The sequence below is a fragment of the Simochromis diagramma genome, unplaced genomic scaffold (genome assembly GCF_900408965.1).
Source record: "Simochromis diagramma unplaced genomic scaffold, fSimDia1.1 OVJJ01000125.1, whole genome shotgun sequence".
NCBI classification, from domain to species: Eukaryota; Metazoa; Chordata; class Actinopteri; order Cichliformes; family Cichlidae; genus Simochromis; species Simochromis diagramma.
In genome coordinates this window covers 69669-191564 of record NW_024387162.1, presented here as the reverse complement: position 1 = coordinate 191564, position 121896 = coordinate 69669, and the positions used below count along the sequence as shown (strand labels likewise).

The 121896-nt window shown below is 43.7% G+C and overlaps 2 protein-coding genes across 3 annotated transcripts in view; one reads left to right on the top strand and one right to left on the bottom strand.

Annotated features, from left to right (window-relative positions):
* Positions 1-768: 768 nt before the first annotated feature.
* reck (reversion-inducing-cysteine-rich protein with kazal motifs) lies at positions 769-92465 on the bottom strand. Its single transcript, XM_040048815.1, has 21 exons — positions 92185-92465; positions 74593-74651; positions 71505-71579; positions 68022-68058; positions 66255-66340; positions 66132-66179; positions 65552-65585; positions 60304-60501; positions 56714-56972; positions 56435-56608; positions 45735-45947; positions 44662-44798; positions 40308-40451; positions 40040-40228; positions 32001-32123; positions 27470-27641; positions 23432-23621; positions 12528-12738; positions 12094-12167; positions 7824-7979; positions 769-3215 (listed from the first exon to the last, which is right to left on the bottom strand). The coding sequence occupies exons 1-21, from the start codon at positions 92255-92257 to the stop codon at positions 3003-3005; spliced, it is 2865 nt and encodes a 954-aa protein (XP_039904749.1). The 5' UTR covers positions 92258-92465; the 3' UTR covers positions 769-3002.
* Positions 92466-118947: 26482 nt separating this feature from the next.
* The window catches only part of LOC120744427 (holocytochrome c-type synthase-like), a 5528-nt gene continuing 2579 nt past the window's right edge, over positions 118948-121896 (top strand). Inside the window, exons 1-2 of one of the 2 annotated variants that reach the window (XM_040048828.1) lie at positions 118948-119086; positions 119575-119689. In XM_040048828.1, coding sequence (XP_039904762.1) covers positions 119581-119689 — 109 coding nt within the window. In that variant the 5' untranslated portion in view covers positions 118948-119086; positions 119575-119580. Of the gene's footprint in view, positions 119087-119570; positions 119690-121896 lie in introns of both variants that reach the window. The other variant, XM_040048829.1, reaches the window with a different exon arrangement.

Here is a 121896-nt window from a genome sequence, read left to right as displayed (position 1 = left end):
TCCAAATAGGCCTTAACATTAAAAGCTTAAAATTCCTTTTCCTGAAGGAAAGTTAACTTGAACATGGCGCATAAACATTCATCTCACAATGCAGCAGCTATTTATCCCAGCAAACCTAGCTAACTAGCTGCCCAAAGTAAGAAGCTAGCCTCTCAGAGCATGTTACACTATACAAATTACAATCTCTTTTCCTTTTTGAATACAATGTAGTAACAATGAAGATGATTGTCTTTATCCTACAATGAATGAAAAATATTGTCTGCCCATTTGAAGAAAGCTTGAAGAAAAACCTTTTAGCATTCTCCTAGCATTAGCCTTTTTTAATCTTTACATGCTATGCTCATATATCATGTATGCAGTCATCAAATATACATTTTGCAGATTCTAGTGAACTAGAACAACAAAAAAGGTCATTTAACTGAGTTTTAAACTCAAGACTTGACAAATTAGCTAACAAAGATATTAGCCAGTTTATCTCGCTAAAGTTAACATTAACTAGCTAACTGATGACTCTTACGGGTAATTAAGCTAAAGCCTTATGAGTTACCTTACCCTAAAAAGACAAACTATGTTTTTTTTAAAATATTTATTATTAGGTACAAGTTGCTAAAAGTAAAGTATGTTTCTATGTGCATTTTTTATTTCTATACAGACTCCATTTAAATCAATCATGCCAGCTTTGACTTAAAGAGGAACTATTATGCCCTCTCTTCATCTACAATATACAGATTTTTTTAAACAAAACTGTTACAGTAAAAAGCCAAAGGCTTCGATTTGTCCATACAATTTTATTTTTTTATTTCCTCGTGTGCTTTCTTTAAATTCTGTGTTCCGGACACTGAATGATTACAAAGTACAGACACTTCTCCTCGGCCAATGAGAACACAGAATCTTTGAGGGCGTGGTCCTTAAAAAGACTGCATGTTTCAAACATTTAGCAAAGAGGGGACAGTACAACATAAACAATTAAACTGAAACTCATGTAGAAAACAGATGAATATAAAGCAAATTTACAAAAATAAAAATATAGCGCTAAACATCAGGACAACAGGCCTCATATTAAAGAAGAGAAGCATCATGTGAGTCAACAAAGTGAATGAGAGTACTTCCAAAAGGTTGAACTGTTGCAGCTTAGTTAGAACTTTTTTTTTTACTGTAAACTGAAATTAAACACTTTTACCATAAAAAAAGCAGCCCAGGCTCAGTAAGAGAAAAAAACACTTAGTTAGTAATAATAATAATGCTAATAATAACAGACGGATGGGTTCCCTGCTACAGAGCTGCCTAGCACAGTAATACTGTTAGATATAGAGACACATTGTGCTATACAGGCAGATACACACATAGAGATGGGAAAAACATATTATATTATGTTCTGGAGTAAACACATTTTATAATTGTCATCATGCAACAAAGAATAGCAACTATTTATTTCAGAAACATGGCACACAATCAGACAGATACATATAAAATATAGAGATATTTCTTATATTGCATTTTTATTAATACTTCATATAAGACATAAGGCATACTGTGGAAAATCTGCCCACAGTGGATTGTGGGTAGCAACTGATTGTCCTTTCTGTTAGTGAATGGCTTATTGCTTCTCATATATATATAAACAGAAAACTTCCCTTTTGCTATGCAGAGCTACTGGATCACACAGGGAGTGATGGTCAGGCCTTTCTGCTGCTGTAAGGTTCATTGTTGATTCTCATTGAGTTTGAGGAATGTCAGGGCAGCACTTTGTTAGAAGTGACGCTCATAAAATACGTCAGTTTAACTGACGGCATTAAACTCGTTATTACATGTTCTAATACCAGAAAAAGGCATTAAAAATTCAAACAATATTTCTTTTTAATATTTATGCTGAGGTGTCAGTTTAGCTCAGTGGGTGAGCAGGTAACCATGTGCCACGGGGCCAGGCAGGAGTGGCCCGGGCTCGTTTAGCCCCCGTGGGAAAGGCAGCCAATGGTGTGCAACAAAGACATGATTCTTATCCTCATGTTGTTATGTGGGGACCAAAGCTGGTGCTCAAAAATCCAAGGTGGTCAAGTTATTCTGACTTTTTTTATTATTTATATTTATTATTTATTTAACCCTCCCTGCTTCTTCCTGTTAAGAGGGGGGGGTTTCCTTTCCACTGTCAGCAGGTGCTTTTTTTGTGTTACTGTAGGTTCTCTACCTTATAATACAATCTATTAATGATATTTTATGAGCACCACTTCAAGTATAGTGTTACCAGGTTTGTTTGGACGAAAGCTTTATGTGATCAGGCGAAATTGACCAAGGTTTTAGATCACTGCTACGTGAAATAGACCAGTACCTGGGTGTCTGTCTAACCAGTCCAAACTGGGAGCTTTTTTCACAGAAGACGGGCCGATGGCACGGACTAAATATCCTGGAAAAGTTGACTTTGGAGACTTTGTTTAGCCAGTCCTTCAAACTGTGTTTGGATTAGTTGGGCTCAGTTTGAGCAATAATACTGCTGAGGTTAGAGGTTCAATCACCAGGTCCACATGCGGCATACTGTCATGCACCACAGGCTTTAAACGTGTGCCCTTCAATATATATGTTCCAATGTATGTTTGCAATGTACACAGATACCTGGATGTAGTGACACCAAAAATGATGTGTGTGTGTGATGTCCTGCTTAACAAGGATACTTTGTGCAGTCTTGAATCAAACATACACATCAGCGCCCCCTCCTGGTGCTCCTGGGACGGATGGATAAACAGTGTCTATCACACACACACACGCGCGCACACACACACACACGCGCGCGCACGCGCACACACACACACACACACACACACACTGGCTGGGAAATCCAGTGAGTAACTAGTCACTAAACACAGTTGATACAAAAGCTTTGAACCACCCTGATTGTTTGAAACGCAGGTCAGTCAATAGGAATGATTGTCATCACGATCGTCTGTTCATTGCTGCCAGAACACGCCCACCATCCTGACTTTGGCACTGGGAGTCACAGAGGCTGGCACTTAGAGCACTGGAGCCGGTGTAACAAGGAGACCCAGAAGGAAACACAGGGCGGGTGTCAGAGGTGACCATGGCGTGCTCCCTGAGGAGTGGATGGAAGATGTCTTGATTTCAGAGGTGAGGAAGGCAGACAGAGGGACGTGGGACACCAGAGTGGGGCTGGCATAGTTGATGAGGGAGTCAATCTTCTCAGCCTCTTTACTGCAGGCTTCAATCTGCAAAACAAAACATTATTTATACACAAGAACAGTCACCACAAGGTGCTTTATACTGTATGGAAAAGGCCCAAAAAACAACACGCTGTGAGCAAGGGCTTGGTAGCAGCAGATCCTAGGGAAAGCTGACTGCTGTGGCTGCTGGAAGGAAGACCCACTACGTAAGAAAGCTGCACGTTAATAATACAATACAATACGATTTTATTTATATAGCACATTTAAAAACCCGAAGGTACACCAAAGTGCTTCACAGTAATATGGAGAGTCAACATAAGTCAAAAACAGGGTACAAATCGGGCACAAGCACAGACAGGATAGAGGCACTAACAGACCAGGAGAGTTAGATAAATACAAAATATGCTACGAAGGCAAAAACAGCAGTAAAATTAATAAAAATAATACATTTAATAAAATCTAATAAAAGATTTAAAAGTTTAAAAATTAAAAGATTTAAAAGGGTATTAACTGGTCGGGAAAGCCAAGTCAAACAGATATGCTTTTAATCTTGATTTAAAGGACTGGATAGAGTCCAAGGCTCGAATAGAAGCAGGGAGGCTATTCCAAAGGTTGGGTGCAGCAGAAGCAAAGGCACGATCGCCTCTGGTCTTCAGTCTAAACTTAGGTTGGGCCAGGAGTAATTGACCTGATGATCTTAATGCACGACAAGGAGTGTACAAATTGAGGAGGTCAGTGAGGTAGCTGGGCGCAGTGCTATTCAGGATTTTAAAAGTGAGTAGCAAGATTTTAAACTCAATGCGATATTTGATTGGTAACCAGTGTAGATCAACAAGAGCCGGAGTAATAGGGTCAAATTTTCTAGTGCCAGTAAGAAGGCGAGCCGCAGCATTCTGAACGACTTGCAGCCTTCGAAGAGAGAAGGCTTGGAGACCACAGTAGAGAGAATTACAATAATCTAACCTGGAGGTCACAAAAGTGTGGATAAGTTTTTCCAGGTCCCTGTGTGGTATATAATGCTTAGCTTTAGAAATCTGGTGCAATTGAAAAAAAAAAAAACAGATTTAACTACAGATGATACTTGCTTATCGAGCTTAAAGGAGCTATCAAAATAGACACCCAGGTTACGCATAGAATCAGGGAGAGAGTTAGCAAGGGGCCCCAGCAGGGCAACAAGCTGGTCTCGAGGAACATGGCTGTCGAACACCATAACTTCAGTTTTTTTCTCATTTAAAACGAGAGAATTTTCTGGCAGCCAATCTTTAACCTCTCTCAGGCAATCGTTCAGGGAGTTCAGTGATGCTGACAAATCATCAGTCAGTTGACAATAGATTTGAATGTCATCAGCATAAAAGTGATAAGAAATATTGTATTTTTCAAATATGGAGCCCAAGGGTAGCATATACAAAGAGAATAATAAAGGGCCCAATACAGACCCGTGGGGCACACCACAACAGAGAGGGGCAACAGAGGAAGAGTATCCTCCCATCACAACAGAGAAGGATCTATCTGTGAGGTAAGAATTAAAGCAGTTAAGGGCAGAACCCTCGATGCCTACAACATGCTCTAGCCTCCTCAAGAGTACATTATGATCAACCATGTCAAAGGCTGAAGACAGATCCAATAAAACTAAAACGGCAGGGCGACCAGAGTCAGCAAATACAAGAGGATCATTATAGACTCTTAGCAGGGCCGTTTCAGTGCTATGGTGTGGCTTAAAGCCAGACTGGTATTTGTCAGTGATATTATTTGCAATTAAGTAAGCCTGTATTTGGAGAAAGACGGCTTTCTCTAAAATTTTTGATAAAAACGGAAGCTTTGAGATTAGCCTATAATTGGCAGGGTCTTTCTGATCAAAATTACTTTTTTTAAGAACGGGGTGCACTACCGCATGTTTAAAGGCAGTTGGGACACAGCCCACTAACAATGATAAATTCATAAGATGCAAGGCCCAATTTCCTCAAAACCTTCCTTGATAATTCGGGATGGAAGGATATCGTGCACAGAGTTTGAGTTTCTCAGTTGTTCAATTATTCCCTTAAGAGTGGGGAGTGATAACAGCTCAAAGTGAGAAAAGGTGGACATGCATCCTAAAACCGGAACAGGATTCAGCACAAGAGAGTGAGAGTGTGAAGCCTTCAGTAATAAAACTTTTCCACTAAAATGATTAAGAAATTGCTCACAGAGAGCCTGAGAGGCCGAGCTCGAAGAGTCCGGACAGGGATTTATCATTGAATTAAAAATTTTGAATAACATTCGGGGGTTGTGGCTATTAGTCTCAATAATGTTTGATAGGAAAGCTGCTTTAGCTGCCTTTACGGAGTTCTGGTAGAGAAAGCGGCTCCTACAAAGAATGTCATAGGATATCTGAAGTCTGTCTTTTTTCCATCTCCTTTCAGATTGACGGCAGACACGACGTAAAGCTCGTATAGTGTCATTTAGCCATGGTTTATGAGAAGTTCTGGGACGTTTCATCTTTATAGGGGCCACAGTATCTAAGATGGAACAACAGGTGGATAGCATAGCATTGGCAAAATCATCAACCAATGGAGGTGTGTAACAGTTCATATCAGTGAAGTCTGGATCAAAAAAGGCAAAGTTTAGAAAGGCCGTAATGAAGTTAGCCACAGTCTCAGAGTTAATGATACGTACAGGGCGATGACAGCCTTTAGAATTTAAATCAATTGCACATAGCTCAACATCAAACATGGCCAAAAAATAGTCAGAAATACCAGCATTATCAATGTCCATAGTACAAATCCAAGGTATGACCTTTAAGATGAGTTGGTTCCCTGACCCACTGTGTAAGGTTAAAAGAGTCAATTAGGGCAAGAAAGTCTTTGGCTAGGGGGTCATCAGCACAACAAATATGCATGTTAAAATCTCTAGTGATAAGAGCTTGGTCATAACTTAATAAAAATGAACCTAAGAAGTCGGCAAATTCACAAATAAAATACCTATTATATTTAGGTAGTCGATAAATCACAGCACATAGAATCGTTGGGGGTCTGGCAAGCTCCAAAAGTTGAACCTCAAAACTAGAATAGGTAGGAGAGGGCAGTTGCCGAACTTTAAGTTTGTTTTTAAAAACAGAGGTCATGCCTCCACCTCTTCCCGAGGGCGTCGGTGAACTGAAGAATGCACAGTCCGGAGGTAATAGCTCCGAAAAGGAAGAGGACTCACCAGGACGAATCCAAGTTTCAGTCAATAACAGAGCATCAAGCCGAGAGGAGAGGAAGAGGTCATTTAAGATGAAGGTTTTATTCACCAGCGATCTTGCGTTTAATAAAGCCATCCGAGAGATCGCCATCGTATCTCTGCTGGAAGCACGTCTTAGCTGGCTTAAATGCCTGAGCCGTACACCATCACTGGGTGACCCAATCCAAACACGAACAGGCAGAGAGACTACCGGAGAAACCAGACAGGCTTGTTTACCGACCGGACAGATCCAGCGATGGTTGAGCAGCCTGAAGGATGATGGATCCCGAGCAGATGGAAGTCGTATAATCCCCGTGGTGGTGAGGGAATTAGCTGCAGCTGATGCTTTAAGGTAAGCCTTTAAGCGAACCTGAAACCCACTCCGTTTGCCCCGCTTCCTATAGCGCTTCTGAGGCGGGGAGCAGAGAGGGGAACCGTATGAACCAGTAGAAGAGATGATACGTGGAAAGGTAGCATCTCCCAAATTCCAGCCTTGATCCAACCCAGCATAGGGGGGGAAACGAAGATTTAACAAAGTATCGCGGTCATAGGTGATTAATGCATAACCATCTGGGGGGCATAGTGCCAGAAAGATAACAAATAATAAACAAATATCAAGGAAAAGAGATCGACAACAGAGACGAGGACGGCCTGCCGCACACACTGGCGCCATCTTTACTCAGTCACCAACCAAATTGCATTTAACAATAGTTAAATACAATTTGGTTCATAAACACATAGTGAGTGAAAAAGGTGAGTTAGGTAGAAATACTGCATGGGGAGGCCTAATCCCACTGAACCTCAACTATCCAGGCCTAACTACATGCTTCATGACTCTTCTCTTTGGCTCTCGGAGGAGGTGGACCCATCTTTCACCCTCTCCCTCCCTTATCTTCCCTGCTGCTGCTTCTATGTCTTTGTCTAGTTTCGTCTAACTCTAACCCTCAAAGATTTCCTCAGTCTTGTTCTCTAAAACCTAAAGAATGGATTATTATGGATTTGATCAACTGGTCCCGTAACGAAATAAAGTTGGAGACCTGACGTGTTTGGTTCATCTCCAACGTTCCCCTCAGCCTTCACCCCGTCGACTGCAGCATAACATCCACACAGATAATAATATAACATAAATAAATCCAATAAAGCCTACAGAGCGCCAAAGCTGCTCTTCTTGGGGAAACAATGTGTTTGGCACAACAAAGCATTGAGACCTGAACTGCGCTCGTCACGACTGCCGAACAGAACACGTGATTAAAAGATCATGTGACAGCAACACACACAAATGCATGCTATTAATTCATTCAGGGGAACGTCACACAGCTAAAGTGTAGCCTTTCACTGCAAACACTGTGAACACAATGTTCACACATTCTCATCAAAGTAAAGAACACATAAGCGTGTGCAGAACAACAGATATAACAGACTATATCTGTGTGTGTGCACGATGGTGTTTGTTACCTGCAGAGGTGTTGGCTGCTGGTCCATTGGGGCGATGATGACCACCAGCAGGTGGTCAATACTCAGGTAGCCGAAAACATCGCACTGCGGCACTGAGATATGAGGCCGCAGGATCTGAAGGACATCGTGGACCGTCACCGGCTGCTTCTTGTTCAGCTGCATGCAGCGACACACAGCATTACATTCATGTTGCTGTCCAACTTTCATACAACAGGTGACACTTTAATGAGGGCAACAAATGCCCCCAGCACAGTACCACAGTAACTGTCTTTACTGGAAAACACTGACACAAATATAATGACAGCATTGAGCTTACTACAGAAATCGATGCATTTCTAGTAGTGCTGTCAGTGTTAATCTAGTTAAAATGACGTTAACGCCATAACCACATTAACGCAGCAAATCTCCCCTTCGTGGGGCTGCACAGCGCTAACGCGTCAACGCACTAACCGCGCTAACACGTTGACACTAATGGAGATTTGCTACGTTAATGCGGTTATGGCGTTAACGTCATTTTAACGAGATGACAGCAGTAGTTCATTTACATGAAAAAAAGACTTCACTCTGTCTGTCTGCCTGGATTTAAAAACCAAAGTGCTTAAAATGAAAGGTTACAGAACATGTTCAGCACCATGTTGTGTCAGTACAGAGCGTGATGCCACCAGATTGGTTGGCTGGGTCAGTACATCAGTTTATGTTAGCCAGCTACTGAGGGGGTCACGTTTGTGCCGCCCCCAGCTGCAACTATGAGTCCTATGTTGGTAACCTGTCCACTGTCACTGTGTTAAACAGTAAGTGGCTCTTTGTTGTTGGGTTAGCTTCACTGAAACAGGAAAATCTCCAGCTGTTAGCCGTAATGTTCAGGTTCGTGAAGCACTTTATAACACAAGAGACTGTGTGGTGACCGTTCCAGTGTAGTAACCTGTGCTTGGGAAAAGCACAGGTTACTACAGCCTCATCACACCACAACATTTATGATTTATGATCAGGACATCCATCAGCAGCTCCACATCACTGTCTCCCTCACTCACATTTGGGCTGTGCTCTTCCTCTGACATGAAGTAATCCAGGCAGGCATGGCTTCCTCTGAGTGTCTGGGTTTGATTTTTTCTACATATCGATCTATATTTTCTGGATGTTACGATTCCCAATCATGCTTTTATAGAAACGTTGTTTGTGGTGTGATGTGTAACCTGTTATGTTGTAAACTATTTTGATGTGCTTGGGAAAAGAAAGACAATTTTATAGAGTAACCTAGTGCTGATCACTCAGTACACCCTCAGCTTATTGACTGGTGTTTATGTACCAGCATCAGCTGATGACCTCTGTGTGACCTCTTCCACACGGCTGTAGCTGACCTACAGTGTAAACACCCTGAGACGTTTGTGATGATTGACTCTGACAACCTCCCAGCAGTCTGTAAAATGAATAAACCTCTGAGAACGCACAGGATGTATGCATGTTGATGTGTTCAAAGACTTCCTGTTTCTACCAAGTCTGTGAGGAGGTGGAGTCAGGATGCCAGCCAGACCCTGCAGCACTGCTTGGATGCGACAGACTGGGATGATCCATATGGGGAAGACATCAACAGCAGCACAGACTGCATCACTGACCATACACATTTCTGTGAGGATACATCCTCCCAACTAGGACTGTATGTCTGTTTTCCCAGTAAGAAACCCTGGATCACCGTTGACCTGAAGGCCAATGAAAAGACCTTCCTGGATGAACATTACTTCTACAGTCAGCAGATGCTCGCCCTCGGGCACCCTCTGCCGGCCTGGCTCTAGGGCGGGGCCTGGTAACCCTATCTCAGGCAGGGTGAATGGTTCCCATGGTGTTCTTCTGAATCACTCTTTGTCTGGTCTTTCAACCATTCACACTCACATTCGTACCTATGGGTACTTTAGATTTACCAGTTAACCTAACCCCACTAACTGCACTTCTTTGGACTGTGGAAGGAAGCCAGAGTACCCGGAGAACCCACGCCAACACAGTGAGAACATGCACTGTCTCCACACAGAAAGGCTGATGGTGGAACTGAACTCAGGTGAGGCTACAGTGCTGCACACTGCACCAATCTGTCCAACTCTGAGCCCCTAAAATGAAGGGACTGCGTTAGAAGAATGCTTTGGGTCCTCACAGTTTTAGGCAGTCCCACAGACTTAAAGCTGAAAGCTCTTCAACTGCACCTGAGTTGCTTCATTTCAAATTCATTGTGGTAATGTACACAACCAAAATAAAAAAAATATAAATTGTCTCTGTCCAAATATTTATGGGTTTGATGGTATAATTCAGCGGTCTCCAACCTTTTTTGCGCCACCGACCGGTTTATGCCCGACAATATTTTCACGGACCGGCCTTTAAGGTGTCACGGATAAATACAACAAAATAAAACTAGTACCGGTACCGAAAAAAAGAAGATTTATTCATAACACACGTGAAAAGACCCAGGAAAACCGAGTTAACGATAAAAACGATAACAAAATAACACTGAAAACCGATAAAAACCCTGAAAACCAGACATTTCACACCTGAGCCTCAACTCTCGCGGCCCAGTACCAAACGACTCATGGACCGGTACCGGTCCGAGGCCCGGGGGTTGGGGACCGCTGGTATAATATATACATCAAAATGTAGCCACCATCCTTCTCGTTCATCCAGGGTCAGTCCCATTAAGACAGGATTTACAGTTCTCCCATGAATGTCATAAGCACAGCCTCCTCCATCTCCCTTGCCCATAGAGGACAATGCTAGAGCGGCTCAGACAAAGTCTCACACAGCATCCCTGTGTGGGAATAACACATCACAAATTTTATAAGTAAATCTACCTCTAAAGGCGCTATTGAATTCTCACCAGGTGTGTTTAACAACCCATCCAATCCACAAACACGGAGAAATCCAATTAAGTGGAGTATTAATGAGAAATGACACAGACAAAAAGTACTGAACTAGCTTATTTGATCCACATGGGGAACATTTATTGTCCTCCAGTCTTCAGACCCTGAAGCTTTTGTGGGCCCCTTGTATGAACTCTCAACTTTAGCACTTTCCACAGATTCAGGTCAGGTGACCCTTCCAGCCCTTCCAGCAGCTTTAGCTTCCTTCCTTTGGCTGTTTGTTTGGGATCATTGTCTTGCTGCAGCAACGACCCTCTTTTCATCTTCATCATCTTGGCAGCAGATTTTTATCAAGAATGTGTTGGTACATTTTCCCATTCATCCTTCATTCAATTACATGAAGAATGCCAGTGGTGTATAGAGAAAAAACAGCTCGACACTATGATGTTCCCAGCACCAAATTTCAGTTTGGGTATGGTGTTTCTGGGGCCATATGCAGTACCCTTTCCCTCCAAACATGACGTGGCATCCAAAGAGTTCAATCTTGGTCTCATCTGACCAGACCATAGTCTCCCAGTACTTCACAGGCAAATTTCATCAAACTTTAAACGGACTTCAACATACTTTTTATTAAACAATGGCGTGTTGCATGGTGAGTGTGCATACAGGCGGTTGAGTGAATTGCTTATTGTTTTCTTTGAAACAGTTGTACCTGCTGATTCCAGGTCCTTCTGTAGCCCTCCACAAGTCGTCCTTGGCTCTTGCACAACCCTTTTGATCATTCTTGTTACTCCTCTACCTGAAATCTTAAGGGCAGCGCCTGGTTGTAGCCAGTTTATAGTGGATGCTTTGGGATTATGGTCCCAACAGTGCCCACTGGAACCTTCAGTAGTTCTTCTCTAAACAGTGCTTTCAGTATGTTTTGAAAAATAAGGATGTGAATATCTTGAGAGAGCTCACGGTTTTATCTATTATGAAATGTTTCTGGTGTACACCTCGGTAATGAGACAGCGTTTTATAGGCCATCAGCTGGGACTGAACCAGCTTCTATTAGTTTGCAGGACTGCTTTCTATTTACTGACTGCTTTCAGCTGGTGTCATAACTTTCCACGCCTTTTTGCACCTCCCTTTCTTCATTTTACATGTGTCATATCTCATTCTTGCACATAATTTCTGGACATGTATGTTTGATTTCTTTGAATGTGTGGATTGTACAGGTCGTTACAACACATCACCATGAAAACTGGTCAATACTGATTTTACCTGCTCTAGCTTTCCTACCCTACCTGTAAGTGAAACCTAACAACACTGATTAAAGAAAATAGTACTTTGAAACTCCCTTTGTCATCAGCATAAATCACTCATAAACATATCATACTGGACAGTGGATTTGTTACCTAAACAAACAAACAGCTGTGAACCGTCCATACCTTTGAGAACGTGTTCATTTGCTCTTTGCTCCAGAGGATCTGCAGGATGCTGGCACATATGGGACAACAGGCTCCTGGATAAAGTTCAGAGAACATATTATAATAAAATGCAACGTCTCTATGTGACACTATGCTACTTGTACTGACAGTTAAAAGTGTTTCAGACATTTTTAACCACTTTACCTCACATCCACAGTCAACTTAGAATCACCAGTTAACCTAAAATGCATGTCCTGGCCTGAGGGAGCTGCAGTCATCATGCAGGCACAGGGTGAACATGCGCTCTCCACACAGAAAGGCCCTGCTAGGAACCAGTCCTCACTACTGTACCACCGTACTGCCCATGACGCTACATAAATGTCATGTACACAGTGTAATTTTATCTGCTGGCTGACCCCAGTTAACCTTTTCATGTATGGTGCTACTCCACTCACCTGGTGGAGTGACAGGGTGGCAGCCTGGAGTGGACAGACTTGGACATGAAACCAAACTGCAGGCTGAGTCAGGGGCCACGTCAGAGACGGCTCCCACAGCTCTGCAGGGGGCCTCATAGTCCACAGCGACACGGTCAGAATAGGCGCCACACACCGTGTTGTAGGTTTCGCCATTATGGCCACAGACTTGTTTTGGCTTTCTGCAGCCTTCCTGAGGACAGAACACACCAGGCACTATTTACATTATGGGAAGTGTATTTGATTGTGTTCTTTTTGTACTATACATACATACAACCAAAAGCTATGTTTAAGGTACTGTTAGTCTGATAAAAAGCACTAGACAAAACTAAAATGTACCTTTGTTGTGTTTTTGAAATAATTTCAAATGGACAAAACTGTGAGTCATCTTCGATCAATCAACAAGAAGATTTTGCAAATTTAAAAAAGCAACAATGAAATAACTAAACTTCTTTTAGTTATGAGTAAAAAAGAAGAGAGTACAGAACAATACCAAAATAAAGAACATCAGTGATCTGAAAGGAAGAGAAAAAAGGCAGAAGAGAAGGTTTTGGAAACAAGCACAGAGAAACATAAGGAGAGAAAGTCCAGCAGGGTCTAAACACAACCACAGAGTACTCTAGGAATCGAGGGGTAGTAGGCAGCTACTTGCTGGTGAACTATTACGATGTAGAACTTGACATGTGCAAAAACAGAATTGTTATTAGGACTGGGCGATATATTGAGTTTTTAAATATATCAATATATTTTTATACGAGATATAAGATCTGACAATATCGTTTATATCGATATAGTCTATGTTACGTTATAATTATACTTGTGGAGCCGCAAGTTTGCCTCTCTTTCATCCACTTTTGTCTCTACGCAACGTTACTCGGCCTCTCTCCTTCACTGAACACAACGCCCCCTCCGCCATCACTTCACCTGCAGGCAACGACAGGATGGACATGGCAGCTATCAAAGAGGAGCTGGTCGGTAAAAAGAAAACATTTGGAGATTACTATTTTAGTGCTGGCAAATCTCTGTTAACGAGTTACCGCGTATCGCCCCGTGCGTGGGGCTGGACGGCGTTAACAAGCTAACCGGGCTAACCGGGCTAACGCATTGACACCTAAAATCCTTTCATTTTCTCAAAAATCGACAGTGTGCCTTATGTATGAATTCTGGTTGTGCTTACTGACCGCAAACCGATTTTATGTGGTACACAGCGCTCAGAAACCTTTCAAAAAATGTTTTGTTCCGACTTTGCTGAGCTACGAAGCCGCACTGCTTGATGGATTTGTTGCACCCTGGCCTAGGCAACTGGCGTGCAACACAGGAAAAATAGAAATAAGGGAAAAATGCCCCCATGCTCACCGCTCTTGAGGAGGGCGAGCCAACAAAAAAGACTAAACACTGGTCTCCAAAAAAATCCCAAAAAAACGAAAGTATTGACAACAAGACTTCCATCAAAGCAAAAATAGGCCATTTTAATTACTTTCAAAATAATGCAGGGAAACACATCACAGTCACGCCTAAAACAGTACACTGCCAACCCCGAATCGTAACAGTTCCCCCCACCCAAAAATCAAACATTTAAAACATGTAACCCCAACGAAAAATGTTTGATTCATGCCCAGCACATGCGGCACCGGCTGCTGTTCTGCAGGCGACGCTGATGGCTGGAGCGGTCCCTCGGACCCTCCAGCAAAGACGACGACGGCTGGAGCGGTCCCTCGGACCCTCCAGCGAAAACAGACGAAAACTGAAGCGGTCCTCGGACCCTCCAGGGAAGACAGACGGAGGCTGGAGCGGTCCCTCGGACCCTCCAGCGACGACAGACGAAACGGCTGAAGCGGTCCTCGGACCCTCCAGCGAAGACAGACTAGCAGCTGGAGCGGTCCTCAGACCCTCCAGCGATGACAGACGGAGACTGGAGCGGTCCCCCTCGGACCCTCCAGCGACGACAGACGAACAGCTGAAGCGGTCCTCGGACCCTCCAGCGAACACAGACGGAGGCTGGAGCGGTCCCCCTCGGACCCTCCAGCGACGACAAACGAACAGCTGAAGCGGTCCTCGGACCCTCCAGCGAACACAGATGGAGGCTGGAGCGGTCCCTCGGACCCTCCAGCGAAGGCGAATGAAGGCTGGAGCGGTCCCTCGGTCCCTCCAGCGGAACCCGGACCCTCCAGCGGATCCCGGGACCTCTCGCCCCCAAAGCGAGAATCATACGCCTAGACCGATCCCGGACCCTCCAGCGAATCCCGGACGAGCCCCCATAATGTTACACCCCGGCCTAGGCAACTGGCGTGCAACACAGGAAAAATAGAAATAAGGGAAAAATGCCCCCATGCTCACCGCTCTTGAGGAGGGCGAGCCAACAAAAAAGACTAACACGGGTCTCCAAAAAAATCCCAAAAAAACGAAAGTATTGACACAGACTTCCATCAAAGCAAAAATAGGCCATTTAATTACTTTCAAAATAATGCAGGGAAACACATCACAGTCACGCCTAAAACAGTACACTGCCAACCCCGAATCGTAACAGTTCCCCCCACCCCAAAAATCAAACATTTAAAACATGTAACCCCAACGAAAAATGTTTGATTCATGCCCAGCACATGCGGCACCGGCTGCTGTTCTGCAGGCGACGCTGATGGCTGGAGCGGTCCCTCGGACCCTCCAGCAAAGACGACGACGGCTGGAGCGGTCCCTCGGACCCTCCAGCGAAAACAGACGAAAACTGAAGCGGTCCTCGGACCCTCCAGGGAAGACAGACGGAGGCTGGAGCGGTCCCTCGGACCCTCCAGCGACGACAGACGAAACGGCTGAAGCGGTCCTCGGACCCTCCAGCGAAGACAGACTAGCAGCTGGAGCGGTCCTCAGACCTCCAGCGACGACAGACGGAGACGGAGCGGTCCCCCTCGGACCCTCCAGCGACGACAGACGAACAGCTGAAGCGGTCCTCGGACCCTCCAGCGAACACAGACGGAGGCTGGAGCGGGCCCCCTCGGACCCTCCAGCGACGACAAATGAACAGCTGAAGCGGTCCTCGGACCCTCCAGCGAACACAGATGGAGGCTGGAGCGGTCCCTCGGACCCTCCAGCGAAGGCGAATGAAGGCTGGAGCGGTCCCTCGGTCCCTCCAGCGGAACCCGGACCCTCCAGCGGATCCCGGGACCTCTCGCCCCCAAAGCGAGAATCATACGCCTAGACCGATCCCGGACCCTCCAGCGAATCCCGGACGAGCCCCCATAATGTTACACCCCGGCCTAGGCAACCGGCGTGCAACACAGGAAAAATAGAAATAAGGGAAAAATGCCCCCATGCTCACCGCTCTTGAGGAGGGCGAGCCAACAAAAAAGACTAACACGGGTCTCCAAAAAAATCCCAAAAAAACGAAAGTATTGACACAGACTTCCATCAAAGCAAAAATAGGCCATTTAATTACATCCAACACCAAACAAATACAACCGGGGGGAAGATCGACATGACAAACGGAAACACAGGGCTTAAATACCTAGAGGGAGCAATCAGGGAAATGGACAACAGGAGGAAAACACAGCTGGGGCAACTCAGAACTGACGAGACAGGGAAACGTAAACAGAACACACTGATATAAAACAGACTTTCAAAATAATGCAGGGAAACACATCACAGTCACGCCTAAAACAGTACACTGCCAACCCCGAATCGTAACAGATTGTTGGAGCATTACGGCTCCAACCTTGTCAACTCCATAATATGGATTTTGTGTTTATTTTTCTCCTTTGAAGAACCATATATTTTCCTCCCTCGTGATCTTCCAATAAAAATACGAAATTTTCTCAATAAATGTGTAATTTGCATGCTGCTAAATATGATTGTTTCTTACAAGATAAGATAAGATGACCTTTATTAGTCCCACAGGTGGGAAATTTGTTTCGTTATAGCAAAAGTGCAAAGTTATGTAGCAGAAATTAGAAAACACTGGAATGCAATAAAATAAAATACTATATACAATAGAATAAAATAGAATAATATATACAATAGAATAAAATAGAATACAAATGCTATATACAACTGAGTAAGAAAATACAAAAGTACAACTTTGTCAGAAAAAGAATTGCACTTATAGCAGTCTTATTGCACATGTGTGGATGTGTGTGTTTGATCAACTGCAAAAGTCTTTGTTGTGGAGTCTGACAGCAGTGGGGAGGAAAGACCTGCGAAATCTCTCCGTCCCACACCGTGGGTGCCGCAGCCACTGAAGGAGCTGCTCAGTGCTGTCACAGTCTGCTGCATGGGCTGGGAGATGTTGTCCAACAGTGATGACAGCTTAGCCACCATTCTCCTGTCACTCACCACCTCCACTGGGTCCAGAGGGCATCCTAGAACAGAGCTGGCCCTTCGGATCAGCCTGTTCACTCTCTTCCTGTCCCCAGCAGAGATGCTGCCGCCCCAGCAGACCACACCATAAAAGATAGCAGAGGCCACCACAGAGTCATAGAAGGTCTTCAGGAGTGGGCCCTCCACTCCAAATGACCTGAGTCTCCGCAGCAGGTACAGCCTGCTCTGCCCTTTCCTGTAGAGAACATATGAATTATGTTTATTGTTCAGATGAACACCGGGGTACCTGTAGCTGTCCACAGCCTCAGTGTCCATACCTTGGATGTTCAGTGGTTGCAGTGGAGGATGTTTGTGCCTGTGGAAGTCTACCACCAGCTCCTTGGCTTTACTAGTGTTGATCTGGAGGTAGTTCTGCTGGCACCAGTCCACAAAGTCTTGGGTCAGTTCTCTGTACTCCCTGTTGTCCCCATCAGTGATGAGGCCGACTATTGCAGAGTCATCAGAGAACTTCTGCAGGAAGCACTGGGTGGAGCTGTGGGAGAAGTCTGCAGTGTAGATGGTGAAGAGGAACGGAGCCAGAACCGTTCCCTGTGGGGCCCCCATACTGCAGACGACCCTGTCCGACACACAGCCCTGAGTCCTCACATACTGTGGTCGGTCGGTGAGGTAGTCCAGAATCCATGTAGTGAGGTGGTGGTCCACTCCAGAGTTCTCCAGCTTGTCCTTCAGAACCGAGGGAAGAATAGTGTTGAAGGCACTGGAGAAATCAAAGAACATGATTCTCACAGTGCTTCCAGCGGTCTCCAGGTGAGCGAGGGAACGATGTAGGAGGTGGATGACGGCATCATCCGCTCCAATGCCAGGCTGGTAGGCAAACTGAAGTGGGTCCAGTGATGAGCTCACAAGGCGCCGAAGCTGAGCCAGGAACATCCGCTCCAGGGTCTTCATCAGGTGGGATGTCAGAGCCACCGGCCTGTAGCTGTTGAGGTCCTTGGGGCGTGAAGTCTTTGGCACTGGTACAACACAGGAGGTTTTCCAGAGCTGTGGGACTCTTCCCAGCCTCAGGCTCAGGTTGAAGATGCGCTCCATCACACCACACAGTTGGTCCGCGCAGGACCTGACCACCCTTGAGCTGATGCCATCTGGACCCGCTGCCTTCTTGCCATTAATCCTCCTCAGTTCCCTCCTTACCTGGGTAGTTGAGAGAGGCAGGCTGGAGCCTTGTGTTGAGTGTGTATTGGATGCTGTTGTCGGGGGTGGGGAGGAGTGAGCAGGGTGAATAGAGGAGGTGTGAAGGGTCTGAGGTGTCAGAGGTGGAGCAGCAGCAGTGGGGGTGGGTGAGTCTGCAGCCGATGTTGGAGACTGCCTCATGGATGAATCAAATCTGTTGAAGAAATGATTCAGTTCATTTGCCCACCTCACATCCCTCCCAGGCAGAGAGTTCTGATGTTTGTGGCCTGAGATGGTTCTGAGGCCTCTCCAGACTTCACCAGCGTTGTTTTGCTGAAGCTGGTTCTCCGTCTTCTGCCTGTAGCTGTCCTTCCCATTCCTTATCAGTCCCCTCAGCTCTCTCTGCACCCTTTTCAACTCCTCTTTGTCTCTGGATTTGAAGGCCCTCCTCTTCTGCTTGAGGACGGCTTTAATTTCTGGGGTAATCCACGGTTTGTTGTTGGAGAAACACCGCACAGTCCTGGTGGGTGCGGTGTTATCCACACAGAAGTTTATATAGTCCGTAACGCATGTCACCAGGCTGTCGATGTCCTCTCCGTGGTCGTCACAGATCATCTCCCACACAGTCAACTCAAAACAATCCTTAAGAGCCTCCTCGCTCTCCTCCGACCATCTCTGTACTGTGTGGGTGGCTGGGCTCATACACAGGGACAAGGTGCAATAGGTTGTGATCAGATCTGCCCAGTGGAGGGAAAGGTGATGAACTGTATGCCTCTTCAGCATTGGCATACAGTAAGTCCAGTGTTTTATTGTCTCTGGTGGGGCAGGTCACATACTGGGTGAAGGTGGGCAGTGTGGAGTCCAATGAGGCATGATTGAAGTCCCCTGATATTATGAGAAGGACTCTCGGAGATTGTGTTTGCAGTCTGCTGACCACAGAGTGGAGAGAGTCACAGGCTGCATCCGCGCTGGCTGAGGGGCGGACATACGCTGTTATCGCAATAACATGGGAGAATTCCTGGGGCAGGTAGTACGGACGCATGCTAACGGCTAACAGCTCAATGTCTCTGCTGCAGAGTTGTTCTTTCACAGTGATGTGCCCGGGTTACACCATCTGTCCTTCACAAACACTGCCAGTCCCCCTCCTTTCCTCTTACCGCTGTCTCTCGTCCTGTCCGCCCGCAGAAGCTGGAATCCCGGTAGCATCACGCTCGTGTCTCATGCTAGTGGTGTTAGCCACGACTTATAGAGATTAAATACAAGCTTCTGAAAATATGTATGACTGTAACTCTAATAATAAAAAGCCAAAACAATCTAACTTTTAAATGTGGTATAATTAGTTTGAAAACATATGTGCATAAACAGTAGAACAGAGAAGCTGCTAATAGTCAAAATTGCTGAAACAACTTAATTTAAAATATATATTTTTGCATTTCTTTGTCTGATGGTGTTGACAAAAACCTTGCACTTCTCCAGCAAAAACATAAATTATTAAAAAATGTTACACCTGGGAGATTGCACCAAAACATGGTGAGACAGCCACAACTTTGTGTAACAATTATATGTAAATATGTTTTTGAAAAATCAAAAAATATATTTTAGAAAATTATAACCTGTTTTGTCCCTAATCTCAGGAATCACTGATATTACAAATTGCTATATAATTCAGATGGCTTACTTGACTCTGAACGCATAGTTTCCTTGATGGCCTGACCATCCCTTGTATTTCTGAAGATACAACAATTGCTTTGGAGAAGGATTTGGATCTGAATGATGTCTCTAATGCCATCACAAGCATGAAAGGACGTAAAACAGCTGGCCCAGATGGGCTCCCGATAGATATTTATAAACTATTTAAAGAGAAAATAATAGCCCCATTGGTAGATGTGTATTTGGAATCCTTTAAAACCGGGAGTCTCCCTGCTTCATTACGAAATGCTCTGATCACTCTTATTCTAAAGCCAGGCAAAGAGGTCCCTGAACGAGGTTCATACAGACCCATATCACTTTTAAATTCTGATGCAAAGATTATAGCAAACATTTTAGCAATGAGACTAGAAAGGATACTACCTGCCATTACACATACGGACCAAAATGGTTTTGTGCAAAGCCGACAGGGGTTTCACAATGTGAGGAGAGTTCTTAATATAATTCATGCCTGTGAAGAGTTCCCTGACAATGCAATCTTATCTCTCGATGCAGAAAAAGCATTTGACCAAGTGGAATGGCCCTATATGCTCGAGGTGCTTAAACGGTTTGGATTTGGTGAACATTTTTGTGGATGGGTCAAAATAATACTTGTTGATACTACTGCAATGATATCTACTAATAACTTCATCTCTCACCCTTTTGAATTGTTTCGAGGTACGAGACAAGGGTCACCAATTTCACCTTTTCGTTTTAGACATGGAACCACTGCCGATAGTGGTTAGATCACACACCTTAATTCACAGCATTAAGACCATGGATATTGAACACAAGATAGCAATGTATGCTGATGATACTATTTTGTTTCTATCACAGCTTGCAGAAACAATACCTGCTCTCTTGGAATTGATTAATCAACTTGGTACAATCTCGGGATTCAAGGTGAACAGAGAAAAATCATCAATTATGTTTTTAAATGGTAATGAGAGGAGAAAACCATTAGTATCCCACCCATTTGTGAATGCTGCATAAGGATTTCGATACTTGGGTATCAGAATAACTCCAACTATAAGCAAACTTAGTTCAACCAACTACGAACCCATGGTAGCAGAACTGGAGGAAGAGATCAACAGATGGACAACATGGCCTATATCTATACTGGGAAGAATAAACATAAAAAAGATGACCATATTACCCAAATTCCTATATGCTCTTCAATCAGTTCCACTAGCCCCGCCACCTTCTTTTTTCCCAAAAAACAGAAAGCTTCTCTCTAATTTTTTCTGGAACAACAGGAAGCCAAGACTTCGACTCTCTCTCCTCTACGTGCCCTATGGCAGGGCCACAATGTTTTGGTTTTCTAAATACGTTTTCTTGCTGTGGGTAGAAATTGAAAAAATGTCTGCAAAAGGTTTGGCGCTGGATAATTATTTATATTCGGCATCACTTAAGAATTTAAAGAAAAATACTACTAATCCCTTTGTAAAAAAATTCTATTGTGGTTTGGCACACAGTTCAACAAATACTGGATGATCCCATGGGGTTATCCTGTTTCTCCCCAATCTGGGGTAATGAGCTCTTTACCCCGGCACATAAGGACATGGGTTTTAAAATATGGTTGCGCAAGGGCATAGTGAAAATACAAGATGCATATAAGAATCATAATCTTATGCCATTAAGTGAGTTGAGGGCAAAGTTTGATGTACCTCAGAAACACTTCTTCAAATACCTACAACTTAGAAGCTTTATTCTGGCTCGATTGAATAATTCAACGCAACAGCCTTCATTTTCCATCCTAAAAAAGCTTGTTACAAAAAATTGTTTTAGTAAAAGACTAGTCACTCAGTTTTATAACATGTTGGTTGAGAAGCATAGAGACACCTCAGACAATAAGCGACAGGAGTGGATACAAGACTTACAAGAAGACATTTCACCCATCGAGTGGAGTGAAATATGTTTAAAGACACACACCCAAACCATCAACACCCAATTGAGAATGATTCAATTTAACTGGATAATGCGAACATATGTCTCCCCTGCAAAACTAAATAAATTTTATCCTAATATAGTGGACATATGTTATAAGTGTACTGATCACAAAGGTTCATTGTACCACTGTTTGTGGGAGTGTGAAAAGATTCAAAAGTTTTAGTGCTCAGTGTTAAAATATATTCCTCAGATCACCCTGTCCCATTAAGTCCTAACGTCTGTATTTTAGGCATTTATTCAGATGACTAATTTAGCTCAGACAGAAAGATGGTTGACCTTTGCTTACTCCAGGCCAAATGTTGCATTGCAATATGCTGGAAGAATGTTGGTGGCCCCTCTTTTGACCAATGGTTAAACAGTGTGTCATCAAGTTTAGTTCCTGAGAAACTGACCTATGTGGTTAGGAAAAGATCATCAGAAGTTTTTGACATTTGGAAAATGTTCCTGGAGCTATTAAAGACTGGGGATGTTGAGGAACTGGAGAGAGAATAATGTAATGAAAATATGCAACTAAATTTGGGAATGTATACAGTATAGACTATCCTGTACTTTTTTTTGTTTTTTATTTTATATTTTTTTTAATTTCCCTTAGTATTTTTTTTTTAAATTTGTTTTTTGAATGTCTTGCTTTCTTAGTGCTTTCTTACTGCCACATATTCAAGGTGTTTAAAGTGTTGGATGTTTATGAATACAAAATTCAATAAATATATGTTTAGAAAAAAAACAGTGAAATGTGGATTATTAAATATTAGGTCTCTCTCCTCCGAGTCTCTGTTAGTACATGACTTAATAATTGATCAACAAATGGATTTACTCTGCCTTACAGAACCTGGTTGCAGCAGGATGATTATGTTAGTTTAAATGAATCAACACTCCGAATCATAACAACTGTCAGAATAGGAGGAGTGGCAGCATTTTTCCACACCAGCCTATTAATCAACCAAAGACCCAGATAGACTTTAAATTCATTTGAAAGGCTGATGCTTAGCCTTGTTCACCCCAGCTGTCATTACAGTCGGCGTCTTTATGAAAGTGCAGACATGACAAAAGACACACTGTCAAAGAGTGCCAGAAATGATTGATAACTAATTATTCAATGCAGAGTGAGTGAAAAGAAACAGTTGGGCTGCAGTAGGCCTAGGCTGCTGGGGGCTCCCCATGATGCACTAAGAGGATTCAGGGTCACCTGATCCAGCCCTAACTATATGCTTTATCAAAAAGCAAAGTTTTAAACCTAATCTGAAAAGTAGAGATACTGTCTGTCTCCTGAATCCAAACAGTTCCACTTTTCAATGCCCTGTTTACGGTTTACAAACACCCCAGCGCTCTGAGACTGACCTGCTCAGTTGGGGTGATAGACTACTACCAGGTCTTTAAGATGAGATTCACAGGGAGCCAGTGAAGAGAAGCCAATATGGGAGAAATATGCTCCCTCTTTCTAGTCCCTGTCCACTTTTGTTGCAGCTGACTGAAGGTTTTTCAGGGTTTTTTATTTTATTTATTTATTATATTTGCTTGTGTTGAACCTTAGGTTGGGGCCTAACTGAGAGCATAAGTAAACCTTTACGGAAGTCCTTCTAATACTGAGAGGCTTTTAGCTTTAATAACACTGAAGACGTCACATGATTAAGTCTCCTGCTTGAAATAAAGTGACAAAAACAACAACAACAAACAACAGCAGATTCTGAACTCTTAGCTCAGCAATTTCCAGTTTCTCAAGGTGAGGACAATCCCCCTGAAAACTTCTGTCTGAACCTTTCTGTGGAACATACCTGGCAGCGGCCCATGTAGGCCAAGATTTTCCCAGCCTGGTGCAAATGGCACAGACTGCGGTGGTCGATGCCCTCAGTGTCGCAGGCTGGGTCCTCGCTGTTCTTGTCGCAGGTTGCCGCGTGCCCGATGCACTCATACTGCGGACAGTCCGACACGTCACTCAGACACACGCGATACTTTGGGATGCACCTGCCAAAGCACACATACACATATAGTACCACGACAAAGTATTTGCCCCTTGAGCGCCCCTGATTTCTTAGTCTGTTACATATTTGCCACACCTATATGTTACAGGTCATCAAAATAAATATAATTAGATTAAAGACGCAAGCTTTAATCACATATGGGCAGATTAGCCTGGATAACTCTTTCCCCTTAATAAATGAAATAATCATTTAAAATGTGCTTGTGCTAGTGTGACCACTAAGTCAAATGTATGCAAAAAATCATCACAACGGCAAATCCTTTATCACAGCACTGCATGTATATAACTCCATTCTGTTCTTTAAGGAACTATGTGTATGCAATTTCCAAAGCTGCAATAAAAAGAGAAAATGAACAGGAGCAAACCTTTTTCTTCTGAACACACAGAACCTTGCTCTATTACCATAGCAACGGAAAAGTCTTCAAGGCTGGGCGAATCATGTGTTACACACACCTGAGGTGGATCACTCACTGCATTGTTTACTCTGAGAAAGCAAAGAGCTTCAGCGCTCGCTCTGTGTGTGTGTGTGTGTGTGTGTGTGTGTGCGCTCATTTTAGTTTAACATTTATTACACCATTGTTGCACCAACACAATGTGAACCAAATCAAACTGAGCTATGAGCTGATGTATCACAATCAATGCTGTTTTGCAGTTCTTGTTGGTCTCAGCATCTTTTACAGATGCTTCACAAATACAGAATTTGATTTTAAATGTGCTGATCTTGTATTAGTAACAAAATGAAGAAGGATGCAGTTTTAAAATAGATTAATCAATAATAATTATAAAGTTATTTGCTCATAATTTGATTATTAGCTTAGATGAGACACATATCTACTGATAGCCAAGCTGATATCAGAAGGTTCCAGATATCACTCACGTAACTGAACCGGTCGCTCTCACCCTCCCTGGCAGCCACTCTGAACTGATCAGTTTTTCCGTGTTCAAGACTTCTCTCACTCCACTCGTTTCAGGTTATCCCTGGCTCCAGCAACATGATCCCAATATTGACCGGAGGAAAGATTACATCTCTGGGTGAGGAGATGATTGTCACACTAACTGCTTTGATTACTTGGTGATGCCATTCAGGTTGGAGAACAAATTGTTTGTAAAAGGGAAGAATTGTGAATTCCATGTGAAAACTGTCTCTTTCCTGGATTACATCATTGAGCAGGGGAATCTCAAGCCTGATCCGGTTAAAGTTCAAGAAGTATTTGACTGGCCCAAGCCTTCTAATTGAAAACAACTCCAGTGCTTCGTAGGATTCACTCATTTCTATCACTGTTTCATCCGGGACATTAGAAGAATTGCCTTGCCTCTCGCTCACTTGATTTCTCCCACAGTATTGTTTCAGTGGGACCAGTTAGCTCAGACTGCCTTTAACCACCTCAAGAAACCCTTCGTCTCTGCTCCTATCCTATCACTACTGGACCTAACACGCCAGTTCATCATGGAGGAGGATGCCTCCGACCCTGGGGTGGGAGCTGTGCGCTAGAAAGACCATGAAGGTAAGCTCCACCCCTGTGCTTACTACTGTTACTCCTGCAGAACAGAACTATGAAGTAGGGGACCTGGGAACTCCTAGCCGTAATGCTTGTCTTGCAGGAGTGGTGGCACTGGCTCGAAGGAACTTCAAAAACATCGTCTGGACCAATCATAAGAACCTGCCTATCTGCAGTCCGCCAATTGGCTAAACGCTCGACAAGCCACGTGGGCTCTGTTTTTCACCTGTTTCAACTTTTCCAACACTTACAGGCCTTGTTCACGCAACATAAAGCCCGACGGGCCCTCCCGGCAATTCTCGACCTCTGAAGACACTCCCAAGAATCCTGGATTCTCCCACGTACCTGCATCATGGGAGTGGTGACCTGGGAGATCAAATCAGCTGTTTGGGAGGCTCAGTGGTTGGAACCTCACCCTGTACCCGGCCCGCCAAGAGACTTTATGTTTCATCCTCTGTCCACTCCACTGGACAGATAATACCAAGTTCACCTGCCGTCCAGGGATTCACCAAACTATCTCCTTCCTTAACACCTCTTCTGGTGACCACCGCTGGCCAAGGACACAAGGTAGTATGTTTCTGCCAGCACTACCTCAAAACAAGTCAAAGAGCTCTCCCCCCCACTGGCCTGCTTCAACCTTTGCCAACCCCTGTACGACCGTGGTCACACATTGCCCTTGACTTCGTGACCGGTCTACCTCCCTATGCCAGGAACATGGTAATTTTGACTATCGTTGATTGCTTTTCTAAAGTGGCTCACTTTGTGGCCTTATCTAAACTCCCTACAGCTCTAGAAACAGCACAACTCTTCACGAACTACATCTTCCGGCTACATGGGATCCTTTGGACATCATCTTTGACCGTGGCTTCAGTCCCTTACATTCATCATCTGTGCAGGTTTTGCTGCCTATGGAGGGCCACCTGAGCCGCTCTCCTTCCAACCAAGGAACAGAACAAGCAGCTGGCAGACCGACATCGGACCCTTGACCTCCCCATTAGCCCAGCAGAGGGCTAGTAGAATCTAGTAGAATCTGGAAAGATTCTAGAAAACTGGCTCCCAACCCTCCTAACCCTGTTTCTGCCTGTCTGAAGTTACCTCGCAATATGCACATGCATGTTGTCTTCCAGCTCAAACCTTACTTCTCCAGTCCCATTGTGACTGGACCCTCGAGCGAGTGTGTCATGAGTGAGCGTCAGCATAGATTGCGAGTTGGACCTGTGGGTGACTGTCTTGGTGAAGAGCTTTTGGACGTATTTCCCTTTCCTCGATTCCCTAGAGCCCTTTCCCCTTAGCCACTGTATAAAGCACCAGGTGTCACTCTGTAAATAAATCCACTTTAATCGTAACCCTTCAGAGTCCTGCAGTTTGAGTCCTGCATTTGCAATATGTTTCAAAGTAATGTAAGGTACTGCATTACTTTCACGTTAAGTGTTCTGTGTAATGTGTGTAAAACATTATTTTTTTGAGTAATGACCCAACACTGATCACAACAAAGAGGGGAAATACCTCCTGTCACGGGCTGGGTCTGTGACCCAGTGTTTTGTGCTTTATTTTGTATTTTTGAGTCTTTTATGTTAAGGTTGTAATTACAAGTTCCTTTGTTATTCTTATTTAGGGTTTGGTTGAGTTTTGGTTCACCATTATTATTATCTGTCTCATGAGTTTTTGTGTTTTGTTTCTTGTCTAGGTTGTTATGTGTTTTAGGTCTGTGTGTTCCCTATTGTCAAGCTTCTGCTGTCATTTCTGCATCTCATGCTTCCTGTTTTATTTTGGAGGAGTCTACTGTGCTGTTGTCGTTGTATTTAGTTTCTCTTCCTAGTAGTATCATTAGGTTCATGTGTATCAGCTGTTTCCTTATGTGTTTTCACTTCCTGTTATCACCCCTTGTGTGTATTTAGTCTGTGTTTCTGTTCACTCATTGTCAGGTTGTCTGTTATACTCGTCAGTTTTCACAGTCAGTCATAGTTTGTTTCTAGTTTCATGTTTGCAGCTGCCTTCAGCCTGAATAAAGCCTCACTTTGTGTTGAAACCAGCTATACCTCTCTGCATCTGCTTTTGGGCCCGTTCAAAAAATACCCCAGCGCAGCCCACCGTGACAACCTCCAACATGCACAAACATTTGACCACACATCATGCAGTTAATTTGCATGAATGTAATGTCTTCTAGTGGTGAAGCCGACCTAAAGACCACCCAAATAGAACCAACAAGAGAATCGATAAGGAATTGAATTGATAAGTGATGTTGATAATGGAATCAGAATTCCAAAATTCTTATCAATTCCCATCCCTAGCTGGGACAAGGACAGAGAGCAAGTAAAATGTACTGAACCCACCTCTGGTTTCTCTGGCAGGGTTTGCTGGCACATGGTTTACTGAGGTGGCACGGGCCAAAGACAAACTGACTGTCCTTGAATCCCATACATCGAGCAACGCAGGCACTAGGATATGTCCGCCCATTAGAGGCACACACTGGAACAAAGCGGTCCTGGCAGCTACAGGGAAGACCTAGGGGAGGGCAGAGGGAGACAGAAACCACTATTTCACTGAGAAGCGTGACTTATATACAACCAAGAGTTAACAGAAAGCTAAAAGAAACAATCCGCTTTAAGGAAAATAACCTGCTAGGGTTGTATTCTAATCCATTATACTCTCCAAAGTAGAGGCAAACATCTCAGAATACTGGGGTTTGGTTCTGTCCATGCCTTGCTTTTTAACCCACCAGATGCAATTTTAGCAATCTAATCACAAACCCTTATCTCTTTAATTATTTTGGTGAAAAGTGAATTTAATTCATGTTGAAATAAGGCTACAACATTACAATACTTTCCAGAAGCACTGTATCACACATTTATTGGGAATATATAGTCCAGGTATACCTGATGAAGTTCAGATGGATATAAATGTTGTAATTTTATAAATGTACAAGCAGTAAGTGAGGCAGTTCATAGGAATTGTATTTAATTATTTTTATTGTCTTTTTTTCCTTCAAGCCGCATGATGCCCATTCAGGTGTGCAGGAATTTTTGTGGTGAAAAATAGTGAGAGGCCACAACAGTTATGAAGAGGCTTTTACCAGGCTGTAAACTGCAAACTTTTCAAGGCTAAAAAATTGGTATTTTAAACCTTTGTTTAGTTTTGTGCTTTGACATCAGCTTCCTGTAGAGCTCTGGATGTTACTGCGTGGAATATTCTTGGACAAGTGTGATTTTTCTTTTCTTTAACACTGAATTTGGGGATAATCCATCGTACATGTCTAACATGTTTTAATAACCAACAAAAGACACTTTTATATCTTATATTTAAAAAAATAATATTGCATTAACCTGCCTCTCTGTGAATCACTACCTTATCGTGGTGGAGGGGTTTGTGTGTCCCAGGGATCCCAGGGGCTATGTTGTCTAGGGGCTTTTGCCCCCTAGTAGGGTCTCCCATGGCAAATTGGCCCTGGGTGAGGGACCAGACAAATAGCGATTCAGAAGATCCTTATGAGAAAAACATTGAGGGAACAGTTTACCCTGCCCGGGATAGAGTTACCGGGGCCCCGCCCTGGAGCCAGGCCCAGGGAGGGTGCCCGAGGGCGAGCGTCTGGTGGCCGGGCCTTAGTCCATGGAGCCCGGCCGGGCACAACCCGAAAAGGGGACATGGGCCCATCCTCCTGCAGGCCCACCATAGGGGTCGGGTGCATTGGAGGCCCTGGCGGACTGATCCCCGGCTGCCAAGACTGGCAATTGGGACATGGAATGTCCCCTCTCTGGTGGGGAAGGAGCCTGAGTTAGTGCGTGAGGTTGAGAGCTACCGGCTAGATATAGTTGGGCTCACCTCTACGCATGGCTTGGGCTCTGGAACCAGTCTCCTGGAGAGGGGCTAGACTCTGTCTCAGTGTCAGGGTCCTGGGTCCCATGACCCAGCATGTTTAGTTCTTTGTGATTTTTGTATTATTGTACTTGTGTGAGTTATTCTATGGTTTCTAGTTTTGATCCCTTGCCCTTCATGTCTCTCTGTGTCCCCTCTGTTCTGTGTAAGTCTGTGTCTGCATGTTTGAGTTTCTCTCTGTGTCTTTTGGTTCATCGAGTCCTCTGTCTTACTGGTTATGTCTCTGTGTTTCTTAGTTTCTGTCTCCACCGTGTCAAGTTCGCGTCTCTGTGTCATACTTCCTGTTTTACTTTGAAGGTCCGTGTCGTATGTGAATGTGTTCAGTTTACGCTTCCTTGTCTCGTCAGTTCTTATTTCCCCCAGCTGTGCTCTCCTTCTGTGTCTCATTCCCCTCGTTACTTCCCAGTGTATTTAAACCCTGTGTTTCTCTGAGTCAGTGTCGCGTCGTCCCTCAAGCTGTGTGTTTCCTTGTGTGCCTCTCTGCAAAGTGTGCGTTTATATTTTCCCAGTTTAGTTTAGTATGCTCGTTTTCTGTGACCAGCAAATAAAGCTGTGATTTTGAGTTCATCCCCTGAGTCTGTGAGTCCTGCATTTTGGGTCCAACTCCTGCCTGCCGCACAGCGATTCATGACACTCAGTCTGGAGTTGCCCCTGGTGAGAGGCGGCGGGCTGGGGTGGGCATTCTAATATCCCCTCGGCTTGCTGCCGGTACGTTGGGGTTCTTCCCGGTGGATGAGAGGGTTTGTTCCCTGCGCCTTAGGGTCGAGGAACGGGTCCTGACTGTCATCTGCGCTTATGCGCCGAGTGGCAGTTCAGAGTACCCAGCCTACTAAGAGTCCCTGGGTGGGGTGCTGGAAGGTGCTCCACCTGGAGACTCTATTGTCCTTCTGGGAGACTTCAATGCTCACGTGGGTAACGACAGAGAGACCTGGAGGGGCGTGATTGGGAGGAACGGCCTCCCTGATATGAACCCAAGCGGTGTTTTGTTATTGGACTTCTGTGCAAATCACAGTTTGGCCATAACGAACACCATGTTCGAACATAAGAGTGTCCATAAGTGCACGTGGCACCAGGACGCTCTAGGCCGCAGGTCGATGATTGATTTTGTAATCGTATCACCAGACCTGCGACCATATGTTCTGGACACTCGGGTAAAGAGAGGGGCTGAGCTGTCAAGTGATCACCACCTGGTGGTGAGTTGGATCAGGTGGCGGAGGAGAACGCTGGACAGACCCGGTGCACCTAAACATGTAGTGAGGGTGTGCTGGGAACGTCTAGCAGAGGCCCCAGTCCGCGAGATCTTCAACGCACACCTCCGGCAGAGCTTCAACAGCATTCCGAGGGAAACTGGGGACATTGAGTCCGAATGGACCATGTTCAGCGTCTCCATTGCCGAAGCTGCTGCATTGAGCTGCGGCCGCAAGGTGGTTGGTGCCTGCCGTGGTGGTAATCCCCGAACCAAATGGTGGACACCAGAGGTGAAGGGAGCCACCAGGCTGAAGAAGGAGTCCTATCAGGCTTGGTTAGCCTGTGGGACTCCGGAGGCAGCCGACAGGTACCGACAGGCCAAGCGGAATGCGGCTCGGGCAGTGGCTGAAGCAAAAACTCGGGTGTGGGAGGAGTTCGGAGAGGCCATGGAAAAAGACTTTCGGACTGCCTCGAGAGATTCTGGCAAACCGTCAGGCGTCTCAGGAGGGGAAAGCGGTGCTCTACCTGCACTGTGTATAGTGCTGGCGGAGCGCTGCTGACGTCGACTGAGAAAATTGTCAGGCGGTGAAAGGAATACTTCGAGGACCTCCTTAATCCCACTGACACGTCTTCCGAGGAGGAAGCAGAGTCTGGGGATGAGGGGAATGACCTGCCAATTTCCGGAGGCGAGGTCACTGAGGCAGTTAAACAACTCCTTGGTGGCAGAGCCCTGGTGTTGATGAGGTCCGCCCCGATTTTCTGAAGGCTCTGGACGTTGTAGGGCTGTCCTGGTTGACATGCCTCTACAATGTTGCGTGGAGATCAGGGGCAGTACCCCTGGACTGGCAGACCGGGGTGGTGGTCCCCATCTTTAAGAAGGGGGACCGGAGGGTGTGTTCCAACTACAGGGGGATCACACTCCTCAGCCTCCCTGGGAAAGGCTATGCCAGGGTGCTGGAAAGGAGAGTTTGTCCGCTAGTCGAACCTCGGATACAGGAGGAACAATGTGGTTTTCGTCCTGGTCGCGGAACACTGGACCAGCTCTTTATCCTCTCAAGGATACATGAGGGTGCATGGGAGTTTGCCAAACCAGTCTACATGTGTTTTGTGGACTTGGAGAAGGCATTCGACCGTGTCCCTCGGGGTGTCCTGTGGGAGGTGCTGCAGGAGTATGGGGTGTCTGGCCCATTGCTACGGGCCATTCGATCCCTATACAACCGTTGCATGAGAATGGTTCGCATTGCCGGCAATAAGTCGGACTCGTTTCCGGTGGGTGATGGGCTCCGCCAGGGCTGCCCTTTGTCTCTGGTTCTGTTCATAATTTTTATGGACAGGATTTCTAGGCGCAGCCAAGTGGCGGAGGGCTTTCAGTTCGGTGGCCTCAGAATCTCATCTTTCCCTTAGAGATAGGGTGAGAAGTTCAGCCATCCGGGAGTGGCTCAGAGTAGAGCCGCTGCTCCTCCACATCGAAAGGAGCCAGCTGAGGTGGTTCGGGCATCTGACAAGGATGCCTCCTGGGTGCCTCCTGGGTGAGGTGTTCCGGGCATGTCCCACCGGGAGGAGGCCCCGGGGCAGACCCAGGACACGCTGGAGAGATTATATCTCTCGGCTGTCCTGGGAACACCTTGGTGTTCCCACGGATAAGCTGGAGGAGGTGGCTGGGGAGAGGGAGGTCTGGGCTTCTCTGCTTAGGCTGCTGCCCCCCCCGACCCGGCCCCGGATAAAGCGGATGAAGATGGATGGATGGATGGATTAACCTGTAGTTCATTATCAGAAATGTCCAAATTCTATTGAAACACTAACCAGTAAAGTGTCGATGACTGTCATCTGTGTATCCAGAGCTGAGACACTCTTTAGTGGAGCAGACGGTCTCACCAGCGAAGCAGTAACAGTTGTGGCAGTCGGTCTTGAAAGACGTCCCATGGCCTGTCGGTAACACATATCGACCAAAAACATGTTATAAAGTTGCTGAACTGAATGTGCAAGATTCATCGCTCGGATTTCACAGTGTAACCACAACCAGGAGTTCAGTTACATTAATAGTGTATCTGTAGTACCCATTGCTACCAGTGACACTTGGAATAAGTCAATAGCACTCACCAACTCATCACTGTGCTCAGACCGTAGACTGAAGTGCATTATTGTAACCTTATGTTTTCATTCTAACGCGTTCAACACTGAACTTTGTATAGGTTAGTAACATTAAATGGTAAATGGCCTGTATTTATGTAGCGCTTTACTAGTCCCTAAGGACCCCAAAGCGCTTTACATATCCAGTCATCCACCCATTCACACACACATTCACACACTGGTGATGGCAGCTACATTGTAGCCACAGCCACCCTGGGGCGCACTGACAGACATGAATGACAATTAACACTGCTAATTAGTAGTAAGCAGACGTGGAAAGTAACTAAGTACAAATACTTCATTACTGTACTTTAGCAGAATTTTCAGGTATGTGTACTTCACTTCAGTAGTTCTGATAACTTTGTACTTTTACTTCCTAAATTTTCAAACAAATATCTGTACTTTCTAGTCCTTACATTTTCAAAACAGGCTGGTTACCTTAGGTTTAGTGAATTCTAAGTTATTATTTCGTCGCTGTGGGCCTTCATACATCGAACCGATTTGAGCCTAAACACCAGGGGATGTTGCATGAAAAGAGATGACATGTGCCAAAGCCAGGGGTTAAAGTGGCAGTGTAGCTAGCCCTACAGAAGGCAAGCATAAAGTGACTGATGCTTTTTAAGTAGCAGGTCATTTCAAATGCAGCCTTTCTATCAGCAAACACACAAACTGTTTGTGTTGTCTTCACAAAGAGAGAGAAGAATGAGGGCTAACTTCACTCAGAGATGAAGAAAGATAGGGTTAGCTTTAAAGGGCTGCTCAGCGGTATTCGATAAACTATAAATGCAAAGATTGCATGTAAGCCCTTATTTTTAAATGAGATATTGGGTCTGTACATGTGACACTGATTTGTTTTGTTTCACAATATGAAAAAACTCAAACTGAGGCAGACTAACTGTGTTATTTAAAGGCTGCATGAACATCCTCTGCAGGTTAGTGTCAGATAAACAGGTTAGTTTGCTGCACTGTGATGGGTTCAAATTAAAGAACAGTGGCAGTGGGTTCATGGTCACAGCTAGCGTACATCATGTGCAGCAGAGATTCATATACATTTTAGCTGATGATGCTGATATTCATTCACTGAATTCCACCTTCATACCAACTTTATATGAACTAGAAAAAAGACAGGATAAACAGTGTACTGTGAGTGTACTGTGACCAGGTGTGCCATGGAAGACTATCTGGGTCCACCTGATTAGATTAGTAAGCGATTGGCATGAGTCACGGGAGGACAGTACACAGCAATAGATAAATATGTGAAAAAGTAGTCAGTCTGACCTTGGTCCTGGAGAAAACTCCGAGCTAGATGAAGGCCCTAGCATGAGCAGTGGTCAGGAGAAAGCACAAAAGGTACACTGGGGACAAACTGAGCCAATTCTGCTCTGCCTGTTATGCAGGGAAATCTTATCAATGTCCTTTTTGTGATATTTTTGTTTGGTGGTGTGCCGTGGGATTTTTGTAATGTGAAATATCTACCGTGGCTCCAAAAGGTTGGAAAACACTGGCGTAGAGGATGAACTCGTGAACCATCTGCTTACACCTTGTTGAATTCAGGTGTGTACATCCACAGAGAGCAGTGACGCTCCGAGCAGATGATCACAGCCTGTACACTAAGAAAATCTACTGGAGCTCTTAATAAAAATGATTGTGAGTTATGATTCTTTCCCCACACTGAGCCACAACAACTGATTTTAGGATTCCCCACCTGGTGAATTTAATTTTCCTTCTCTTTCTTCTGATTTAAGCAGAATCATTACGATAACACTGTGAGGCTCAGTTAGCTTCAAATGTCCTCCAAAGCTTATCTTTTGCTTTCTTACACTGAGTATATTTCAGAGTCTGTACTTTTTTACTTTTACTTGAGTAAAGAAGTTGAATGAGTACTTCAACTTTTACTGGAGTAATTTTTAACACTAGTATCTAGTGTTAAATCTAGTATCTAGTATCTAGTGCTTTTGGGAAGTCTGACCACAACGCCATCTTTCTCATTTCCCAGTATAAACAAAACATACGGAGGGAAGACGTGACCACGAGGGAGGTAAAACGGTGGACTGCCCAATCAGAAGCTACGCTACAGGACGCACTCAACGACGTCGACTGGGACATGTTCAGAGCATGCGCAGTCGACATCAACGAGTTTACGGAAGTAGCAGTATGCTTCGTCAATATGCTACCGGAGGAGATTATCCCCACTGCGAGAGTCACCACATTCCCAAACCATAAACCGTGGATGGACAGATCGATCCGCACTGCAGTAAACGCCAGGACCGCCTCCTACAACGCGGGTCTCGCCACTGGTGATATGAGCGCCTACAAAGCGGCCTCATACGGCGTGCGGCGCGCGGTGAGAGATGCCAAACGCCGGTACCGGGAACATGTGGAGTCCCGCTTCCACCAGGGCGACACACGGAGTATGTGGCACGGACTACGCACCATTACGGACTACAAAGCCAGGGACACTGCGCCGATCAACGCCGACTCTGCATTCACCAACGAGCTGAATCAGTTCTACGCCCGTTTCGAGGTTAGCCAGGCGGCTAATGCTATCTACCGCCTGACTACCGAGGACAGTGACGTCATCAGCGAGAGACCGGTGACCAGCATCGCGGAGCATGACGTCCGAGCGGCATTGAGGAGAGTGAACACAAGGAAAGCGGCGGGGCCAGACGGCATCACCGGCCGTCTGCTGCGCTGCTGTGCTGACCAGCTAGCAGGTGCGTTCACTTACATCTTCAACGAGTCCCTGGCGAAGTCTGTGGTCCCCACATGCTTCAAAAGATCCACCATCATCCCTGTGCCCAAGAACAGCAAACCCTCATCCCTGAACGATTACCGGCCAGTTGCACTGACCTCGGTAGTAATGAAGGTGTTTGAGAGGCTGCTCAAGAACATCATCTCCTCCTCCATCCCAGACACCACAGATCCGCTGCAGTTCGCCTACAGATCCAACAGATCCACAGAGGATGCCATCGCCCACGTCCTACACACCACTCTCAGCCACGTGGACAAGAAACAGGGTAACTATGTGAGAATGCTGTTTGTTGATTACAGTTCAGCGTTTAACACAATAGTGCCCTGCAGACTGTTCACAAAGCTCAGGGATCTGGGACTTAACAGCCATCTATGTGCATGGGTGTTGGACTTCCTCACTGGCAGAACTCAGGTGGTGAGGGTGGGTAGATGTGTCTCTAACAGCATCACCATCAACACAGGAGCACCTCAGGGATGTGTCCTCTCGCCACTGCTCTACTCCCTCTACACTTCAGACTGTGTGGCCACCCATGGCTCCAACACCATTGTGAAGTTTGCTGATGACACAGTGGTTTTGGGTGCCATCTCCAACAACGATGAGACGGCCTACATGGATGAAGTGAAGAATCTGGCATCATGGTGCCAGGACAACCACCTCCAGCTGAACGTCGGCAAGACCAAGGAGCTAGTGGTGGACTTCAGAAGGGGTCACCACAGAGACTACAAGCCCATTATCATCAATGGAGCTCCAGTGGAGAGGGTGCAGTCCTTCAAGTATCTTGGTGTCCACATCTCCTCAGACCTGACATGGGCTGCCCACATTCAGGTCCAGACCAAAAAGGCTAGGCAGCGCCTGTATCACCTACGACAACTGAGGAAGTTCAGGGTCTCTCCAAAGATCCTCAGGATTTTCTATACAGGCGCTGTGGAGAGCATCCTCACACAGAACATGACATCGTGGTTTGGGAACAGCTGTGTGAAGGACCAAAAAGCTCTCCAGAGAGTGATCCGTACAGCAGAACGCTGCTGCAGGATTGCTCTCCCCCCGCTTCAGGACACCTACACCAGGAGATGCCGGACTAGAGCAGCGCAGATACTGAAGGACCCGTCCCATCCTGGCAACAAACTGTTCCAACTTCTGCAATCTGGTAGAAGGTTCCACATCATCCGGGCAAGGACAGAGAGACTCAAGAGGAGCTTCTATCCCCAAGCCATCCGGGCCCTAAACACACACACCTGCCCTCTCACATCATCTATAATTGACTGAGTCAGGACTCTTCCAGACACTCTAAACCCAGGCACAATGTACATTTCAAATTCCTTTAATTTTAAATTAACATTTTTTCCTCGACATTTTTGCACATGTCGAGGAGCGTGTCAGGCTACATTTCACTGTGTGTTATACTTGTATAACTATGCATGTGACAAATAAAGAACCTTGAACCTATACTTCTACTTAAGTACAGAATATCCATACCTTTCCCAACTGTTAGTAAGTAATGTTACTGGGCCTGTGGAGGCAGTGGAGCTGCCAGAGACCAGCCGTAGTGAGACAGCTCCTTACACAACAGAACCAGCTTTGACCCTGATCAGATTTGCACCCTTTCTTTTAGATCCACTGTAGCCATGGAGGCAGTGGAAAGTAAAGATCTTGGCTCTATCAAAGGGATAGCAGCTACCCACTGGTACAGATACAAGGATTACTCCTAAGTCACAATCAAAACTCAAGAAGGAGAAGCCTTCACTGTTCACATCATCTCAGTGGATAGAAACACAAAGTTCATCGGGGTAGATACAAAGACTTTTGTTTTAGAACGTGCTCTGTGCACTGCAGAGGTTGGAAGCCTCAACACTGACGTTTACTGGAAACCTACACACAAAGACAAGTGTCTACTGTTTGACTACCACCAGGATCAGGACCCTGCAACTGCAGGAAGAAAACATTCCCTCTAAGGCAGAAGGGAAAGAAAAGGAACATGCTCTTAAAACATGTGGTTATCTTAACTTGGATAAACACAAAGAAACTCAGAGTTTTTCCTCAGCACATCCCATTGCACTTCAGACTCCCTCCCAGTTAAAAACTGGTTTTTCTCAAACTCCCAAACACAAGCTAAGCAGCAAACTGTAATCTGTGTGTGGCAGGGGTGTGGTCTTTAGCTGTGCTGCAGTGGGACGGTGGTGCAGTGGGTTCAAAGGGCAGTGCCATGGAGGGTGAGGGCCAGGTGGAGGTAGTCAGGCTGATGATCTCTCTTCCCTTTTTAGTGTCACCGGGAACGGAGACAAGAGAGAATTGTGGGTTCAGCTGAAAAGCTGACCATGTCAGAGATGTTTGGTGGTGAACCATTCTGTGTGTGTGCGCCTAAATAAAAGTGGCATAACAGCCAATTAATGCCGTGTTGGGATCGAACCATTCACAGTGGTGCCCAAACCCAGGCTCGATGTCCAGCCCTTAGTCCACGCAGCTGCTTCAGCTGCTGGCTCAAATGCTGACGCACCGTGAGCAGGCAGACGCAGGTGTTGGAGAGGCTGGATGGAGCCACCCCGATGCACCGGATGGTGGAGGGCAACAACCTGCAGGTCTTTTTGGAGACCTTCCAGGCCACAGCAGAGGCATGTCAGTGGCTTGCCACTGAGTGGGCGCTGTGGCTGCTTCCACTGCTGTCTGGAGGTCTCCCACGGTGTCTCTGAGCCTACCACCAACGTACCGAGGTAGCTTTAGGGAAATTCACAGCGCTGTGCTGGATCGTTTGGGCCTCTCCTCGAAGTATCATTAGCTGCAGTTCTGGGCCAGTCAGATGATGGGGAGGACTGTGGAGGGGTTGCCAGGGGATACGCCACGATGAGAGTGGAGATTGCAGTCACGCTAGCAGAGGAGCACCTGGCCATGGGGGCAGAGGGAGCATGGAGTAGCAGCTCGCCAGCCACCAGCACTGCAAAGGATGCTGACATGAGTGGCGACAGACACACACACACATCCATTCTTTGTCACACTATGGGTTGGCAATAATGACTATGAAGTCAACATTGGCAGGGGAAGAGCCACACAGTTATATCACCTCAACCTCCTTAGAGGATGGCGAGAGGCTGAAATCACTTCTCCAATGAGCCTGGTGAAGGACAGAGATGAATTGACCTGAACATAAACAGCAAATTGTTCAGAAGGAATTGGCAGAGATACTGAAAATGGGAGTAATAGAAGAGTCACACAGAGCTTGGTGTAGCCCCATAGTTCTGGTCTTGAAGAAAGGTGGGTCTATATGGTTCTGTGTCATCTACCTACAAGGTGGACCAGGTGTCACGGTTTGATGCCTACCCCATGCCCCGGCTTGATGAACTCCTCTACTGGTTAGGCACCACTCAATTTTTTACGACACTGGATTTAACCAAGGGCTATTGGCAGATTCCCCTGTCTGCAGAGTCCAAGGAAAATCATTCTCCACTCTGCACGGTTTGTACCAATTTGTCTCTCTTCCACTTGGCTTGTTCAGAGCCCCTGCCACTGTCCAGTGCCTCATGGACCAGGTGCTGGCGCCGCCTGCACCTGGTCACATCTGCTGCATATCCTGCTGCCTACCGGGCTGATGTGATCATCCACAGGAACACCTGGGCAGAGCATGTGCAGAGGGTGGGCACGGTCCTGCATTCCCTGAGGCAGGCAGGGCTCACGGCCAACCCAAAGAAGTGCGCAGTTGGACTGAAGGAGGTACAGTATCTGAGGTACCACTGGGGAGGAAGGCAGGCGCATCCACAGGCGGAGAAGACAGCCACCATTGGATCCTGCCCGTGCCCCAAGACCAAAAAGGAGGTGAGGTGGTTTCTGGGGCTGGCTGGGTACTATCGCCGGTTCGTGTCCGTGTTTGTGTCCGAGATCTGGCTCAGCGGTGCGTTTGTGCCGTTGAAAAAGGCTCTCTGTGGGGAGCTGCTGCTCAACACACTTAACTTTTGCCTCACTTTCATCCTGCAGACAGATGCCTCAAACAGAGGGCTCCGGCCAGATGCGGCCCAAGCCTCAGTCGGGCAGTGGGTCAGTGTGGCAGGGGTGTGGCCTTTGGCTCTGCTGCAGTGTAGGAGGGGTGGGAGGCTGAGGTCCAGGTGGAGGCAGTCAGACTGATGAACTCTCTTCCCTTTTTAGTGTCGCCAGAGATTGGAGACAATAAAGAAGTGTGGGGTCAGCTGAAAAGCTGACCATGCCAGAGATATTTGGTCGAACCATTTTGTGCAAGAGTGTGTGTGTCTGAATTAAATGAAAACAGCCAATTAACGCCATGCCAGGTCTGAATCGTTCACACCATGCAGTGCAGCAAAGAATGCTCAGACCTCTACAATGGAGAAACCAAACAGCTGCTCCATAAACGTATGGCAGAACATAGAAGAGCCACCTCTGACAGGACAAGAGTCAGCTGTACATCTGCACTTATCAGATACAGGCAAGGATGCTAATGTTCACATTTTGGACCAGATGGTTTAAAAGAGGAGAAAGAGGCCATCTATGTTGTTGTAAGCCACCTCCTCTGTTGAACGACAGTCACTGAGGTGGGTGGCTGACAGTTGGTGTCATTACCCACCCTTCTGTGGGTAATGACACCAACTGTCAGCCACCTACGGTGCAGTCTTCAGATCCCTTCATCAGGCCTCCAGCTCACCTTGAAAGAGTTTGCAGCCAAGTATGAGGAGGCAGGAATGAGAATTAGCAATGCATCAAGATAATTACTGTTGAGCTTCTTAAAATTGGGAGATATGTAATAGAAATGGCAGTAATTACTTCACAGTTAATGCAGTACTTCTGCTAAATCCCATGAATGAAAGGTGAAAGCCTGCACTTCAAAAACATCTGGATTGTTTGATTTAAAATCTTCTTTCCTCGTATGCAGCGGCAAAATTACTAAAAGAATTGCTTCATTGTCCAAATGCTTACAAACTAACTGTATACTATAAGAATTGTATGTCTTTAAGAGTCCTACTCTTCCTCTGTCCTCCTACGATGCAGGGCTTGCTGGTGTCCATGCAGGGCATCTCCACACAGTTCTCCAGTCGCCCACTGGGACCACAGCTGCACACCTCGAAGCAAACCGTAGGATCAGTGCGCGTAGGCACTTGGATACGAGCATCCTGTTGCACCAAGAACTCAGAGGCTTCACCCATTTTGCAGCCTGAAAACATAAAAACAGACTTCAGCCTCTTGAATGTGAATAATGTGAAGCTGCAGAAACGGACTGTAGTTTGTCTTACCTGGCACACAGAGGTATGGCTGACAGTTTAGCTCATCAAGGCAGCCCTTCCTGTTCACCTGGCATATGTGGTTGCTTGGACAGGGGTTAGGATTGCATGGATGGATAACCTCCTCAACAGTGTTGCTGCCTAGGGAGCTGGGTGCTTAATGGTGTGTGGGAAAGGAAAGTACCATTAATGCTTTCTGTTTTTAAGAATGTGAATATGTGTTTTCAAAAGAAAAGTCTCATCAGGAGAAAAGAGACCTAATGCAAATCTACTATGAATTCTAATACAGTACGTAGCATATAGAGGCTCGATATGCAGCCCTTAGTCCTATGTAATGGAAAGACCAAGACAGACTTTTAATTCATTTGAAAGCCTGATGCTTAACATTGTCCACCCCAGCTGTGAAACTCAGAAACCAGTCTTACTTGTTATCATCTATCGTCCACCTGGGCCTTACACAGAGTTTCTGTCTGATTTCTCAGACTTTATATCTAATTTAGTTCTGAGCTCAGATAAAATAATTATTGTGGGTGATTTTAACATCCATGTAGATGCTAAAAATGACAGCCTCAACATGGCATTTAATCTGTTATTAGACTCAATTGGTTTCTCTCAAAATGTAAAAGAACCCACCCACCACTTTAATCACACTCTAGATCTTGTTTTAACATATGGCATAGAAACTGAACATTTCACAGTGTTTCCTGAAAACCCTCTCCTGTCTGATCATTTCCTGATAACATTTACATTTACAATAATTGATTACACAGCGGTGAAGAGTAGACTTTATCAAAGTAGATGTCTTTCTGAAAGTGCTGTAACTAAGTTTAAGAATATAATCCACCCACTGTTATCATCTTCAATGCCCTGTACCAACACAGAGCAGAGCAGCTATCTGAACGCTACCCCAACAGAGGTCGATTATCTTGTTAATAATTTCACCTCCTCACTACGTACGACTCTGGATACTGTAGCTCCTGTGAAAACTAAGGTCTCTAATCAGAAGTACCTGACTCCGTGGTATAATTCTCAAACACGTAGCCTAAAGCAGATGACTCGTAATCTGGAGAAGAAATGGCGTGTCACAAATCTAGAGGATCATCATTTAGCCTGGAGAAATAGTTTGCTGCTTTATAAGAAAGCCCTCCGCAAAGCCAGAACATCTTACTATTCATCACTGATTGAAGTAAATAAGAACAACCCCAGGTTTCTCTTCAGCACTGTAGCCAGGCTGACAAACAGTCAGAGCTCTGTTGAGCCAACCATCCCTTTAACGTTAACTAGTAATGACTTCATGAACTTCTTCACAAATAAAATTTTTATCATTAGAGAAAAAATTACCAATAATCATCCCACAGATGTAATATTATCTACAGCTACTCTTAGTACCATTGATGTTAAGTTAGACTCTTTTTCTCTAATTGATCTTTCTGAGTTAACTTCAATAATTACTTCCTCCAAGCCATCAACGTGTCTTTTAGACCCCATTCCTACAAAACTGCTCAAAGAAGTCCTGCCATTAATTAATGCTTCGATCTTAAATAAACCTATCTCTAATAATCAGCTATGTACCAAAGGCCTTCAAGCTGGCTGTAGTTAAACCTTTACTCAAAAAGCCATCTCTAGACCCAGCAGTCTTAGCTAATTATAGGCCAATCTCCAACCTTCCTTTATATCAAACATCCTTGAAAGAGTAGTTGTCAAACAGCTAACAGATCATCTGCAGAGGTTTATTTGAAGAGTTTCAGTCAGGTTTCAGAGCTCATCACAGCACAGAAACAGCTTTAGTGAAGGTTACAAATGATCTTCTTATGGCCTCTGACAGTGGACTCATCTCTGTGCTTGTCCTGCTAGACCTCAGTGCAGCGTTCGATACTGTCGACCATAATATCCTATTAGAGCGATTAGAACATGCTGTAGGTATTACAGGTACTGTGCTGCAGTGGTTTGTATCATATCTATCTAATAGACTCCAGTTTGTGCATGTAAATGGAGAGTCCTCTTCACACACTGAGGTTAATTATGGAGTTCCACAGGGTTCAGTGCTAGGACCAATTCTGTTTACATTATACATGCTTCCCTTATGCAGCATCATTAGAAGACATAGCATACATTTACACTGCTATGCAGATGACACCCAGCTCTATCTGTCCATGAATCCAGATGACACACACCAATGAGTTAAACTGCAGGAATGTCTTAAAGACATAAAGACCTGGATGGCCGCTAACTTTCTGCTTCTTAATTCAGATAAAACTGAGGTTATTGTACTCGGCCCTGAAAATCTTAGAATTATGGTATCTAACCAGATTCTTACTCTGGATGGCATTACCTTGGCCTCCAGTAACGCGGTGAGGAACCTTGGAGTCATTTTTGACCAGGACATGTCCTTCAACGCACATATTAAACAAATATGTAAGACTGCTTTCTTCCATTTGTGCAACATCTCTAAAGTTAGAAATATCCTGTCTCAGAGTGACGCTGAAAAACTAGTTCATGCATTTATTACTTCCAGACTGGACGACTGTAATTCATTATTATCAGGATGTCCAAAAAACTCACTGAAAAGCCTTCAGCTAATCCAAAATGCTGCAGCAAGAGTCCTGACAGGGACTAGAAAGAGAGAGCAGATTTCTCCTGTTTTGGCTTCCCTTCATTGGCTTCCTGTTAAATCCAGAATTGAATTCAAAATCCTGCTCCTCACATACAAGGTCTTAAACAATCAGGCCCCATCTTATCTTAATGACCTTGTAGTACCATATCACCCTATTAGAGCACTTCGCTCTCGCTCTGCAGGCCTACTTGTTGTTCCTAGAGTATTTAAAAGTAGAATGGGAGGCAGAGCCTTCAGTTTTCAGGCCCCTCTTCTGTGGAACCAGCTTCCAGTTTGGATTTGGGAGACAGACACTATCTCTACTTTTAAGATTAGGCTTAAAACTTTCCTTTTTGGTGAAGCATATAGTTAGGGCTGGACCAGGTGACCCTGAATCCTCCCTTAGTTATGCTGCAATAGACATAGGCATCCGGGGGATTCCCATGATGCATTGAGTTTTTCCTTTCCAGTCACCTTTCTCACTCACTATGTGTTAACAGACCTCTCTGCATTGAATCATATCTGTTATTAACCTCTGTCTCTCTTCCACAGCATGTCTTTTATCCTGTCTTCCTTCTCTCACCCCAACCAATCGCAGCAGATGGCCCCGCCCCTCCCTGAGCCTGGTTCTGCCGGAGGTTTCTTCCTGTTAAAAGGGAGTTTTTCCTTCCCACTGTTGCCAAAGTGCTGCTCATAGGGGGTCATATGATTGTTGGGTTTCTCTGTATCTATGAAGCGCCTTGAGGCGACTTATGTTGTGATTTGGCGCTATATAAATAAAATTGAATTGAATTGAATTGAATTGAATTGAATTGAATTGAAAGACAGTTCCAGCTGAGCCTGACTCTGTCTTTCCATTAAATAGGACACATGTGCTTGTTCATCAGATCATTCAGTAACTTCAAATATAATAAGTGTTGGGACAACTGTTGTTGTAAAAACCGTCTAAATGAACTTCAAATTAAAAGCTGAAACTATTAGAGACCATTTTTGGCATGAACTGGATGCTCTAACATCCATGATTTGGGAGTAGGAGCCAAAGACTGACAAAACAACTACAGAAAATTGCTGCACATTCTACTGTGCATGTGTATAATGTATGCTTTTTTATTGTATAAAGCAACGTGTGAATCTATTTACATTTGTACCATATCATCAAAACTAGCCTTAAGCTGAAGGTAATTAAAGAAAAAAAAAGCAACTCAGTCATCTTGGCTACTGGTAACGTCAGGGGCACAGACGCTTTGACTAACAGGCAGTATCAGTTGTGTTTTAGGCATCATTTCTGTTAAGAATAACTGAACTACACCATTAGCTTGGCTAATGTTCCCAGTGTGCAGCCAAACAATAACAATAATTAAAATAATAATAATAATGATGATGATAATAGCTCTTTCAGTTTCTTGTTTTCAGTGCATTACCTTGGCAACAGGAAACAGCGACACAGAAAATGTCAAACACTAGTGACTGTAATCACTGAAAGCCCCATTTTGAAACCACTGAGCATTGGATTGGGATGCTAATATTTCTTTAAGTCTGCTGTGTTACAAGCAGCAACGTGTTTGCTAAAATGTTATTCAAAACAACATTGTAGGATGTACTGTATCCACCAGCTTCTGAGCATCTGTGCTCTGCTGCCCTCTAGTGGCAATCTCAATTGATTTTTAAAATGTTTTTCTTTTGTTATTGAATTACAAGACTGCATGTTTCATTTACAGCTGATCCCTTCTGTTTCTGTATAATGCAAACAAACGCTGGAGTAACCTGACTCACTAAGGTATCTGTAGAGAGGGATGCAGTGTTCAGGGTCATCAATAGGCGACAGGAGCTCACAGATCCTCTCTGGTGTTTGTCCTTCGTGAAAACGTTTTGTATCTCCACACTGGGTCAGGATATCCACACAATCTGATCTGAAGACAGATAAAACAAATAGAACAGCTGGTATGTACAAGACAAGAAAAGACAACAATACTTTATTTGTTCGAGATTTTAAAATGATTTAGTTAAAGTCAGTAAAAACATTCTAAATAAACTAAAATATGTGTGAAGTTTGCATGTTCTTCCCGTGCTTGCCTGGCTTCCTCCCACAATGCAAACACATTCAGTTAGTGGGTCAATCTAAACTGAATCTGAGTGAGTGTGAATGGTTTTATTTCTCTCTGTATTCGCCCTTCATTAGGCTACCTGTCCCCGCCTCTTGCCCTATGGTAGCTGGGGTAGGCTACAGCCCCCCGCGACCCTGATAAGGATAAGTGGAAGAGAATGGATGGATGACAAAAGGAATATCCCAAGGTAACACTAAATAAAATAAAATTCTAAATAAAATAACATTTGTACAAGTTTAAACAAAAATACAAAGTAACAATACTGTGTAACATTTTTTTCTTGTCACATCAGCTGATGGCCTCCAGCTTGCACTGAGGTGGTTCACAGCCAAGCTGAAGTGGCAGATATCAGATTTAGTGCCTTTAATACTGAAGCCATGATTTTTTTGGCCAGAAGGGGGAGTCGTTCCCACTCTGGGGTCGGGATGAGTTGCTGCCCCAAGGAGAGGATAATAAAAGTATCTCAGGGGGAGAGGGGAGTGGGAGAAGGACAGACGGACTAGTGTCATGTCTGCTGTGATGCAGAGTGTTAATCAATTTACAAAACAGGTAACAGCTGACGGCACGCCACACACACAGCCGCCATCTTTATTCGACACAGGTGCGATAGGGTGAGGGGTTAAGTCATTGAGGACTTACATTCGTTTCTTATTGGTTGTATTATGACAGAGCTTTACATTCATTATAGATATAACAGAGAGAAGTACAACAACAGTCATGTGAAGGTGAGAGGAGACCTACTTGCATATAACGCTCCCTCTGGACCTGCTGTGGCAGGGTTTGATCTGCAGGGCGCAGGCCACAGCCTTCCACATGTGGGGCTGACACTTCCTAATGTCCAGCACAGGGATGTTCATGAAGGGCATCTTAATTGTACCGTTAGACCACAGCTTGATGTCATTCATGGCACCCTGGTCTGACTGGATGTTACAGCTGCGAAACAGCTCCGTCGGCCTGTGGACAGACACAGAAACACAACAGGAAGTCAATGAGCCGTTCAGCGGTGCACGTGCAGCAGCTCCCACAGAGGGAGCCAGAGATCCTCTGAGAAACGTCACACAGGTTTTCCCTTCTTGACCACATCAGGAATCGTCTGTGGAGTCTGATTGGTGGGTTTAGTCTCAAGTGAGTCAGCTAATTGGTGGTTTAAAATACCGACGGTTCCACAGGGAAGGTTCTGGGTGTGGTTCTATCACTCTGTGTGTGTGGGGATTGTGTAACCATAGTCGGTGCCATCATGGCCAACTTAGGTTTGACTTCCAAAGCAAAACTAAATGTGGTAATGCACGGGGTCAGGCTAACAGGAGCTTAGTCCATGCAGGAGTGCAGCAGTACAGTCAGGCTTTTCCATCGTTTTCTGACAGAGTTCTTTGAGAGGAATTTATTCTTAATGTGGCAAATATCAGTGGAAGTCTGCACTGTGGTTGCTGCGTAAAAGAGTGCAGTTTGAAATCTCCACAGGTACTGATACAGCTCTGCTGCTGTGGACGGCCAGCATCTCCTGGGTCTTCCCCTATCAGCCTGCGTCTCATTATTGCAGTCTCACATCCTGACACACACGCACACAGAGTAAAATAGTGTTTTTTCTGTGTGTGTGTACCTCCCTGTGTGTGTTGGTGCTGTGTACAGAAGCAGCATTCCTCTCTTTTTCTGTCTCCCGTTTCCTTTTCCTGTTTCTCTGCTTTCTTCTCTTATCTTTCATCAGTCTGGCGTTGACCCCGCCTGCTCCAGCATAACATCCACAAGACAATAATATGAATAAAAAAATAAAACAAAAACATAAACCAGAAAAAAGCCTCCTAGCCTCTACCACTGCGCCTACACTGGTTGAACTACCTTCCTGATATTTATACTTAATGCTGTGAGTAAAAGACAGGCTGCAAAGTGTTATAAAAGTGTTATAGTGCCTTTTCTAGTGCTGTTATATTTTTTAATAAAAAAAGAGGCTCAGATACAGCCACTTAAAATGTCTAGCTGCTCTGTGTCAGGTCCACGATGGAGCTTGGGGGTGTTGCACACTCACAATCACCCACAAAAAAAAAAGTTATGGTGGGGGGACAACCCCTTCTCACTCCCAAAGCGTAACATTTTACGCTAGGTGACAAATCGTCACCATATTACGTTTTCGGCTACCCACCACGTTCCTAAATGACGACCTCGGAAAAAGAGGAAATATGAGAACCGTCTGGACTGAACCTACACATGTTCGCTCTTTTTCTTCAAATCGCTTAGAAACACGCTATTTAACATCATTAAAGTCCTGGTTAAGGTCAGGAATAAGGTTATGGTCAGGGCTAGGGATAAGGTTAGGTTTAGGGCTGGAATACAGGGCTGGAACGTCTACTACCGCGGGAGCGTCATTGCACTCGATTCCAGCCATAACCCGCCGCGTACCATAAGAACGCCGAAGGTCTCCTTTCGCGTTCCTCAGGAACGCCGCGGGACGTGACAAAACGTCGACATGTTACGCCTCGGGAGTGAGAACGCTCTGGGGGGGAAGAGAGTATTGACAGGTGTCCTTATCCTGCAGATGAAATAGGTAGCCAACTGACATGTCAGGCTGTGTCAGGGCTATCTGACCAACAAGGAGAGTGATGGAGTGCTGGTGGTCTGGCCTCCACAGTCACCTGACCAGTGGAGATGGTTTGGGATGAGATGGAGCGCACAGTGACGGCAAAAGGACCAACAAGTGCTCAGCATCTCTGGGAACTCCTTCCAGACTGTTGGAAACCATTTCAGGTGACGACTCATGAAGCTCATGGAGAGAACGCCAAGAGTGAGCAAAGCAGGAATCAAAGCAAAGGCTGGATGTTACAAAGAATCTCAAATATCAAACGTTCTGAGTTAATTCATACTTTTTTGTTTGTGTTCATTCATAGTTTTGATGCCTTCAGTGAGAATCTACAATGTAACAGTCATGAAAATAAAGAAGAACCATTAAATGAGAAGGTGTGTCCAAACGTTTGTGCTTACAGACTGATCACATGTGCGACACACCAAAACAAGTTTAAAGGATCTATGATGTCATTGATACCAGTGAAGAACAAAACCGTAACAGCTAATTATAGACCCATATGCCCAAAATATGTTGATCGCAAAATACTGTCAAAAACTCTTAGCAGTGAGGTTAGAGAAGCTGGTAATTATTCATGAGATCAGGTTTCACTCAGAACAGGTCTGCAGCTGGTAACACGAGGACGGCCTGGAAGAGCTGCTGCCTGTGTTTAGATGCCACCGAGCTGCACCTTAGTTAGACTGGAAACAAATAAAAATGCATCGTACGTTTTAAATTAAATGAACTGATATTTTAAAAGCAACGTATATATTTAATTAATTATTACAAGTTTTAATGAATTCATGACACAACAAATTATTTAATGATGAACTTGATTTATTTTGGCAGTCATGGCCCTCCATAATACTATCGTGGGAGCTAGGACTTGTGCTCAGTTCAGCCCAGTTTGCAGTGGGCAGTCTGCTGCCAACCTTACTAAACCGTGATTCATTAAATCTTCTCCCAGCTGCAGAAATACAATCATGCACGACTTTCCATCACAAAAATGAAAATGCACCTTACAGTAATTACTGCCAGCAGCAGAAACAAATGGTGTTGCACTGGTGCAGCCCACTACGTCTCAGTCTTCCTACATTTAGTCTACAATACAAACTATCCAGCTGTGGCTGCTTGGCTCCTCTATCCTATGGAAGTGCAGTATGACAACGTGGGGAGATATTTCTGTTATGTTTGTATTAGTCTACAGTCAGGCTGTCAATAACAACATCTGCACAGCCATACTTGGATATGCAAAATAAAGTAAAACATCCAAAAGTTTGGATCACCAATAAAACCAATTAAATACTTTTTTTGTATCTAGTATTTATAAACATATAAAATCACATGGAAATGACTTTTCATCATGTACTTCCTGTTTTTGAAACGCTCTGTGTACATATAACACACACTATACTGCAAACACACATATGAACCTGAGCCTGTTCGTACTCAAACTTAAGAAACAAATGAAGCTAAAAACGTCTTTTTTATATTTTCATGTTATTAATTACATAATTATTCAGATTAAATTGAAGGGGACCTTTAAGTCAGCAGCTATGTTTCTTGAATTCTCCCAGGCCCCATTTCACTTCATCCACCATCCCATTCACACACCACTGTGTGTCTGTCTATTCATACATTTGTGGCTCCATTTCAGAACCCACCGGGTCTATTTATACACATTTTCTTTCATACTGCTACTGCTACTACTGCACATTCACCCAATGTATATACTACATATACATTGACCTCCCTGAACAGGGTCCAGTAACCATCACAGTGGCAGATATCCAAGAAAGGGTCTCCAGTATGAAGAGTTGGACAGCACCAGGGCCCGACATGGTTCACGCCTACTGGCTGAAGAAGCTGACTGCACTCCACGAGCGTCTGGCAGCACAAATGAACCAGCTGCTAGTTAACGAGAGACACCCGGAATGGCTAACCGAAGGTCGGACGGTCCTGATCCCCAAGGACCCCAAGAAGGGACCGGTCCCCTCCAACTACCGACCAATAACCTGCCTCAGTACTACATGGAAGCTCCTGTCAGGCATCATATCGGCTAAGATGAACAGGCACATGGGTCAATACATGAGCGGGACACAGAAAGGAATTGGCAAAAATACCAGAGGCGCAAAACACCAGCTACTGGTAGACAGAACAGTCAGCCGAGACTGCAAGACCAGACTGACCAACCTGTGCACTGCCTGGATTGATTACAAGAAGGCCTATGACTCAATGCCCCACAGCTGGATACTGGAATGCCTAGAATTGTACAAGATCAATGGGACCCTAAGAGCCTTCATCAGGAACTCAATGGGGATGTGGCGTACAACACTAGAGGCCAACTCCAAGCCCATAGCACAAGTCACCATCAAGTGCGGGATCTACCAAGGAGATGCTCTGTCCCCACTGCTGTTCTGCATAGGCCTGAACCCCCTCAGTGAGATCATTAACAAGACTGGCTACGGATACCGACTACGGAACAGAGCAGTTGTCAGCCACCTCCTGTACATGGATGACATCAAGCTGTATGCCAAGAGTGAACGAGACATCGATTCACTGATCCACACTACCAGGCTATACAGCAATGACATTGGAATGTCGTTCAGACTGGAGAAGTGTAGTCGGATGGTAACAAAGAGAGGGAAGGTAGTCAGAACTGAGGGGATTGAACTACCAGAAGGCAACATTGCAGACATAGAGGACAGTTACAAGTACCTGGGGATCCCGCAGGCGAATGGGAACCATGAAGAGGCCGCTAGAAAGGCTGCAACCACCAAGTACCTGCAGAGGGTCAGGCAAGTCCTGAGGAGTCAGCTGAATGGTAAGAACAAGATCCGGGCCATCAACACGTACGCCCTGCCCATGATCAGGTACCCTGCTGGGGTAATAGGCTGGCCAAAGGAGGAGATAGAAGCCACTGACATAAAGACAAGAAAGCTCCTTACCATGCATGGAGGGTTTCACCCCAAGTCCAGCACCCTGAGGCTGTACGCTAAGCGGAAGGAAGGGGGCCGGGGACTGGTGAGTGTCAGCACCACAGTCCAGGATGAGACAACGAACATCCAAGAATACATTGGGAAGATGGCCCCAACTGACCGAGTGCTCAGTGAATACCTCAGGCAGCAGAAACCCAAGAAAGAGGAGGGAGACGAGGAACCATCATGGAAGGACAGGCCCCTGCACGGTATGTACCACCGGCAGATAGAGGAGGTGGCTGATATCCAGAAATCCTACCAGTGGCTGGACAAAGCTGGACTGAAAGACAGCACAGAGGCACTAATCATGGCAGCACAAGAACAAGCTCTGAGTACAAGAGCCATAGAGGCTGGGGTCTATCACACCAGGCAAGACCCCAGGTGCAGGCTGTGTAAAGATGCCCCAGAGACAATCCAGCACATAACAGCAGGGTGTAAGATGCTAGCAGGCAAGGCATACATGGAACGCCATAACCAAGTGGCCGGCATAGTGTACAGGAACATCTGTGCCGAGTATAATCTGGAAGTCCCGAGGTCAAAATGGGAGATGCCCCCAAGGGTGGTGGAGAATGACCGAGCTAAGATCCTGTGGGACTTCCAGATACAGACGGACAAAATGGTGGTGGCTAACCAACCGGACATAGTGGTGGTAGACAAACAGAAGAAGACGGCCGTAGTGATCGATGTAGCGGTTCCGAATGACAGCAATATCAGGAAGAAGGAACACGAGAAGCTGGAGAAATACCAAGGGCTCAGAGAAGAGCTCGAGAGGATGTGGAGGGTGAAGGTAACGGTGGTCCCCGTGGTAATCGGAGCACTAGGTGCGGTGACTCCCAAGCTAGGCGAGTGGCTCCAGCAGATCCCGGGAATAACATCAGAGATCTCTGTCCAGAAGAGCGCAGTCCTGGGAACAGCTAAGATACTGCGCAGGACCCTCAAGCTCCCAGGCCTCTGGTAGAGGACCCGAGCTTGAAGGATAAACCGCCCGCAGGGGCGTGCTGGGTGTTTTTTTTTTTTTTTATATATATATATATATTAGGGGTGCAACGATACACAAAATTCACGGTTCGGTTCGGTTCGATACTTTGGTGTCACGGTTCGATATTTTTTCGATACAAAAAAAATGTTCATGCCTTTTTAATTTGTCATTTATTAAAATTATAAATATATATTTTAACTCAAAAGTACAGTTTTTAAATTTAACCCTAACCCTTGTGCGTGTTTTTTATTTTGACAGCGAATGCGCACCTGCGGACCACTTATGTGCAGCCCTGGTTATTTAGCTCATCATATTGCAGCCACAGAAATTCTTTTGTCCATGAAACCATAAAGCTGCACTTTCTTTTTGCCTTATAGTCTGATTTGTCATAACTTCTCCGTTTTGTGGTAAGCTTTTCTTTGGCTGTCACTTCTTCACCCTGACCTGTCTTATTTGGCTCAGCAGAACTAAAATATATATCTGTCTGTGAAGGTCATCGTAGTCAAATATATATCCTGCTGCTTTTACACACGCACTCACATAAGCTCAGCGATTCTCTGCGCGATCAACCTCTCACATGTTTAAGCTGCGGGAGATTTCACTTGTCATGTTTGCATAGTAAGCTAACGATTAATAAGACGATGTCAGAGGAATTGGTGCACAAATTATCATCACTCACAGATCAGTGCTGTCATTGCAAAGTGAAAGCAAAAAAACAAGCGCAAATTCAAACTCGATTTCAATATGTCACATATTGACAGTGGCTCACCGATGCCAATGACATAATTACCCAGCTACATTTCTGAAAGAATGCAAAAGCATTGACATATATTTTTCCTACAATAGCCCGACGGGCAGGGCAGAGATAGATTTTGGTAGCCCGACTGAAAAGATTGCTAGCCCCGGGATGTCGGGCTAGCGATATTGCGAGCCCTGTATCTGATTGAGGAATCACTCATCTTTGGAAAAGAGAGTTTATTACAGAGAAATGTCTCTTTCCAAAATAAAAGCTATACTATATGCTTCTTCTGGGCTATATTCTCAGCAGCATATTAAACATATAAGGAGAATCATGTGCTAACAGCTGTCTAAATGACTCGGCTAAAGTTAGTAGCATGCTTGCTTGTTTTTTTTCTGCTTCCACTTGTCTTTGCACTAGGATGATGTCGGCGTAAATGTGCAGTCATATTCGTTGTGTTCCCACTAGTGCTTTCAGGTTAATCTCGTTGAAATGACCTTAACACCACAACACCGCAAATCTCCGTTAACGAGCTACCGCCGATCGCCCGGTGCATGGGGCTAGACGGCCAACACGTTAACGAGCTAACTGCGCTAACACACTAGTTCCCACCCATGTAATTGAGCATTGCATGGCACATCCAACATACTGTTTTACTTTAGTCCATGACTCGCTTACCTTCAGGGTCATACGTCACATGAAAACCAAAATAATTCCAAACGAGTCCATGTTGCAAGGAGAGCTTAACTTCTGTCTCGCTAGCTTGCCCTGCGCTCTTCCTTCTGATGATGCTGTCTGTGTTGAGCGCTCAGTGGATCTGCGTTCGACTACTCCGCCTAGGCTCGACAGTGCAGCCTAGGCGGAGTAGTCGAACGCAGATTCACTGAGCGCTCAACACAGACAGCATCGTCAGAAGGAAAGTTGATAAAATAAATTAAAAATTTTGTATTGTTCGATACATATGCGTACCGAACCGAAAGCACTGTATCGAACGGTTCAATATCGATACGAATATCGTTGCACCCCTAATATATATATATATAAAAAATGTTTTTCCTCTACACCCCCCCCCCCCAATTTTTTTGCACATGTCGAGGAGCGTGTCAGGCTACATTTCACTGTGTGTTATACTTGTATAACTATGCATGTGCCAAATAAAGAACCTTGAACCTTGAACCTTGAACCAAGAAGCTCAAACTGCAGAGGAGGCTGTTCTACGTGGACCACACTCAGCAGTTTAACAGAGGTAAAGCGCTGCCTGAGGACATGCTCTCCCACACTACTGTGGAATAATCTCACTGGCTTACACCACTGATGGTGGCTCTTTGCCTCAAGTTCAACACGGTCCACTCAGTTCCTGCCCGAATGTGAAAATGACCCAGATACCATGACAAGACGTTTCTTTCTTGACCTTTTACGCCCAGTCACATTTATGGCAGCAGTTAATAAGTTGCTTAGTTAACCAATAATTAATGAACTCATTTAGTTAGACAATATTCTCTGGTTATCTGATTTTTAACAAAACAGTGTAAGAACACGTGGCCAGGACATGGCCTCCATTGTGCACCAAGGTCTTTCTATTCTAGTTCTGGTAACTGGAGGGGAGTTTGTTTGGTGCTCTTATACACATTTATACACACTTATAAAACACATTATTTGACATCAGTTTATTGATTATCCATCTGCTCGATCCCTGACTGCCTCAGTCTGCACACCAAGTATATTAGGGCGTCATACTAACCCCAGGTTGTTGTCTGAGGCACTTTGAAAAAAGTGCATGTATGGATGAGGCGAGTTGTTTCTACTCTAACTGAGCACCCAAGAGCTATATAAGAACCAGTCCTGACAAACCCTCCTGTGTCAGAGGCAGCTGAACTTCGACCATGGCCTGCAATGGCTTTGCCAAATTCTTCACAGACAAAATCCAAAAGATTAGACAAGCAGTTGGTACATCAACAGCAGATCCAGGATATGTACTGTGTCCACCGAAAAACTGTTTAAACACCATCAAACAGTTTCACCCTATTAACAGCAAAGACCTGGAGGACATCTTAGGTCAACTGAACTCCTCCTCTTGCTGTTTAGATGTCCTGCCAACAAGTTTTTTCAAAAAGGTCTCAAAGACTTTGGAGTCAGACCTGTTACAGATCGTCAACTTTTCTTTATTATCAGGTGTGTTTCCAGAACCACTAAAAACTGCTGTAATTAAACCTATACTGAAAAAGGACAATCTTGACAAGACACAAATGAACAACTACAGGCCGATCTCAAATCTCCCATTTTTAAGTAAGATCATTGAAAAAGCAGTTTCTCAACAGCTCAATTACTTCTTAAAACAGAATAACTGCTATGATGCCTTCCAGTCAGGTTTTAGACAGAACCACAGCACTGAAACCGCTCTGACCAAAGAGTTTAATGACATATGTCTGAATACAGACAGTGGAACAATGTCAGTCCTAGTTTTACTGGATCTCAGTGCAGCATTTGATACAGTCGACCACAACATATTACTCAAACGACTGGAGAACTGGACAGGTCTTTCAGGAACTGTACTAAACTGGTTCAAAACATACTTAGAAAACAGGAAATACTTTGTATCAAGAGGTAACTTCACATCTGAGCAGACAAGTATCACATGTGGAGTTCCCCAAGGTTCCATCTTGGGACCCCTTCTGTTTAACATTTACATGCTCCCACTGGCACAGATTATAAAGAACAACAAAATAAACTATCACAGCTATGCAGATGACACACAAATATATATCACAATGTCACCAGGAGACCAAGGCCCTGTACAGGCTCTTGGTAAATGCATTGAGGAAATTAATGACTGGTTGTGCCACAATTTTCTCCAGCTAAACAAAAACTAAACTGAGGTAATAGTCTTTGGTGCCAAAGAAAAACGATTACAGGTCACCAGAGAACTTCAATCTATACACCCAAAGACCACAAACCAGGCGAGAAATTTGGGAATAGTGATGGATGCAGACATTTAACATTTTAACTACTGATTTTATCTGTTCTGATTTTATCTGTTCTGATTTTATCTACTGTTTTTTTTAAATCAATTTTAAATCATGCTTTTTATTGTTTTTGTTTTTTAATGTCTCTGTGAAGCACTTTGAATCACCTTGTTGTTGAATTGTGCTATATGAATAAACCTGCCATGTACCAGTATTTCCTGTAATACTGTGTCCCATCCCACAGATACACCTTTACACTACACTGTACCCTATGAGGACATCCAGATCACACAAGCTGTGATCAACAAGCTGCAGAAGTGTACTTTTAAATCAATGAACAGTTTGTCTCTGTTCATGATCAGCTTTTTCTAGATGACTCCCTTTAAGTCAGTGTGTTGATGTTTATTTAGCACATAGTGAAAACCTATTTCTGGTATTTCAGGTGGAGTCATTGAACTTTTGACTTACTTGTTAATCACACTTCAAAACTCAGTGACTAAAAAAAGGAACAACAGATCAAAGTCAGAAAATGGCAATACAATGCATGAAACAAGTTTCCAGTTTTCACCTCCTAGGACCTGCGTCCACAAATGTGGACATCACTTTTTGGGTTGTCTGGACCAAAATACTACATTTTGCTCTACGAGGGCCTGATATCCACTTACGAGGACGTTATTCTGCTACTTCTCTATCAAAATTTAAAACGAATGTCCTCATATGTGGATGTCAGGCCCTTGTAGAGCAAAATCAGCTAAAAAGATAATTCTTTGTTTTTACATTCATCACGTCCCAATCAGCCCAAATAGCAAAGAGAAAATAAAAATGCATGAAATGAAAGAGTTGGGGTCTTAGGAGGTTAATGTTGATGGTGTGCAAGCTTCAGATCTGGGGATCCACACGTTTATCTACAGTGTCACACCTGAACAGACACACGTGATTATGAGAAGTGGTCAGTGGGAACAGCACAAAATCAGATATGCATTAAAAGTTTAATAACGATACTAAGGCGAAGAGTACGAATTATTCACCTGCGCCTAAGAACATCATGCCAAATAAGATTTTATTTCCTCGCTTTGATTTTGTCTATGGCACAAAATCATAGCTTGTGTTGGCACAGTACACATTCAGGCTCCTGTAAGGAACCTCCTACATATGTAGATAACGTGTCACTGACGTGCAGTGACCATAACACAGCCATTTTAAAGTGGGTGAGCAGTAGAAGACTGACCTGTTATTGAAGTTGGTGCAGTAAGTGAGGTCCTTGCAGCCCAGCTGGCAGGGCTCTCTGACGTCAGCCAGGCAGTTGATGAGCTCTGTTTCCACTGGGTTGTACTCACAGAGCTGGTCAAAGTCTTGCCATGTCTGGCTGCCCCAGTTAGAGCTGATCTCCAGACACATGTCCCTGGAGCGTAACACATTTATAATCAACCTGTAGTTCACCTCTGCTCGCTGTAAATGACACCCAAACACCGTCTTTCACTGATGTCAAGAACTAAAAGTGGCATACCTGCAGAGTGAGGTGTTGGCTTTGGAGCAGCAGTGCAGCTTGGCACAGTCCATCTTGGCAGGAAGGTTATCCTCTTCAGTTATGGAAGGAGTCTGGACACTGCTCAGAAAGCACTGCCACATGGGCTCCTGAGGGAGCGGCTGGGAGCCGCACTCTTTGATCAAACCCTCCATAATCTCATGCTCTGTGCTCATAGTGCGAAGGATTTGTCGGCAAGCCATCTGGCAGTGGGTAGCTGCCCTGTCGCAGCAGTACAGACCTGCATGTGAGAAAACGTTACTGAGTTTATACATCGCCCATTGAAATTCCCACGCTCACTACATCAGTCACGAAACCGCACACACAGAGTTTCCACAGATATTTGTATGTCTGTTTAATGAAGTGAAACACTAAACATATACAGTCAAACGTACAGGATGTCTCTCTGTGTGTGAGGCTGGCTTTATGGAAGATGTTTAGTGCAGTCCCACAGTGGGTTGGTTAATGCATTCATGTTAACTAACTAGTGACAGAACAACAGAACCAAAGACAAGAATCAGTGGTGGGGATCCCGTCTGCACCAGGCCTGGCTGCAGCACTGAGCTGCGCAGCAGGGCTCCGTGGGGTAAACACATCCATGTGCTCGGTGTTCAGGACGGTCACGTGGTGCAACAAAAGGTTTATTCAACAAACTTTCAAGCAAGGGTACGTAGACCTGGGATATAGAGTACGCTTGGGGAGTGTGATGGTGTGTACAGTGTCTATTTATGTCTGTCTCCACGTTGGGTGAGTGCTGAGTAATTGCATATGCAAAGCACACTGTGCGCTGTCGATCTTACGTGCTGCACAATAATATTCAATATTTAGTCCTTACTGTTATCTTCACATAGATCATCGCGATGATGTCGTTTATTATATTGCTCTCTTTTTTTGCTTGTTTTCTCTTTTTTCTTTCTCAACAGGTGATCCAGGTGATTCATAGATGTATTTTTTGTCTGTTTGTTTTGTTGGTTTTTGTTTTTTGCCCTTTATCACCGTCCCTCTTCCTCGCTGTTTTTCTTTCCCTCTTTCTTTCTCCCAGTCATGTCTGTCCCGTGTGTAGAAAGTGAAAATAAAATAAACAATAAAAGGTGAATCAACCTGTTTGCATTGTACTTAGAACCCTTGGTACAATCAATTAGACAAAATAAAGACATTAAGGGGATCACTATTGCAGGACAGGAACACAAGCTCGCTTGTTATGCGGACGACATATTGATCTATTTAGATCAGCCCACTAACTCCTTGCCTTCGCTGATGAATTTGTGTCAAAAATTTGGGAAACTCTCTGGATATAAAATTAATATGTCTAAAACTCAAATTCTCAGCTATAACTATAACCCCCCAGCTCACATGGTTATCCAATATCCAATGAATTGGCAAGCACAATCATTGAAATATTTAGGAGTTGTTATTCCCAAGGATTTAACTAAACTATTTGAGGAGAACTTTGGTTCTCTACAAAGGAGAATAGTGGGTGATATTAGGCGATGGAACATGATCCCCTTTCTTTCTTTACACTCAAGAGTTGAATCTATTAAAATGAACATTTTGCCAAGAATATTATATTTATTCCAAACACTACCAATATCCATTGATCCAAGTCGTTTCAATGAATGGGATAAAATAATATCGCGGTTTATATGGGGGGGGAAGCGGCCGAGGGTTTGTTTTAAAACTTTACAATTACATAAGAAGGTGGGAGGATGGGGGTTGCCGTCACTAAAAAATTATTATCGGGCTGCTCAGTTGAAGACTGTGGTTAATTGGTGTGATACAAGCTACCAAGCACACTGGAAGACTATAGAGGAGAATATGTTTTCCTCCCCAATACAAGCTGTCCTGATGGACTCGAATATTCGAAAATATATTGACAAGATTCACAACCCCTGGGTGTCGTGCACACTTAATATATGGAGAAAAGTCGTGAAAGAATTCAAACTTGAACAGGATTTGGCTTTATTCAAATGGTATGCATATGATTCTGACTTTGCCCCGAATAAATTGGACTCACGTTTTAAAAGCTGGCCTGCTAAAGGGTTATCTACATATGATAGTTTGATAAAGGATGGGAACCTTATTAGTTTTGACACGCTGAAACAGAGACACAATCTAGAAAAACAGGATTTTTTTCGATACTTGCAAATAAGACACTATATAAAGACAACAATCGGTCTGATGTCAAACACTAATGTGGAATTGGTAACTTTATTTAGACAGGCGTACAGTGGGGATGTTGACACAAGACTCATTTCTTTTTGGTACAATTTTTTTATGAATAAGCTTCCACACTCAACTGATTATGTGAAGATGTTATGGGAAAAGGAGGGAGGGATGTGTATTTCTAGGGAAGAATGGACTCAGATGTGGGAATGGCAATGGAGGAGTACTTCCTCCAAAAGCTGGAGGGAGTTCGGATGGAAAACTCTGATAAGGTTCTTTATCACTCCATGTCAAAAGGCTCACTATGATGGGAATCCTCCCGTGTGCTGGAGAAACTGTGGATACCAAGGAGCCCATCACACCCATATTATGTGGGACTGTCCTGTGCTACGGACTTACTGGAAAGACATTCATGGTATATTACAAGGCATTTTTAACTGTACATTCCCTCAGGATATGAAGACAATTTTTTTTGGCTGTATACCGCAGAACTGGTCCAAAAATGACATATGTCTGTTAAGAGCTTTATTGGTTGCAAGTAAGAAATGTATAACAAAGAAATGGTCCTCGCAAGACATACCGACTTTGTCATTATGGTGGGAAATTACGTTAGAGATATATAGGATGGAGGAAGTAACAGCTCATGTTAATGACAGGATGGCCTGGTTCCATCTGTGTTGGGATAAGTGGGTCCAATACGTTAATACCTATAAACCGAATTTTCTCTTTAAAGCTTAAAACCACCAATTTAGTTAATTGCTTACTCCCGACAGAGCTTTCTCCTTTTATTTTATATATATATAATTTTTTTCCTTTTTTTTTTTTTTCTCTTTCTTTCTCTCTGTCTTTCTTCCTTCCTTCTCGTTTTGTTTCGTTTTTCTCTTGTAAACTGTGTTAATTAATGCCTGTAATCATCTTTGTGAGGTAATATTGTAGAAATAAAGAATATTAAAAAAAAAAAGGTGAATCAAATGGACCAATACGGCCGGGATGGTCCATTTGGTAAGGTAAATCTGTTGGGAATCTTTTCCTTTAGACAATAATTCTGATGGCAAAGAGCCAAACGGGACAGGAGGAAAAAAAAAAACTTCCATCTGAGTTTTTAAAGTTATGGATGAAGATCATTTTTGCCAACTTGCCGACTCTTCAGCATGAATTACTAACTGCTTTTACCCTTGGACATTATTAAAAACAAATGTTTCTGTATTACCTCTGGAGTGAATGGTAGCTCAGTCAGTGGTAAACATGGATGAGCTGTACTCAACTTCCTGTCTTAGTGATCGTTTCATATGCACCATATGACATCTGCAGATTCTCATGGTGTTTGTTTCTAATCCAGCACTTTACTCTCTTCATAGCGAACACTGAGCTGCACTTCCTTTTGTTGTGTGTGAAGCAGATGGACTTACTGTCCACAGGGCTGTGTATGGGGTAGGACTTTGTGAAGTTGTTGACACAGTGAATCAGCTGAGCACTGTGAGTCTGACAGTAGTCTTTGACAGCGCTGATCTGGGACACGGTGGGGGTCGAGTCGGTCCTGAAGATGGCCTGGCAGTACTCTCTGCAGGTGGTGTGACGACCTGCATAGCTGCAGCATGTAGAGCCCACTGCAGGGACACACACACATGCACACACAGGTTAAACAGTAAGAACAGCTGGCTGAGGTTAGGAGTATCAAAGTATGCAGTGACTGTGCCAAGTGGGCCTGAGGTTTTCAAGCTCTGCCAAAATCCCAGTTGGTTACAGTCGGGGAAACAATACCATGACTTGCAAAGAAATGAAGAGTTTATCATTGTGATGGTGCTTTCTTTGTTATTTGTCACACTGTCTCAGATTCACAGATAAACTGGAACAGTGAGGACTCCATCCAGGACAATTCATCCAAGAGCACAGAAGCACAGAGAAAAACAAGAAATGCAGATCTTACTCGCCTCAGCTCAGAGTTCATTATTCAGCATTAAGGAAGGCGCGGGGCAAAACTGGCATAAAGGAGTTCCAAGGGAAAAGCCCCTGCTTACCAAAAAGTCCACACAGGCTCATCTCACATTTGCCAAAAAACATTGTGACGATCCCCAAAACCTTTGATAAAATCTCCTGTGTGTTGTAAAGTCCCGATCCATCGGCATGAAACTAACACAGCATTTCATAAACGCAAAGCACCAACAGACAAACATGGTGGGAGTGTAATGGTCTGGGGCTCTGCTTTGATGGAACCATATACCCTGAACCCAGACCTGAAGCTCAAGCACCCTCAGGTTATGCAGCATGGTCCACCAACCAACCAACCAACCAAAGAACCAACCAAAGAACCAACCAACCAAACAAACAAACAAACAAACAAACAAACAAAAACAAACAAACAAACAACCAACCAAAAAAACAAACAAACAGGTTTTGAAGAGGCTTAGTGACAGACTGGACTCAAACCCTACACAGCAAAAGCTCCAGTGTTAAATTAATACTAGAGAGTGTCTGTATGTGTCCACTCCTCTGAGTGTTAAATACAACACTGTTATATGTTTAAAAGTAACCTAGACAGTTTTGAAGATTAACAATGGCTAACACTGAGCAGTGCTGATTTTCTAACACTGTAATATTTCTAACATTTTGAGTTATTTTCCAGTGTTAGAAAATCAGCACTTATATTTAACAATCAGAGGATTGGAGACATACAGACACTCTCTAGTATTAATTTAACACTGGAGTTTTTGCTGTGTATCGACACACTGTGGCATGATCTTGGAAATCCTCCACTGTGACTGAATGAAAACAATTCCGCAAAGAAAAGCAGCCAAAATTCCTTCAGAGCAACATGAACGACTCACTGCTGGTTATTACAAACGCTCGATTGCATTTCTTCCTCATTAGGTTCAAGGAGCAGCCACTCTTTAACGGTGAAAGGAAGGTTTGTTTTCACAATAGACCACTGTTTAATGAGTGTTTTGCATTAACTTGGATTATCTTTGTCTAATATTAACATTTGTTTAACCCTGTGAAAAATGCAAGTGTGACAAATAAAACTAAGAATAAAACTGGCACTGTACAGCAAAAAATGAATACCACTCAAACTATTCTGTAAAGAATCACAACAAACAGATATAATAATAATAATAATAATAATAATAATAATAATAATGATATATCCTCTAAACAGGAAGTTATGAGGTAGGCAAATTACAAAGCTCCGCTATTTGTTTATTTATAGTACGTATGACAAACCAAGGATGGAGACAAAAACAATAAAGAACCAAGATGAAATAGATGAAAGATGAAATAAATAGAACCAAGATGGCGCCGCGTATGGATGCCCTGGTGCTTCAGTGCGTTACTTTTGTTTTGCTTTTGTGCATTTCTTCTGTGTTTGGGCACTCCTCTGGATACTCTTACACCAGAGAAGAGCTCCTTAACTACAGGACTACAACTTCTGTGGATTTATTTCCAATATTTGTCGCATCTGCGGTAGATTTACTGCTGACTCTGATCAGGAAAGCGAGACGCCGAAAGAGAGGGAAGCGAGCCGGCGCACTCGTGCGTTTGAGGAGACGCGGACTGAGAACGGCTCTTCCTGGGATCTTCCTTTCCAATGTACGCTCACTCGGTAATAAGATAGACGAACTGGCCCTGATGAGAAGCATGAACAGAGACTTTGCCTCCTCCTGTGTCTTATGTTTTACGGAGTCGTGGCTCAGTGAGGACATCCCGGACAGCGCGCTCAAGCTGGAGGGCTTTCATCTGCTGCGCGCGGACCGGCAGGCCGCTCTCTCCGGTAAGTCCAAAGGTGGAGGTGTCTGCTTCTACATCAATAGTGGCTGGTGCACAGATGTAACAGTGATTGCTCAGCACTGCTCTTCCTCTGTGGAATATCTTTTTATTCACTGCAAACCGTTTTACTCTCCGCGGGAGTTTGCTTCATTCATCCTGGCCGCTGTTTACATCCCGCCAGACGCAGATGCGCAGGCAGCTCAGTGCGCACTCGCGGAGCAGATACTGCACATGGAGCGGACATTCCCGGACTCTCTCATCATTGCTCTTGGGGACTTTAACAAAGCCAATCTGAGCCATGAGCTTCCCAAATACAAGCAGTATATTAAATGCCCGACCAGAGAGGAGAGGACATTGGACCACTGCTACAGCACGATCAGCGGGGCCTATCGTGCGGTGCCCGCGGCTTCACTCGGACTTTCTGATCACGTCACTGATCCACCTAATCCCCGCGTACAGACAGAGGCTGAAGCTCTCCAAACCTGTCGTGAGGACTAAAAAACTGTGGAGCAACGAGGCTGTGGAGGAGCTTCGCACGTGTTTGGAGACCACAGACTGGGACACAATGAAGGCTGCTTCTAACAGCTTGGACGAGTTTACGGACACTGTCACCTCCTATATCCACTTCTGTGAGGACAGCATTGTGCCATCACGCACCAGGGTGAGTTATAACAATGACAAACCCTGGTTTACTCCTAAACTCAAAAAGCTGTGGCTGGAAAAGAGAAAGGCGTTCAGAAGCGGAGACAGGGACTGCTACAGAGAGGCCAAGTACAGGTTCACTAAAGAAGTGGACGTTGCTAAACATCAGCACTCTGAGAAGATGCAGCAGCAGATCTCAGAGAATGACTCGGCCTCTGTGTGGAAAGGTTTTAGGAATATCACCAACTACAAGCCTAAAACCCCCCACTCCACTGATGACTTGCTCTTGGCCAACACCCTTAACGACTTCTACTGCCGTTTTGACGAGCCATCAGGCAGCCTTCACACCTCCAACAATAGAGGCACTTTGGACACTCATTCCCCCACCTCTCCCCCCTCCATAGAACCATCACCACCTTCAAACTGTTCACCTGCAACACCCGCCTCCTCACCCCACACAAAAGAGGATTTCACACCACCTCCTCCCACCACAACTCTTCATATTCATGAAGCAGATGTGAGGAAGCAGTTTAAGAACCTGAATGCTCGGAAAGCTCCCGGCCCAGACGCTGTGTCTCCTGCCACCCTCAGACACTGTGCAAACGAGCTGGCCCCAGTGTTTTCTGGCATTTTCAACTCCTCACTGCAGGCATGTCATGTGCCTGCCTGCTTCAAGTCCTCCACCATAATCCCTGTCCCCAAGAAACCTAGGATCACTGGACTAAATGACTACAGACCCGTGGCTCTGACATCTGTGGTCATGAAGTCATTTGAGCGCCTAGTTCTCTCCCATCTCAAGACCCTCACGGCCCCCCTCCTGGACCCCCTGCAGTTTGCATATAGAGCCAACAGGTCTGTAGACGACGCCATCAACATGGCCCTACACTTCATCCTGCAGCATCTGGACTCCCCAGGAACCTACGCCAGGATCCTGTTTGTGGACTTCAGCTCTGCCTTCAACACCATCCTTCCAGACCATCTCCGAGACAAGCTTTCCCAGATGAATGTGCCTGATCCCATCTGCCGGTGGATCACTGACTTCCTGACGGACAGGAAGCAGCATGTGAGGCTGGGAAAGAATGTCTCGGACTCTCGGACCATCAGCACCGGCTCCCCTCAGGGCTGTGTTCTTTCTCCCCTGCTCTTCTCCCTGTACACCAACTGCTGCACCTCCACCCACCAGTCTGTCAAGCTAATCAAGTTTGCAGATGACACCACCGTTATTGGGCTCATCTCGGACGGGGATGAGTCTGCCTATAGGAGGGAGGTTGAACGTCTGGTGTCCTGGTGCAGCCACAACAACCTGGTGCTGAATGCCCAGAAGACAGTGGAGATTATTGTGGACTTCAGGAAGCACACAGCCCCACTCCCCCCCATCATCCTGACTGACACCCCCATCACCTCTGTGGACTCATTCCGCTTCCTGGGTACCACCATCACCCAGGACCTGAAGTGGGAGCCCACCATCACCTCCGTCATCAAGAAAGCCCAGCAGAGGATGTACTTCCTGAGGCAGCTGAAGAAATTCAACCTGCCAACACGGACGATGATGCAGTTCTACACCGCAATCATCGAGTCCATCCTCACCTCCTCCATCACATCACGTCGTGGTACGCTGGAGCCACTATCAGGGACAAACAGAGACTGCAGCGTGTTGTGCGCTCTGCTGAGAAGGTGATTGGCTGCAGACTCCCATCTCTGCAGGACCTGTACACCTCCAGGACACTGCGGCGTGCAGCTCGGATCTCAGCTGACCCTTCTCACCCTGGTCACAGTCTGTTTGACCCGCTCCCCTCAGGCAGGAGGCTCCGGTCCATTCGCACCAGAACCTCTCGCCATAAGAACAGTTTCTTCCCCTCTGCTGTTGGACACATGAACAATAACCATATGACTGTCCCCGCCACTAACACATGACCCTACGCTGTGTCACTGCATCATTCCATGTTTGGCACTGATCACCACCTGCACTAATGTATATATCTTTCTACGTAACACTCTTAATTCTTATTCTCATGTATATATCTCATGTATATCTCATGCACATATCTTTCTAAGTAGCACTTTTAATTCTTATTCCTACTTTTATTTTTTTCATGTCTATTTAAGTGCTATTTATGACACTATGTTTGCACTGAAGCACCGCAGCAATTTCCTAATGTTGTAAACCTGCTCAACATTTGGCAATAAACCCCTTTCTGATTCTGATTCTGATTCTGAAATGTGGCAGGAAGTGAGTGAATGAGTAAGACTTACTTTCATTTTTGGTGATGCAGCTGTAGAGCGAGTTCTAGAATGAGAACAAGAAGCTGTGGTGACACTGCTCACAGAGACCACACTACTGCAGCAGAAACATGTTACTGGATTCAAGTCTCTGAACCACTCTTTGTTCTGATTCCACGTCCCACCACACGACTGCTCCACCACTGAATGACCTTTGACCCTTGACTAAAAAAACTATATTTGTGCTTTAGTGATTGATTACATTTCATTCAAACATTGGAACAGACGTGAGGAAACTGATTCTGACCAAGAGAACACTTGAAGGAATAATAATAATAACAACAGTGTGGAAACATTAGTAACTTTCATGTAAGCGTGCACATTTTCATCGACACATTGACACTCTTGTAAATCTGTAAAGGGAGCAGTCGAAGGAGGAAGAGACAGAAACAAACACGAGGACATTTACAGTCTGACAGCTAGCTTCAATAAGCGATGTAAGCATAACAGCAACAATCCATCTGTGAGCGACACAGAAACAACAGAACTTCATCTGTGTCTGACAGTGTGCCACTGCAAAATAATCTTACCTCTCGGAAGCTGTTGGACTTACCTCTGTGGTTTTCTTGCATACTTTTGTTATATCATTTTTTGAAGATGCCTACATGGGGAAAAGAAATCAGATCAGTGTTGGGGACAGCAGCTCACACCCCAGGATGGACTCACAGCATCTCACCTGTTTGCATTCCTTGCGACACTCTGTCGTGATGGCCAGTTCACAGCAGCCCAGCCCCACCCAGCCTTCTGATTTCCTCGATACTCCTGCAAGCAAATCATACACCAGAGAATCAGCTCTTTGCCACGTGGATTTCTTTCTGTGGCTTTTAACTATCACACTTTGTGACACTGATTTATTTACTGTTACTGTGAATTATGAAAACAGATTCACATTTACTTATTCTGAGATTTTCATATTCAAACCAGAGCAGTGATAACACCATGGAGGTGGTTTTATGGTGAAGCAGAGCGAGCGAGTTCACTGCCTGCAGTAAGCTCTGCTGTCACATGTCTGAAAACAAAGGTGTTCACTGTAGTCACTGTCTGTGCTTCTCATGCTGTGTATTCTGATCTTTGCAGAGTGAACTTCACTATCTCCACGTGTCCGGGGTGGGTGGAAAGTCCTCACCCCCATCTGTCCAGCCACCATCGTGCACGTGTACGGACACACCTGCAGGACCAGCTTAAGAGTAAATCCATGAATGTTGCTGGAAATCAGTGAACATCAGTGATGGACGATGTCTCGCTCTGAGAGGACTGGAGGAAGGTTTTTTTGATTCCTTCAGTCCATCCATCCTCTTCTGCTGATGTTTGTCAGGGTCATCGTGAGCTGAAGCCTGTCCCAGCTAACATAGAGCGAGAGGCAGGGTGGAGGACACGTCTCCAGCCTGACGCAGGGCTAGCACCCAGAGACAGACAACCATTCACACTCACATTCACACCTATGGGCATGTAGAACCACCAGTGACTCTAACCCCACTAACTGCATGTCTTTGGACTGTGGGAGGAAGTCACCCAGAGACAACCCACACAAACACAGGGAGAGCATGCAAACTCCACACAGAAAGACCCCGGCCTGATTCAAACCCAACACGCTCTCGCTGTGAGGCAGCAGCGGTCTCGCCACTGTGCTGCATAGCCCGAAGTAGACACCGCCCTCAACAGTGTCACACCAGAAAACACCCAGAGGGACATTTTAGACACCTGTGATTCCACAGGTAGATCCAGCCAAATGTTTTCAGTTGGTGCTACACTGCCGACTGCTACAAAGCCATGCTGTTAAGAACATGGCGTACATGACACTGCTATCATCTCTCATCAATGCTCACGTTCCTCTATAAACAGTATGTACTGTACATTTACATGTGCTGTGCCCGTGTCTGCCCGGCCGGCTCCACAAGGCCACGTGTGTTTCTGTTTCCTTTCTCCTCTCACCTCCCCGCCAGGGCGGAGCTCATTGCAGGCTCCCGCCCTTGGCTCACACACCTGCTCTTCATCAGGCTGCAATTATGTGTTGGACATTTAAGGCCGGGACGCAGACGGTCTCATCGCTGGATGACAGTGCAAGACACGTTAGTGAATCTCTAGCTTTGTGAACCTCCTGTGTGTTTTTGCCTCTGAGTAACCGGCGTTTCCCCGTGTATAGTTTTCCTGGACCCGTGACCTACCCACCGTGTGAAGACGACAGCAAGTGTGAATGAGATTCCCTTCCCGGATTTTTCCCTTGGACCCTGCAATTGCCCCACTGTATCTGCACTTGGTGATTGTGTAAATAAATGTCATTCCTTGTATTGAACTCTGCTCTGCGCTTGAGTCCCTCCATTGAATGTGACATGTGCTGCACCAATAGATGCCGGTGCAGCAGTTTGCAGACAGATTTTATTTTGGTTGGTGGTTAAATACAACAGCAGATCAGCATCAGGATGTCGTGGTTTCACCTGCGTACCTGGAAGTGTAGAATTGATGCACATCCAAAGTTCATTCTGTAAGACATAAAAATGGTTAATGTCAGAGGTTATTAACAAAAAACCTTAATAACAGCTTTTATAATTCAGGTAGCATAATTATCAGATATGTAGCTCTGTTTTTCTCACACACCGTGGGTTTGTTAAAAAAGCAATTTTGCAATTCCACTTCAATGTTTGGGAGAAGAAGCACGAACTTTGGTAACTTTATAATTCCATGTGAATACGACATATTAGTCTGCAGGTCTTTTATGAAAGTAAATGGGTGAAATTAGCAGGTGATAAGAATAATGTTTCTGGCTTGTTCCACCAACCATAGAAGAGGGCGTTACACTTTGGCTGAAGAGAGAAGGAAGCTGGTTGGATGTAAGAAAATGTTGCTTTAACAAAAAACTGAACGAGTTATTATGTGGCCACTCTATAATATTCTTCATATTTATAATAGAGTGTAAATGTGTAAACTCTGTAACAGATTGGATTATTTAACTAGCTGAGTCTGTTGCTGTAACCCACATCATTTCCTCAGGGATTAATGAAGTTTTCTGATTGTGTTAATGTTTCAAAGAAACAATTAACCAATGATTTATTTTCAGAGACAGCTGTAAAGCAAACGTACAGAATCAGCAGCTCTGATTGGCTGCTCTGCTGACCACGTGTCTACTCGACTCCAGATGTGCAGCAAGCCCAGGTGTGACCCGTGATGCAGCACACTGTGCACGGCTCCTTCACAGGTTGTTGGATCAACAGTTTCAGTGAGCCGGTGCTCACACAGCAGTTATCTGCTGCACTATATTAGTTATGCAGAAATCCCATGACTTTACAAAATAACAGAATAAACTGAGCCAGTTCAGTTTTACAAAGAACAGACTCTACATTCTTCATTTCAAACTGAAACAGACGAGTGTTGAAAATATGAATGTGAGGAAACTCCCACTGGAACCAGAGTCCTCTGCGTCCTCTGCGTCCTACAGCTGAGGGACGCAGACACATGTCTTCGAGCTGGTACAGGACAGTAAGACGTACACTTGTTGACATGTCAGCTGTGTTCTCTTCACAGCTTTCTTCATCCATCTCTCACTTATGGAAATCAGGATCGTGGATGGGCTGCTGATATTGCACCTTACATTCAGTTAACTGGAAACTGCTGGCAGACAACCCCAGCAGACAAATCATATTTAATGAAATGTGCTGATTAAACCAGATATCAAACAACACATCTTCAGAAAAATCTGCAGTTTTCACCATTCGCAGGTCTGACCTCAGTCTACTCTCATTACTGTCATTACGATTTAGAGATCAACAACTCCACAAAATGATCAGCCTACAGTATTTTGAATGTGAGTATTCTTAAATTGTACAGCGAATACATTTGTCACTACAAGGGAACGCTGCCTCCTCCCACCCAGCAGCCGCTGTGATCTGTTTTTACACTGAAGCTCTGATTCACAGAGAGGAACAGCAGCAATCATCCATCACAGCTTGTTAATCAACCACAGACCCAGAGAGAGTTTCAGGTCTTTGGAAAGCACAAAGTGTTTCACTCCTCAGGTATCAGTACTAGCACACAGGGAAGTTCATTATACAACAGTCAACAGTCACAAAGACTTAGAAAGGAGACTGAATATGAAAACAGGTCCACTGAAAGTATCCATGTTTCTCTTCTGGACATACGCAGTCATCATTTTATCACATGACTCACACTGGAGTGGATCTCACCTGGATGCACACACACGCACAGACAACCCACCTTAGAAATGTCTCAGATAAGCACCTAGAGGAGCCTGGTCTGACAGACACATGGACAATATACAGACAAACGTCCCCAAGGACACTTTTTTTGATCGTACTCTGATCTGTTTCTTCACCAATCAGTCTGACATACACAGATACCAGCAGTAGCTCCTGCAGCTCTGGCATTGTCAAAGGCATCAGTGCAGAATGACAGGAACTCTACCACACATCACCTGTCCCCTGGTATCCTTTGGGATGGTGTGAAAGCATACATGAGACGGTGAATAATCTAATTTAGTTGTGCAAAAGAAAAAAGAAGCAAAGCTAAGGACAGTAAGGTTACTAGAACAACATCAAAGATCATAATCTCCATAATCTATTCTGCACTCAGAGATTTCCACAGTTTATTAACTGACAGGGCAGAGGGCAGCTCTAGACTCAGTGGTCAGAGGGACGGCGAGAATGCCAGCTGGTCAAGCTGTTTGTTTGAGCCCAGCAATCACCTAACAGAGTTATTTTAATGAGTAACTATGTAACGATCCAGAGGATTCACACAGCAACATAAGAAAGGATAAGGGTAGGTTAACATGTATATGAGATGATGAGGACAGCGTTGGGCGTTAGCTGAAACCTCTCAGGGAGACCAAGACGAGGAAAGTCAAATTACATGTGAAACACCATCAAACTGAACCTGCCTCCCAGTGTCACAACATGTCAGTGAAATCACCACACACATGGTGACGATACTGAAATACTACTATTTTTCATGCATCTATGGTATGAGTTTCAAAGTCCTTCATCATCTTGTTCTTGAGTCGCATTAACCTGGCTGTCCACGCTGCCCCGCCCACCAGCCCTCCCAGCTGTTTACAGCTCAGGAGCACGGACTCCCTCACAAAGTCTGCAAATCCATTTTGTTTTTAGCAAACAGATCCAGCAGAAGAAACTTTTGTAGCAACAGCGTTGGTCGCAGAGCATAAAAATAAACCTTTGTCAGTGAGTAGTTCATGGTTTGTTTTAGTCCTCAAAGTTTTATTCCTTCGCAAGTTGTCGAAATACAAGAATGCTAGAGAACATGGGCTATAGTTCTACATCAGCCTGTTGTTACTGGAGCCTGTTTGCATTATAATGACCTGCGTAGGCCTAAATTTAACATGTGTACTAGTTATTTGTTTTTCTTACTGTAATTAACAACAGCTCCTTGTGTTGCTGCTGAACATCATCTATTAGTTTGAGCTAAAGTGCACAGCTCTTGGTAGAAAAATGAACTGAAAACAATGCAAATGTTGTAAATGATCCAAAAAACTAACCACACCGATCAGTACTATTTGGGGACTGGGCTCACGTGCAGTAGCTCTGGCCCTAGATCTTCTAAGTACGCTCCTGCATCCTGTAAATTCTGTTGTACTGGCTTCTCATTAACTTCAGGGCCAACTGTACCTGAGCGAACCCTGCCCACACACTCCAACATGCATCCACACAAACTCATGTCCATGTGTCAGTTATATTGCAGAGATGCTGATATGAGTCTTCTGCAGAAATTATGCATATTAGAGCCAAAATATATACGAGTTACTCTGTCAGGCTAACAAAAATTTTATTCACAACATTTTCTAAGCGTTATACAATCAAACCTTATGACACAACACAATACAATCATGAGACAAGGCTTCCAATAGAAACCATCTTGTTGGTTAGTGTACGTGTAGCTGCTGTATGTGAAATGGACTCACCATAGACTCTGGACAGTAACCAGGTAACCTCTGCAGGAGATGCTTCAGACGCGACTCACTCTTTATAGTGGTGAGCTGCAGGAAAAAGCAAAAGTCATGACTTTACAGGGAGTGCAGAATTATTAGGCAAGTTGTATTTTTGAGGAATAATGTTATTATTGAACAACAACCATGTTCTCAATGAACCCAAAAAACTCATTAATATCAAAGCTGAATGTTTTTGGAAGTAGTTTGTAGTTTGTTTTTAGTTTGAGCTATTTTAGGGGGATATCTGTGTGTGCAGGTGACTATTACTGTGCATAATTATTAGGCAACTTAACAAAAAACAAATATATACCCATTTCAATTATTTATTTTTACCAGTGAAACCAATATAACATCTCCACATTCACAAATATACATTTCTGACATTCAAAAACAAAACAAAAACAAATCAGCGACCAATATAGCCACCTTTCTTTGCAAGGACACTCAAAAGCCTGCCATCCATGGATTCTGTCAGTGTTTTGATCTGTTCACCATCAACATTGCGTGCAGCAGCAACCACAGCCTCCCAGACACTGTTCAGAGAGGTGTACTGTTTTCCCTCCTTGTAAATCTCACATTTGATGATGGACCACAGGTTCTCAATGGGGTTCAGATCAGGTGAACAAGGAGGCCATGTCATTAGTTTTTCTTCTTTTATACCCTTTCTTGCCAGCCACGCTGTGGAGTACTTGGACGCGTGTGATGGAGCATTGTCCTGCATGAAAATCATGTTTTTCTTGAAGGATGCAGACTTCTTCCTGTACCACTGCTTGAAGAAGGTGTCTTCCAGAAACTGGCAGTAGGACTGGGAGTTGAGCTTGACTCCATCCTCAACCCGAAAAGGCCCCACAAGCTCATCTTTGATGATACCAGCCCAAACCAGTACTCCACCTCCACCTTGCTGGCGTCTGAGTCGGACTGGAGCTCTCTGCCCTTTACCAATCCAGCCACGGGCCCATCCATCTGGCCCATCAAGACTCACTCTCATTTCATCAGTCCATAAAACCTTAGAAAAACCAGTCTTGAGATATTTCTTGGCCCAGTCTTGACGTTTCAGCTTGTGTGTCTTGTTCAGTGGTGGTCGTCTTTCAGCCTTTCTTACCTTGGCCATGTCTCTGAGTATTGCACACCTTGTGCTTTTGGGCACTCCAGTGATGTTGCAGCTCTGAAATATGGCCAAACTGGTGGCAAGTGGCATCTTGGCAGCTGCACGCTTGACTTTTCTCAGTTCATGGGCAGTTATTTTGCACCTTGGTTTTTCCACACGCTTCTTGCGACCCTGTTGACTATTTTGAATGAAACGCTTGATTGTTCGATGATCACGCTTCAGAAGCTTTGCAATTTTGAGACTGCTGCATCCCTCTGCAAGATATCTCACTATTCTTGACTTTTCTGAGCCTGTCAAGTCCTTCTTTTGACCCATTTTGCCAAAGGAAAGGACGTTGCCTAATAATTATGCACACCTGATATAGGGTGTTGATGTCATTAGACCACACCCCTTCTCATTACAGAGATGCACATCACCTAATATGCTTAATTGGTAGTAGGCTTTTGAGCCTATACAGCTTGGAGTAAGACAACATGCATGAAGAGGATGATGTGGACAAAATACTCATTTGCCTAATAATTCTGCACTCCCTGTATATAACACAATCTACACCGTAAATCTGGATCAGCTGGACCAGGTGACCCTGAGTCCTCCCTTAGTTATGCTGCAATAGTTGTAGGCTACCGGGGATTCCCATGATGCATTGGGTGTTTCTTGTTCACTCACTAGGTATTAACAGACCTCTCTGCACTGAATCATATCTGTTATTAACCTCTGTCTCTCTTCCACAGCATGTCTTTATCCTTTCTTCCTTCTCTCACCCCAACCAATCACAGCAGATGGCCCCGCCCCTCCCTGAGCCTGGTTCTGCTGGAGGTTTCTTCCTGTTAAAAGGGAGTTTTTCCTTCCCACTGTCGCCAAAGTGCTGCTCATAGGGGGTCATATGATTGTTGGGTTTTTCTCTGTATGTATTATTGTAGGGTCTGCCTTACAATACAAAGCACATTGAGGAGACTGTTGTTGTGTTTTGGTGCTGTATAAATAAAATTGAATTAAAGCTGGTACATGGTTTGTTCTGCCTCAAACCAGTCTGGGTGGGACGAGGCTCACCACTAGGTGATGTCAGCAGAGCGTCTCTGTCAGAGCAGTGCTTGGTGTTTTGGAGATACTGTGACTGAAAGTCAATAGTTAAATTTATATTTTCTGAAATCTTTGAATGTAAAAAAGTTTTACTTAAAAACAAAAACTAATACTAACCCTTCCAAAGACTACTTCCCCTTTTTCTGCATCTTTCAACACTTTATTTCATTATTTTCTGAGCTTTTTCTTTACTGGTTTTCAACTTTCACTTGCTGGTCAATAAGATCACAGTAAGGTCTACTCGGCATCTCTCTTCAAACCATCCCCCCCTTCTCACCCCTCACCCACAATTTCCCCAGCACCTCCTTAAAGTGCTAAAGCAGCAATAAAACTGTAGCACTCAGCTACTTTTTGCTCTGATGCAAAAGCCTCTTTCACATTTCCTTTACTCCTCTTTCACTGACATGAGGATGGAGAGCGAGCGTCACCTTCTGTCAGTTAAAAAAAGTTGAGACTGACGTTGATATTTTGAGCTTCAAAGACACAATCTGATTTGATGTGAGTAAGGCTTGTTGTGGGATCAGCGTGGTGTTCCACTGGTAGTGTGTTAGAGGACCTTAGGGAGCAAATGAACGCCCGTCTAACTGCAGAGAGCATCTCTTGCCAAATGGAGGCAGTGTCCAAAGTGTGTGGTCCACCTGGTGCTGTCTGGGAGGGGCATGATAATCCTTTACCTGGTCTGGGCCATTTGTAAGCCAATCAGCATTTGACCTATGCCCAGCTGAGCTACATGCTGTTGGGGTTTTGGAGGACTGCAGGTAGCACATTTACTTGGTTGAAAACCTCTCATTGGAGGCTCTCTGAGGGCAAATACATAAATGGACACAGCCATGAAACAAGCATCTATGTGTTTGTGAATGTGTATGTTCATACCTGGCCACAAGCTTCTCTGCAAGGTGAGAATTCGGCAGCATGGTGGCAACAGGAGGGATCTGCAGACAGAAGCATCAAGTTAGAGTCAGTTAGAGCATCGTCATCAGTGTTTGGTTCACCCAGAGCTACGGCTCTCACATGATGTCAAGTCACACTGCTGTGGCTGGAGGCAAATCCAGGGATTTTGTGGCATTATTTTCCAACTGTACTGGGGTAATGCCAGTTGAGCCAAGTTAGTCAGCATAGTTACTGGATGTCAGGATTTATGAGAGTGTGATATATTAAAGCCCTCGAATGACACTGAGCAGGTTAATAACAGGGAGAACAGATGATTACACAAACCACCAACCTAAGAAGATAAACTGACAGCACTTGTGAGAGTTACCTGCCTGATAGCTTGAACTGGGATGCCAGCAGCACCTAGCCCCAGTGAGGTCTTTGTCAGTACAGTTTGCTTAATGCTACGATGGTGCCAAGCAAGTTAAAGAAGCACGTGGACTGTTAAAACAACCAAACGCAAAAGCAAAGAAAACAAACTCAAAAAACCAAAACTGACCTACTTTGACAAAGAGTCCTGAATGTGAACAATGGGAAGCTCTACTATTTGTTGGATTACATGAAAGTGGTTGACAGCGGTCTATATTAGTAAAATAGATTCAACTGGATCCACATGAGACGATGATGTCTGCTGACATGTCATTTCCAATCTCAGAGTGACTTTGTTGCACTAACCTTCATGCTATGCAAATACATTAAACTGGTTGGTTGAGATGAAGCAGACGCCACTATGCACTGATGTGAGTATTTAAGTGTGCTTCGGAACTTTTGCTTGGAACTGGTTTCCAGTTGCATCCAACCCTTACATCGCTAAGCCCATCAACGCATCAGGTTCAGTGGAATAAAGCGCGTGGCCACTGTGCTCTCGAGAATAACAGAGTGACCGATCACCCTTTCCCATCTGACGTATGAGTCTGGGTTTGGCAGTTGCTAGGAGAACAGTAATTTATGTTTCAGTATCTTGTCCAAAAATACTTTTGCCTGAAAGAGTTGGGATTACATGAGTTAGTGCAGTGTGTTTGTGCAGGTGCTCAGTTCAGATGAGATCTGACGTACATGAAGGCCACGGCATATTATTCAAATCATTTCATTTCTTTTACAGACTTCAAAGTGCAAACATGACACTAAAAGTGAGAAAATTATTTCCAGTGCTGTGTAAAACACAAACCCATCTTGTCTACACACATGGCTGAAAGCTTTCATGTGTATCACTCAGCTAAATACTAGAATAAGTACTTGCCTCACAGCTGAACTATAGTAACCGGGGGGTACTGACACTGCATTCATCACAGCCTGTGTGTGACGCTACACACTGCATGTGTTTAAAACACGATGAGAAGTACATTCTGTTGTATCCATGGCCTTGTTTGGTCTTCCAGCCCTGCACCAGCCGGTAGCTTCCTTTTGTTGCGCCCTCCTTAATGACCACTGTTGGCAGGCATGATGAGATGTGAAAGAAAGTGAGTGTGCTGACAGACCTGAAACAAATGATCTGTAGCTTTGTGTGTGCGGGTCTTTTACACTTGTGTCTAAAGAGGAGCTGTGCTGTGAGTGTGTGATGTGGAGAGCCTGCTGAGTAAAGTTCAAACCTGCGCTGTAGCCTAAAAATTGCAACCTTCATGGTAAAGTGTGATTTATGTGGCTGTCCTGAAATGATGATGATGATGAAGTGTCCTTTAGGTTTACTGGACAGTAACTGTTTCTCTCTTTGAATGTGTACATTTGATGTTATACGTCCTCTCAGTATTTCTAAAGCTGCATCCACAGTTTGGCCTAATGACCTCAGAACAAATAAACTCTTGTTCAGACACACACACAGATTTTGCAAACAATGGCAGGTGATGTAATAACTGGAGGGACTGGGAAGGGCTGATGGCTGGCTGTTAAGCGGTGGCCCAATTTGAGCTTCGCATCCACACAGGAACCAGAGTCCTCCACAGAGCCGCACTGTTCACTTCAATAGCAGTTGGAATAAAATACACTGCAGCACAGCGGTCTCCAACCTTTTTGCTCCACGGACCGGTTTACGCCCGACAATATTTTCATGGACCGGCCTTTAAGGCGTCGCGGATAAATACAACAAAATAAAACTAGTACCAGTACCGAAAAAAAGAAGATTTATTCATAACACACGTGAAAAGACCCAGGAAAACCGAGTTAACGATAAAAACGATAACAAAATAACGCTGAACACCGATAAAAACCCTGAAAACCAGACATTTCACACCTGAGCCTCAACTCTCGCAGCCCGGTACCAAAGTCCGAGGCCCGGGGGCTGGGGACCGCTGCTGTAGCATATCAACTTCATTCAGAAAAAGAAAGTTAACTGCACAGAATCTCCTCTTATCTGCAGATGATGTGGTTCTGTTGGCTTCATCGGGTGGGGGCCTCCAACCCACACTGCAGCAGACCCCACCCTAGTGTGAAGACAAGAGTCTGAGGCCATGGTCCTCAGCTGGAGAAGGGCAAAGTGCCTACTTCAGCTCAGGCACAGATTTATAGCTGCTTTGAGATTATTACGTTATTCCCAATTGAATAAAAAAATCAGGTTGTAACCAAATATAAAACTAAGGTATGATTATCATCGCTTTTGTCCTTGTTTAATATTTATTCTATATTTGTTATAGTCTTTACTCAAAATAGTTGCCATTTAAAATAAACTGTGTAAAAAGGATTTTCAGCCAATAATGTATCTTCTTCCCATGAAGTTTCCTTATTTATTTTATGATTATTGTTTTAAACACACTGCTATTGTTTCCATACATACGTAACTGCTAAAGATGACCTTTACTGCACGTCTCCCTCTTTCTCTCTCCTCTTTGCTGTCTCTATCCAATAAAGGAAAAATACTAAATATAATATTTACAAAAACAGAGAGAATGACTGTTCTGCTGTGTGAAATCATTAGGACTGTAATATGGCTACAACACAATTCTCCCTCACACCAACTAAGATCACAGTATCGCACACAAGCTCTGTAAATATGAATTACAAAAAATTAAAACAAAAACCTTCATTAAAACTAACGATAAAGCCTGAAACTGGTTTTTGAAACCTGAACTCTCCCAGTAAATGGACTGGTTCTTATATAGTGCTTTACACAACTTGCACATTCACCCATTCACACCAGCAATCCAGGCATGCAGACTGGAGCAGACTGGGATCAAACCACCAGCCTTCAAGTTAGTTGGTGACCTGCTCTAGCAAGTACTGAAGCAAGTGCTGCAGCCAAATAATACGTAAATGCCACAGATATGGGACAGAGGAGCACGAGGTGTGAGATCTGCATGAAGACCAAGCGTGTCTGTGTATGTGTGTGTGTGTTATTGCAACACTTTTGATTTAAAATTACAAAAGTGTGTTTGTCCAAATACTTTTACATCTGACTACTTCAGGCATCTAAATTCTTTAAGTTTGAGTTTTAGTCGACTAACTGTGATACGATTATAATCTAAAGTTCGTATAATTGAAATGTGAAGCGTAACAGTTTGTTTTTATCATAGAAAGTTGTCCTATATGGCTTACAAAGTGTCTTATTATGGTGTCTCAGTGTGGGGAAAGAGTCACAACTCACAGTCATTTCTATCCAGCAGGTTTTCTGTGCACAGCCTGTGATCAGCTGGATTTAACCCCAGTTAATTCTACTTAGAAATACCTACTTGGGTAATTGTTACAACAAATGTATACGTTATTAATAAAAATGATGATTCAATCTTCCTCCCAACCACAAAGTGGTAGCGAGATCTTTTCCATCAATCCAGATCAAAACTTTTGGACACAAAGAGGCTTAAACATCTTCAAAATGACTAAAAGCCTGAACTTACAACTCATACAATACAAAACTGTCCATGGAGCACACTACACAGAAGAAAGGATGTGAGGCACGCAGAGTCAAGCATATGCACAGGCATTTCCACTGAGAACTACATGCATGCTATGTGGTCCCGTATGCCTGTGCAGAGGTTCTGGCAGAGGATACGTAAAGACCTTTCCACATGATTTTGTTTGCTGTAGCCCACACACGGAAGCAAATACATCATATTCCTTCCTGCCCAATGCATTGGAAAAAAAATATCCTCATGAGCTGGAATTTAAAAAATGGTTTGTGTATTACTCAATATAGAAATGTACTTCTAGATTAGCTTGGAGAAAACGTCTGCCTCCTCGAACAACAGAGTTGGATGAATTTATTCCTCTCTGGTCCCACTGATCAAATCCATTACTTGGTGGTCAGCTGTCGTCGCATCTACCATTGCAGTTACCATTTTATCATTTACTACCTAACAGCCCTGGTTTGAAGGGTACCAGAATGTACACATACATGTGTGGACATACAGCAAGCAGAACACGACACAGTGAAAATGACAGGGGAGAAGGGGGGACAGCTGGGAAAAAATCAAATTCAACTTTCTTATTCTGCACAAAAACAAAGGTGTATACAAAATGTTTGAGCATGCACACGGGCCTGTTTTGTTCTTAGCACCATGCCTGTGTTAGTAATAATCATTCTGAACCAGGGTAGGCAACACGAGAACCTGGGACTGTTATGAAGGGACACACCAGAAAGCTAAATTCAGCTGGCTCAGTATTAATTCATCATACTAAATAATACTCATTTGATCTCATCTCTCACTCGCTGCTAGTAGGAGTAGATGTTAGGCAGTGAAAATGTGAAACAGGTATATACTGTTATTTCATTAATGTTCCCGAGAATATTGTGAACAAAATGTACAGATGTTTGCAAAATGTCATAGATTTACTGAAAGTGCTACTGCAGTTCTGCCTGTCGGTTAATTTCTTCATCTGCAGGTTTTCAGTTTGTTTTCTCAGTGAGACAAGTTAGTTTGTTTGGGTTTGAACATCTGCATTACTGTAATCGTCACTCAGAGGGTCTAAGTATCTACATATGTTAAACTTCATAACTCACAATGTTTGCACACATTTAAGTCCAAATATGTCTCCTTATATGTGGAAATAAGAATAAAAATCCAGCTGAAATCATTCCAGAGGGTGAAATGTTAGAACAGCAATATTTCTACTTGACAAATGTCTAAAATAAAGCATCCTGGGCAACACCCAGGGCAGGAGCACCAGAGAGGAGGAAGAAATCTTTGTAATTAATCTGGCTCTTAATCCACTGCCCAGATGCCATTGTTTACTGATGTCTACTAAAGGACAGACATTCCTTTTCAAGAGTTCCTGTCAAAAACACCACCAAACGGCTAAAAGTTCAGCTTTGGAACAGAGCATGTCTGTGTCAGTAAACATGATGACATTTAAATCCACCAAGTGGGTCCAATATGAGAATTTGTTAGTACGAGGATAATCATCATTATCCTCGTAATCATTATGGACCCAGTCAAAACAATACACCTGTGCTAATTTATCTATGACCAGCCGAATGTGTAAATATGATAACCACTGTAGATAAGGTGCAGATGAGGTGACAGGTTAATGTGAAACACCCATCCATGCATCCATCCATCCATCCATCCATGCATCCATCCATGCATGCATCCATCCATCCATGCATCCATCCATCCATCCATCCATGCATGCATCCATCCATCCATGCATCCATGCATCCATCCATCCATGCATCCATCCATCCATCCATCCATCCAGGCATCCATCCATCCATTCATGCATGCATCTATGAGTCTGTTGTGGCCAGTGCGATCCTCTATGCTGTTGCATGCTGGGGGAGCAGGCTGAGGGTTGCAGATGCCAACAGACTTAATAAACTAATCTGTAAGGCCAGTAATGTTGTGGGGATGGAGCTGGACTCCCTCAAGGTGGTGTCGGAGAGGCGGATGCTGTCCAAGATAAAGACAATGTTGGATAACACCTCCCACCCACTCCATGACATGCTGGTCAGTCACAGGAGCACGTTCAGTGAGAGACTGAGATTACCGAAAAGCACCACTGAACGACACAGGAAATCTTTCCTGCCTGTGGCTCCCTGTACAACGCATCCACTTAACACACTGACTCCTCCTTGCCGTAGCATTTGTGTTGTACCTCGTCAATCTCTAGCTGTGAGAGCAGTCCCTTCTTTCGAATGTTGGAACACTGAGCTACTAGTTGTTTCGCCGTCATTGTGGATGTTGGGTATCGGAGAATCCATAGGTCCATCATCCTATTCATGTAGCCCCTTCCGCTGGGGTTACTTGCGTAGTAGCATTCCAACAACGCCCTGTTTTCGTCTCTTGCCCACCGATGCCTTCTTGTTCCAGTAGCCCACTTTTCGTCAGGGTGCCCTGGTTCCTCAACACCTGACGCGGACCTTGTTGATCCGGGATATTTATCTGTCTCGCTCATGTCTGCGGTAGGCTTGCTTAGCATAGGGGGTCTAGCCTTAGGACCCTTACTGGATACAGACGCCGCAGGCAGGAATCGAACTTGCGATCCTCTGCTCCAAAGGCGTGTAGTCTAACCACTACGCTATCCAGCTGCTGGCTGGAGGCACTGCTGGGATATATATATATATATATATATATATATATATATATATATATATATATATATATATATATATATATATATATATATATATATATATATATATATATATATATATATATATATTGTACTATTCTTAGTTAGCGTGTTGTCTGTCTTGTCTTAATGTTGGTTTATAATGGAGCACTGTAACAAAAAATAATTTCCCCCAGGGATCAATAAAGTATTCTGATTCTGATTCTGATTCTATCCATCCATCCATCCATCCATCCATCCATGCATGCATGCATCCATCCATCCATCCATCCATCCATCCATCCATCCATCCATCCATCCATCCATCCATGCATCCATCCATCCATCTATCCATCCATCCATCCATCCATCTATCCATCCATCCATCCATCCATCCATCCATCCATCCATCCATCCATCCATCCATCCATCCATCCATCCATCCATCCATCCATCCATCTATCCATCCATCCATCTATCCATCCATCCATCCATCCATCCATCCATCCATCCATCCATCCATCCATCCATCATCCATCCATCCATCCATCCATCCATCCATCCATCCATCCATCCATCCATCCATCCATCCATCCATCCATCCATCCATCCATCCATCCATCCATCCATCCATCCATGCATCCATCCATCCATCCATCCATCCATCCATCCATCCATCCATCCATCCATCCATCCATCCATCCATCCATCTATTTTGCACCACTTATCTGGTTTCAGGTCACAGGGGAAGCAGTCTGAGAAGAGAAGCCCAGATTTTCCTTACCCTGGCTACCTCGTCCAGCTCATGCAACCAAGAGATCCCCAGACTCTGCTTCCATTGCAAAGGGTATGGCAGTGGGATTGCGGAGATCTTTAAAGCGTTCCTTTTACAGCCTGCTTATATCCTCTGTTGAAGTCAGCAGCATCCCACTGCCGCTGCATACAATGTGAGTAAAGCACTGCTTTCCCCTCCTGAGTCGACTGATGGTTTGCCAGAATCGCTTTTAGGCCAACTGAAAGTCTCATTGAGCTACTGTCAATCAGCCACTGTCAGAGCTGCACTCCATTTGGCCTGCTGGGACCTGTCCATCTTAAATGTTTCCATTCAATTTTATTTATACAGCGTGACAACAGGTGATTCATACTGTAAGGGACTGATCACTAGGGCTGGGTTTCGTCACTGATTTCTAGAACTGATTCAATTCGGATTCACAAGGTCCCGATTTGGTTCAATTTTGACTCAGACAGTCAGAAATATTATAATTATGATCATTTATCAGTACATATCCATATCTATGTATAAAAACAAAGCTGACACTTGTGAGACTTCATTGAAGGTGTAAGCACCACAGCAGATGCCTTTGTGTCAAAGTAACTGAAGATAAGAGCCTGGTTTTACAAAGTCAGTTCTGCAGTAGATCAAAAACTGAAGAAAACCATGAATCAACATGATTACCTGATGCTGCTGAAGTAAAGCAGAGCAAAGTTACAGAGGTTTCATTAGAGACATGGCTAAGAGTTTTGCAATTTGGCATCATTTATAAAAGTTTCAACATCTTCGGTACTGAACAGCAGAAATGAGGCTTTCTTGTCAGAGGTCATTTTTCAAGAAAAACAAACAAAAATAGACAGCGGGCGACAGCACTGTACAAAACAGTAGACTGGTGCATAATAACCAAGCGAATCATGCAGAAACAGATTTTTGATGGTTAACTGATCTTGAAGTACAACTGGGAGAGAGAAAAAGCTGTGCAGGAAGTGTGATTTTTATCATGGTGGAAGCAAAACAGCCAAGTAAGCGGGAATTCATATACTATAAGAAGATAAGCCACTACATTAAGTAAAACCATCCTGCTTCTGAGTGTTCTTCCTCATTACGTTACTCAGCTTCTAATAAAATGAGCCCATGATGGACTAATGACATTGTTGATGGTAAATGGACTGGTTCTTATATAGTGCTTTTCTACTCATCTGAGCACTCAAAGCGCTTTACACAACTTGTGCATTCACTCATTCACACCAGCACATCTTTCTAAGTGCTTTATAGCTAACATTCACACTCCGATGGATGCATCGGAGAGCAATTTGGGGTTAGTATCTTGCCCAAGTCTACATGCCCAAGGATATTTGGCATGCAGACTAGGGGAAGCCAGGAATCAAACCACCAACCATCACCAACCTTCAGAGGTACAGCCACCATCGGGTGGCTGTAGCTCTACCACCTGAGCTACAGCCACCCGATGAGCATTTAAATATTTTCTCAGAACTACATGAAGAATTCACATGTGCAAACACATGTGTTGCCAGAAGATGGAAAGAATGTGGACCACATGTTTTGGTTCAGTCCAAAAAGAGGAGCAGTTCAGTGGCTTTATAACTGAAGCTGAAAACCGGATCATCACAACAAGACATCAGCATCAAGAAGATTTGAGCCCAGATGACAGCGTGTCACTGACAGCTACACCAGCTGAAAAGGAATCAGGTCTCAGTTTTGCAAGAAGCTCAGCTAGTAGCTGCTCATCAAATTTCATCCATATTGTTTGTACAGCAGAAAGAGGGAGCAGAGTGTGCTGTTCTGCTTGCATATGCAGCATCACAAAGAAAAGCCTTAGGCACTGAAAAATGTAAGTTAAAGGCAAGAAGGGAACAGCTTGAGATCGAGACAGCTATTGCTGCTTCTACAGCTAAATTAAAGTGTTGAATAGGAGTGTGAATATGAGAGCTGTAAAAACGATGTAGTTGGAAATAGACAAAAACTCCTCGATTGTTAAAGCTTAGAGTCTTAATGAAGAGGAACTGCAAAATGCTCTCTGTTAAGTGGAAGCTATAGTTAACAGATGTTAACCGTTAACACATCCAATAATGCCATACCATACAACACCATACCATATAAAGTGCTTAACACAACTGACACAAAGTGCTGTACATTGGAACTACAAAATAAAAATGCATAAGATATAAAACAAACCAATTAAAAAGGTAAAATAACTAAAAGAAAAGTGAAGTCTTGCTAAGGTCAAAAGCTAACGAATAAAAATGGGTTTTAAGATGCGTTTTAAAAAGTGGACAGTGAAGGGCCTGGCTAACGTGCAACAGTAGAGAAAGCCCCGCCCCCTCTGAGCTTCCTCCTGGATTTTGGTACTTCTAGGAGCAGCTGGTCAGCTGACCTTAGAATCTGACATCCATGTAGCGATGAAGATGCTCAGAGAGGTAAGCTGCAGCAAGACTGTGAGAACATTTTAAAACAAATATTTTTAAAATGAACTCTAAAAAACAGGCAGCCAGTGCAGTGAACAGGGCAGAATAACGATTGATTGACTGTCACACAAAGTGAATTACTGTAATCCAGAAAAGTATGCATCACTGTTTGCCAGTGTTGCCTACAAAGAAGCGATTTCATCCTTGCCAATCGCTTTAAATGATAAAAACTGAACACAGTTCTGATGTGACTTTTCAACTTATAACCAAGCTCAGTAATAACAGGTTTAGAATATACTTCTGTTGGTTTGGGGTCCCAAATCAACAGAGGAGGACTGACAGGGACCACTGGCTCTAAACACCACCACCTCTATTTTCTTTTCATTAAAATGTAAAAAGTTTAAAGCCAACCAAGCTAAGGATGGAACCCAGAGGCAGCAGGTATAACGAAAAGAGCAGTGGCCCTAAAATTGAGCCCTTTGGGATGCCAGAGAAGCAGCAGAGAAGGTTCACAGTGAAAGTTCTGCCAGATAAGACCTAAAGCATTTAAGTGCCCACTGAGTAATGTAATCGAGATTTTAAAACGTTGTGGTCTACTGTGTTCAAGACAGCGGTTAAATAAGCAGAACCAGAACAACGTGGTTACCAGAATCACATGCAAGAAGGATGTTGTCAGAGACCCTTACTGATGCAGATTTGGTGCTCATCTAGAAAATATTTTTCAAATAAATATTTAGAAAACATTATAAAGGAAATGCAGCTTATAATAGGTCTGTAATTAGCCAGGACAGCGTGATCAAGGCCAGGCTTCTTAAGCAGTGGCTGCACTGCTGCACATTTGCATTTTGCAGGAACCTCACCAGAGAACAGACTGCTGCTAATAATGGTAAGAACAGACTGCCCTATACTAAGCAAACTTTATTTTAAAAAATCGTTAGGGACAGGATCACAGGACGAACCTGAGGGCTTAATATGGTGAACCATTTCCTCTAAAAGTGAGAGCATCAAAGGCTTAAACTGAGTGAAAGCAGCAGTGCCAGGGACAGAGACAGATGGGTCAGGAGCTGTGATACCGGCCCTGGTGGTGGAAACATTTTCAATAAGGAAGCACTGAAGATGACTGGAGAGGCGTACAAACAGACATCATGTGGAGTATTAAGAACAAAAGTGTTAAATAACACACGAGGGCAGTTATGACTGTCGGCAGAAATCCTGTTTGCAACATGTTTGGTTGTGACGCCAGCAGTGGTTTAAACTTTGAAATGACACCTGCAGTTCATCTTTTTTTCCACCGATGTTCTGCTCGGTGACGTTGCCTTCTGACAGCAAAGGTTCTGTCATTAGGCTCAGCTTTAGGCTGCCTAGTTCTTAATGGAGCCACAGAGTCCAGGATGATTTGACAGGAAGAATAAAAGCTGGAACTTAACTCTTCTAAATATGAGGAGAAACAGTCAGAAGAGACATGGAGCAAACTGAAAGTGGCAAAAAGCAGAGCAGCAGTGGAAGGGTTAATGCCTGTCTGGGCCAACAACAACCACTAAGCCATGTAAAGACCCCACTGATTTAGAAGCATTAACCCCCAATCAGTGTTCCCTCTAAGCTGCGCACTGCTAGCACGTCTCTGCACACAGAAAATCTGCATTGCGCACAAAAAAAATCCACCTGAATTGAAATTAAAGTAAATACGTTAACAATTCTGTTTTGCAGTGTTAGTCAGTGACTGGCTGCTCAAGTATGGGATTACAACGATGCCACCTTATCCCATAGTCCAGCCAATCACGCGATTCACATTCGTATATACGCAGCTAATCAACGTGGCTGACAGGCTATGACAGCGTCCTTATGTGCCGACACCGGTGTTTTAGCAAAGCGGCTGATGTGGAGTGAAGCCACGTTAATGACAACGTGAACAACCATTGGAGATGTGAGCAGGACAGACGGAACAACTGACGGGAAAAGCTAATCTTGTGTAGTTAGTGTGTAGTTAGTGTGTAGTTAGTGTGTAGTGTAGTCAGTAGTTTTGTTGTGTGTCAGAACAATGAGGCGCCTGCTGAGTGTTACAGGTGTTACAGCAGTGATACATCTGCTGCTGTCAGGCCTGCAGGTATCAGGCTGTTGTTCTCCTTCATCTCATAGTGGACAGAAATTATTTTGGAGCGGCACAAATAATTTGTGTGGCATCAGATTTGATGCAGAACAGCTGATTGTTCTGTAAATAGTTTTATTTTAAAAAACGCCTTGGCTGCATTTTTAGGTAAACAGCTGCAAAAAACGTTGTTCTTGCATAACTCAGTTACTTTTTTGAAGAAGTAACTATATAATTAATTACCCAACATTGGTCATTATTTACTGTATTTTGCAGACAGAGTTACAGACTCTCTCCCAGACCACAGACTCATAATACAGTCAGAGCTTTATATTAAAAGAAAAGAGAGAGAGAGAGTTTTCTTTTCAAAATTGGAGTTCAAGTTATTTTTCCTTCCAACAGTGTTAACATGCTACACAGGTCAATGACTAGATTTATTTGCATTTTCATTGTAAGTGGGCTAAAGCAGTTAATTAAAAGTCGTCTAACATAAATGTAAATGCTGTAATTTGATTATTTTAATAAACCATGTAACTTGGATGGATTGGATGCTGGCGTGACCACAGTGCACACGTCTGCTGTCGCTCACAGTGGTCCAAGGGACGCTCAGGGAGTTTGTGTGCTCGCTCAGACACGTGAAAGATTAGAGGGAACACTCCTCCCAATCATCTCTTCTTGTTAAAGACATCTCCCTTCCTCCCTGCTTCCTAAGGGAAGTTCAAAAGGATCACATCTGCACGTCACTGCTGAGTACAGGTCCAGTCTATGGCTGATCTCTCATGGAGGTTTTCCAAGGAATACCTGCTTCAGCAAATATTGTAGGAAAGACCTAAGTGGTCCGACATAAAGCACAACTTTATGACTCTTTTCATTGACAAGACGGGAATGGGAAGAGTTGCTGACCAAGAAAGGCCCCGTACTAAAGTGTGTTTCCTACTGGAGGCAGAAATCATGACTTAATGTAAAAGGATAACTGCATGTCTGTTCCTGGAGTTACAACTGGCACGCATGTCGTGTGGGATATCTTTCAGCTAATAAAGAGGAAACACTTTCACTAGTTAAGGTAACATAAATAGGGTGTAGTGTGTACTTTTGATTGGCCGCTTCACTTTGTGTGCATGTCAGTTGTTTTGAATTGTTTAGGTTGCCTTGGAGTAGCTTGCTTGTCTTTAGACTTGACTGCTGTTTAGCCTGATTACTGAAGCATAAAGATGCACAAATGGAGCTGCACCTTGAAGCTGGATTCTTTGTCTGCAAGTGAATCAACCACAAAATCCTCCTGCCTGCACTGGTGCAAAGTCACTACACAAAATGATTTGAAAGTCATTAATACAACTTTTAAAGAGTTTAGAAATTGGTTGTAGGTGCACAGGAAGTAGATCTGCGATACAGCTGCTAACCAAATGGTATTTAATGACACCCTACATATGAATATCATAATGTGTTACTCTGAGATTCATTCTCTTGTTCTGAAAATGTGTGTTTACAATCTACAGCTATGCTGCTGCTGCTGCCTTTGATAGCAATGTGTTTTCAACTAAGTCTCTGGGGAGCAAAGTACGGGGGTCAGCCATCTCTGTCCAAGCAAAACACTGGGAATGCTGGAACTATCAAAGTGAGGGTTTTAAGAAAAGATATATGCTGTCATGAGATTATAACGGATGGCATGGTGGTTCGCACTGTTACCTCACAGTGTCGAGGTTATGGGTTCAATTCCCCTATCAGGCCGGGTTCTCCCTGTGTTTGTGTACTACTTCCTCCCAAAGACATGAAGTTAGGGAGGCTAGGGTAACTATCTGCAGTGTCGGGGAGTAATGGAATACATGTACCGCTGTTATGTATTCAAAATACGACTAACTGTATTCTGTTACAGTTTAAAAAGGTGGTATTCAGAGTACAGTTACTTTGTTGAAATAAAGGGATTACACGGTGGTCTTTTCCTATTTCATATGTTCGGCTGTCCCCTCTCTGTTTTTGGTAATGCCACGCCGGTGGAAACCCAAACAGAACACGCATTAAGAGGCTCAAATGCCTGTGTCTCAATCTCGCGGCCATTGTCTCACCTCTGCTTGCAGCTGCATAATGATGTGAAGAAATATTAATAAAAATTATTGTTCAAAAAATTATTTAATATGAAGGCAACAGGCAGAGAGTTACAGGCATCGCCCTAAAGAATGCAGCCTGATGGGCAGTGTGGCCCAGTTGTAAGTAAGCTGTTAAGACTCGACTGTACGCTGTGTTCCTGTTTTCCTCTGAAACAATAAGTTCCGTTGCAGCAGCCTTTCAACGCCTCTCTCTGTCTCTGCTAGCAAAGTTGACCCAGACAACAAAGTAAAGCTAGTTTTCAGCTACGAGCCCGACACGAACCCGACGTATTAGCCAGAGGTCCCTTTACTACGGTTCAGAGCCGCGGACCTGTTTTATATACGCGTGGAATAGTTTCTATACGAGATCACTGCAAAAAGTGCAGCCTTACCTAATGTCCACCTACTGTTACTCATTTATATTAAGATTTAAACATCTAGTTGGTGTTGGTATGGAGAGTAACCTTCAGTAATAGTAATAAATCACACAGCAATAGTTCATGTAGTTGTAAAAAGCATGATAATATATTAAGTAATCCAAAGTATTCAGAATACGTTACTCTCATTGAGTAACGTTACGGAATATGTTACAAAATACATTTGGGGCATGTAATCTGTAATCTGTAGTGGGATACATTTTAAAAGTAACCTTCCCAACACTGAGTATATATTAGCCCTGTGACACACTGGCAACCGGTCCAGAGTGTCACCTTTTTCTTTTTTTTCCTGTCCCATTTGGTTCTTTAGCCGTCAGAACTGTTGTCTGAAGACCAACAAGGAGACCCAGTGGATTTACTTTGCCAAATGGATCATCACGGCCTTGCCGTATTGGTCTATTTGATCGACGTTTGTTGTTATTATTTATTTTATTTTATTTTCAGTTGTTACAGACGGGACAGACATGACTGAGGGATAGGAAAGGGAGAAAGAGGGAGGAAAAGAAAAACAGAAGGGAAGAGGGACAGCGAGAACGGGCACTTAAGAGAAAACAAGCAAAAAAACAGAGCAAATTACTAAACACAACACCATCACGTTAATCTAGCTAAGTGTAAACAGCAGTAAATACTAAATATTGAATGTTTTTGTGCAGCAAGCAGGACCGACAGCGCACAATGTGCTTGGAAGTAGCAGCCAATAAAGGTGTAGTTTACGTCTATGAACAGTGCACACCTGTGTGGATCAGCGCGCTTGTATTCAAAAGGTTTCCCCATGTAACGATCTGCTAGAGGGTGTGGGGGGCCATAGCCCCGTCCCCCAGGGTATGAAGCAGGCATGGAGGAGATCCAGGCTCCAGACATCCAGAGGCCCCAGAGTACGAGAGCCCAAGGAGGACCACCGGAGGGGCATCCGTGCCACCCTCCTGGGAAGAGCTGAGGAGATCCCCACACGAGGGGTCACCCAGCAGCCACGGAGCAGAAGCTAGAGGGGGCTGCAGTGGCGTGCCCGCCAGCTCTGCCGGCAGCCAGCTGTGCCAGAGTGAACCGAGCCGCAGGCCCAGAGGCCGGAGGCCCGAGGGCCCCCTTTGCCCCGGAAGAGGCCTGACCGAGCAACAGGCGCCAGGCCCCGCCAAGTAGTCACCGGGAGTGAGCCGGTACATACCTGAGCGCCCAGCCCCGGACACCAAGAACCACCAATGCACCGACCCCTGAGGGCATCAGTCACCGGCAGGGAGTGTGGTGAGGGGAGATAGGCCTTGGAGGGCCTGGGAGTTCCCAGAGAGGTGGAGTCTAAGACCTGACCTGACATATAGACACAGACAAACAGGCACACACAGACAGGGTCCAGGGTGTACCCACCCTCTCACCTGACTGGGATAGGCTCCAGACCCCCCGCAATCCTTTAAAAGGATAAGCGGCAGGGAAAGGATCGATACAACATAAAATGATAATTCCTGCTACATGTTTTGAGAACAGATCGTTGCCCTGATAAACTCAAATCAAACCTTGTTTACTTTTATCATTTTTTTGGATTTCTTTCTCATTTTTTTAATCTTAGATTTTTTAGTCTGACAAAAAGCAAAAAATGTTTTTCTGTTTGGATGAAACCATCTATTTCTGAGTCAATTCAGCAATATTCCAAACCCCGGCCAAGAAATGCAACTCTGTGTGCTCCACTTTAATCTGCTGTTCACCAAACTATAATTAAGCTTCGGAGACTCATGTCTGCTCACAGTGGACATGGAAAGAAAAGGGCTGCCATTTACATCCCTCCTCTCCCCCTCAGGCTCCGTGGAGTCAAATTGGTTCCAGATGCGTTCTCTCATGGCCAGCCTTCACAACTGAATCACATCAAGCGAGCAGACGAGAGAAATTTTGCAAAAAACTCAGCAGAGCAAAAATAATGTGTGGAATTTCTACACAAAGTGCGAAGAAAACAGTATCAACTAAAGGCCGGTCATCACTTTAACACATGGCGAGAGCCTTATTCCTGTCGCCAGCCTGCCCGACAATATGCACCCCGAATGAGGATCTAAGTCTTTTGTTTCTTTCATGTTGAGGACAGATGTGCAAGCGGTGAAAAAACAGATATTTAGCCAGAGCAAATCCACATCCTGCACCCATGTGCACTGAACATCAAAGCGCTCGCCAGTTCACACACTGCTAGTTGAGTTAGTTAGATAAGACACTCACTAAGTTCCACAGAGTTGATGAAAAGCATTAATGACTGGCTCTTCATTCATGTTTACATGGGCTCTTTCTTTTATTCAAACAGCATCTGTGGTGCCCTTCTCACCACAGACAGAGACCTAACTCAGGACTACATTTTCATTTTGTTTATTTAAAGTACACATGTGTTGGGGAACATTTATAGGAGCCGAGCTGAACAGTGATTTTGCTGATAAATAAAACACAGACAGACTTCTTCCTAGCAGCTCTGTATATACACGTTAAACTGCTCGTCACATTCGCTTTTAACTCGCCCACCCGACCCGCTATGTCCGCCCCGTTTCCTTCCTGTAATTTGTCGCACAAGGAACAAATCTGCTATTTTGAAAGCATACATCCATAAATGACAGAAGGATACATTTTGGGACGAGTTTATATTAACTTTGATCTTTGTCCTTAAAAGCTCGAAGGCTTCTGTGTATTTAAAACAAGACGTCAACTCAACACGTCGCGTTTCGCAGGAGGGTAAAGCTAACGTCCTCAATGCTTTCACTAATATTAAAGTTATTCAGATGATCGGAAACATTTACCACTAAATCCTGTCGCGTAGGAAAATCTCCAATCACTGTGGAGCTCCAACTTTCCAAATGTGTGTGTGTGTGTGTGTGTGTGTGTGTGTGTGTGTGTGTGTGTGTGTGTGTGTGTGTGTGTGTGTGTGTGTGTGAGTGTTTAAACCGTTATTTCCACACTTACACATTCCTCGGTGGGCGGTAGCTTGCAGTGTGAACCAGTACAACCTTTGTTATTTATCAACAGTGAACCGTAATCACACGTTTGGACGTTTACACAAACACTTTAAAGTTTCAGAATAAAACCTAATGGCGACTTTGTGTGCTATCTAAATTTACCAACATTAAAGTATCCGGCTGTAAGAATATGAAGAAAGTGGACTCTCAGTACATCTCTACGGTGAATGCGATGCCAGTTGTCACTGAATAAACACAGTCAGTGTTTTTTCAGCACAACATTAAAGCAGACGAACATCTGAGTTAGTCGAGTTTAAGAATATAAGGCACACACTCACCCTGAGCTCGCACTGGCCGGCTGTAAAAGTTTACGGCGAGAAGGAAACTGGTTATCTGGAAACACACACGCATCTTATTGAAATCCTAAAGTGCATCGTGGAAAAGAAGACATAGAAAATGCAACATGTTGCTCATTGGGTCGCCGCTCGCTCTCTCGCTGCCCTCTCTATCCCTCCCTGTGTCCACAACCCCAGGTTTGGCGACCGCAGAGAGCATGCGCAGATTGAAGCCGGAGTCCGGTTAAGTAGATATTCCACGTCTGTTCAGTGTATGCTGCAGTTTAACCCTCATGTTTACGGTCACTGTTATTATGTTTCTCAGCGAAAAACATAAAGGTCTATACTAGTCCCTCCCAGGCACAGTCTGTTAGCAGTCAGTACTCCTAATCAGCTTTGGACTTTAGAACTACTGAGGTCATCAAACACGAGTCAGAGAAAAAGGCAGAAATCTGACATAAAAGACTTTAATCTCAGAATGAACTCACTGAAGAAAAATGTCAGATTTCAGTGAGTTTTTGGCGTGGCCGAGCTGAGTGGTCCCCGGCAGTTGAGCAGTTTTTGTATTAATCAGAATCAGAATCAGAATACTTTATTGATCCCTGGGGGAAATTATTTTTTGTTACAGTGCTCCATTATAAACCAACATAAACCAACATTACAGACGCTGGCTGCCTACCCATATGAGTAATATATTTATAAGTTACTCTTAGTACAGTGAGAGACTTTAATGAATGTTTACAATAACACACACACACATACACATGCATATATATATGTGTGTGTGTGTATATATATATATATATATATATATATATATATATATATATATATATGTATATATATATATATATATATATATATATATAAACACCCAGCACGCCCCTGCGGGCGGTTTATCCTTCAAGCTCGGGTCCTCTACCAGAAGCCTGGGAGCTTGAGGGTCCTGCGCAGTATCTTAGCTGTTCCCAGGACTGCGCTCTTCTGGACAGAGATCTCCGATGTTGTTCCCAGGATCTGCTGGAGCCACTCGCCTAGCTTGGGAGTCACCGCACCTAGTGCTCCGATTACCACGGGGACCACCGTTACCTTCACCCTCCACATCCTCTCGAGCTCTTCTCTGAGCCCTTGGTATTTCTCCAGCTTCTCGTGTTCCTTCTTCCTGATATTGCTGTCATTCGGAACCGCTACATCGATCACTACGGCCGTCTTCTTCTGTTTGTCTACCACCACTATGTCCGGTTGGTTAGCCACCACCATTTTGTCCGTCTGTATCTGGAAGTCCCACAGGATCTTAGCTCGGTCATTCTCCACCACCCTTGGGGGCATCTCCCATTTTGACCTCGGGACTTCCAGGTTATACTCGGCACAGATGTTCCTGTACACTATGCCGGCCACTTGGTTATGGCGTTCCATGTATGCCTTGCCTGCTAGCATCTTGCACCCTGCTGTTATGTGCTGGATTGTCTCTGGGGCATCTTTACACAGCCTGCACCTTGGGTCTTGCCTGGTGTGATAGACCCCAGCCTCTATGGATCTTGTACTCAGAGCTTGTTCTTGTGCTGCCATGATTAGTGCCTCTGTGCTGTCTTTCAGTCCAGCTTTGGACAAAGCTGGACTGGATATACATATATATATATATATATATATATATATATATATATATATATATATATATATATATATATATATATATATATATCACACCATATTAGCTAACAGATTTACTGAAAGGCTATGCCTTAGCTCGCTTCTTCCATTATTGTATTTCTCTCCGCATAAAATAGCTTTTCTGCTAACTACAGTCAGTACTTTCCTACTGGCATTAGTGGTGACCTAAGAAGCTTAACCTTAACATTGCTTAGCAGTGTAGACATTAAAGAAAATGACTGTCTTTTCTTTCTTCTTTTGTGCAGATTGATGGGGATGCAACTTTGGCAAATTACATCTCCTAAAGAGACCAAATTGCCTTCCTCAGTTTCTGCAAAAGCAAACAACCACTTACAAAAAGAAAACTAGGACTTTAGGACTTCTGCAGAAACTTTGTGAGAAAATGAAAAACAGAAATGAAAGTTCAAAGGAGAGCACCTCACATGCACATGCAAGAATAAGACAGACAAAGAAGCAAAAAGCAACATGAAATGTTGAGATAGGATGGATACACAGTGATGGAAAAATAGCCAAACAGGTGAGAGCAAAGCAGGGAGGTGGACCTAGAAATATTCAAATGGCCACTTAATGGATTAAAAGATATTCTTCAGGAAGGAATTTTTTTTTCCTGATGGCATATCTCCTAAGGAAATAGTTTGACGTTTGCGACTTTAAACAGAACCACCTTACTGATCACACCTGACAGTCTATTGACAATATGTATGAGGCAGCGAGGCTGACAATGTTATGTTTCTACACTGCAACAAAGCCAAAAGGTCCTGAAGAAGATGCCGGTAAAATGTTACTTTTCACACTGCATTTCTATTGTGGTTTTGAGTATGTTGATGAAGCTCCTTATCCATTTGAATAGGCCTGAAATCCATAACCAGTGTTGGGAAGGTTACTTTTAAAATGTATTTCCACTACAGATTGCAGTTTACATGGCCCAAAATGTAGTTTGTAACATTTTACATTAAGTTACTCAATGTGAGTAACGTATTCTGAATACTTTGGATTACTTGATATATTGTCATGCTTTTTACAACTACATGAATGTACTATTGCTGTGTCATTTATTACTATTACTGAAGGTTACTCGCCATACCAATAATTCAATTCAATTCAATTTTATTTATACAGCATCAAATCACAACAACAGTCACCTCAAGCTGCTTTATAGTGTAATGTAGACCCTACAATAATACATACGGAGAAAAACCCAACAATGATATGACCCCCTATGAGCAAGCACTTTGGTGATAGTGGGAAGGAAAAACTCCCTTTTAACAGGAAGAAACCTCTGGCCATCTGCCACCAACTAGATTTTTAAATCTTAATATAAAATGAGTATCAATAGGGTGGATATTAGGTAAGGCTGCACTTGTTGCAGCGTTCTCATATAGAAAACTATTTCTGTATCAGTAATATTTTTTCTTTTTGTCTGCTTTCAGAACTGCACATGATTATTTACAGCTAGCAGGTTGTTAATGCTGTCCATCAAGTCTAACAGTCTGCAGTCTATGAACTAACCTCAGCTAACAATGTTAGCTCGGTGGCGAGTAGCCTTTAGTAATACTAATAAATCACACAGCAATAGTACATTGAGATACTGAAGTTGCACATAACCCAGGTAGCTACCACAGCTAAAACAAGGTCCAAACAAGAATGAAATAATATGGTAATTTCTAAGTTATTACCACCCAATTAGTTGATTCTGTGTAATAAGCAGGAAAAAGAGTTGCAAAATGCAAAACTGCCTTCTTCCATTTAATAACATTAATAACCAGGTAAAAACTTTTAAAACAAACTTATAGATTTGTAGTGACTACCAGGAAACATCTGTCGCAGGTTAGGGGGATCACACTCTTCATCCTTCCTGGGAAAGTCTATGCCGGGGTGCTGGAAAGGGGAGTCCGTCCGTTAGTCAAATCTCGGGATACAGGAGGAATGCGGTTTTTGTCCTGGTTGTGGAACACTGGACCAGCTCTTTATCCTCTCAAGGATACTTAAGGATGCATGGGATTTGCCCAACCAGTACATGTTTTTTGTGGAGATGGAGAAGGCATTCGACCGTGTCCCTCGGGGTGTCCTGTGCGAGGTGCTGTGGAAGTATGGGGTGTCTGGCCCAAGAGCTTGGTCCCTATAGCCAGCAAAAAGTCAGACTTGTTCCTGGTGGGTGAAGGACCCTGCCAGGGCTGCCCTTTATCACCGAATCTTGCAATAATTTTATGGACAGAATTTCTAGGCATAGCCAAGTGGTGGAAGGCTTTCACTTGGGTGGTCTCAGAATCTCATCTCTGCTTTTCGTGGATGATGTGGTCCCTACCTTCACCTATGGTCACGAGCTGTGGGTAGAGACCGAAAGAACGAGATCGCGGATACAAGTGGTGGAAATGAGCTTCCTCCGAAGGATGGCTGGCCTCTCCGTTAGAGATAGGGATAGGAGTTCAGCCATCCAGGAGGGGCTCAGAGTAGAGCCGCTGCACACACACACACACACACACTCACACACACATGCACCATAGGAAAATGGCAACAATGAAGAAGCTGCTATGAAAGCTGCAAACACTAAGTACCAGCAGAAGGTCTGGCAAGTCCCGAGGAATCAGATGATGTAAGAACAAAATCCAGGCTACCAAAACCTACGCCTTGCCCATGATCAGGTACCCTGCTGGGATAAATAAGCTGGCCAAAGGAGGAGATAGAAGCCACTGCCAACAAGACAAGGAAGCTCCTGACCATACATGACGGATTTCCCCCCTAAGTCCAGCATCCTGAGGCTGTAAGCTAAGCAGAAGGAAGGAGGCCGGGGACAGAGTGTCAGCACCAAAATCCAGGATGAGACAACAAACATCCATGAATACATCAGGAAGATGGCCACAACCGACTGCATGCTCAGTGAATACCTCAGGCAGCAGAAACCCAAGAATGAGGAGGAAGAGGAGGAACCATCATGGAAGGACAGGCCCCTGCACGGTAAGTACCACCGGCAGATAGAGGAGGTGGCTGATATCCAGAAATCCTACCAGTAGCTCATGTGATTAGCTGGACTGAAAGACAGTACAGAGGCACTAATCATGGCAGCACAAGAACAAGCTCTGAGCACAAGCTCCATAGAGGCTGGGGTCTATCACTCCAGGTAAGACCCCAGGTGCAGGCTGTGTAAAGATGCCCCTGAGACAATCCAGCACATAACTGCAGGGTGTAAGATGCTAGCAGGCAGGGCATACATGGAACGCCATAACCAAGTGGCCGGCATAGTGTACAGGAACATCTGTGCCGAGTATAACCTGGAAGTCCCGAGGTCAAAATGGGAGACGCTGCCAAGGGTGGTGGAGAATGACCGAGCTAAGATCCTGTGGGACTTCCAGATACAGATGGACAAAATGGTGGTGGCCAACTAACTGGACATAGTGGTGGTAGACAAACAGAAGAAGACGGCCGTAGTGGTCCCGAATGACAGTGACATCAGGAAGGAGGAACACGAGAAATACCAAGGGCTCAGAGAAGAGCTCGAGAAGATGTTGAGGGTGAAGGTAACAGTGGTCCCAGTGGTAATCAGAGCACTCGGTGCAATGACTCCCAAGCTTGACGAGTGGCTCCAGCAGATCCCAGGAACAACAGCGCAGTCCTAGGAACAGCTAAGATACTGCGCAGGACCCTCAAGCTCCCAGGCCTCTGGTAGAGGACCCGAGCTTGGAGGACAGACCAGATTTGTGTAAGTGATCCTAAATATAACTTAAGGAACAGTAGCTAGAATATTCATTGATTCCAAATGTATTTTTATAACCCTCTCGTTTATGCAACCATGGATCTACGAGGCAAGCCAAAAATGAAGGGGAAAGTGCTTAAAGTTAGTTGTTGGCACCAATGACTGTATAAAAGATGGACGACGCGACACCGCCTCCTCCCATTGTGCAAAAATGAAGCCAAAATATCCCGCTTGTGGAGGCTGCCATCTTGCAAATTTGGAGCCAGAGTCTGCGCAGTAGTGACTTGAGGTGGAGCGACTGTGTAACACTCCCGCCCACATACCCGCTGGACGTGACCGCAAACACGCCCCCTACACTTTTTAAGTAGCCCGGCGGCTCGAGTTTTTTGCTGGTTTACCGCGACTGACGACTCGTTTAATTAAGGTAAATTCAACTATGTCACTGTTATAAAAAAAAGACAGTTTATCATCTTATAGTTCTAAAATCACTCTGTTGTTAATTCGTTTGCTACATTAGCCGCTAGCATGCGCACTGTGTTGGAGGCTTGTTGCTAGCTAGTTAGCGATGCTACACACCTGTTACTCTAATAGTCTGTGTTATTGAAGGATTCAGCACATCTTATGGTTTTTTTTTTATCCATTTTTAGACAGCAATGAGATCAGCTACACACTCCACAGAAGCCCAGAGTTACTGTTAATATCAAAAATATAACGCTGTCCTTTGAGATTTTGACATTTAAGACTGTGAGTGTAATGGATCTAAAACTGTTTAAATCTCTACAGCCTGGTAACATGGAAACTTTAAAAACAGCAGCAGAATGTTTCAGTAGTGTAGTCTAATGTGTTCTTTTCATTTAATAATAATACATATTATGTATAACAGCTACATTCAACCTGGAGAGAAACTAGTGAGGGAGACCATCAGGACCAAGCTGGATTTCTCCGTCCAGAGGTTTGGAGAAACTTCTTCCATTTCTTTCATCACAGCTGTCCTGTGCCAGAAGTTCTGTTGACCCACTGAAAGAGGCATCATTTAAGAAACACCAGGAACACTGAAGCTCATCGCATTGATCAAGCAGGACTCATGATCTTCACCAGCAGCTCCCTCACAGGGAAATCTTCAGCACTCCTCTGTAGGCCCGCCCCAGGAGATGGATAAACCCAGCATTTCATGAACACTGTGATGAGACCTTTGGTTTGAGTAATGTTATAAATACTCGGATACTCCCCAGAGGCTCCGGACTTTTACATAAACATAATATATTCAGTCCTGTAGAAAGTTATATATTTAAAAATATATGATCCTCTCTGGTTACTCTGGTATGAATAACTCTCCATCACTTTATGGTAAATAACACACTATGTGCAAAAAACTGTGAAAGAATTCCAGATGACAAGTTTGTAGTTCAACATACAAGTGACGACCTTTGACCTTCATCAGGTTTTATTTAATTGTGTTAGAGAAACTCAAACGTGCTCTTCATGCAGCTGAGTACATCAAGTGTTTAAAATGGAAGCTGTGCAGGTCTGAGATACAAACTGAGGTCCTGTTAATGCTGATATATAGTGACACAGTTACATGAGTGATTAATCCTTTTGTTTTTTTGTCTTTAACTTTATCAATAAAACAGCTGCAGCTTTCACCACAGCACATGTGGTACTTTAACCTTTGTACTGTTTTCATCAGTTCATTTTGCAGTTAACATGTGAACATGTTGGACGATCTGTCTGCTGTCACTGGGTGGTGCTGAGGTCTGAATCTGAGGGCAGCTCCTGCAATCACAAAGAGAACAGAACCATCAAACTCAAATATAAATTTTATCCCTCAAAATTGAAATAAAGCTGATTCTTCTGTCCTCACACACTCAGGATCTGAAGTTCTTCTTCTCTTACATTTTTTTCAGTATTACAGTACCCTACAGTACTTAGTAGTAAAGTGTACTTAGTAGTAAACAACCTACAGTTGTTTGCACATATTTAATATTCAGCTCTGCACAGGAGCTGAAGCAGGGTGCAGCCTGTTGCTTTTACAGTATAATACTTGTAATAAAAGTACAGTAACAGTAATTAGTGACTGAGTAGCCCGGAGCGTTTCTCTTGATTTTTTTAGTCAGGGTAAATTCATTCACCTGCACAGATTAGCTAAACGAACCCTGACAGCCGAGTCCTCATCTTAGCTAGCTAGGTCTCAGGAGCTAGCTAAGGACGTTAGTTACGGATTAGCTTACAAACACGTTTAACTTACCGAAAAAGTGCAGCAGGGCCTCGGGTCCTTCAGTCGGGTAGTCCAGTTTACTGAAGAACACCTCAAGCTGTCAGGTTAAAACACTGTCGTGTTTTCGTAGCGTAAACGCTGGCCCTCCTCTCAGAGCCTACGCTCTATCTGCTATTCCTGAACAGAGATACGCAAGTTTCTCCGTAACTGCAGCTGCCAGTCAAAGCTGTTATGATGACGTTTCACCCCAATTTAACATCACCGCGGTAGGAATTAGAATCAGACTTATGGGAGAGGAGACGCCTTGGACATCAATCAGCGTGATGAGAACTATTAAAAACAAAAGAAAGAATCTTTGGAAAAAAATTATCTGAGGAGAATAAATTTATTTTAGTCTGACCCCAGTCCCATCCGCTAACATGGAGGAGGCGGGGTTTATGACCTATCCGGTTGTTCAGTCTGACGTCACTAGCCGTGTCTGGACCTAAACTCCGCTGCAGGTCCATATATCAAATGATCACTGAGAGTTGAAAAACTGTCTAAAGTCTTTCATCTTTAATAAAATGATCAGCGTTCTGCTCTACCAGGTGTAACAATTTAGTTTAACATCCAGGCATCCATGAAAACGGAATTTATGACATTTAACGGAGTTAGAAGTTAGCAGGAAGTTAGCTCGCTAGCTTCTATCTAAATACAATATAGCATGTCCTGACTGCGGGGTTTTGGAAACAAATTCAAACGTACAGCTCTGCTATCAGTTCCAACATAAATGAAGACAGAAAGCTAAACAGCAGTGACGTTTGTAGGGTTACTGAAGTTTGGCTAGCTGGTATATAATGATGTGCTACCTGACCGCTAGCGATACAGCTATGTTAGCATAATATAAACAAGCTAACTTTTTTTCCACTCGATAAAAGTTAACGTGAGTGTTCTCGGTGGACAGGAACAAATGTAATCGCATGGCAGGATGCTGTAAAAGGACCAAACTTTAGCCAGGAGAACAACTGAGATAATCCATCCACAATACGAGGTTAGTCATTCATATACTGCTGCATGGGCTGGGCTGTAGCTACATCCTAAGGTTTTAAAAACTGAGCTTAAATAAATGATTAGCGGTAATAAAAGCCGAGGGAGGTCAACAGTGATCACTGACTGTTTTAGGAGCTTTTTGAGATCAAATAGAAGAAAATACATAACATTAAACATGTTAACAACACAAAAGCCATATTAAACACAGACTACTTTAGGCCCGGAAGTAGGGTTCGTCACGTCATCACTGAACAATCGGATACTGCAGGGGGCGATAGAGACGTTTTGGCTTCATTTTTGGGGAGCTGTCGCGTCGTACATGTTTTATACAGTCATTGGTTGGCACCCCACTTCTTCTTTGTCTTTATCCAGGGATAAAATAGAAAGTTCGGACTCACAGTAGGCACCAGTCTGCCACCTATTGGCAGCCAGATCTTTGCAGGCTGTTTCTGTTTATGCTTATTACACAGAAACTACCACAGGTGTTTCCAGGTAATAATTTAAGTTTGCTTTAATAGGTTATTAATATGTTATTAAATAGAGACAGTTTTGCATTTTGCAACTATTTCCTGCTTATTACACAGAAACTACGTAACTAACCCTGACCATCTTCCTCATTATCCTGCTATTAGCACTTAATACAGGTCCCAGCTTTGGGACGCTTATTATGCAATTACATAAATTTCAATGTAATCTTACTCAACTGTAACCATGGTTGTTACCATGATATTACTTTGATATTAAGTGGTTATTACTTTGGTACTCTGAAACTGAACTGGATATTCACATGGGTAAATGATTATAAGAGCTTTGTTTCAATATAGTCACAATATTCAGCTTCGTCAAGCAATGTCAGCATTTATGCTTTAATGGCAGTGTGCAGGTAGAAAAACAATTGAACTGGGGGAAATAGAAAATGTATTTTTCTACTATGGTCAACATAAACTGATACTAGTTGGCAGACTAATCTGACCTCCTATCAGCACTCTGAATTTATATTATAGCGGTAATGAATGGCCATATTCTGACAGAATGACATGAAAAAAAATGGTTTGCTTGCACCCAAAAGATGTCTTTCATTAAATGCAATGCAGAAATACCTGCATATAGGGTATCTATATAAAATCACATGGTCAAGATAATTTTATTTGGACTTTTAGACACTGAAATTTCTTAAATACTTTGCAGTATTTCTCCTCTTAACCTAATATACAGATCAGCAGCAACAAGTGGATCTCCTGGGGCATCTCATTCATTTTCTACCATAAGCAGACAACAAAGACTGTTTCATTGCAGGGATATTGACCTTTTGGCGTACACTCTTCCATACACACAGTGATCTCATCCACAAAAATAGGGTTCAGTCCATCCTCTGGAAATGAATACATCGCTGCATCTGTCCATTGGTCATGATCTCTTGTTGGACAAAGGCTAGTATGATTGAATCTTCCTTCTAAACAGCCCAAGTTTTTTACAAATTCTCTTTAGAGTTCGAACACTTCTAATAGTCTGATTAATATGTGCTAAAGTTGGAAATATTACTTTGTTACCGAAAGAAAGTTTGAAGAACAGTCTGAATTTCATTTTTTCTCTCACTTTGAGAGGTGAACTTTTTGCAGAAGCGAGCTTCTTCCATTATTGTAACCGTTTTTGCATCATGGACTGGTTTATGTTTGACAATATTTTCATGGACCTGCCTTTAAGGTGTTGTGGATAAATACAACAAAATAAAACCAGTACCCGTACCAAAAAAAAGATTTATTCATAACACACAAAAAGAACCAGGGAAACCGAGTTAAAGGAAAAAACGATTACAAAAATTATGCTAAACTGTGATAAAAACCCTGAAAACCATAAATTTCACACCCGAGCCTCAACTCTCGCGGCCTGGTACCAAAAGACTCACGGACCCCCACCGGTTTATTTATGTCGTTATGCCCGACCTGGGACATTCTGCATTTCTATTGGTTGTGTGAACAAATGTCACATCACTCTGAGGTCAAAGTTTAAGGCAGCAGTGCTCCCCAACCACTACAGAGTGGAACACAAATGTGAGGGGCTTCCGGTAAACTTCGATGTGCACAGCGCAGTCCAGGAAAGGCAAACAGTCGTCCTTTGTGTCTTCCTGGTGAACTTGATGTTTTTATCCACAGCGTTAATGTGAGCAGTGAAGGATTCCACTTCTTGTGTCTTGATTTTGACCCAGGTGTCGTCTACATATCTGTACCAGTGGCTGGGTACTCTTCCTTTGAAAGAGCCAAGAGCCTTTCTTTCCACTTCCTCCATGTAAAGGTTGGCTACAATAGGTGACACGGGGGAGCCCATGGCACAGCCATGTTTTTGTCTGTAGAAGCCTTCGTTGTATTTGAAGTATGTTGTGGTAAGGCAGAGGTCTAACAGTGTGCAGATCTGATTGGGTGTGAAGTTGGTCCTGTCCTCCAAGGAGCTGTCTTCTTGTAGTCGTTTTCTGACAGTCTCCACTGCCTCCGTGGTGGGTATGCAAGTGAAGAGAGAGACTACATCAAAGGACACCATGGTTTCATCTGGATCCAGGGTAAGTTTCTGGACCTTGTCGGTGAAGTCGGTGGAGTTCTTGATGTGGTGTGGGGTGTTCCCCACACGAGGTGCTAGGACGGTAGCAAGGTGTTTCGAGATGTTGTAAGTGGCTGAGTTTATGCTACTGACTATGGGTCTGAGTGGGACACCTTCCTTGTGGATTTTAGGAAGTCCGTAAATGCAGGGTATGGCATCCCCTGGGTAAAGGCGGTGATATGTAAGGCGGTCAATGATTTTGTCCTTTTCAAGGTCCTGAAGGCAAGCTATGACTTTCTTTTTGTAGCTGCTTGTGGGGTCTCGCTTTAAGGCTTTGTAAGTATTGTTGTCACTGAGGAGAGTAGTGATCTTTGTGTGGTAATCTGTAGTGTTTAGGACCACGGTGCACCTTCCCTTATCAGCTGGTAAAACAGTGATGTTGTGGTCTTTGCTCAGGGAAGCGATGGCCTTCTTTTCTTGTATTGTGAGGTTGGACGGAGGGACTTTGGCACTGGAGAGCGTGGCTGAGACTTTCATCCTGATTTGCTCTGCTTCTGTCTGTGATAGTTTATTAATGCGTATGGCGGTTTCTGTGGCTGAGATGAGGTCCACTATGGGCAACTGTTGTGGAGAAATGGCAAAATTGAGTCCTTTGGCTAATACTCTCTTTTCAGGTTCAGTGAGATTCCTGTCTGAAAAGTTCTTCACCCATTTCTCCTGACTGTCTTCAGGTGTGTGTTCTTCTCTGAGTTGTGTAGGTTCAGAATGAGGAGTGTGTGTTTTTGAAAGCAAGGTGTGGAATTTCCTGCATTGTCTTTCTTTTCCTTTAGAGTGTTGGGCCCGCTGAGCCTTGTCCACAAACTTGTAAACCTCTTCTAAGATTGGAGAGGGTTTCCAGTTCCTGCAGAGTCTGGCTATTCTTGCTCTGTAGGGCATCTATAGTGAAATGGACCTGTCTTATCCTTTCACTTAGAAGCTGATTTTGTGCTCTCCATAGAATCAAGTCTGCTCTGTATCCCCTGATAGTGGATCCAAGACGCAAACTCTTAGGAACAACTCTGCTTTGTCTGACTTACCGTAACCACTACCTTTTCTAAATTTTGAAATTGGTCTGTAGCTACTGAGAAGAGAAGCATCAAGCATAGATTTTTTTTTAACAGCGGGTGAATAACAGCAGTCTTACAATAAACAGGGACCTGACCAGAAATCAGTAAGGTATTGATAATTGTAAGCATACAAGGACCGATAGACTGAAAGGTTATCTAATGGGCTTCTTTTGATGCCCCCCCCTACAGCACTGCACTCCCTGGTACTCACATAGAACACAGGCTGGTTGGATTCAGGAAGTAGGCAGAGCCCAGATGCTCTTGTCTCAAAGTTGACACCTCCAGTCTTCAACCAATGGCCATATGCCATCTAGTGCACTTAATTGAAAACACAGAAGCACCACCACCCTGAGGCAGGCGAGAGTGAACACAGAACACAATACAAAAGATATGACCTGGGTCATAACACAGGTCTTAAAGAGAACAGTAGTGGACAGTGTGGAAGAGAGAGCCACTTGTTTCCAGTCCTACAGTAAGAACCTTGAGGCCTGAGACATCTGTTACGGACTGGCCAACTGGCTCCAAGCTTCAGCACAAAGCTCTATTGTTGTCGTCCGTGTAGTAAGAGATAAATTTAGTGTTTTTGTTTTCCATTTGTGCATGGTTCTAAATTAGTCCCAAACATGAAGCACATCTCAGCTTTGGATTAAAACTGGCCACACACACACTCGGCCACAGCTGAAATAAATAGATTGTTCTACTTGATAGACACATTTTGTGAGATTTTACATGTTGTTAACACTATTCCTGCAAATAATGTAACAACTCTGATGAGCAATGTTGACATATGTTATAATAGTATAATCTCTTATAATAAATGGGATTATTTGATTCTGAACGATAATTCAACAAATATGACACAGACTGCTGTCGTACCAGCTACCATTTTGCTTAGTTTTTTGCGACCTCGTGTAGTTTGTTAAGCAGAGTATTTTAACACAACTATCTGTACTTCTACTTATGTGAGCAATGTCTGTACTTTTTTTCCACTTGAGATGTGTCAAGTTTAAAGATTTGTTGAGTTTTTTAATAAAGACTGTAGGAAAACTCTGTAAAAATACAGTATAATGCACTGTATAAATGTGAAGGGATTTTTTACATTAGTACGTATTAGTCATTTACAGGTATTTTTCAAAATTTTCTTAAATACTACAATGCATTGTGGAAGCACGACCCCAAAAGGCGGGAAAGTGAAAAAGTGTTTTAATTAAGAAAGAACTGTTAATTTATTTGATATCTGGTTACAGCAGATACCAGTTAATTTAGGAATATTTTACTGACTCTTTTAAAAAGCAACTTTAGGAAAAAGGAAAAAGATCTAAGGAGTGAAAGGGTCAGACCCATACGAGCACACAGAGTGGACTAAAGACATTAGCGTGCTGCCCAACTTTCATCACGCACATAATTATAATTATATGGTCCTAAGTGAGTGCATACACTCACAAAATGTTTAGTAACTTCAGATCCCTGCAACAAGCCCAGGTCCAGTTTACTTTGGTGATTTGGACGACTCCATCTCACAGCTGTTGTTAAATTTTTCTCCTTTATCTCCTGTACAGGCCAACACAATCTATTTGTCGTTTCAGGTTGTAGTATTACACAACATTTTCAGATCTAGTAGAAATAAAATAAGTGTTTCATAATTCACTCAATTTATTGTTTTTATTTATAACTGGCATTATTGTTTCATTCTATTATAGAATCTGACAGGAAAGAGGCACCATTGTATTCCATCGTACTTTATTAGCTGCTTCGGTGAAAAACAAATCAACAATGCAAAAAAACAAAAAACAAAACCATTACAAAACAACATACTGGTAAACAGTTATTCATCACTTGATTGCTTCAATACAACCCTTGGGCACATATATGCGGGACTTTTCGTGGCTGTTTTGATCTCGCTCTCTCTCTTCACCGATCAAATCTGGCTGTGGTAGCAGCTTTAAACTCGGTATGACCCAGGCTGATAGAGGGGGCCCAGTCTGGATCACATTCCTGCATTTTGTAGGCTGGTTTTCCTACAAAACACAACAAACATTAGCCCGCAAAGCCACAGTGAACAAAGCAGCATAGCACAACAAATTCAATTGAAATCAATATAAGACTTATTTGTAACCGACATCAACAATTATGTTATGATAAGTAACAACTACAACAAAAGACTTAGCTTTGTGGAAATGCTTGGAGCAGACTAACATGTGAGCTGGAGTGTTCTGGAACGTTATATTTGGTCTACAAATGTCTGCAATCCAGGCCATCCGTCAGCTCTTTGTTACTTCGGAAACATGGCGTGAACAATTTTTCTTCCACGATGGAATCCGATTAAAACTGATCTCTCTCCATCTCCCCCCACCACTCCCCCTGCCACTGGCAGGGGGAGTGGGAGTCTGTCCCGTATTCAGCAAGTGAAAATAAAATAAACAATAAAAGGTGAATCAAATAGACCAATACGGCAAGGCTGGGATGGTCCATTTGGTAAAGTAAATCCGTTGGGCATCTTTCTTCGCCTTTAGACAATAATTCTGATGGCAAAAGAACCAAACGGGACAGGCGAAAAAAAAGAAAAAAAAATTCAGTCTCCTTACCCGTCGGCTTCCTGTGGCTGTCATGCGACCGGCTGTTGCAGTTAATAATACAACAGCTTCTTGCCATTCTTTGTGTTTCTTTTTATCGCTGTATGATTGTTTTCTTGTGAAAGCCAAATAATAGATCATGCCGCCAGTGGAGTTTCTTGTAACTCTTTCACCAGTCAGATGTAGCTATGCAGTCACATGACCAGTTATACACTATGGCAGGCAAAGTGGGAAGAGCCAAAACAAACTGACATTTCAACGTGAAAAAACTCATTTCGTCTAACCCGAGGAAATGTGCCCCGGTAAGTTTACTCTAAATTTCTTTTTAGCTGTGGTTAGGTAGATGTCTGGCTAATGTTGTGTCGAGCAACTTTTTGATGTGTCCTTAGTTCAACACACATAAATGAAATGGCTGAATTGCCACCTCAGCATGCAGTAAAGTATTTGCTAATTAACTAATAATTTTATTCTGGCGTGTTGCGGTGAGGACATGTTTAATAGTTTTAGGACACTGGGGAGGAGGATTGGACGTTGGCCTTGTCCACCACTAACATGTGGAGAGGTCCGTCACATGACTGTGGGGATATGGAGGTGGTTTTCCTCATGCCCTGAGTTTGATTAAACTAGAATTACATAATTTTTTCGGCACTATGTTGTGGTGAGATAAGTTTGTGGGTGTTGTGTCCGCAGCTTCGGCTGCCCTTTTGCTCGCTGGTTAGCTAGCGTGAGCTATAAGCTAACAGCTAGCCTGGTTAATGAAGCTAGAGTTCCACGCACATGAAAACACAGCTCATCTCTACTGCTTTAACTGTTGAATCAGAAGGCAGTACTGTGGTTGACAGGGGATTTTTAAGAATCGCCCCACAGTTCTTCAGCTGAGACACCCGAGTTAGAAAACACAAACACTGGAGTTGTCTTTACTCGCGAGGGCGGCCACAGAGCGCTCGTCCTCACAGGAGGCACTCACAGACTCGCGCTCTGTCACTGTCTGCGTTCTTTATTTATACAAGCTTGTGTGTGTACAAAGGTAACAAAGTTATTCCAAGAACTTAGAGCTGAGGTTCCCCTTTTCTAAGTCTGTATGTTCTTAGAAAAGAGGAAGCTGTTAGATGCTAAATAAGTTTATCACACAAGAGTTCATGTAAAAGGTCACGTAGACATGTGGATTGCTTAGTGATCAACAGAGATTACAGTAACGCGTTACTTGTAACGCGTTACTGTAATCTGATTACTTTTTTCAAGTAACGAGTAAAGTAAGGGATTACTATTGCAAAAACGGTAATTAGATTACCGTTACTTTCCCGTAGGAACGCTGCGTTACTGCGTTACTAAAACCGTGAGTTTTTTGCGAGAATGTCTCACGACAGTGACGTAAGCGAGTGCGCCGTTAGTGACAACAGCTGTGTGCAGATCAACAATGGATCATATATCGATTGTGGGAGAGAGTATGAACATGCAGCGTTTAAAGCGTGGAAGTACTGACCTTACTTTGAGTTTGATTCCATAAAAAGTGACAAAAACATTAGTGTCCATCGTGTGTGGGAAGAAAACTTCTTTTTACAGCGAAAAAACCCCTAAACTTCCGAGCAAGCACCGAGTAGCTACGACGTAATGGGAAATTCACAGAGAAACTCGCGGATTCTTCCACTGACCGCCGCGGCACACCTGCACCAGAGTAAACCTCCGCCTACCCCACTCCTGCTTTACAGGTGAAAATAGAGCAACAGGACCGCTGAGTCTTTGACTTTATTTATTTTCTGCTGTGTTTTACTTGCATCTATTTGAAAGACTGAGTGTAAACACAAAAAATTTTTTATTTTATGTGCTGGAATCTGCAGAAAATAGGTTTAAATGTTAAACTAATTTATTCAAGTCAGAGAATGTTGCATATAATTAAATTTTTGCTTGATGCATAAAGTTAAAAGATTAAAACTAATAAAACAAGTTAAAAAAAGAGACTTTTCCATTTGATTACATTTTGTATGATGGATTATGTAGAAAAAGTAGAATTGGGCTGAAAGATCTATCGCTTTATCACCTGTTCAGGTTGTAAATCGTGTTTTTAAAAAGTAACTAAGTAACTAAGTAATTAATTACTTTTGAAAATAAGTAATCAGTAAAGTAACGGGATTACTTTTTTGGGGAAGTAATCAGTAATTAGTTACTGATTACTTTTTTCAAGTAACTTGACCAACACTGGTGATCAATAAAAAAGACATTTCATGTAGCTGATCACGCTATGTACAATTTTCTTCTGACAGTGGTTGACAAGGTTTATTATGTGAAACAGCAGCTTGTTTAGCTTAAACAGCCTCAAAGAGTCTGGAGAAAATAACCCCCCTCTTCATTCATCCTGACCAAACTGGTTTCATAAAAGGTAGGCACTCATCAACAAATACACGTAGATTACTTAATTTGATAGACTACTCATACAGTAAAAACCTAGAAACTACAATATTCTCTTTAGACGCAGAAAAAGCATTCGACAGAGTTAACTGGAAATTTCTATTTGCAACTTTACACAAATGTGGTTTTGGATCCTCTTTCATAAACTGGTTAAAAATATTATATAATTCCCCAACAGCTTGTGTTAGAACAAATGACCAGACATCCTCCAGCTTCTGTCTCTTGAGGGGCACCAGGCAGGGATGCCCACTCTCCCCTTCACTGTTTGCAATTTTTATTGAACCACTAGCAGCAGCAATTAGACAGAATTCAGTAATTAAGGGCATAAAATGCAAGAACGTGGAACATAAAATCAGCCTTTATGCGGATGATGTGTTACTCTTTCTCCAAAATTCACAAACCAATATCTCTGGGGTGATTGAATTGACAAATCAATTAACTGGTCAAAATCTACAGTTCTACCGATTAATTGCTCCCTCCATAATTCCTCTTCTACACCACTGCAATCGGGAAATATAAAATATTTAGGTATTAATGTTTCTCCCAAGCTTGCAGATCTAACTAAATTAAACCATATCCCACTTTTAAAGAAGGTAGAAGATGATCTGGCTAGATGGAAATGTCTACCCATATCACTCATGGGAAGGGTTGCCGCTATAAAAATGATGGTCTTACCAAAAATAAATTATTTATTCTCAATGATCCCAACTAAACCGCCACAAGATTGGTTCAGATCTCTAGATTCATGTATGTCCAAATTCCTTTGGAAAAATAAACCCCCACGTATAAGCTTAAAAACACTACAAAAGACCAAGGATAAAGGAGGACTAGAACTGCCTAACTTTCAGCACTACTTCTTAGCCAACAGGCTTCAGTTTATCTCAGGATGGCTAAAACATACCCTCTTAGATGAACCTTGGCTAGATGTAGAACAAGCACTTTGCAATAATCTAGAGATCTCAGACCTACCATTTATCAGCTCAAACATCCAACGACATGAATGCTTTAAAAGCATCAACATCAGCTCTTCTCTGACAGCATGGTGGGAGTTTCTAAAATTGACAGCGTCTTCATTAATCCCATGCAAACGTACACCTATCTGGAACAACCTTGACATATTACTAAACAATAATATGATAAACTTTTCAGATTGGAGTGGTAAAGGAATCAAATATTTAGAACATATACTAGAAGGAACAGAATTTATTTCATTTGACAGACTAGTTACACAATATGGGATCAACAAGAAAAGATTTTTAGAATATCAACAAATTAAATCCATAGTAAAAAAGAAATTTAAACCGGGTCAAGTTGAACTACAAACACCACGAAGTGTGGTTCAATTTCTTACTCTTAAAACCCCCAAATTACTATCCAAAATATACAGAATGCTTTCTAAAACAGATGAATCAATATCACTTCCTATTGCAAAATGGGAAGCGGATTTATCAGTTAACTTAGACCTAAACTTCTGGTCTCAGATTTGCTTAAAAACCTTTCATCTAATTAGAAATCCCAGTCTTCAATTAATTCAATACAAAATATTACATAGAGTGCACTATACAGGTCATCGGATGTTCAAGATGGGCTTTACGTCTACCAACAACTGCTCACACTGCCAAACCAATTCACCGGACAATTATATCCACGCTCTTTGGTTCTGTCCACCAGTTCAGAAGTTTTGGCGTGAGATATGTGAAGACTTATCGAAGTGTCTGAAATGTAACATTCCAACTTCCCCCTTAGTGTGTTTGTTGGGCAGCTTAGATAATGTCACTTCAGAAAAGAATATCGCCCATATGGTTTTCACTGCCCTATGCATAGCCAAGAAAACAGTCCTCATGAACTGGAAAAATAAAAATAATCTTAATTCTAACCAATATAGAAATTATCTATTAGATTACATTAGTCTTGATACAGCCTCTGCCACCACATCAGATCAATTGCTCTGGGCTCCTTTGATCAGCTCCATCACCTAGTGGGGGTGGGGGGTCATAGTTTGGTCCCGCCTTCACTGTTGTGATTGGTGTGGGGGTAGGGACAGGCTTAGGGCGTCGGGGGGTTCCCCGGAGGCATCTTCCTTGGGGGGCTCAACCCGGGGTAGCGGTCATGTCCGGTTAGGGGCTCTGTTGGTTCTCCGGTGACTGTTTCCTCGCGGCTGCGTGCAGCGGGACTAGGGGAGGGTCTGTGCTGACGGACGTGGGTTACTGACCTGGTAGCCTGGCTGCCCCTGGGTGGGTCCGGGATGGGCGTGAGGTTCTGGGGGCGCTCCGTCTCTGGGCTGGGGCCCTGGCCGGGCCTCGGGGGCTTGGGTCCTGGTTGGTGTGTTGCCAGGGTTGTGGGCGGGTGGGTGCATGGGGGCCCAGCCCCGGAGCAGGGTGCCGCCGGTGCATCGAGCCACCTGGGGGGCTCTTCAACTGGTGGGGAAGATTGTCACATCTTGCAGGAGCTTTCCTCTCCTCAGGGGCTCTCTCTGCAGGAGGGGGAGATATAGGAGAGGTGGAGGAAGATCTCAGCCTGGGTGTTTATTGTCTTATGTAGTCTGGAAGAAGAGTGGATGGTGGGGTGGGTGCAGTTTTCTCTGTGGTGGGGTTGGGTGGACTGTCCTGGGCTCTGTGGGGCCGGGAGGCGCTGCTGCGCTGGGCCCCGGTCTGGATGGGCCTGGGCCCCCTTTCCCTGGTGGGTCGCGGAGTATGGGGGTGCCTACTGGGGTCAGCGGGGGAGCTGGCCCCAGGGAGGGGTCACTTGCCCCTCCCTTCCTCCCCTCCCCATCTCCAGCTGCCTCCCTCTTCCCGCTCCACCACAACCACCCACACATGCAGGACCTTGGAGTAGGGGTATGTCACCAGGGTGCAGAGGAGGCCACCCCCCCCCCCCCCCCCTGTCCCCTTCTGGCTGCCTCTGCCTCAATTTTATCCCACAACTTAGACATTCACATTACTCACACTGTCATTACACATACATATAGGATCTTGGGGGTGGGCACGATACACGGAATCCAAAGTACCATCAGGGTGTACACCCCACCCCTGGCGTCGTTGCCCACCTCTCAATGTTAAATACACGTAGACATTGAGGGCCAGCAGGAGGGACTATGCGCTTACCTGCTGCTCTCTGGCAGGTAGCTCCATGCCCTCCTGGGTTTTAAATGCACCTTAGAACACACATGCATCAACACTACAATGAGCGGGTGGAGGGAGGTTTGGAGTCTTCTCTCACCCCCATTCTCTGCGACCTGCTGGAGCCGGGGGGCTAGGAGGAGGAGTTGGCCGTCCGACTGCGGTCTGGAGTGTGGGGCCTCCCTGCTGCTGCGGAGTCGGGGCGGTCTGCCTCCCCCCACCGCAGGGAAAAGGGTAACACCACCTGGGTCTGGGTGCAGTTCCCCCCCTCCAGGGGCAAGGGTACCTAGACCCGGGGCTTAGAGTACGCTTGGGGAGTGTGATTGTGTGTACAGCGTCTCTTTATGTCTGTCTCCACGTTGGTTGAGTGTGGAGTAAGTGTATATGAGAGCATGAGGGTGGGAATGGATGTTTGTATATGTGTGTGCCTGTATTTCTGTGTCTATATGTCAGGTTGGGTGTCAGGCGTCACCTCTCTGGGGACATCTTAGGCCCTCCAAGGTATGGAGGCCTATCTCCCCCTACCACCACTTCCCCTGCCAGTGGCGGACTCCCTCAGACATCGGTGCATTGGTGGTTCTTTGTGTCCGGGGATGGGCGTCCGGGTACACACCGGCTCACTCCTTGGCGGCCGCTTATCGGGGCCTGGAGCCTGGGGCTTGCTCGGGCCACTTCGGGGGTGGGGTGCCCTCGGCCTCTCGGCCTGGGGCTCGGTCACTCTGGCGCAGCTGGCTGCCGGTGGAGCTCACGGGCGCGTCACTGCAACTCCCCCTGGCTTCTGCTCCGCGGCTGCTGAGTGAGCCCTCATCTGGGACTCTCCTCAGCTCTTTCTGGGACAGTGGCGCGGCTGCCCCTCTGTTGGTCTTCCTTGGTCTCTTGTGTTCTGGGGGCCTCTGGATGTCTGGAGTTTTGATCTCCTCCATACCTGCTTCATGCCCTGGAGGACGGGGCTGTGGCCCCCCCACACCCTCTAGCAGATCATTACATGAAGGAACCTTTTAAAAAAACAAAAAACAAGCGCGTCCATGCTCACAGGTGTACACACGGGTGATCACACCCACAAACTACACCCTTTTTGGCTCCTACCTCAAAGCACACTGTGTTCTGTTGATCTTATGTGCTGCACAATAATGTGTAATATTTAGTATTTACTGTCATATTCCCATATATCATTGTGATGTTGTTTATTCTATTACTCTTGTTCTCTTCTGCTTGTTTTCTTTTTTCTTTCTCAGCAGGTGACCCAGGTGACTGATATATGCATTTTTTTTTCTTTTTTTCTTCTTTTTTTTCTTTTTCTGCTCATTCTGTTGGTTTTTGGTTTTTGCCCTTCTCCCCCGTCCCTCTTCTCAGCTGTTTCTCTCTCCCTCTTTCTTTCTCCCCTTCTTTCCCCCAGTCAAGTCTGTCCCATATTCAGTAAGTGAAAATAAAATAAACAATAAAAGGTGAATCAAATGGACCATTATGGCAAGGCTGGGATGGTCAATTTGGTAAAGTAAATCCGTTGGGCATCTTTCTTTGCCTTTAGACAACAATTCTGATGGCAAAAGAGCCAAACGGGACAGGCAAAAGAAAAAAAAAAAAAAAAAAAAAAAAAAAAAAAAGAAAAAGTAGAATTGGGCTGAAAGATCTATCGCTTTATCACCTGTTCAGGTTGTAAATCGTGTTTTTAAAAAGTAACTAAGTAACTAAGTAATTAATTACTTTTGAAAATAAGTAATCAGTAAAGTAACAGGATTACTTTTTTGGGGAAGTAATCAGTAATTAGTTACTGATTACTTTTTTCAAGTAACTTGACCAACACTGGTGATCAATAAAAAAGACATTTCATGTAGCTGATCACGCTATGTACAATTTTCTTCTGACAGTGGTTGACAAGGTTTATTATGTGAAACAGCAGCTTGTTTAGCTTAAACAGCCTGCGTTAGGAGGCTAGCTTCATCAGCCACCAGGAAACACTCGCAGATCCTCAATGCTATGGAGATGAAGATGCTCAGGTGGATGATGGGCTTAACCCGCCTGGATCGTGTGACTAATGAAGGTGTTCGAAAACGACTCGGAGTTGTCCTTATCGAAAAGAAGATAAGGGAAGCGTGCCTATGGTCGCATGGACACGTCATGTGCAGTGAGGAGAATTTGGTGTCAAGAACAGCCCTCTGACTCGACCCTGGAGGCCGCCGACCGCAAGGAAAACTGTAAAAGCGGTGGATGGATACAAAGACCGAAGACATGCACGCAGTGGCTCTCACCGCAGAGGAGACTCAAGACCGATCCAAATGGAGAAGACAGAGCCACGCAGCAGACCCCGCGCTGGGAAGATGCTAGGAAAGAGTGAGAGACACCAAACAAGAGTCAGTAGCAGAGGAAGTTGTTTGGCAAGTTTTTCATGGATGCAAACCACATACTCTTATACTTAGCCCCAAATTCATTTTCCTTGCAATGTTTCATCATGTAAGAGGAAATAAACAGGCTTTCCAACAGTATAAGATTTATTTCCAAGAAGTATTTTTACAACAAAGAAATAATCAGCCCCCCAAAAATTTCTACAAGTTTAGAGTTTTTCACAGTTTTTTTCTTTGAGGTAAGTTCATCTATGACATTAAAATATAAAGTATATTGTGTTTGTAGCTATTTGTAGCATCTGTGATACAGCATTTACTCACCCAACTAACAAAATCTCTTCATTTTCATCATGCAAAATAACCACAACTTGTTATTTTTTCCATACATGTAACTAAAACTTTTTCCCCAAAATCTATTGGGGACAATATATAAAATGAACAATATCTGTCTCAACATATGACATATTTATATATATTCATCTTTAACAACAACCGTCTCTGAGATGAGCCCTGGTAAAGAAGATAGAAAGTTATATAACATTGAAATAAACGTACCTTGAATTTGGAGTGTAGCACAATCAACTGAATTAAATTCACCGCTGGTCATTTTTAGTATATTTCATATATTAGTATGGTTAATGTAGGCCCTGTTGTTTTATATTCTCAAAGTGAAATGACACTAGTTTCCTGAACTACGTTATTTGCTTATTACAAACTAATGTTCACATTAGTTTTGGCTAAGGGAGACAGCTTAACAAATCTTATTTTTACATGGCTGTGGTCTTCTGGCCTCAGATAGATTCCTTCATTTTTATCATGCAAAATAACAACATCTTGTTAATTTTCTGATATGTACCTATGAAACATATCAGTTTTCTTCAGTAAAAGTAAAAATAAAGAAAATGAAAAAGAAGAAAATAAAGTCAAGATTTCCACCCAACAAAACATCTTTGTAAAACACAACATGTCACGCTATAGTGTTGTGGTTGCTAGGCAACAGGAGCAGGCCTAGACCAGAGCCACTGCAGGGACTCACAGGCAGCCTTTACTCCCTAATGTTGATTTTAAAAGCTTAACATTAGAAATATTTTAATCCAGGAGGAAAGCGTGAGCATGTTTACTGGGAGCAGAAACCTCTGGACCTCTGTTGATGCTCTACGTGGTTATCCTCCTGAAGACTGTTTCAGAAATGATCAAATCATGTTTTTAACATTTATTCAACTCTATTCTACACCAACTGTATATTGTCTTAGGGGCCTACTACAAAAATAAAATCATTCTAACATGTGACCTGTTTTTTTTGTTCAACAGTGTTTGTTCAATAATAATGTTGTACATAATGTTTGTATTAAAAGATGATTTTAGACACGACTATTTATGCTTAAGTGTATGAAGCTCACTATACACTGTGAATCAGATCATGTAAATCTCTGAATGTTAGAAGGCAGCTTATAATGACACATAGGTTTTCTCTAGATTTAAAAAAAGATTAATATAATAGTCAGCACCTCTAGGTTTGTAATGGAAAGTCAGTGCAGACCAATATCCGGTTGTTCAGTCTGACGTCACTAGCCGTGTCTGGACCTAAACTCCGCTGCAGGTCCATATATCAAACGATCACTATGGCATTACTGAGAGTTGAAAAACTGTCTAAAGTCTTTCATCTTTAATAAAATGATCAGCGTTCTGCTCTGCCAGATGTAACAATTTAGTTTAACATCCAGGCATCCATGAAAACGGAATTTATGACATTTAACGGAGTTAGAAGTTAGCAGGGAGTTAGCTCGCTAGCTTTTATCTAAATACAATATAGCATGTCCTGACTGCGGGGTTTTGGAAACAAATTAAAACGTACAGCTCTGCTATCACTTCCAGCATAAATGAAGACAGAAAACTAAACAGCAGTGACGTTTGTAGGGTTACTGAAGTTGGGCTAGCTGGTATATAATGATGTGCTACGTGACCGCTAGCGACACAGCTATGTTAGCATAATATAAACAAGCTAACTTTTTTCCACTCGATAAAAGTTATCGTGAGTGTTCTCGGTGGTCAGGAACAAATGTAATCGCATGGCAGGATGCTGTAAAAGGACCAAACTTTAGCCAGGAGAACAACTGAGATAATCCATCCACAATATGAGGTTAGTCATTCATATACTGCTGCATGGGCTGGGCTGTAGCTACATCCTAAGGTTTTAAAAACTGAGCTTAAATAAATGATTAGCGGTAATAAAAGCCGAGGGAGGTCAACAGTGATCACTGACTGTTTTAGGAGCTTTTTGAGATCAAATAGAAGAAAATACATAACATTAAACATGTTAACAACACAAAAGCCATATTAAACGCAGACTACTTTAGGCCCGCAAGTAGGATTCGTCACGTCATCACTTAACGACCGGATACTCCGAGTTAGCGATCCAAGATGGAGGCACTGAAATTAAACAGTATTAAAACTGTAAACTTGTAATCTTTACTGCCACCGTAGTGCAACTCACTGAATAAGCCATATACTGAGCACTGATCAGGCTCAGTGCATGAATGTGTTTTTAAGTGCAGAAAACGTTTATTATGCTGCATTGTAGTGATGCCTGAATGGCTCTAGCTTACTAAGAACGAAAACAAATCCTGTTTTTTTTCCATCACTTACCTTGGCATCATCATTAATAAAAATCAGTCCTCTAGATGTTCACTTTCTTTTATTCCAATTTTGCATAAAACACGAGATAAACTAAATACTTGTCTCCAGAGTTTTATCACCAGAGCGGAGGGATTATCTCGATGGAGCTTTGTCTCTTGATGTAAATAAAGAAACCCTGGTGGATACTGACAGACTCCTTTATAACTTTATATGGAAGAATAGAATAGATTATACTAAGAGATCAGTTGTATCAAACTCAAACCAACATGGTGCCGTAAACTTGACTTTTCTACAATAAACAGTGTGTTTAAAATAAACTGGATCAAACAATTTCTCAGGAACACAGCATCAATTTGGTGAAAACAATGGTGGTGTTGACCTTGTTTTACTTTGTAACTACAACATTTATAAAATCTCCTTAAAATGGTCCTAATTTAATAAACAGAAACAGAAACAGTCGCTGCTTTATAAACACAACTTTTCTCCACACAGATATGATATTTGGAACAACAGAGACATTTTATACAAACACAAGTCTTTATTTTTAGGCGACTGGTTTATTCATGGGATTCGTCTTGTTTTGCAACTTCTTAATCCAAATTTAGGTTTAATTTGTTACTCTGAATTTTTGAGTATATATGGTCTTCCTGTTCCACCAAAGGAATATGCCATAGTGTTTGATGCTATCCCTACTGGTGTTTTAAGACTGTACAGAAATTCTGTTGTTAATGATCTGACCCCTCTACAACTGGATTCTGCTGTTACCAGATCTGTTTTCACTTTAAAGAGGAAAAACAACCGTGACATATGAACTCTTTTTCAGAAAGACAGAACTGGTGTCCCAGTGGCCGTTGCTTACTGGAATAATTTATACTGGGACCTGGAGTGGAAGAAAATTTGGACCTTACCATTGAAATCTCTGTTAACCAACAAAGTAAAGCAAACATCTTTTAAAATCATTCATCGTTTTTACCCCACCCGAACTTTTCTTGTATAATATAAAAAAGACTGATGTCCACTGTTCATTTTGTAGCCGTCAGAAAGAAGATAGTTCACACTTATCTTTGTGCTGCTTATGCACTTCTCTTTTCTAACACGATTTTTGCACTTTTGTTGTTTCTTTTATCTATTCTGACTTCTCTCTGTGTTACGAAAAAATATTATCTGGCTTTTCTGATTACCCTACCAATAGGCAAAACGAATTTTATTTCATTAATTTACTCATTTTACTGGTTAAATTTCAAAGACATGAATCCAAATTTTCTAACGCAAAACCGTCTTTTCAATGCTTTATGAATGAAACCAGACAATATTTTAAAACTATACAACAGTCCCATAATATAAAAGAAATTCTTCTGCTGATTCAACCCCAGCCTGCGTTTTTAACCCCCCGACATTGAATTCTGTAATGTTTGAAGTGCGTTCAACGAGAAAAAAAAATCCCGCAGTAACTTCCGGGTCACGTCTTTCAACATCCTGAGCAAAGCGTCGTGACGCTGTGGGCATACGTACAGCACGCGCTGAGCACAACTGCTTGTGCAACTGTCCTGCACGTTGACATTGAAACGCTGTCGTCTCTCACAGGTCAGTGATTTAACCTGCTGTTCATTATGTGACGAAACTAAAGCTGAATATGTTCGTAATACGCTGTTTGAATTAAGTCCACACATGCGCTAACATTAGTGCGGCTGCGGGGTAACGTTAGGGCCACAAACATACCTGCTGTGTTTTTACTCTGTGTTGTTGTTAAGAATTATTTGAAAAGCCGAATAACTCGAACACGAGAGCGGCGTGGAAGTGGGCTGTAACATGATGCTAGTGATATTAGGATAACCGGGCGGAGGCTAGTTTTGACCCGGTTAGTTGCACTACAGCTAAACCTGAGGTTACCGAGGGCGACATCAGTCAGAGTTAGCGATATAACGACAGTATTAAATAAACACACGACCTACACAGCCCACTGATCACAGCATTGGCCTATCTGTGTTACGGCTGAGTGTCCACAGATGATCTTTGCCTTTTTCGTGTTTAAATCCTAACGTCCTGGGTGTATTTGTTCCCCTGTCAGACAGGCTAACATGGGATCCTCCTGGTCCACAGCAGAGCCCTCTGTAGTCAAAGCTGAGGCTATGAAGACCGTCTCTGCTCAGCGCTGCCCAGTGCAGGAGGAAGCTCAGCCTGTCAAAGGTACTGTAGTTTCATTACAGTCAGGATGTCATAGCGTGAAATGCTGGGCCGAATTTCTTTTTCCAAATTCTCCTTTGTAAGTGCAAGGTGAAGATGGCATGCAATTTGTGAAACAGATATTTTTTATTGCTACTAACTGCACATTTATAAAATACTCTGACGAATGTCGACAAGCCAGGAATGGAAAATCTGATAATCACTCTAAAGAGGCATCAGTGGCTGTTAATATGTAAAAACAAATACTCAAAAAACTGTCTGAATACAGTGAAATCCATATCGACAAGCCGCTGTAAGCCAAGCTGTGGCAGAGCAGCTAGCATCAGGCTGAATGCTTGGAAAGCAGAGAAGTTGCAACAAAACAGTGAATAAATGGAGCGATCTTTCCTGCACAGGCTCCAGAGCTCAGGTATTTACAACCTACCTCAGTGGGGGGTTCGTGGAAAGTGAATTTCTTCCACTGTATGAGGAAGATAACAGGTTTATCATAAATATTAGTATATTGTGATACCCTTAACTCGAGCAATTAAGAAAAGAAACGGCTTGTGTCAGAGAGAAGGTCCTGTGCACACAGATAGTGTTTTACTCCCACAGAAAACTGCATTTCATGGTATTACATAGGTCATTAGAATAGAATAGAATTAGAATAGAATTCAACTTTATTGTCATTGCACATGCACAGGTACAGGGCAACGAAATGCAGTTTGCATCCATCCAGAAGTGCTTTAGTGATGTAGATATATTACAATATATATTAGCAATAATATAGATATGTGAGTATATTACAGAAATGGGTCTATTATGGTATGTTATAATGTACACGGTATGAAGTATGTTGTGAATATTCTATAACTATAAGTATGTACAGGCTGTAGTGAGTACAAGCTATGTACAGGATATGAACAGGATATAAATATGAAAAACTATACAGAATATGAAATAAATAACTTTACAGAATCTGAGATATACAGCTATACAGAAATGGGAACTATGCAAGTTGTAAACAGTTGTAGGATTAAAGATTATCGAATGTACAGAATGATTATTTACACAGAGCTATACAGTAGTGCAGTTAAGATAAGTGAGGGTGTAGATAGTTTCTACAGAGGCTATATAAAGTGCTAGTGGTTGTGAGTGGTGGTTCAGTCCATGTTATTATTGTGTGTTTGAGGGTACAGTTGTCCATTGTGGGTGTGTGTATGTTCAGTCCATGAGTTTAACGTGGGTCAGATGTCAGGAGGCAGAGTTCAGGAGTCTGACAGCTGTGGGGAAGAAGCTGTTCCGGTACCTGGTGGTCTTAGTCCGGAGGCTCCTGTGGCGCCTCCCAGAGGGCAGGAGGGTGAAGAGTCCATGTGATGGGTGACTGGGGTCTTTGATGATTTTCCCAGCCCTTTTCAGACACCGCTTCCTGTAGATGTCTTTTATGGCAGGAAGTGGTGCTCCGGCGATGCGCTGGGCAGTTTTCACGACCCTCTGCAACGCCTTCCGGTCGGAGGCAGAGCAGCTCCCGTACCAGACTGTTATACAGTTGGTCAGGATGCTCTCGATGGTGCAGCGATAGAAGTTCACCAGGATGTCTGAGGACAGGTGGTTCTTCCTCAGAGTCCTCAAGAAGAAGAGGCGCTGGTGAGCCTTCTTGACCAGCTTGGAGCAGTTGGTCGTCCAGGTGAGATCCTCGGAGATGTGGACTCCCAGGAACTTGAAGCTGCTCACACGCTCCACAGCCGTCCCCTTAATGTGGATGGGTGGATGTGGGTCAGCATTCCTCCTGTAGTCCACGATGAGCTCCTTGGTCTTCTCGGTGTTAAGCAGCAGGTTGTTTCTGTCGCACCACTCAGCCAGACGATCCACCTCCTCCCTGTAGGTGGCCTCATCGTTGTCACTGATGAGGCCAATCACCGTGGTGTCATCTGCAAACTTAATGATGGTGTTGGAACCATCAGCAGGTCTGCAGTCGTGGGTGAAGAGGGAGTAGAGGAAAGGGCTCATCACACAGCCTTGTGGTACACCGGTGTTCATTGTGATGGTAGATGAGCAGCGGTTATCCAGCCGGACATGTTGGGGGCGGTTGGTCAGGAAGTCCAGTAACCATTTGCAGATGAGGGAACTGATGCCCAGGTCTGTCAGTTTCCTGATGAGTTGTGAGGGGTGGATTGTATTGAATGCTGAACTGAAGTCTATAAACAGCATTCTGGCATAGGTGTTGTTGT

Bases quoted from the DNA above. Each gene is read 5' to 3' on its own strand.
- reck (XM_040048815.1), bottom strand. From the start codon at position 92,257: ATGCGTGTGTGTTTCCAGATAACCAGTTTCCTTCTCGCCGTAAACTTT. The intron at 32,124-40,039 runs GTAGGACTCTTA...TGTTACCGACAG, and splicing joins CGTAGGAGGACAGAGGAAGA to GCCATGGGACGTCTTTCAAG. The intron at 27,642-32,000 runs GTTAGTGTTTCA...GCCCTCCCCTAG, and splicing joins CAGTCATCGACACTTTACTG to GTCTTCCCTGTAGCTGCCAG.